Consider the following 144179-nt stretch of genomic DNA (forward strand, 5'->3'; position numbering starts at 1 on the left):
CGAAAGAGGAAGCAAAACTTCACACCTATTATTTACCACGTTCAAAGGTTAACTTATCCTCAAAGATGAGGAAAACCTACACGCAGGTCAGATGGTAAAGTTTAGCCATCCTACTACGTGCAAGTGACGGTCCTACCCGCACAATCACGGAAGAGAAAGCAAAACTTCACACCTATCTACCACGTTCAAAGGTTAACTTATTCTAAACACTTGGAAAATTGCTAATTTAAACTAAAGTATGTAAGTCATATAACGTTTATAAAGCAAGGAATCCAATGAAACAAGCGGTCTTAGCAGCACAAAGATTTACATTTCATAAATATTCGTTACAAGAATGGCCGGGTAACTACCCGCCTACAAGAAAGTAAATCTATACAAAGTCTATCCTAGCAGCGGGAAGGGATCTTCAGAATCATGCTTCAGGACCACTTCCACTTGGACCCGCCCCATCAGTAGAGCGTGGCGGTTCAAGGAAAGCCTTGAGGATAGCGAGTCCATCATCAGCAGCAGCGACTTCCTTCACCTTCTCCACCACCGGATGCGGAAAGGCGGCATATTGGTTCACCGCTTGGTCATATGCAGCTTCGGTGTCCACGTCGAACAAAGGGAAGTTGGAAGGCGGGAAGCCTCTCTCAACGAACCCTAGACCAAGCAGGAAGCCGGCCTTTTCCCCATCCTCATGAGAAGCGTTGAGGGCTGCGCTCATGGCATCATCGTAAGTAGTCTCTGAGAAGACCCGATGCACAACCTACAAAAAAAGATACAAGTGTCAAACACCTTTTCTATGAACAAAGGAAAGCGTGAAGACGTAAAGCTAAACATACCTGAGACAACGCTTCTTGAAGAAGCCATTCCTTGGCAACCAGAGCTTCTTTAAAGGCGGCTTGAGCTTGGGTGCAGGCGCGTTCGGCTTCGCTTTTGTTAAGGTTGGCAAGTAGCACTTCCTTTGCGGCAGCCTCTTCGACGCCCTTAAGCTTCCGCTCGGTATGGTCAAGCACGCCCCTCTGGTCCAAGATCTCCTGGAGCTTCTTGGCATCTTCCATCGCCAAGGCATCATGAGCACGTTGGAGAGCCTCTAATTTGGCCTTGAGCTCCTCGTTCTCCATGCGTAAAGGCTCAGCAACGGCTTCAGCCTTGGTGGCCCTCTCGGTCGCGTTCCTCGCAGTCTCCTTAGCTAGCCGAAGCTGTTCGTTAACAGCTTGGGCAGCCTTGGAACGGGCCTCGAGTCGCGCTTGAACCTCAACCTCGAGGGCCTTGAAGGCCTTCTCCTTCTCCGCAGCAGCTGCGGCTAACTGTTGGTTCTCCTCCCGAAGAGCCCGCGCTTGAGATACTTCCTTGGCGCGAGCTGCTTTCAACTTGTCGTTTTCACGACAAAGCAGCTCGACGCGCGGCTGCATCCGGGCCTGGAGAACCCGAAGCTCATTGGTTAGCCTACCCTCCTGGTAGCTAGCCATGGCTTCCCCCAACGCACCATGGGGAGCAGCGTGGCGAGCCCATTCCACACACTCCACAGGGTACGAAGGGTTGTTCCTCGGCGGATGTTCCATCGCGGAACATACACTTCATTGGAATCCGACACTGGAAAAGAAACAAAGCAGTTAAATATATATATATATATATATATATATATATATATATATATATATATATATATATATATATATATAAAAGCCAAAAGAACCCTACGCACCTGTAGGGTCGATCAAAGGCCGATAGCCACCGAACCCATCGCCTGAACCTAAGGGAAATCCATCCAAAAGGTCGGGCAGATGGGAAGGTGGCAAAGATTGGCGAGAAGCCCTACGCGTACCTGATGGGCCGGCCGTTGTTGCCGGTGGCGGAGGCATAGTAGCGGCCGCCGTGGTCGCCGTCGGGGTCGCCGCCGCAGAATCTGCAGCAATCGTAACCGCCGGCTCGGTGAAAGATGCTGTAAAAATCGCACTTACCACCGGCGGTGACGTCATCTCGGCTGGAACAGTTGGCTCAAAGGAGTGAGCAACTGATCCAGCGGAAGCAGGCGCAGGCGCCTGGGTCATCGCCTCAGGTAGGCTGACCGAGCCTACCGTCATCGGCGGAGAGGTACTCCTCTGCGCTCCACCCTGGAATGCGTCAACATCCACGCCTGCACAAGAAGATAAGTGTTTCAATAAATTTATAAAGTGAAATCTACAAAGATAAGAAGGATGTTTGTACTTACGGGTTTTCTTGAGCTTGAACGTACGGACGGGCGGGGACGAATCCGATGGAGCCGGTCTCTTGACGCCGGCCACCGTCGTCGCCATTGGTACTCCGGAGGTAGCAGTCGTAGCCTCCGGAACAGTGGTCTTCTCACCACCGGGGTTCCCCGCCACCTCTTCATTATCTGACTCACTGTCAGATAGGACCACTGGATCGGCTGTGGAGGCCACCTTCTCCTTCCCTTTCCCGCCGGCAGCCCTCTTCTTCCGCACCAACGGAGGACCATCTGCGGATTCCTCAGAAGAAGACAGGATGTCAGGAATTCCAGCAGCGGGTACAGCACTGAGGGGTGGAGGAGAGAATAACGCCTTACCTGGCCGCCGGTGGCTCAGGATCTCATGGCCCAGCGGATAGACCTCCACAAACCGATCCGCTGTTTGCTCCAGGATGGGCAACTCGTTCTCGTCAAGAGCACGAGTACCCACCCGCACGGGACCGTCAGCTTCCCGCGGGTACAGGAGCGACTCCAAATCGTTCCCCTCTGAAAGAAAAGAAACAGTTAGAAGACAAACTCATATCAGCAAGAAAGACAAGACATACCATAAGGAGTAGAGTTCAAACCGTATTCGAGAAGGATGGGAACCTGAGACGCCTCCTTCCATACCCGGCTCATCCCCAGCATCACCATCCCGGACTCCGCAAACCGGTAAACCGGAGATTGGACCCGGGATATCTTCGCAAACCATTCCGCCTCCTGGTAATTGGTGGCGTGGTGGATCAGAATTGCTTGGCCATTTTTAAACTTCATGGCAATGGGGATGGCGCGGGCAGAAATGTAGAAGAACTCCCGCTTCCACGATCGGAGACTGCGCTCGGTCGCGCAAATCTTCAAACCCTTGATCCGGGTTGTCAGGGTGTACCACCCCTGGATGCACCTCCAAGTATAGAAGGTCATCAGGCGGTCCACATAGGGCTCAATGCCCAGAATCCGGCACACCCACTCGAAGTGCCGAACCTTGGCAATCGCCATCGGATGCACCTCGGTCAGGTGCACACCGTGCCTCTCAAGGACACGGTAAACAAACTTTGTCAATGGGAACCTAAGATTCCCATAGACAAAGAATGCTGCATAAACCCCGATCTTGCCTTTGGGGGCATCGTACACGGTCTGATGGGGTTCAGGAAACTCAGGCTCGAAAGGATCGAGCATGAACTTCCTAACAACATACCGGTACTGATCGCCGGGCAGAGCACACTGGCACTCACCAGCAGTACTCTTATTATCGGCCGAAGACTCAAGATCACGAGAAGACATTTTGCAGAAAGAAAGCGATTTCGGGAAAATGCTTGCCTGAAAATGGGAGTATTTGCCGGAAATCGCTAAAAAGAAGAAGAGAAGGGTGAAGGTGTGGATTGCAAAGAGCCCTCTCCCCCTTTATATACTAATCGCAATTAATGCGATGAATTTAATGCGGAGGAGAGAGAAATCGAAGGTGCAATGAAACTATGACACGTGGCAAAAAGCAGGCTGGCAACAGCTGTTGACAGAACGCGTACCATTAATTTCGCGGCCACGCGCCCGAAAAATCGCGCCCACGCGCCTGAAAAAGCGTCTGGAATGACCATGTACTGTCACGTCACCATAACTTCCTGCACGTCCTGACACAGTCAGAAGAAACCGTCGCACGACGTTTCAGATGTTTGGACTGTTCCTATCTTTCCACCAACTCTTCGAATTTCGAAATTCAAAATTCAAAAAAGATTCAAAAGTAAGCGGGAAAACACCCCTTACCTTGGCAAACAAGTAACCGTAAGACGGATGCGGGTACAGTGTTAAGGCAAAACCCTTCACATACCTAGCACCCGCAGGGAATTGAAAGCCAAGAATACCTTGGCAACCAAGTAACCATAAGCCGGGTGCGGGTACAGTGTTAAGGCAAAACCCTTCACATACCTAGCACCCGCAGAGAATGGACCCCAGTACCTTGGAAGTAAAGTAACCGTAAGACGAGCGCGGGTAGTGTTAAGGCAAAACCCTTCACATACCTAGCGCCCCGCAGAGAATTGAAACCAAGAAGGATCTTCTGGGCAATGCTTGCGGATAGAGGAATAACACCCCCGCATAACGGGAACGTCGAGAATTATATTGTTTGAAACTCCGTGATGGAATTGGTGGTCTTAGCATAATTGATCACTATGTTGAAAACCACCAGAACCCCATGGAGACTATATACAAGTAAGACTCAACGCTCCTGACTTGCGAGAAGGTTACATACCTACCCGCATCATACCCAAAGATCAAGCAAAAAAATCGGGAATTTTTGCAAGTGACATTAGGAAACCCGCGGGAAGAATCCCCGCGGAGAACCTTAAAACTAAAAACCCTTTTCAAAACCCCTTGCTTAAAGTCCAAAAGTTCACCTCTTTATTAAACATTCATGAGAAGAACATTGGACTGGGGGGACTTGAAGAGGTAGGTCCCAGCAGAGCCCAGTTGGTCCCGCAAGACTCACCTTGAACAGGGACGTCTGCGCAAAGGCCATCTGCTCCCGCAGGACCCACCATGCTCAGAGAACCTTACGCGCAGTACGCAAGCTGTACACGCAGGGAAAGCCTCCCAATGGTGAAGTACCCTGCCTGTTCCCGCAGTTGCGGATACAAGCTATCAGGGAAGGCTACCCGCAGACAGCAGGGCTACACGCACAAGACAATAGCTAGTTCAGTAGTCACATGAAGGAATGAGCAAGGCGGGAACAATCCCGCCAAAATGAGCCAGTCCGTATGATTCTGAAAGATCTTTTGTACTATACCTACCAAGGTATGGATAGGACAGACAATCTGACCAGAACAGCCCATGAGGCAATCACAGGGTGACAGCTCACCGACAACAGTACGAGGAGGAGCACCCTCTAGTACTGTTTGTCACTATTAGCCGCTGCCTACTCACCAACTCTTACTGAGGGGCGTCCGCAGCCTACAGTTGGTAGAATAGTGTTACTGTTGGCCGTAACCTATTCACCAACCAGCATGGCCTGCGTATAATCCACAGTAGGTGGGACGTGCATAATCTACAGTTGGTGGAATAGTGCAGCCGACTTTGTTACTGTTGGCCGTAACCTATCCACCAACCAGTATGGCCTGTGCATAGTCCACTGTTGGTAGAACAGGAATACTATTCAGCCGGTTGTACCTTCTAGGAAACCTACCTTCGGTTATAAATACTCCAACATCTTGGAATGGTAAGGGCATCTAATATCTCAATCTTATCTAGCAATCTCTTAATATACTCTTATATTCAGAGCAATCTAGTCTGATTCTCACGCCGGAGGGTGGTCACAAGGAGGAACCCCCCTTCTCAGTGACGAGCTTACGGTGTCTGTTTTGCAGGTCTCCTGAAGAACAACCTTCTCAGCTAGATCTCATCCGTGGGAAACATTACTTAACCCCCAGATTATCTATAATCTGTCCAGGGTTCACTTAGTGTTTCTTCATTAGTCAAACCGGGTCAAGTGAGCCGAAACAAAGTGCAAAGATGATAGATATTTTGAGCATCGGTTAATTTTGTCCAAGAAGAGAGGCGGTCGTTTTGGTAGACGTTTAATAGCTACATCAACATCCCTACATCAAATCAATCATCTTTTAACATTGAAGTTTTGATAAAAATACAAGAATTTGAATCCATTTTAAAAGCTATATAGTTGGAATAAAGATATATCAAAGAACATAATAACACATTATACTGATAACATGCTAATGATAAATTTATTTCATAATCTTAAAAGATACATGAAAATACAAAAAAAAAATGACTTCAAAACTTATCATACCCATCATAAGTTGTGCACAACACAAATATACACCACACTTTTTTTGGGAACATACTTTTAAATTGACTAAATTATGACTATATATATATATATATGCCAACATTTTGCAAACTACATGATGGACACAAAGTTTAGGGATCATATCAAACAGATATAAAGTTTAGGGTTGTCAAAGTAATTACTTGAAAGTTGAGGGATAAAAAGATTTACCCTACGTAATATCACTATCTATCACACCATTCACACGACATATTAAATCTTGTCTTTCCTTGTATTGAAGAATTATCACATAAATTGTTTGTGATTCATATAGTATTATAGTTTGATGTAATTAAGGTAAGGATGCAACGTAACATACAAATGAGATGATATATATAGATGATAAAACCGATGACGACACGTTTAAGGTACATAATAGTTTTGAAACCTTTAAAACTGTTGGAAGTTTTAAGTGTGTGAATGAAGGAAGTGGTGGAAGTGGTAAATGTTTGTCCCACATCGGGTTGGGAACAAAATAATGAATGATTTATAAGGTAGTGACCTTACACCCATTTGAATTCTTTATGACATGTTTTACCACAAGTCCTACGCGCGCAAGGTGGCGGGGGGGGGGGGGGTGCAAATTTGGGTTTCTGAATATTATTATTATTTAATATTCTTTAATGGTCATAACTAAGAGTTGATTATATGGTTATGACTCTTGGTTATAAATACCATGACATTCTTCATTTGTAGACACACCAACTCAAAAAACACACTTCATTTTCTTCCTACTGCAACATCATTATTTTCCGTTTTTGTTTCAGGCAAGTGTCCGAGTCTGGCAGAGCACCGCTTCTGTTTCGAACCGGAGTACCCTGGGAACAGACCGAGAATCTGTTTAAGGGAATTGTGTTAAACACAAGCCCGGTTTACTGTGTCGATTATTTTTTATTTCTTTATTTCTGATTATTATTAATACAAGATTTCCAACAAACTTAAACATATTACTTATTATTATTCTTGTATAAACAGAGTTCGTGAGATTGTTGCTCCAATCTTAAAACCTTATTTATAAGGGTTTTGGGTTCACGAAATAGTTTGAAATAAAAGTATTTAGATATTATAATCTTATAAATATTTTTTTTTTGGGAAATTATGTGCGTAGTACAACTTGGTGTGTTTGGATTTTAGAGATCATGATGCAATCTTAAATCCTATACAGTGTTACAAAATGTCATATTTGATCAACCGTTTGGTGTTAGAAAACATTTTGTGTAATCGTTTGTGTTCTAACTATAGTGTTAGAACTAATCTTGTAAAACCGTTGGGATTTTATTAGTTTTGTTTGACGATTTTTGCAATCGTTTGTGTCTAACAATTGTGTTAGAAATGGTTTTGAGTAAACCATTCGTTTCTTGTAAACATTAACTATCTAACATGCGTGTAAGATACGATTTATTTATAACGTTTTGTGTAAACGTTAATTTTCTAATAGATGTGTTAGAAAATTCAAGCTTTGCTACTAAAGTGTAGTAATTGTAACAAGTTGATGTTATTTGAACATATTTGTTCAAGAGTATGGTTTCAAAAGTGAAACGAGGATATGAGGATATGTGTGCATGGATTTCTATTTGAGGGAATATTATATACATAATATAAAACGATATCACTGAGATGATTCATGTCGGATGACGAAAGTGTTGAAGATAATAACACTTGGAGATTTGATGTGTAAATGTCGTCAAAATAATTTCGTATAATAAACAACTTGTGAGTTGTTGCGAAGATTAAAGTCTAAGACGACACATCAAATATATAATCACATCATGAGATGGTAATAGAATAACGAGGTGAATATACTAAGATGAGAAAGTGATGTGTAATTCCTTGGAATTCATTGAGTGTGAACTGTAACGTATGATTTAATATATGTTAATGACAAATTCACTAAGTGTGAATTGTAACATATATGACGTACTAACTCTTTGGAAATTCACTAAGTGTGAATTATAACATATGAATTAATATATGTTAATGACGTATTAACTCCTTGGAAATTCACTAAGTGTGACAATTTCACTAATTGTGAATTGTAACATATATGACGTACTAACTCTTTGGAAATTCACTAAGTGTAAATTATAACATATGAATTAATATATGTTAATGACGTATTAACTCCTTGGAAATTCACTAAGTGTGGATTGTAACATATGAATTAATATATGTTAATGATGGATTAACTCCTTGGAAATTCACTAAGTGTGGATTGTAACATATGAACTAATATATGCTAATGATGGATTAACTCCTTGGAAATTCACTAAGTGTGAATTGTAACATATGAATTAATATATGGTAATGAGATATTTAAATCCGTGGATATTCATCATTGAAAATTCACCATAATATGCTTACAATAGCGATGGGTATATAGATGTTTCTACCATCAAATGTGAGATAGATTCTATCTTAAAAATCATACGTGGGAACTAGTGGATCTTCCTCAAGGGTGTAAACCACTAGGATAACGATGAATCTTCAAGAAGAATATGAAACCTGATGGCACCATCGATAAGTATAAGGCAAGGTTGGTGATCAAAGGATATAAACAACGAGAAGGTTTAGATAACTTTGATACGTATTCGCCGGTTCCGCGAATAACATCTATAAGGTTGGTGCTTGCCATTGCCGCCATTAGAAACTTGGAAGTTCACCAAATGGATGCAAAAACGGTTTTTCTTGAATGGAAATCTAGAGGAAGAGATTTGCATGGAACAACCCAAAGGCTTCATAGCCGTTGGGAAAGAAAAGAAAGTGTGTAAACTTGTGAAATCCTTGTATGGATTGAAACAAGCTCCTAAACAATGGCACCAAATGTTTGATCATGTCATGCTTGATGCTGGGTTCAAAATCAATGAATGTGACAAATGTGTATACGTGAAGGACACATCCGATGGATATGTTTGTGTCTATACGTAGATGATATGCTCATTGCTGGAAGTGATGACAAAATCATAACGTCCACTAAGAACATGTTAAAAGCAAGATTTGACATGAAGGACATGGGTTTTGCGGATGTGATTTTGGGAGTTAAAATCACACGAACCCAAAATGGACTTGTTTAAGTCAATCCCATTACGTGAGCAAAATTCTTGAGAAGTTTAATGCGAATGACTCTAATGTAGCTAGAACTCCCATTGACACGAGTCAACATCTAGCTAAGAATAGAGGTGAACCCGTTAACCAGTTTGAATACTCAAGAATTATTGGCAGTTTGATGTATCATATGAGTTGCACTAGACCCGACTTAGCATATGCTGTGAGTAAGCTAAGTAGATACACAAGCAACCCAAGTTCAAGTTATTGGAATTGTGTGATTCGGTACCTAAGATACACTAGAGAATACGGGTTACATTATAACAGATATCCAGCAGTTGTCGAAGGACATTATGATGCAAATTGGATATCTGACACGAATGATTCCAGAGCAACAAGTGGGTATGTATTCACACTTGGAGGTGCTGCTATATCATGGAAATCGTCTAAACAAACGGTTATAGCTAGATCCACAATGGAATCAGAATTCATCGCCCTAGATAAAGCAGGCGAAGAGGCAGAATGGTTACGCGAATTTGTTGAGGATATACCAAGATGGCCTAAGCCGGCATCGGCCATCTGTATACATTGTGATAGCCAATCGGCAATTGGCAGAGCTCATAGCACAATGTATAATGGTAAGAATAGACATATTAGACGTAGACATAATACGGTACGACAACTAATATCTACTGGAATTATCACTGTTGACTATGTGAAGTCAAAGGATAATATTGCGGATCCGCTAACAAAAGGCCTAAGTAGAGAGTTAATTCAGAAGTCGTCCATGGGAATGGGACTGAAGCCCTTGAAAAATTAAAGTTCATGCGAAGGAAACCTAACTCAACAGACTGGAGATCCCAAGAGTTGAGTTCAATAGGAAAACCTAATTGTATGAATTAGTGCGGTCACTATGGGGGGGATAACCCTACAATTTTAAGAGGGAGTTTACCACGTAGCAAGGTAACCTTCCTAGTCCATTCCTAAAAGTGACAAGTTTGAGGCTAAGCATATGGCTTTTAATGATTCGACCAAGGTAGTCATACATGGTGAATCACCTATGTGAGAGAGAAGTGGGGTTGCTTCGAAGGGTATTGTTGGGCACAATACTTAATAGCTCTTACAGAACCAGGCGCATGTTCATGACCATAACGAACATAACTATGAGGACTTGACTTTGTCAAGGATAGTCTTGTGTGAAGTGTATTGTCGTCTACACAAACGGACTCGAGTTCAAAGACATCACCGTCTACTCAGAGCCAGTGGGCTAAGTATGCTTCATAAGCAAAGGTTCAAAGGATAACACCTACCTATTGTATGCAAGATTCAACTGTTGAAATCTAATCGGAATAATGTGGTTGTTTCGACCTCCATTCATGTGGGGGATTGTTGGAAGTTTTAAGTGTGTGAATGAAGGAAGTGGTGGAAGTGGTAATGTTTGTCCCACATCGGGTTGGGAACAAAATAATGCATGGTTTATTTGGTAGTGACCTTACACCTATTTGAATTCTTTATGACATGTTTTACCACAAGTCCTACGCGCGCGCAAGGGGGGGGGTGCAAATTTGGTTTTCTGGACTAGAAATTCATCGAACTCGTGCGTGCCCACACGTCCCGCGGACACGAATGCAACTCCGAAAACCCGAGCCCGCGTCAGACGATTTTTTGAATTCGGTTTTGAAATTCAAAATATGGTGGTCTAGTCAATACCATTAATAATCATAATGATTATGATTATTGTGTTTCAGTTTCAATTCTTTTTGATAATGGTCATTAGATGAATATTATTATTATTTAATATTCTTTAATGGTCATAACTAAGAGTTGATTATATGGTTATGACTCTTGGTTATAAATACCATGACATTCTTCATTTGTAGACACACCAACTCAAAAAACACACTTCATTTTCTTCCTAATGTAACAACATTATTTTCCGTTTTTGTTTCAGGCAAGTGTCCGAGTCCGGCAGAGCACCGATTCTGTTTCGAACCGGAGTACCCTGGGAATAGACCGAGAATCTGTTTAAGAAAATTGTGTTAAACACAAGCCTGGTTTACTGTGTCGATTATTTTTTATTTCTGGTTATTATTAATACAAGATTTCCAACAAAAACTATATAAACGATATGTACCTTAAAGGCACCTTCATCCGTTTTTACATGATATCGGAATGACATTGACTTTACTTGCTCTTCAAGTCTTTCATAATCCTAAATGTTGTCATTTATAGCATCAAATATAAAAGCATAAACACATGCATATCTTGTGCAAATAACATAGAACGGTTATCATGCCTCGTCCTTAACAAGGACTCAAGGAGACAGGAAAATAGTGAAACCTATTGGTCGGTAGTTGTAGCCGTAACCCTTATGAATCTATGGAAGGAGTGAAGAACGAAAATAGTTATCTATATGATCAATAAGCGACACATAATGATTGGCCAAGGCTCAGCAAAGAGCTTCTAAGGACGACCGCCAGAGGCGGACCTATGTGTTGGGTTGGGGGGAGGTCACCCACCTTAAATGTTTTTTTTAGTGTTATTTGTATGTGAAAATCTCGATCACCTCACTTAAAATTAGTGTTAAGTTACGATGTCGCCCCTCAAGAAAATAATTTCTGAGTCCGCCGCTGACGACCGTTTGACGCAAAAGGAAATATATATTGTGAATAAAAATGTAATTTACATAGGTTTAAGGGTCCAAAACACAATTTGCATAGTGACAAGAGATTAAGAGATAAGCATGTGACATGTGTCATAGTAAATATATTGTTGCACATTATTAATTCATTGCCACTTACAACACAAGTGATTTCTTTTCATTCAATACGTACTTCATAATACTTATAAGCTACACGTTATTACTCATTAGTAATAAAATACAGATCATTAAAATTTAAAGTATATGTACATAATCAAAACCGAAAATAACAATAACAAAAAAAGGATATAGTTATAGCCTTATAGGCGTATGCATCCATCTTTGATTTCCAAAACTTCATACAAAGTTATGAACCATGGTCAGTTGTGAAGTGGGTTTGGTCCACAAGGGACTAGCCGACGTGACACAACGTGTGTTAGCCGTGTTTCTTCATTTGTTAGCTTCGGGCTAACGTTAAAATGACGTTTGAATGTTGAAATGAAAGTGGCTCGTATTTTTTCTTCATGACTAACTGGTCGATCAACAATGTTTCTACAACTTGACTCATGCACCGATGCCAAAAGCAGGGTCGCGAGCAGAAATAAAACTGATATTTGAGTCTTCATACAGTTAGATAATAAGAATATAAAGAACAAGAATGTCAAGATCTACTAAATGGAATGTGGTTTCAGGTAGTTATACAAGTTTATTTATAGACAAATTTTGATTGTCAACCATTACAAGTAATTAAAATAGAATATTAAGAATAATATTAGTTGACAACAACTCAAATAAGGACGGCCATCAAACAAAATTATATAGAAACTAAACCCTAATCCTGATCCCGCATTCTAACCAAGAACGATATGCTATTGACGAAAACCAACAATAACCGAACGATTCCATTATTCAAGACCGATAAATCGAACATGACTTCTTCATAAAAAAGTATAACCAAATTTCGTTTAAAAGGCAAAACCGACAAAAACCTACCCATGCACACAACTAGCTATAGAGAAATTTGTTATTGTTGAAAGTTAATCTCAAGACGAGTTAAAAGAAAGTTGAAGGGGTTAAAGTGACAAGTTTAGTTTAATTTATTAGAATTTAATTAGTAGGTTGAAAGCTCAATGTTTAGTTTTTGAATGTTTTGTAAGTTGATATATTTTGTTGTATGTGTAGAAGTTAAAAGTTTGAGTTTGAGTGTGTTAAGTTGTTGTTTAATTTCAGTAGGATTAGTATGGTTTATTTTAGTATAAGTAGATGAATTAGGGGTAATTATAGGTGCGTCAAGAATTAAATAAACAGAAATAGTCGATCTTGATCGAGATCAAATTCCGCGTTTGCATTCTCTTAGGCCTAATTGCCAACGGTTATAACTATTTAAGAAAGTTCTCTAAGGTTATAAGTATTGATGGCTTTGGCAAAAAGTATATAACTTGAAATAAAATCATAACTAATTTAAATTTATTTTTATTATTTGTTTCTTATCTTAATCCACATCAATAAAATTGATGAGATCACAAAATCGATTTTATTAACATCATATAATTAATAGAAAATGCTAGATGATTTTATAAAGTTGACATTGTACATTATATTTTTATGCGTGACTTAATTTCATGGTTGACATTTATACAAAAACTCATTATTAATCCAATAAAATCCTGATACATGGCATGAGACAATGTCTTATGTAGTTGACTTTGCAAATGGATTACGAGATCAATGTTGGTATAGTACAATCATGGACATACACGAAGGTCAATTATATGCTTTTAAAACATTAAAGCTACTTCAACTAAGCTTGTTCACATTCTAACCTAAGCTTGAAGGTTAAGAGCAGGCCATCGCGTTCGTATATCATATATTATATAAAAAGAATATTTATTTTGCACGCTTAATATCGGTATCAAGGTTGGCCTATAGTAAAAGCATCTCCGACTAAAGATGCGATCGGTATCATACTCATACTCATACTAGTATCCGTATCGAAAATTAATAGAACCGAGTACCAAGTACTGTACCATATTTAGTGGTACGGGTATATGTATTGGTATGGGTATTTCACTATGGTACTCGCTTTGTACAACTTTATTTATATATCTAGTTTTTCAAATCTCCAATGATTTTGATACCGGTACGAGTAACAAAGAAACCTAATCGATACACGCACCTGTATGGGATGGATGCCTATATGATTAATAATCGGTTGAACATTTTTTTAGAAATAGGTATGAAAGTTCTCAGTAAAATATATGTATATTACAAACAACTGAACAAGTACAAAATACCAAAATACCCGTATGCACTGAAATCTTGAAACTGTATTATCAATATCCATACCGAATAAGCTAAATCGGTACTGATACGAGTGATCCCCGATATTACTCCACAAACGGTTGGACTAAACCTAAATTTTGGTTATGTATTGTTTTTAGTTTTATATTTGGGCTTTAGAAGTGTAGGCCGAAAAAAACTGACTCCTATATAATGAATTGGGCTTTTAACTTTTAGCCTACTTTTTGTTTCAACAACTTACTAATAAATTATAATAAACTTTTGGGCCATAATAATTAAGTTGGAGCATAACTTGAATAACAAACATATAAACAAGTTAGGCACTCATGTTTAACGCGGTTTGATTCAATTTTAGTGTGATTCAATTTAGTTTGTTTTGGTTCTAGAACTAGGTACATGACCGTAATGCCTTTAAAAAAAATTAACAAAAATAGGCGCATAACTGTAATTTTCGGCTCAAGGAAAAACAAAACCAAAGGTGGTTCAAGATCTGCTATTTCAGTTTCGGTTATGTTAATCGGTTATTTCCATGACATGAGACAAGAATCAAGTATAAAAGCGTATCACATCAGTTTAACCTGATAGTCAATATACAATAAATATAAATTTAAAATATAATACGAGCTTATATGACGAGTACTACATAAATAAAGCTAATACTTAAAAATAAAGAAACAATCAATTATAAATATATATCTATTTTCTCAATAGAATAAAAAAATTAAACATAAAAAGAAAAGTACATAGAATTATATAGTAGTGTGTGGTAGGAATGAACATTTGGTAATGAGTACAAGTATTGGTACCGTATTTATTTATATCAATCAGTTTTGTACTGATAGATCAGTACAACATTCAGTTGTATTTTTTGTATTTTTGGTACACATGCGTGTATGCCATCGAAACCATATATAGATTAACATTTTTAAACAAGTACTGGTATCATACCGATAGATTTAGTACGGTATATGATGCCCAATTATCCATAAACACGGTACCGGCATTTTTGTATCATCCCAATTATTTGGCCCACATTTTATTTGTTTTACTTGGGCGATAACAATAAGGCCGAGCGTAGTGGCTAAGTTGTGGTGGTGTTTTCGGTTCAAAACTTCAGGGAACACCCCCCTCTCTCCCCCGGTGTTTTGGGTAAAGTTGTGGTGGTGAACGTTGTGCAGACAACGTTAAAAGGGAAAGGGAGAGGGGAGGTTAGCTGGTCAAATTATTTATTTATATTAAAAAATTAAAAATAATAAAAATTCTGAAATTGATTACTAACATGTAGGGATGAGCTCGGTATCGTACCGGTACCGAAAATACCGATTCCGAAATTTGCAAATTCTTGGTGCCGGCATCAGTACCGAAATATTTAATTCGGTACCGGTATGGTATCGGGATAGTACCGATACTGAAGGTAAAAATTCGAGAAATACCGATACCGTACCGATACCGTAACTTAAAACTTTGATAACGATTCGGTAGCCACAGTAATTTGCTCATCCGACTTACACGTGATGTAAAACGTGATGAAATATTGGTGTTTGATATGATAGGACTAGTAATTTGGCTTTTAAGAAAAGAAAAATTGTCAAACGCGGTGATGGTCTAATGGTAATTGTATGTATGCACCGTTTCAAGAGTTATCATTTCATTTCTAGACAATTCTAATTCTATTCTATCAATCTATCTTCCCTCCTTTTCTTTTTCATTTCATTTCACCAACAATCAATTCATCCCGTCTTTCTTCTTCTCTTATTACAACCGCCAACAATTATAATCAATTAATTTGATAGGCAAGTAAAGTAGTAATAGTAATAATAATAATATAATGGTGGCAGTGGTGAATACGTATCCACTGTCGAGTTACACCTTTGGCACCAAGGAGCCTAAGCTGGAGAAAGACACCTCCGTTGCCGATCGCCTCGCTCGTATGAAACTCAAGTCAGTTTTACTTTCTTAGTTTTTCTTATTAATTAAGCCATCAAATAACCATAGCTCGAAACGTCATTCGTTGGCGGTTGTTAAAAACGAATCACGTTTCGAGCTACAGTTAGAATCAGATCTGCTATATGTTTGGCAGTATATACCTTTAGTCTACTGCCAAACATATAGCTAGGGCTGTAAACGAGCCGAGCTCTCGTTTTGACATACCAGAACTTGGCTCGTTTCTAGCTCTTTACTATAGCTCATAGGGCTTGTTCATATTCGTTTGTTAACGAAATATTGTGTTCATGGACGGATCACGAACAGAACGAGATTTTATGTTCGTGTTCAGTTCATTAAGGAATGAATGTGAATGCAAACAAACACAGATAAAATCGGCAGAGCCTACAGGTGAATAAAAATGTTAAGATAAAATCACTAAATATATGAAAAACTTTTATGAACAACACAAATTGAACATGAACAAACGAGGGCTCAGTTCATGTTTGTTTGTTTAACTAATTGAACGAAATTTCTTGTTCATGTTCGTTCATTTTATTTAACGAACGAACATAAATGAACTTCTTGCCAAACGGTTCGCTGAAAGTTTGGTTCGTTTAGAGCCCTAATAGCTCGTGCTCGGCTCGTGAGTTGTTTTTTTTTATGCCTGGGCTGGACTCTTTTTATAATCTGATAATTAGTTTATACATGTTATTACTTATTTTTATATATTTTGAGCAAATTCTTAACCAAGCCTAAGCTAGACTCGAGATTGTGTAGTACCTAAAACGAGCCAAAGCTCAGCTCTAACTTGACTGTGCAGTGTAAAATTAATACACAAAGGCTTGTTATGGTTCAACGAGCCTAAACGAGCTTCCCATACAAGGCTCGAGCTTGGGCTTGATAACTGAACGAGCTTTATTTAAAGCTCGGCACATTACGAACATTTTATCGATCCGAGCTCAAGTCTCTCGCGAGCGGCTCGAGCTTGGGCTTGATAACTAAACGAGCTTTATTTGAGGCTCGGCACGTTACAAACATTTTATCGATCCAAGCTCAAGTTTCTCGCGAGCGGCTCGGCTCATTTGCACCATTATTTTAGAGGCGGATCCTAAATTATAAAATTTATGAATATGCTGTTGTACAAGCTAGAAGCAATTAAGGAGTGTTTGGGATTTATGCTTGTTCTGCTTATTGCATTTCAATACAACAAACACTCCCTAAGTGAAAAATTACTTAAAAATTAGTAAAGTTTAAAAATTGATTATAAATCATTGCTTATCAATATTCAATAATATGTAACTTTCTATACTACATAAATTCTCTCCAAATGGTCCCACTACTTACAATTGCATAAATAAGTAACAAGGTGGCAATTGAATAGTATATTTTTGTTATTATCCTTTATGGATGAGGATCACTTATTAGATATATTTTGTTTTTTGAATTGTGTTGCAGTTATATGAAGGAAGGCATGAGGACTAGTGTTGAAGGAATTTTGCTGGTCTTTCTATCTTTTTCTTTAATTCACAGTGCACTGTTTGTTATATTAAAACATATATACATGTACACATTGTTTGATCTGTTGCTTTATTAGTTTGCTGTCTTTTAAAGCATGTATATATATATGTATATGATAGTTTGACTTTTGTACATATTGACAAATTTTCATGGTCAAAAAAGTTAATGTATCTTAAACATTGAAAAAGATTCGTATAGTATGCATTTGATTGTTCATGCATGAATGCCTTTTGATTCAACAGGTGCAGGAGCATAATCATCCACATATACTGCTTTTGCAAATTGGGAACACGTTCTGTAAGCTTCCCGGTGGTCGTCTAAAGCCAGGAGAAAATGGTAATATTATATAGTTATGTGGTTTTTTTTTGTGTTTTTCTGCGTATTTAAATCTCTCTTTTTTGTAAATCTGTAGAAATTGATGGGTTGAAAAGGAAATTATCCAGCAAACTTGCAGCTAATTCTACTGGAATTCAGCCCGATTGGCAGGTATTATTATTATTATTCTCATATTACTCTTCAGCATGATCATTTCCGAAGTTTACTATTTCATGATTTTCATTATAGGGGGCAAATGAGCTGAGCCGAGCCCGAACTCGATTAGGCTCGAGCTTGGCTCGTTTAACTTACACAGAGCTTGAGCTCGAGCTCGGCTCGTTTCGAGCTCTATTTTCAAGGCTCGAGCTCGGCTCGTGAGTAGATTTTCAAGCTCGAGCTTGGCTCGGGCTCGGCTCTTTTATTATTTTTTTTCTTTAATTATAATTATTTTTATATATATTTTTTCTATTATTATTTTATGTATAAAATAATACATATTATTTAGTTAGCTATATGTGCCCTGCTTGCGGTGCGCGCATATAATGTATATATGTGTGAACCCTCGGGTGGGCAAAAGTAAAATTGCACTAATTTTGACGTTATTTTACTAATCTCGTGAAAATAACGTTAAAAGTGATGGAAGGTTAATCAGGCATCATGTGGTGGCGTTGATAGCCGAAAGACAAGGGTACATGCACCAATCAGCCAGCGTCCCGATGATTGAGTGCTACGTGCCTTATGTCCAAGGCTTGATGCAAAACTAGTATAGAGTCGGGGGTCTCACCGGAAGCAACCTCTCTATCCCCATGGGGTAGAGGTAAGGCTGTCTACATCTTACCCTCCTCAGACCCTACCATAGCTTTGCTATTGGTGGGATATACTGAGTACGATGATGATGATATTTAGTTAGCTATATTTATTTTTTCATAACATTATACATATTAATTAAAAATATATTTTTAAAAATTATATAAATGAGAGGCTCGTTTAGGCTCGCGAGCCGGCTCGAGCTCGATAAGTGAAGCTCGAGCTCGGGCTCGGGCTCGGGCTCGGGCTTGGCTCTTTTATTACAGTGGCGAAGCTTGGGCTTAGTCACGGGGGTGACCGAAGTCACGGACTCAAAAACTTTCGGGTCGACGATTCGGTTCGTGCCGGTGATTCGGGTCGGGTCAGATCAAACAATAGAACATCTATATATTTAATTTTTCTTCGTTTATTCAAACAATTGTTCTTACAATAAAAAAACAAATAATTTTTGACCAACAAAGACTTAAAATATTCATGATAATGTGAGAGGAAGGGTGAGTAGGGATAAGCAAATTCAATATTGGTACCGGTACCGAAATCGGTACAGATTTGGTATCGTCTGTATCGAATAGGTACCAAAGTTTTTAGTTTCGGCACCGGTATATCTCAAATTTTACCTTCAATAGGTATCAGTATCGGTATGGTATGGTACCGATCTCATTCCTATGGGTGAATACCTAGAAGAAGAATTGCAAAGACCTAAAATAATTATAAAAACAAATATTTTACTATCTACTACTATTTTGTAACTTTTGTTTATAAACAATGCGTGATTTTAGAAAAAATAAACAAACGATGGGGTATTATATTTATAAAAAAAATCAGTGGTGACCGGTAGCATTTTGGAAAAATACATCGGGGGTGACCGCACTTAATACCTATAAAAATTTTCAAGAAAAATCGCGAAATTTACCCTACCAACGGAGAAAACGGCAGTGGCCGGGGCCACCCCCGGTCCCCATTGAGCTTCGCCCCTGTTTTATTATTTATCAATTGTTTTTGCTTTAATTATAATTAATTTTATATATATTTTTTCTATTATAATTTTATGTATAAAATAATATATATTATTTAGTTAGTTATATTTATTTTTTCATAACATTATACATATTAATTAGAAATTAATTAAAAATATATTTTAAAAAGTTATATAAATGACAGGCTCGTTTAGGCTCGCGAGCCGGCTCGAGCTCGATAAGTGAAGCTCGAGCTCGGGCTCGTTTATTAAACGAGATTACTTTTAAGCTCAAGCTCGGGCTCGATTAAGGTTGGCTCGTTTCGAGCTTTTTAACGAGCCGATCTTGAGTAGCTTGCGAACAGCTTGGCTCGTTTGCACCCCTAATTTTCAAAATGGTGTATTTTTATTCTCACCTTGTATTGGTATGCAATTGCAGATAGGAGAGTGTGTTGCCATATGGTGGAGGCCTAATTTTGAGACAATAATGTACCCGTACTGCCCGCCACATATAACCAAACCAAAGGTAAAAACTAAAAACGCATAAATGCTTCTTGATTATTTTCTTCTCTCTTTTTTATTTTTTTATATTATCTCTGTTTTAGTTACGTTATTACCGGTCTGGTTAATTATGCAGGAGTGTAAGAAACTTTTCGTTGTTCACTTGTCGGAAAGAGAGTACTTTGCAGTGCCAAAAAACTTGAAACTTCTTGCGGTTCCATTGTTTGAGCTTTATGACAATGTTCAGGTATGCGACATAAATATTTTTTTCTCAATATCACTAAAAAAACAAACTGTGACAACTTAAATCGTTTGAACTAGGGGTTGCAATTGTGACCCATTGGGTTGAATGAGTTGTATTAAAATGTATATAATGGGTCAGAATGGGTCAAACTAAAAAAAGAATTTGATTGAAACGGGTCAAAATGAGTTATCATTTCTCAAGGGTTTTTTTTTTTTTTAAATGGAACTAGAAAAACAGAAGAAGCATTTTAGTATTTTTACTTTTTAAGTTTTTGATTTATATTTCGAGTTATAATTTTTTATTTTTATTTTTTGAATTTTTTAATGAAGGGTTTCCGAAATCTCAACTCATTTTGACCCATTTTAAAAACACCTCACTAAAAAATTCAAAAAAAATAATTAAAAAATCATAACTCGAAATATAAATCAAAAACTAAATAAGTAAAAGTACTAAAAAGTTTCCTCCGTTTTTCTCGTTCCATAAAAATAAAAAAAACTCGACAAATGTCAACCCGTTTTGACCCGTTTCAATCAAATTCTTTTTTTTAATTTGGCCCTTTCTGATCCATTATATAAATTTTAATACAACCCATTCAAGCCAATGGGTCACATTTGCCACCCTAGTTTGAACCTTTGAAAGTTGCACTAATATAAAGAACTTGAGAATCGAGTTGTCCTAGGATCGGGCCTATTATTTTGCTTTGGGAGTTTGAGTTGGTTTAATGTTAACTTTATTGTTTATACTCTTGGATGCAGCGATATGGGCCTGTCATATCTACCATTCCACAGCAGCTGTCTAGATTTCAGTTCAACATGATTCATGCATAGACTTCATGAGTTTATATTGTGAGAAAGAAGGAAAATATGATATTATGGCTTGAACGATGATTAAAGCGGGTGTGTTTCGTAGTTTTAAGTTATATGCCTGTAAGAAGTCGGTTATTGGGGTTTTTTCCCTTAAAAGTTAGTAGAGTTGGGGTTGTTTGAGCATCAAACATGGCACTTTAGAGTATGAAGCGTAGAAGATTGGTATATTGTTATTGCTAATGGTTTTATACTTTCATTTATGTGGAATGGTATAAAATTTGAAAGACTAAATGTTTGGGTTGTGCCTGTTTAAGGAATATGTAGTTATTTAATTTATAAGTATAAATTGTTTAGTTTGATATTAGGGTGGAGAGAACGGTCATCTCGCCCAATATTTCATTTTTTCTCTTTTTTACATGTAGATTTTCACCATCTCATTTCAGTCCATCTTTCATCATTTTAAATGATTCATAACTAATGCAAAAAAGTGTGCCCTTACCCGCGCCATCGGTATGTTTGGCAAGTAGATATCTGCTGGGTGCCATTTGTTCGGTCCCAAGGAGGGGAGATAGTGATCCTGGCGATGCTGAAGTTAAGCAGAGACTAGACGTGCACAACAAAACCGGTTCCGGAACCTACCCGATGGAACCGACCCGGAACCGGTTCCAGTTCCTACCCGATGGACCCAATACCCGAAATGGGTATTTTTGTACCCGAAAATCATACCCGGTTCCCCTATTTGTATTTCCCCATTGGTTCCAACCCGGTTCCTATTTGTACCCGGTTCGGTTCCTACCCGAAAAAACCGGTTCCGGCGGGTTTTTTTAAAAAGTCAAACACAGGTCAAACTAGCCGTTGGAACCGGTTCCAACGGTAATATAGCCGTTGGAACCGGTTTTTGAGAAACAAAAGAGCCGTTGGAACCGGTTTTTGTAGCCCAAAAACTATATATAAGTTGTTTTCCATTACTTGTTTCACCACCAACTCAAAAACAAACTAAAATACTTCTCCTTTAGCAAACCCGTTACCTGACCATCCAACTAAATATTATTATGGCACCTATCAAAAAAACTAACAAGAAGGCTAAGAAGAGTGTTTTTATTGAACCCGTTCCTGCTACAGAGGACCCAAATGTTGTTACGGTAGTCAACCATAATCGCAGCAAGACATATGGAAGAATTGGGATTTGGTTGTGAATGACGAAGGTTATCAAAAGGCTCGTTACAAACTATGTGGAGCACAATTAAAGCACGATTCCAACTCCACTTTGAGAAAGCACATCGAGAAGCCATATTGCAAGGCGTTAAAAGGGATTGGCGCGACCGATCAAATTGACTTGGGTAAAGATGGTACACTATTTCGTTACAACACGACTCAAGTTCAAGATAGAATGGCAAAGTTCGTTATTCAGCGTGGTTTGCCGTTTAACCACTTTGATGACCCGGATTTGACGTCGTTGATTCGAGAAACTCTCCAACCGCGATACACACATGTAAGTCGTACTACCTTAAGACGTCATTGTATCAAGTTGTGGAAGGGTGTTAAAAAAGAGTTAATCGAGTTTTTTCATTCTTTACAAGTGATGGTTAGTTTAACTACCGATGTTTGATCGGTACCACATGGGTTGCCCGAATCATACATATGTGTCACCGCTCATTGGGTTGATCCGGTGACATGGCAATTGATGAAATGCACCATCGCTTTTGAAAACTTCCCGTTCCCACATACCGCCGAAAAATTGTTTGAATTACTTGATGAAGTTATAACGACTTTCAACTTGAGAAATAAAATATTTTCGATTTCGTTTGACAACGCTTCAAACAATACTAAGGCAGCCGAAAAATTTATCATTAAATATTCACCACCTTGTTTCGGGGATTTTTTTCATGTTCGATGTGTTGCACATATCATCAACTTGGTTGTTCAAAAAGGTCTCGACAATGAAAACATTTGTGAGGATTTAAAATTATTTAGACTTATGTTACAAGATGTCTTCAAAAGTGGTAAAAGAAGACATCTTGAATATAAGAACTATTGCAAGTCGGTTGAAAGAAAGTATTTGGGGCCAAATTGGGACGTTCCAACCCGTTGGAACTCAACTTGTCATATGCTAAAGTGTGCTTTTGCCCAACGCCAAACTTTACAATCTTTTCATACCAATCTTGTTGATGAACGCGAGGCCGATATGCTTCCGGAAAGTGTTTGGGTGAATGTCGGTTTTTTGTTGGGGTATCTTGACGTGTTCAAAAACTCAACAACAAAGTTATCTGGAGTCTATTATCCTACCAGTTGTTGGGTTTTGCAAGAATTTTACTACATGTCTTGCACTTTTAAAAACTTTGCGGAGAAGAACAAAATCTTCAAGAATATTGTTGCGTTGATGAAGGAAAAGTTCTTAAAATATTTTGAAAACATACCGCTGGTCTTTACTTGTGCCGCCGCATTAAACCCCCATTGGAATGTTCATGTGGTTGAGACAACGATTGAGGAAATATTCGACAACTTGGGTATGCACGAGATCGACCCGAAGTTGTCGACGGAAGTGAAGGAAAAGTTCAACAAAAACCTTCAAGACCTTTATGACCATTATTTTCAAATGTAGGGTCCAAGCACGAGATCGTCTTTTGTGAAAAAAGCAACAACTAGTAGGCCGTGCAATTACCCACTTATAAACTTGATGAATGCGGTTCGTGAATCGGCATCTAAGAGGCAAAGAGGAAACACACCAACTAGCGAACTTGGTCGATATAGTGGAGCAAACTATGTTGAGGGCGCAACGGTCGACGAAATTCGCTCTATTGATTTGTTGGCTTGGTGGAAAGGAAAACAAAACGAATTTCCCATTCTACCCGCTATGGCTCGTGATTTGCTTGCCGTACAAGCCTCAACGGTTGCTTCCGAATCGGTTTTTTCTCTTAATGGGAGGGTGTTATCTATGCGAAGAACAAAATTAACTCCCGAGTCTCTAGAGGTTTGCATTTGCCTAAAGGACCATTTGGATGCGGTGGATCGTGTACAACACAAGGTGAACTTTGAAGACGAAATACCAATAGAGCGTCCTATTCATGATGAGGAGGCGGAGGACGGGGTTTCTTCCGATAACGAAGACGAGAGTGAAGACGAGAATGAAGACGAAGAAGAGTTGTAATTTGTGTTTTTTATTTGTTTTAGTAAAATTATTTGTAACAAGTTAAACTAATATTTAGTATTGATTTGTTTAATTATAACTACTTTTGTTAGTTTAATTTTTTGTTACTTTTTTAATAATGACGAACATTTTATTTATTTAAACAATAACTATTACAAACATTATTAAAACATAAACGATACTAAACATAACAACTAAAACTAAAAAAACAAAGTTCGTCGTTTTAATCTGGCGTTCTACAACGATTAAGCGTTGTCACCGGTGGTAGATGCTTGGGTTGTAGAGCCGGACGACTCTCCCACTTCCGCTTTTTTAGCATCCAAACTTCTTTTCTCTCGACAATACTTATTCGTATGTTTTCGTAATGTCGAGTTGGACCCTGCTTTAAGAAACTTCGAGAAATATTTGCAACGAGCCATTTCTTGTGAGTCGGTCATGAGACACAAATCGTAATGAACCCAAACATCAGGGCATCTTGTTGTTTCGATCACCATAACAACGTCGTCATTAGTTGCAATTTGTTGTCGGTTTAAGCTTAATTGTGTTTTGGAGTGTGTTTTATAGTTTTGGAAGTGGTTTAACAAGTACACAACCATACCTTGCTATTTATAGAATGAAAATAAGCTAAATATAGTAAAAAAAAACCGGTTCCAACGGTCAAAAACGGCTATATAGCTGTTGGAACCGGTTTCTAACGGCTAGAATATTTGAATTAAAAAAAAACCGGTTTTTACGTAATAACCGGTCCCGGTTCCTAAAAGTTAGCATTTCTGGGCATCGGTTCGGGTCGGGAACCGAACCGATTCCTGACTGGAACCGGTGCCATTTCCTACTCGGTGTGAAAAAAACCGGTTTCGAACCGGTTCGAGTTTTCCAAGTGAACCCGATTTGTGCACGTCTAGCAGAGACCATTGGCATTCAGTGTACCCTTATTATTAGTAAGACCATGTGTAGCGGATGGTTCCCTTTTTGAACGTTGTGCGATATGTTGCGTCACGTCACCATAAGGGTTTTTTTTTGGCTAAAATGAGTGTAGTTGATGAAACCCTTTCAAATTATTACTCTATTATTGTTTTACTATTATATTTTATTATCAAAATAAACAAAAAAACATACCCACCAATCACATTCCACCATTACCCCTTATATTCCCCCCACCCGACGCTGTCTATGAAGCGCCCACCCCCTCCAAAACGCCCACAGCGTCCCGGGGGCGGTGTTCGTGGCGCTATGGGGCGCTTTTAAGGTGGATGGTGCCCAACTACGTTGGGTCTAACAAATCTGCCCATGGTAATTATTTTACATAATTTTGTACTAAATCTCAATTTTTTTATATTTCAGAGTGCTTTGTAATTACTAATAGATATAAATGACAACTTTGGTGCCGCAAGTACCCTATTGGGTCACTTGGCGGCACCTTAGTGGCCGAAAAGAAATTTCTTCTTTTTTTTGTTTTTTTGTTTGTTTTGTTTTTTTAGGTCAAATACCGTAACAAACATAACGTAAACCGACCGAATGATAATTTTGTTTTACTTTCGGTACCATAACGAACGTGAAAGAAACCAACTAAATTTGCATAAGCTCACTACATTTTGTTTTAGTTTCAACATCGTAACGAAAACCGACATAGTGCCAAATTTGTTTTGATTTAGTTATGATACGTAATAAAATGTGCCAAAGACCAACCAAATTTGTGTCAACTCAATGCCGGCGATTGACGACGCTGGGGTTTTACCAACGCTCGAATTTAATCGACCGGAAACCCCATTGGGCCACCTCAAATTTTATATATATTTTTTGTTTTAGTTTCAATACATAACGCATGTAACCAAAATCGATCAATTTGCGTTGATTTACCGCATCAACAACTATGACTGACAACGCTTGGGTTTTACCTACTGCCCGGCGCATTATACTAGTTTGTATACAAAAAGAAATGCAATTGATTACTTGACAAGCTGACAACAATGGCCGGAACCTTCCAACCAAATTTAATTTTTATATATATATTTTTTTCTTTCCAATAGTTTGTGTTCAACGCAAGTGTAAATTAAGTTGTCAAGTGATGAATCAAAACACACCTGTCTAATGATTTTTGTGATAACATATATAATGTAATGATTAACATATATAATGTAATAGATTAATGAAATGATGATGATTACCAAAGCCTATAGATTTAATCATGTTATTATGTCATTAGCTACCAAATCTCTTTCTTTAATCTCAATTACAACATGCAGGATACTTTGTGTCATTGCTGCCTCAGCGACTTACGATACATGCAGGTAACATATATATCTGTAACAATGTTGTAAAAGTAGGTCTACAAGGCCGAGAACTCCCCGAGTACTCGCTACGGGGTATGACGCCGAGGCAAGTTTATTTAACTCTGTCTGGTTACTAAGATCGGTCAAATGTGGTCAACCTCGGACATAATCACATTTTGTCGATCAACTTGGATCGATTTTGACTTAAAAAATAAAACAAAATTCGTAGTTCTATTATATTAAATAACGAATCATTTTTTTTAATTAATGAATAGCAACTTTTAGAATAGTTTAATAATTAAAATGTATTCCTCTTATATATATATATATATGGATATTCACTTAATTTGTAATAAATATTAATAAACTTATGATACTTGACATGTATATAATATTCAAAAATAAATTTTCTGTATATTTACCATGTCCGCGGTCAGTCGGCTGCATAGCGACTTTTGCAATGCAAACAGTAAAAAAAAGGTTTGCCTGCTTCACATTTTATGATAATTAAGCTTAAATCATTAGGAATATTCATATACACATATTCCTTTTATATATATATATATATATATATATATATATATGTGTGTGTGTGTGTCACATATATTGTCATAGTGTGCATGCATAGATCATATTCCCGTTACACAATGCTGGGAGAATCTTTAGAGAAAAAGATAAAGAACAACAGGGGATTATGGTCACCAGATGAAGATCAAAAGCTCAAAGACTACATTCTAAACCATGGTGTTAGCTGCTGGAGTTTCGTAGCCGTTAATGCCGGTAATATACACATACATATACATATGTTAAGTTTATAATTCACACAATAATCTAATATAATATACAAATGATTTGGACAAAATATCACTTTTAGTACATTAAACTTTTCTATTTCTATTTGTCTTAAGATATTGTAACATCACGGAAAATATCGGGTTAAAAATGTCAAGTTTTCAAAGTCAAGGAACCAATTCTACCAATCCAAACTCCAGGGTTTAAGTTGTAAATTCTGTTTTCTTGACCCATCGCAATACGCGATGGATCAGAAAGGACACCCATCGCGTACCGCGATGGAGTGTCTGACATTTTGTGACACATGTGCCACGTGGCACACGGTGGCACCGTCTGCCGCCACGTGGCAACACGTCCTCCACCTGTCACTACGTGTCGCCACGTGGCGCAACGCCTGCCACGTGTCGCCACATGGTAGGTCTAGTGGGTGACTGGCCAAGCCTATGTCGCGGTACGCGACAGGCTAAGCCAAGACCCGTCGCGTACCGCGACGGGATCCAAATTTTGGCTATAAATAGAAGGCCACGGGTTCTCACAACCCACACCTCAAATCACACACATTACTCTCTCTCTAAACATCTCTCTATACCTCAAAGTTCGTGCCCTCGATCCGCCTCGATAAACGTGCCATATTACCTCGATTTCCGTGCCCATTACCTCGATATTCGTACCACCCCCCGACGACATTCCAATCAAGAAGGTGGTGCCGTCCCGACGTTCCGACAATCATCTCGAAGTGCGTGCCGTGGAGTGTTGGTGTTCGATTTGTGTGTTCAAACAAAGGGTTGATCAAGCGTGTGTTGATAAAGAAAAAGGCGTCGAAGTGCTGCCCGAGTGTGTAGGGTTTATTGAGCCAAGAAAGGTAGTCATAATGCCCGAATAAAATAATAATAAAATATTTTCAAGGCTTAATACCCCAAGTCGAGGTTATACTCGATAACTCGATAAACAAAGAAGTATATAAACAAAGAAAAGTAAAGTGAAATATATATTTGAGTATATATATATATATGTGTATGATTATTCTTTGTTATAAAATATATTATTTAAGTATAATAAGTATACTTAAATAATAAAGAAAAGAATACGTTTCTTAAAGAAGAAGAAACGTATGGTTTTTATAAATAAACTGAAAGTTTATAATAATACTTTTTAACTAAAGGTTTTTAAGTAAAAGAAAATTTGAACTAAAGGTTCATCGAGATAAACAAGACTAAAGGTCTTAAGCCGAATTGTATATCCGACTAACAAAGGTTATACTCGTACAATAGGTGCGAGATAGCACATGAAAGACTCACGGACGGTGTTGGAAGCCAATCCCATTGAAAAGGTGAATACGCCCAACTTTTATAAACTTGTTTTCAAACAATCAAACGTGTTATGTGAAAAACTTTACATGAGGCTACGTGTCTCTAAAACATTGTAAATAAGAGTATAAGCCTAGCCCTCAGGCTGTGATATACGTTTGTCTGGATCCTTACATATGTGGAATGCGGCGGGCATATCGCACCACGCTTGGCCACGACCTCCAGCCACGATGGGCCAGACCTAAGTTACGTTCGAGTGAGACTGACCATCTGTATATTTATGGTACCTAAGTTATGTCGAAACGCTGCGGTGTTTTGTTGAGGTGACCTAGTGTAGAGACTCGAGTTTATAATGATTGTTTAACTTAATTATTCCTAAGCCAAGATGGGCCGAGACTTACGTGGTCTCGAGGGGTGATTAAGTAAAATATTTTTAGCGTCAGCATATTCACCAGCATTCGTTGCTGACATATTTTATAACATTTTGCAGGTAATCAAGATTAGAGCTTGTGAAGACGAAGAAGCTCAAGAATCCGATGGCTCGGATATTTTGTTTAAATATTAAAATATGGTGGTTTTGTAAACTTATAAACAAGTACACTTAAAACGAGACTTTTATCACGTCCTTTTATGTTGTAAATATTTATAACTTTAATCCACATGTTTTATAAAGTCTTCTGCTAATAACCCGCTACTCTGATTTATTTACAAATGTGGTACCAGCTATTGATCACACTCCTAGGCCTAAGATGGGGGTGTGACAGATATGCACTTCCAGTTTCTTAATTGCCTTTTCAGTCAAGTTTTGCAACGGAACGGGAAGAGTTGCAGATTAAGATGGATTAATTATCTACGTCCAGGATTAAAGCGAGGAAACTTCACGTCACACGAGGAAGAAATCATAATGACTCTTCATGGCATGCTAGGAAATAAGTAAGCAATCATTAATAATTCCAACTATTTGATAATTAAAATTTTGTTAAATCCGGATGTGCGGTTGATTTCTCGACTTGATCAGGTGGGCTCAGATATCACATCATTTGCCTCGAAGGACAGATAACGAGATAAAAAACAACTGACATTCTTGTCTAAAGAAGAAATCTCAAGACAGGTGTTTGGACACAAAATAAACAAACACCATGTTCTTCAAACCAAACAAGAATAGATTATTTAAGTCTTCAAAGTTTACCACCCAAGGTTTTATTTGCTGACTGGCTGCCACGTGATCAGTTTCACAAGTCTGACTTTTCGGGCAGTCAAACAACAATTATAAATGGTGAAATACTGAATGAAGGATCAGGCTATGGTTTTTATGATTCTTTGGATCATCTGCAAATGAAATATGATGCTATATATTATCTGGAGTGAATAATATTAATAATATATGTCAAAACTATAATGTTACTGATGCAATGTTTTATAGTTATGAATGGTGAACTAATAATTGAAGGATCAAGCTATAGCTTTCAAGAGTCTTCGGATCATCCGCAACCGAAATATGATCATCAACTGTTGAAACTGAGTTTTATGATTTAATATCCTTAGAGAATAATATGTTTAAGAAGTTCAATGAACACTGATGCATTGTCGTATAGTTGTGAGATGTAGATCATAAATGGGATGCTTACGCCTTACGGTTACATGCAGTGGCGAAGCTTAGACTAAGACACCGGGGGCCGGACTCAAAATATATACAAAATTTCACAAATGAAAGGGGCCGGGCTCAAATTTCCGGCCGAATACAGCTAAATTTACACTACGTATACAAAATTTCGGCCGAAAATGGCTAAACTTTACACTTTGTATAATGAAATTCGTCTGAGATCGGTTAAATTTTACACTACGTATAAAAAATTTCGATAAAAAACGGCTAAATTTTACACTATGTATAAAAAAATTCGCCTGAGAACAGCTAATATAATACGTATAAAAAATCTCGAGTGAAAACGGACAAATTCACACTGCTGCGTAAAAAAACAGGGGGCGGGGCCACCCCGAGCCCTAAGCAACATTCGCCATTGGTTACATGTAACTAAATAACTAATAGTGACATCATGCATCATACCAGAATTATAAACATTAACCTCAAGACATCATACCATAATTATAATTTATAAACATTAACCTCAAAACTGGAAAACATCAATCGTAAATTATTTTTTTTTAACGGTAATATAACTTACTCATAATATTATACAGATGTCCATGTCGAGATTCGAACTCCAACCTCTAGGGAAGGGACGCCACTTTATACAACTTCTAAATACCACTAGGCACTAGCACAACGACACCCTTGTAAGCTACGGACTATAGTGTCATTCAAGATCTTGACACAAATAGTGTGTAGTGTGACCGTCACAACCTCTCAATAATAAGGTACTATATATCATATTCTCAGTGTCACTAACTTTGTATTAGTCTGTTAGGTATTAAATAGTAGAGGGACTAAAGTGTAAATGATTAATAGTTTAGGGTTATATCTGTAATATGTTCATATACATATACGAGAGCTGATGAATGGAAAAGTATCGATGATTTTTGAGTATTCTTCTTCTATTGCGTTCTTCTTCTCTTAATCTTCGATCATTCTATTTTGATACGTAACATAATCATTAATCGTATAGGAATTGGAACGCATGAGCATGACCAAGTGTTGAAGGACGACGGGTATGACATGGTGATTGTAGACGAATAGGATCATTAAGCACGACATAGTTGGACTGTTTTAATAAATGGTAAACCACAAGTTGTCCATTGGGATTAAATTGTGTTAAAAATGCTTTTAAAGCAAATTAATAAGAGTGAATTTTAATAGATACTTTATTTATCATATCTAGGGTTTTGAAAGGAACTAACCAACTAGGTAATTCTGTTTCTTTACTCAATCAAAGATATATACATGTTGAATCTATCCCACCTTTCTAGAAAATTCACTGAGTTCGTCACTTTGTCGTTTTGTACAATGATAATAAAACGTGGCACGATACTTAATATTGTTAATATGTACATTTCCTTCATAAAATGTGCCGTTATGTGTATGTATATATTTGGGGTGTTATGGTTGTTGATCATAAATGGGATACTTACGTTTACATCTAACTAATATTAACGTCACACATCATGCAAGAATTATAAACATTATAAACATAAACCTCATGCTAGGAAAACATGAATCCTTTACTATTATTTTTTTTTTTAATTTTTTTTAACAATAATCTAATTTACACCACTTACCACCAGGCGTTCTAAATTATGAATTTTGTTTAGGACAAGTATGACTTAAAATATAAAATGAAGCCACTGACATTCTAACTGATCAATAAACAAATGTGCATACCTTAATTGTATTTCTAGTCTCTTTCTAGATTTTGACAATAATAATAGTGTGGACGGCCGTCACATTAATCTCTCAAGTCTCAATAGTAAGCTACATTATATTCTCACTTGTCACTAACCTTGTCGTACGTACTCATCAATCGTATGACCTAGTGGCGATGGACGACAAGGAGCACATGGTAATGATCGTAGACGATTAGGATCATAGAGCACAACATAGTTGGACCATATTAACGAATGTTTAAACCACAAGTAGTTCATTGGGATTAAAGTTGCGTTTAAAATATTTTAAAAGCGAATCATAGTGAATTCTAATAGATATTGGTAATTATCATATTTCTTCACTCAATCAAGGGCATACCTTTCAATATATCCTGCATTTTCCACTTAACCTTTTAATTTTTTTAAACAAATAATATTAATATATAGTTAAAACAAATAATAATAATAATATTAAATCATTTTAAAACAATTAACCAACCATATTAATCATTTTTAGTGCAATTTTTTCTTGTCGAAAATACATCATTATAAACGTAGAATACGAAAAATACATCATTTCAAATTGAAAAACTCCATTTTAGGATCACTCGTGAATAATTCTTCTTGTTGATCTTTTTAATATAGCGATAAAAGAAACTCGAATTTTCGTCTCCATCAGATAACCATTTAGTTCTTGCGGTATATACATTTCTATTTTATAGCGCATTCTAAAATGATTAATAATAATCGGTATTACTAATTATGGTTGTTATGATATTTGTCGAGATACCTAGAGTCGACTTTAAGCTATCATATTTAATTGCCACTTGACTGACTTGAAATAAAATTAAGGTTGCAAACCTAAGCTCGCAACAACTAAATTTCATATTATTTTTTTTAATTAACCAACTTGACTATTTTCTTTCAACAACCATCATAACAACCTTAATTACTTTAAACTAGATTGTAAACCTAAACTCGGAACAATTAAATTTTGCACTTTGTTATAATGTAAAGAAAAGCCCCAAATACATAAACAAAATTCTAGATAAAAGAAATTCTTGGATTAAAGTTCGTTTAGGCGTACAAATAATAAACGAACTCATGTAAACCCTTAACAAAGATTCCAATAGTCTCTTGAGGTAGCAGACAATCTTCGCTTTAGTCGTTTACCGGTCAAATGAGTGAATTCCATGCTAGCATTTTTTTCCATGTAGAATATGGATAGTTAGTGTTGGCTTGAGTTTGTTGTCAAAGTAGCAAACTCCGGCGTTTGTCAATTTGTCCTTATTCAAGATCGCTTGTTACACCAACGAACTCATAAATTTATTGTCCGAATTTCTCTTGTTCGCCTATTTGTGCAACAACTTTAAAAATAATGCCTATAATACTTCTTATGTCTCATTATTTCAAAACTAGCGGTGAGCATAAAACTGAGTTCTGGACCCGACCCGTGGGTACAAACCGAGTTTTAGTTTCTTAGAGAAACCGTACCCGGAATCAAACTGGATCCACTGAAACCAATTCCACCTCTAGGTAAAAAAAAACTAGACCTGACCCGGCCAAACTTCGTATAAAATATATATGCTCAAAATCTGACCATACCCAAAACCGATTTCTACCTGGTTAATGCTAAACCACCTAAAAGTAGAAGCTGGTTAATGTAAAAAACCCGTTTGCCCACTTCTACTTATAATGTTCAAGCCCACTTGATTTTGATTATAATGTAACTGGCATTATAATCAAGTTGGCTTGAACATTATTATTATTATTATTATTATTATTATTATTATTATTATGTTCAAGCCCACTTGATTCTTGTCTAAGCCCATGTTCTTGTTTTAGTTACTCGCATTGAGTTAGAAAATTGTGTGGGTTGACTAAGGGCATGTTTGGCTAAGCTTATGAAGAGCTCTTTATGACTTATGGAGGGGTTAAAAGACAAAAATGCCCCTCCATAATTCACTATAAGTTACAAATAAGTTACAAATTTGTAACTTATAGTGACTTATGGAGAGACATTTTTGTCTTTTTACCCCTCCATAAGTCATAAGGAGCTCTTCATAAGCTTAGTCAAACATGCCCTAAATTTCGTGAGCTTAATTCAATTTATCTTTGCATCCCATTATGTGAAATTAACCCAAGTCCACAAGCGAGAAAATGCTGTAACACCCTAGGCAAATTCTATATCGGCCGTAGACATTAGAGGTTATTGGTTCATAAGTAAATGTCTTATCTCTTAAATCATCAACTGGTTTTGGGCTTAATATTAGTAGACGAGAAGAGAGCTCTACATATAAGTGTGCTCATGTGGGAGTGGGAAGTCTCCACTTTGACAACCAAAACAAATCTGTAAACTCTTTATATGCAAAATAAACAATATTGGTGGTATGAGAGACCGGATATTACGAAAGCCCACAAGAAAATAAATTGGCCAGGTGGAAATTAGAGTTCGCAATGTAAAGTGTCATTTTTATTAAACCATGGAAACTTCCTATGTAGGGTTTATTAGATAATTTGTACCAACTTACATCTAAAAGTATGTGTATGTATTTTGGTTAATATATAATTATTTAAGGGAAAGTTAACGTAAAATTGAAATTAATGTGTTAATTGTGAGAAATAAGTAGAGTAATTATGTAATTACTCTATGATATAATTGCATAATTACTCTACTTGTATATATAATTACTCTATTTGATAATCACAATTAGCACGTTAATGTCATTTGTATGTGATCCAAATCTTGTCGTGCGCTTGCCTTTGTTTCAATGTAATTATTACTTTTCGGTTTAAAACTTTGTTTACAACAAAAATTGATTATTTACAATATGGCATATATGGCCGGAACCTTCCAACCAATTTCAGTTTTATCTATATATTTTTCCAACAGTTTAAAATTAGTTGCACTTTCACAGTCTTAATACAATGGGTTTTGAATTCAACTTATGTGTCAAATTAATGATATACGTGACGTTATGCGGCTGTCTAGTGATGTATCAAAACATACCTGTCTAAATGTGTATGTAAGAGAGGAGAGAGAATGGATGTCACCTCACCAAATCCTTACTGTTTGTAAGCACAAACTTGTCTTCACGGACTTTACTCAACAACAAGAAGGTTTGTGTTCTCCAAGTTTGTGCATTGCCACATAAATTTAGACCCAGGAAACCAGAGCCTCCTGTTGTGAATGCTCTTAGTTTGATTCGTTGACTACTTTCTTATTTTTCCTTCATTATCTAACTTCTTGAATCCCGGTGCTACATCGAACGAGTGAATAACCACTTGCATACTTTTTTAGCTGTTACACCCTTGAATACGGTTTCATGAGCTAATAAAAGCTATTTTACGAGAACGATGTTAAACAAGAATCCTCATCCAGCCCTCCGAAGTCCTTGATGGTTTTATGTGTTCATTTTTGTAGCCAACGACATCACGACACTACAAGAAAAGACAGTAGTTTGAATCACTCTTTATTTAGCATATGTTTGGTTGGGGCTAATGGAATAGAAGAAGGAATGAAATGGACGAGGCCCAAGAAAATGAAATGAATCATTATCATTTCTTTGTGAAATGAATTACTACATTATGTTAGTAGAAAAAAACATGAATGAAATAGAAATAATAAAAATATTTTTCTCACAAAATACATAAAATGGTACCAAAACAAATTTACAATGGTGACGACAGTGGTGGCGCCAGATATGACGATGGTAGAGCGGTGGCGACGGTGGTGGTTGAGAGAGCAATGTGAAAAATGAATGGAATGAAAAGAAAAAAGAAAGGAGGTAGGATGAAATGGTTTCGAGGGAATGTGATTTCATGTGTAATATTTGATTTCATTTCATTTACCAATCAAACACTTATTTTTCCATTTTCTCACAATGACTCATTCTATTTTCATTGTTATTTCTGCGTACCAACGCTAACCTAAGTTTAGGTAATATTGGGTTTACATTTCTTCTAGTTAGCTTTTAGTATAGGAGATTAACTACTTTCCATAAAATAAACTAGTCTCTTTATTTATATGTTTTACTTTAATTAAAAAATGTTTCATAAGAACCTTTCAAAGAAAAAAAGCATATATTACTCTCACTTGCTAACTTCATTCTGTTTCCAATTGGATGGACCATTGGACCCGGCTGCTAGATACATATTATAGTTGATTAAGGACAATGCTTAGTTGCTTACTATAGGCTACAGATTTAATCATGCATCTTGTTATGTCATTAGCTACCAAACATTCATTTCTTTAATCTCATTCATAACTAACCATGCATTGCGAAGACCGCGACTTACGATCGGTTGTGTCCTTCATTGCTACCTCAGCTGGTGAACTAATGTATATAAAGAAGGTTTGCCAACTTACTATTTAATAAGCTTAAATCATTAGGAATATTCTTAGACACATCTTCCCTTTATATATATATATATATATATATATATATATATATATATATATATGTCACATATGTAGTCATAGTGTGCATGCATTGATCAGCTTCCCATTACACAATGCTGGGAAAATCTTTAGAAAAAAAGATAAAGAACAAGAGGGGATTATGGTCACCAGATGAAGATCAAAAGCTCAAAGACTACATTCTAAACCATGGTGTTGGCTGCTGGGGTTCTGTCGCGGTTCATGCCGGTAATTGACTTAATTCCTATAGAGCAGTGTATTAATAATTTTGACAAAATATCCCTTTTGGTGCATTATTATTATTATTATTATTATTATTATTATTATTATTAGTAGCGGTAGTAGCAGCAGCAGCAGTATTTTGCCTAAGACACTATGTGGTTCTAGTTAATTGTGATTTCAGTCCAACTCACTAATATCGTTAGAATTCTTCTGTTCATTGGTAAAACATTAGGTGCTTTTCTTGATTGTCAGGTTTGCAACGGAATGGGAAGAGTTGCAGATTAAGATGGATTAATTATCTACGGCCCGGGTTAAAGCGAGGAAACTTCACATTACACGAGGAGGAGATCATAATGACTCTTCATGGCATGCTAGGAAATAAGTAAGCAATCATTAACAATTTCGACTTTTTGGTAAGTTTTTTTTGTTAGATCCATTGCTAACGAAGATTGGCTGCTCAGGTGGTCTCATATGTCACACCATTTGCCTGGAAGGACAGATAACGAGATAAAGAACTATTGGCATTCACATCTAAAGAAGAAAGTACAAAATTCGGATAACAAGAAATCTCAAAACAGATCATGTTCTTCAAACCATACAATAACATATTCAAATGTTGAATCATCAGAAGTATATGGTTGCAAATATTTACCCAAGATTTTATTTGCTGACTGGCTGTCACTTGATCAGTTTCAAACGTCTGACTCTTCAGGCGGTCAAACAATAATTATGAATGGTGAAGTACTGAATGAAGGATCATTCAATGGTCAAGAAGGACCAAGCTATGGTTTTGATGATTCTTTGGATCATCTACAAATGAAACATGAACAGCAGCATGTTGAAACAGATTTATATGATTTAATATTTGAAGAGAATAATATGTGTCAAAACTTCAGTGATATGGATGCAATGTTGTATAGTTGTGAAATGTGATCACTTGTACAACATTTTATGTGGGTGTGTATGAAACTTGCAAGTTAAGGTACATTTTGTGTAACGAAAATAAGACGTTATCGACGTGCGTGTTTTGCATGATATTATAACATGGGTATATAGCGGTTGATTCAATTTTGGTAATTTGCCCTCCTAATTTCTAGCACTACTAGAAAACATATATATTTCATGCACCACTTTCCGTATGAAATGCGTAAAAAACAGTGTTTCCAACGCATTTCCGACATAACATTGTGGTAGCAATAATCTTTGAATCAATGGGGGTCTTCATGCAAAAAAAAAAAATAAAAATGGTCATGTGTATGTCCGTACATATATATAGTGATGTCAGGCATCATGCCAGAATTATATACATTAACCTCAAGACTGAAGAACATTAATTTTATATGAATTTGGTTTAGGAAGTATGACTTAATTAAGTATAGTATAAAGCCCACTAATATTCCAACTCAATAAATAAATTATACTCTTTCAAACATGTTGACAATATTAGAATGCACCGTCACAACTAAGGTATTTCTTATTCGCGTCTCAATAACTCTGTAGCGATCATCAATCGTTTAGAAACACATGACCTGGTGGTGATGGATGACGAGGACATGACGACGACTGTAATAAATAGTTAAGATCATAGAGCACGAAAAAGTTGGATCATTATATATATATTAAAAAGTAAATGATAGTTACCTTATAAATTTCACTATTCATGAGATTGAACCACTTATCTTTTCACATGTGTGTAGAATAATGAAATCCCCGTAAGACGTAATATATTATTGATCAACTATATATAGATGTACAATACAAAGAAACATAATCAAATACAATCTTCTAACTATGGTAACACTATTATACTAAAACTCTAATAATATATTATTCTACAATATATTCTCTAACATTCCCCCGCAGTCAGAGCAGTAGGAAATCAGACGCTCAGACTGGAGCGTAAAGCTTGTGTAGATACACGATCGGCTGTCACGTAGAGCAGGAACTCGATTGGTTATAGGATCTAAGAAGATTACTGGTAGCATGACCGTGGTCAGGCGGCTAAGCATGATGACAGGAGCTTCGACTGCGATGACAGGAGCTATGATTGAGTCAGCCGGAGCAACGACTTGACGGCAAAGAAAAAATATTATATATTCCGAAGAATAAAAATAAAAAAGAAAATAAAAAAAACTTTTTTTTTTCAAAGAAAAAACTAAAACTAAATAAAATATAAATACAATTTTCAATCAGTAAAACCGAAAATAAACACAAAATTTCAATTTATAAAAACACTCGATAGTTGGAGATGAGGGTTAGAACCATTTTTCCTAAAATCAAATTACATAAAAGGAAATTTAATTATTTATTGGATCAAAAGAAAAAGAAAATAGAGAAAATAAAAGTAAAACAAAGAGAATAAAAAAAACTAACTAAAAGAAAACTCAAGAACTTAGTTGACCTTCGCCAAAAGAGTGGGGTAAAAAAAAAGAAGAAAATTGGCGATCTAGGAGTTCAAAGATCAAGAAATTGAGGAGGCTATGGTTGAGTTTGAGAGGACCAATCGAGAATTATATGGGAAAAAAAATAAGAATGTTACTTGGTGAAAAGTCAAAGGTGTAAAAAAAATTGAAGAACCAGGCTCCAAGGTGGGCTATTTCTTTGAGGAGTCGGGCAAGAAGGACAAGAGAAGTAATATTTGTGCGTACAACGTCCCTGGGGCAGGACGAAAACAAGAAGAAGAGAAAGAAATAGGCCAGAGCTCTAAGGCTTTGATACCATGTAGAATAATGAAAACCCCGTAAGGCGTAATATATTATTGATCAACTATATATAGATGTACAATACAAAGAAACATAATTAAATACAATCTCCTAATTATGGTAACACTATTATACTAAAACTCTAATAATATATTCTTCTACAATATCTCTAACAATGTGGTGTAAAACGGTTATATAATGGACACTTCACTTTACGGGTAAAGTTAAAATACAAATGACAACAAAAATGAGAAGGGTGAGAAGGAATCTAATCCATTGATTTTAGATTTGGATGGTGGAGATTAATTCAAGAATAAAAATTAAATAAAAATATATGAAAAGGGCATGAAGGTAATAACTCACTTATGAAAACTTTCTCTCTCCACATGCAAGACACATGTCAATTCTCTCATCGTTTTAAAATGTCTATAACCTTTTCATACGACATTTAAATTTTTTTTTATCATAATAACAAGCGTTTTTTTATGTTTAATATGAATATCATATTGTTATATAAAAATAAAAAAAAAGTTGGTGGGTTTTTTATATTGTGTTATTTGGTTGTCAATTGTGTTTTTAATTGGGTTAATTTATGCATTGTGTTATAAATTTTGGTCATTGTGTTTTTCAATTGATACTCATATTAAAGATAAAAATTAACACAAAGATTACGTCATTGTGTCTTTCGTGCGTCATTGTATCTTTGAGAATGTGTCTTTATACTTATCTTTGTACTTTAGTCATTGTGTTCAATATTCACTTAACTTGAGAAAAAATAGTATTATGTTGTTTGTGTATTACGTTCAAGGCATTGTGTAATATATAGATTCCATTGTGTTTTACATTTCAGGTCATTGTGTTATATGTATTTACCATTGTGTCTTACGTTTCAGGCCATTGTGTTATATTATTTACCATTATATCTTACATTTCTACCCATTATGTTATATGTATTTACCATTGTGTCTTACGTTTCACGCCATTGTGTTATATTATTTACCATTGTGTCTTACGTTTCTGGCAATTGTGTTATATGTATTTACCATTGTGTCTTACGTTTCAGACCATTGTGTTATATTATTTACCATTGTGTCTTACGTTTCTACCCATTGCGTTATATGTATTTACCATTGTGTCTTACGTTTCACGCCATTGTGTCTTACGTTTCTGGCCATTGTGTTTTATGTATTTACCATTGTGTCTTACGTTTCAGGCCATTGTGTTATATTATTTACCATTGTGTCTTGCGTTTCTGGCCATTGTGTTATTTGTATTTACCATTGTGTCTTACGTTTCAGGCCATTGTGTTATATGTATTTACCATTGTGTCTTACGTTTCAGGCCATTGTGTTGTTATATGTATTCATTATTGTGTTTTACGTTTCAGGTTATTGTGTAATATGCATTCATCATTGTGTTTTATGTATTAGATAATTCGTTGCTATTTTTCATTATATATATATATATATATATATACTATTACACAACAGTGTTATTAGTATTTAAAAAAACACAATGATTAGATGAAATACACAATGACGAAAAAACACAATAACAAACAGAAAGACACAATGACGAAAAAAGACACAATGGTACGCAAAAAGACACAATGACGTAAATTACTTTTTATTATTATATAACAAAATTATACTCATATTAAAGGTAAAAATAACGTTTGTTATTATGGTGAATTTTATTTTTTTTAAAAATATCATATGAAAAAGTTATAGACGTTTAAAAATGATGAGGGAATCAACATGTGACTTGCATGTGGAGAGAGAAAATGTGTAATATTACTTTTATACCATTTTTCCTTTGGTCCCTACTTGACACATGTTAATTAATTATGGTTTCTCATCCTTCTCATTGTTCCCCTTTATAGAATAACTTAATCCTCACTTTACATGATTGATTTAAGTATATTATATTTTCATATTAGTTTTAATTCAATTTACTTTCTATATTTTATTTTAATATATTGTTTTTCTATATGCACACCTTTTTACATATTGTATTTTTCACTTACGAAATTTTAAAATATAATGTTTTCTTAAATATCGAATATATCGTTACGAAATCTTTATTTTATCTACGTTTTAGTATAAGTTACGTTCAAAGCTTATCTATGTCAAATATAATACACTTTTAACATATTATTTTTCACAACATAATGTTTTTCTAAATTTCAAATAAACCGTTGTCACGTTCATATTTCTATGTGCTCTTCGATATAACAAGCTCCTGCAATGTGACCATAACATAAGGTTAAATAACCTCTTTTTTTGTGATCTTCATGACAACTTAAATTTTCATAAAAACAAACTTAATTAACTTTATCTTTTATTAACATTCCCATCGCAACAAACGGGTTTACGTGTATCAACGTTTCCGCCGCAACGGGCGAGGTCGTTTACTAGTTTTAATAAATAGTTAAATGTAAGTTGTTCATTGGGATTAAACTTGGAGTGTTAATTAACTTTTATTAATAACGTTGAACCTTACTAAAAGCTAAAAGGTATAAATACTGATTTCTAATGCTTATAACAAGCTAGTATTTCCTAATGAACCAATTTTAGATAGATAACTGCACAGAAACATGCATGTGTAATTGTGTACTCTATTCTTTATAGCAGCACATAAGAAGCCAAGGTTATATATAACAAAATCTTCTCCCTTGTTATATCTGACACTATATATATAAAACCACTAATTTCTATGTCAAATCCTTGTATGGAACCAATTTCTAGAAGGCCAAAGTATACAATATACTTAATTATTTAGTCGGCATTGCAATGAAAAGTTAATGATTTAACATTTATATATGTAAACTTTTATATATAAATATTTTATACATGCACACAGATTTGTAGCCCACGCCAAAATGATTGATAATGATTGTGTGCTTTCCATCCTAGGTACTTTAATCGGTATTAGGAATTAAGGTGGTTATGGCGTTTGTTGAGGCAACATAGTCAAACTTCCAATTGGATGTAGAAAACCAGTCGACTTTAAGTTCTCATATTTAAATGTCACGTGAAACATAACTTTGGAATAAATAAAAGGTTACAAATCAAAACTTGCCACTACATGTTAATATTAAGTTTTTTTTTTTTTTTTTAATTAAGATAGAATAAGGATATGTGATCATGTGAATACGATGAATTATTTTTTATTAGTAACAACTAACCAGGTTAGAATAAAGGAAGAATTACATAATATTTTTTTAATAGTTTTTATAAGTGGTAAATTTATATGTTACGTGTCGAAGCACGAAATGAATCTGACCTGATCCATGACGATGTTTCCACGGATTTTCGAGATGAACGAACCACGTCTTGATTTTTTTCTCCAGCTGCGCCTGAGACCTGCAATGGTTTTTGGGGGTGTGGAGGTGACTGCTAAGATATCCTGAGGATTTCTTGTTTACAGACACAAAAAAGTGGTGGTGGCTCTTATTGAGCATGACCTCTAATAAGGAGGTGGAGACCTCCTTATATAGAGAGTCTCATGGCCACCATCATGGTACCCTAATGGGCCTAGCCCAATTAGGGTTACCTCCACAAAACCCCCTCAGCCCAATAACATTGTATTAGTCCATATAATAAAATAAGCCAAACATAATAAATTTAGGATCGTAAAACCGGGTTTAGTACCATACCCCTACAAGCCCCCCCAAGTCCAGTGTTGCTCCTGGACGCGCAAGCGTCGAGGTGGAGCGCTGGACTTTATGAGGTGTGTTAGGCTATGAGGCGGTTTTTTCCCTGTTCTTTGGCCTTGTCTTTATTGTCTTTGAGTTTTGGGAGATTTTCTTCATGATGGTGACGAGCTGTAAAAATAATGAAGCCTGCGCGTGAGGCGGCTTACAAGCTATAATAATAGAGCCTGCGCGAGTTGCGGCTTACGAGCTGTAATAATAATGAAGCTTGCGCGTGAGGCGACTTGCGAGCTATGAGAATAATAATGCCTGCGCGCGAGAGGCGACTTACGAGCTAAGAATAATAAAGCCTGCGCGCGAGGCGTCTTACGAGCTGAGAATGATATAGCCTGCGCGTGAGGCGCCTTACGAGCTATGAGAATAGTAAAGCCTGCGCGTGAGAGGCGTCTTATGAGCTTTGAGAATAATAATTAAGCTGGCGCGCGGGGCGACTTACGAGCTGAGAATAATAAAGCCTGCGCGCGAGGGGCGTCTTACGATCTGTAGCATAATAAAGCCTGCGCGTGAGGCGTCTTACGAGCTAAGAATAATAAAGCCTGCGCGCGAGAGGCGACTTACGAGCTAAGAATAATAAAGCTTGCGCGCGAGAGGCGTCTTATGAGCTTTGAGAATAATAATTGAGCTGGCGCGTGAGGCGGCTTACGAGCTGTGAGAGTAATAAAGCTTGCGCGCGAGAGGCGTCTTATGAGCTTTGAGAATAATAATTGAGCTGGCGCGTGAGGCGGCTTACGAGCTGTGAGAGTAATAAAGCTTGCGCGCGAGAGGCGTCTTATGAGCTTTGAGAATAATAATTGAGCTGGCGCGAGAGGCGGCTTACTAGCTGTGAGTAATAAAGCTTGCGCGCGAGAGGCGTCTTATGAGCTTTGAGAATAATAATTGAGCTGGCGCGAGAGACGGCTTACGTGCTGTGAGAGTAATAAAGCTTGCGCACGAGAGGCGTCTTATGAGCTATAAGCATAATAACAGCTTGCGCGCGAGGCGTCTTATGAGCTGTATGAATAATAAAGCCTGCGCGTGAGGCGACTTACGGGCTGTAAGAATAATGAAGCTTGCGCGTGAGGCGGCTTACGAGCTATAATAATAGAGCTTGCGCGCGAGGCGTCTTACGAGCTATAAGAATAATAACAGCTTGCGCGCGAGGCGGCTTACGAGCTACTTTATGTCCCGCGCCACGTGCAGATGTTGCATGCGCGTGCGCGTAGACTTTGGTTTTGTGTTCTGCGCCACGCGCAGATGTTGCATGCGCGTGCGCGTAGACAGTGATATGTGTGAGCATGTGATGCGTAAGCATGTGTAATATGCGTGAGCATATGTGATGCGTGAGCATATGTGGTGCATGAGCATGTGGTATGAGGATTCCCAACCTTGAAGATTGGCGCGTAGCCATATGGGATATTATGAGGATTCCCAACCTTGGAGTTTGGCGCGTAGCCATATGGGATATTATGAGGATTCCCAACCTTGAAGTTGGCGCGTAGCCATATGGGATATTATGAGGATTCCCAACCTGAAGTTTGGCGCGTAGCCATATGGGATATTATGAGGATTCCCAACCTTTGAGTTTGGCGCGGAGCCATATGGGATATTATGAGGATTCCCAACCTTTGAGTTTGGCGCGTAGCCATATGGGATATTATGAGGATTCCCAACCTTTGAGTTTGGCGCGTAGCCATATGGGATATTATGAGGATTCCCAACCTTTGAGTTTGGCGCGTAGCCATATGGGATATTATGAGGATTCCCAACCTTGAAGTTTGGCGCGTAGCCATATGGGATATTATGAGGATTCCCAACCTTTGAGTTTGGCGCGTAGCCATATGGGATATTATGAGGATTCCGAACCTTGAAGTTTGGCGCGTAGCCATATGGGATATTATGAGGATTCCCAACCTTTGAGTTTGGCGCGTAGCCATATGGGATATTATGAGGATTCCCAACCTTTGAGTTTGGCGCGTGGCCTGATGCGCGCATGCACGGCGATGGAGTGGTGACTCGTGAGTGCGCGTGCATGGCGGAGGTCTCTTGCGCAAAACCCAGATGGTGGTTTCCGCGGCGGCACATGCGCGGCTGCGGAGTGAGAATCCGCGGGGGCGCGTACATGGCGGCGGAAATCTGGTAATTCCTGGATCTGCAATTTTAGAGTCAGATCTGCAACTTTAGACCTAAAATCCAGGTCTGCAATCTAGACCTAGATCTGTAAATCAGACCTAGATAGATCTGAAGCTCGGAGCAGATTTAAAACCATCACAGATCCGGAGACCTGATCATTTGAATCAGGCCGTTTTTTCTTGCCCAGATCTGGAAGCCTCTTTTTAGATCTATGGATCTTTTTTGAGCTTTAATAGAACAAGCCTTGAAGCCTTTTTCTGTAAACTTCCAGATCTGGGTTTTTCCTGGGAGAGATCCGACAGCCGAGATGAAGGTCGAAGGGTAGTTCGTTGCCGTCCCACGGATGGCGCCAATGTCGAAGCACGAAATGAATCTGACCTGATCCATGACGATGTTTCCACGGATTTTCGAGATGAACGAACCACGTCTTGATCTTCTTCTCCAGCTGCGCCTGAGACCTGCAATGGTTTTTGGGGGTGTGGAGGTGACTGCTAAGATATCCTGAGGATTTCTTGTTTACAGACATAAAAAAGTGGTGGTGGCTCTTATTAAGCATGACCTCTAATAAGGAGGTGGAGACCTCCTTATATAGAGAGTCTCATGGCCACCATCATGGTACCCTAATGGGCCTAGCCCAATTAGGGTTACCTCCACAAAACCCCCTCAGCCCAATAACATTGTATTAGTCCATATAATAAAATAAGCCAAACATAATAAATTTAGGATCGTAAAACCGGGTTTAGTACCATACCCCTACATGTATGTAACGTAACATATAGATAACGGTATGCTGTCTTTAACCAAGACATAGACAACATTTATACGATGTTGTTAGGAACATTTGTTTTGACGATTTGTTCGACGCATATGATTAAAAACTGGTTGTTGTTAAGTTAGAAACGTGTAGGCAAGGTTTCAAGCAATCCAATTGGATTTATTTTATAGTACATATTTAGTATGTTGAGAAATCTAGATTTAGAAAAACCTTCTTTGTACTTTGTAGTGGCATATTAATAAACAGTTTATAAATTTACTTTTGTATCCACATACAATCCATTATGTTGAACCAATATATTTTTTAATAATGTTTGAAATCACACACAATATTTAAGCGAGTCTTTTTAAGATAGAATATTAATCGTCTATAGTGAAATTGACGTTTCATGTCTGACTCAGAACACCATTGTAGAGGTAGGGTCCTAAACCCATCCGCGGAAATGGCTACAACTATCCGCAACCTCTTCTTACCCTTGCGGACCAGTATCCAAATACGTCACAATCCCCGTGGAGGGAGCAAACAATACATAAAGGCCGGTCATGAGGCCAATCATAGTGCAAAGATCCATCTAGAAGGTAAGAAGTGCATAAAGGACAACAAATGCACGATGAGCTTATTAGAAGACACCAACACATTATCTCTAGGTAACAACTGTCCTTATCCACTAGCTGCCACGACTAATCAGAGACCATATACGTACTCACCCACAAAAAATAGAAGGTTCGATTGACAGTGGCAGGCTGGCAGCCTAACCAAATATTCTCTACCTCTTCGGCTATAAACATGACACTTAACCAACAATATAAAGACCCATACTCTCACTCCCATTATTACTCTTGATACACATACTGATTCTCAAGCCGGATGGTGATGGATGACGAGAAGAACCTACCCCCACCCCCAATTCCCCTTCTCGTAAAGAGCCACGGTGTCTTGTTTTGCAGATTAGGTTGATGATAACCTTGAAGGATATGGCTATATATCCTCACCAGGTTGAAATACTAACTTGACAATCCTAAGTTCACTTAGTGTTTCTTCAACCATTAAGGAGGAAACTCATCACTGTAAAAACAGAAAACTTTATTAAGTCAGGTTTCGAACTTAAAACTTGAGTTATTAAAATTCAAAACCTTAACTATCATTCCATATCTCCATATCATTGGATAAAAAGGACAATATCATCAAAAGGTTAAATGAAAAAAAAAACTATTTAAAGATTAAATATTTATGTGTGTTCTTTTGTTGACCATTATTTGTACCCATTTGAGAAATCCATTTAACGTCCTTGCCGTTATCCACGTTTCGAAGGTCAAAAGTCCAAAATACCCTTTCTAGAACCCAATGTGACTTTGTACACGTTTCCCACATATTTCACCATATATATATTTCAACGGATAAAAAGAAATAAAGAGGTGAAATTAATTTCTTGTTTCTTGCCCACTAGACTAGACTCATCCCTCTCGTCGTCCCCACAAGCTGTCGTAAGTTAAAAAAAAACCTGTCGTCATGAAAGAACGATGACTCTAATGTTTAAAGTGTTATATTACTACGATTAACTTATTGATCAATGTAAATCGTAATATACATCAAACAAACTAGGAGTTGCTAGGTGCATACTATTAGAGAATATAGTAACACTATAATACTAAAACTCTAATAATATATTATCTAATACATACTTGTTTGGAGTTTATTATAATATAAGAGGCAAAGCCTATAGACAAGGGCCCAAGGGTTGCGGGGTTCGAAGGCAACACCCCTAGAAGAAGGTTTAAAATATAGTCCAAGGGGCATAGCCTTTATTGATAAAAGTGAAAGTTATGTTTATCTTTGGGTTTATCTATGATAATCATGTTGCATGTAACAAATGAAAGTTATAATTTTCATTGGTTAAAATATAAGTAGATATTACTATTATCGGATAATGTAACATACTAATACATTATATTTTTGAATGGTTGAAAATCTAATTTTTTTTTTAAAAAAAAAAAGAGCATAAGAATTTTCTTCAATAAAATATTCACATTTGTGAACATGACCAAAGAAAATATTCATTGAATTCTTTTGAAAAAATGACATGTTTCCATTAAGAATTACTTCTTTGTAAATTGATATAAGAGAGAATGTTACAAGAAAATATATATTTCTAACCATAAAATACATTTTTATTGATGAAATATCTCATCCTTTAGATTTTAGAAACTATCTTTTACAAAAGGAAGTCAATCAATATTTAATAATACGACTTGAGCTATAATGGTAATAATATGGTGCTGCTAAATGTACTCCCTTACTCCATTTTTACTAAATATACTCCCCCCTGAATTTATTACATAAATTACAATTAGCTCTTAACATTATTTATATACATATTAGTCACTACAACATTATTTTCATTTGATAACCTTCACTACATGTATCAAATTAAAAACTATCAAGTATTACTATTAATGTATTTTTTTTAATATTAATATTATAAATATTTATAATATATTTTTTTAATTTTAATAGTATATATATTTATAATATCCTTATTGTACCACTTTAACTTTTACAAAATAAATCAAAAACCCTAAACCATAAAACCTAAACCCTAAACCCAAAACCGAACCCTAAACTCGAAACCGAACCCTAATAACTAACCCGAAACCGAACCCTAAAACCGAAACCCTAAACCGGAAACCCGAAATCGAACCCTAAACCCGAACCCTAAACCAGAACCCTAAACCCTAAAACCGAAACCCAAAACCCAAAACTCGAAATCATAAAAGAAAACGCAACTTATAAAAAAAATAATGCTAAATCCTTACTTTTGTACTAATTTGGTAATTATATAATTTCAAGGGTTAATATGAAAGTTGGTTTTTCCAAGGAGGAGTATGACAAGCAACCAGAACCAGGGGGTACATTTAGCCTAACCCTAATAATAATGTCTTATAGTGTTTAATGTTTGGCGATTTTAATATAATAAATATAACAGGTTTATGATTAGCTAGATATTTTTAAATATAACAAGTTTAAGATTAGCTAGATATTTTTATTTAACCATTCAACAACTATAACTTTCTTTTAGGTACTTGAAGAGGTAGGTCCCAGCAGAGGTGGTTAGGACCCGCAAGACTCCCTTAAAAGGAGACGTCTGCGCAGTTGAACACGCAAGACTCCTTAAACGGACGTCTGCGCAGTTGAACCCGCAGACTTCACCATAGGGACGTCTGCGCCGCGACCTACCAAACCCGCAGGACCCACCACGCTCAGAGTTGTGACGACCTCACATGCGGTACGCAAGCTGGTCCCGCAGGAAATGCCTCCCTATGGCTTCCAAGTATCCGCCTGTTCCCGCAGGTGCGGATACCCGCCATTAGGGACTGGCCACCCGCGCAGCATGGCTACACGCTTAAGGCTCAAACTCGTAATAATTCAGTAGTCACCTGAAGAAGGAATGAGCAAAGTCGGGAACATTCCCGCATAAAGGCGGGAGGGGGAAAACTCCCGCCTAAATGAGCCAGTCCGTATAATAATGGAGGATCTTTTGTGTGATACCTGACGAGGTATGGACAAAAGATCTGACCAAGGATACGACAGCTCACTGACAGCAGCATGGCAGACAACACGCCACAGCACTGTGACCAATAGCCGCCGCCTGCTCACCAACTCCTGCCATACCACGTGCCTAGCCTGTAGTTGGTGGAAAAGGAAAAGTAAACAGCACGCCTGGTCACTATCAGCCGCTGCCTATCCACCAATTACCAGCAGAGCACGTGTGTAGGCCACAGTTAGCAGAGTACTAGGCCGGCTAAACCTCCTTGGAAACCCACCTTCGGCTATAAAAGACATCAAATGGTATTATCATTTCATCATCTAATATCTGAAATAATTTACCTGATAACTGCTCTAGTATTCTTAATATACTTTTATATTCAAAGAGTAATATAGACTGATTCTCACGCCGGAGGGTGGTCACAAGGAGGAACCCCCCCCCCCTTTCTTAGTGACGAGCTCACGGTGTCTGTTTTGCAGGTTATCGGAAGAACCATCTTGCCGGAATTAACCCCTCGTGGGAAACGTCTATCTAACCCTCAGGTTACTCGTAATCTGTCGGGGTTCGACTGGTGTTTCTTCATTGGCGCCATCCGTGCATAAAGCTAGAACTTTATTTTTCTCCAGTTTTTCAAAACTTCTGGAAAGATGGTTAAGGATACTCCGGTCCCGAAACCGAGTAACCAAGAGACTCCGGTAACTACAACCCCAGCTATAAGGGGGAATACCGAGTACACAAACTTTACGAACACTACCCCTGCTACCCAAGCCGGGGCAAGTGGAGTAAATAATCAGACACTGGGATTCACCGATACCCAGTTAGAAAATCAACAGACGAGGCTCCCCTGCCAAACACTCGATGAGGTTAAAGCATGGGCCGAAGCACGTCAAAGAGAGTTTCAAGCTGAGTTGGATGAACGTTTACGTTCACTCCAACAAGTGGAAGAATTCGAATACGACGATGATTCGGAGGAATCCGAGGAAGACGCGAACCCTCGTCATAAGGCGAAAGGGAAGCGTAAAGAAACGGATTCCCAACCGAGAAGGCGTTTTGGAGAAGCATTCAGTCCAATAAACGTGGGCAACAGCCCACGGGACTTCTCCAAAACATTCACGCCAACTGCGGCAAGGGCGGGAACGTCCAAATTCGCAAGGGACATTGCGGAAGCAATCGCCCCAAGAAGTGCCAAACAAATGTCCAACATAGGCACGTATGATGGTATTTCTGACCCTGACGATCACTTGAACAGATTCATCGCGGGGGCGACCGTCAGTAACTGGACGGAACCCACGTGGTGTTATATGTTCCAGATGACACTGGTCGGGGCAGCTAGAGCGTGGTTTGACCGTCTACCGGTCCACCACATCTACGATTGGGCAGACTTCCAACAGAAGTTCAGCCAACACTTCAGTCAGCAAAGAAAGTACACTGAGGAGCAGTGGACAATCCTCAAGTGCGTCCGAGAGGAGGAAGAATCTTTGCCTGACTTCATCACTCGCTTCAACTCGAAGAAGCTAAGCCTGGGCAACGTTAGCGAAGATCTCGTTCGCGCCGCTTTCATCCAGGGCGCAAACGATCCGGAACTCATCCGCACCCTAACGGGCAAAGATGGCATGCCATCCACATGGGATGCCATCATGACCGCAGCTAAACGCTTTGCGGAAACTGAGAGGCAACTGGGCAGAGATCTTCCGCAGAGCACGAACCTCTACACCCAGAAGACGAGGGAAAACAACGTCCTTACCGCCCGATTGAACAAAAAACGGAAGCTGGGCATTTGGCAGTCAAGGGTAAACTTTGACACCCCGTCCGGCTTCCAACATCGGTTGGGCGGAAGAGATAACGTGAAACCGGAAAAGAACTCCAGGTGGACGCCACTCACAAAGAGTGTGACCGAGATATTCGCCACGGAGGAGCTCCCGTGGCCAAAGGCTCCATATATCCGACATCGCCACAATGCTGATCGGAGGAAGTATTGTGATTTCCACAAAACCAAAGGTCACAACACTGAAGAATGCTTAGACGTAAAGGACTTGGTCGAAGCATTTGTCAAGGACGGGACACTCGCGCACCTTGTGGTGAAGTGAGCGTCGAGCAGGCTGATGCGTGAACCCCAGCTGGGGAAACGCATGAATAAATTCGCAGCTTCAATGGAGACTACATACTGCGTAAACAACGAGATCCCGAACAAGATACATGTCGGCTCGATGGTGCTCCCATCCAAGCCACGTCTAATGGGAGCTCAATTACACAGTTTGTATGTAGATCAATTCCAAATTTGTAAAGAAAAAAGGCCTAGAGCCACTTCTATTGGAAACGATTCTCCTTCAAATTGAAGCTGATGATTTTACATTTATATTTTATGAACTTTGCACATGGAAATGCCGGTATCCGCCGCATCAAGTGAAGAATCGTTGCGTAGGGAAGGCGGAAAAACCCGCACAAACCCAAAAGCATCAAACCTTCACGCAGGTCAGTTAAAGGGGAAAAGTTCAGCCATCCCACTATGTGAAAGCGCCGGAATATCCGCGTGAATCCTGGTAGCGGAAGCTGAACACTAACCTATTAACAACCACGCGTTGAACGGTCGATTCGAACACTAATGACGGTAGTCACCGCATCACGTAAAAAGTCATTGCGGGGGGAAGGCGGCAAAACCCGCATAAACCCAAAAAACGACAAGACCTTCACGCAGGTCAGTTAAATGGGAAAAAGTTCAGCCATCCCACTATGTGAAAGTGCCGGTCTATCCGCACGAATCCTGGTAGCGGAAGCTGAACACTAACCCATTAACAACCGCGCGTCGAACGGTTAAAAGTCATTCTGAAAGGATAAGGAAAAACCTATGCGCAGGTCAGACATAGGTAAAGTTTAGCCATCCTGCCAAGTGCAAGTGACAGTCCTATCCGCACAATCACAAAGGGGGAAGCAAAAATTCAACCTATTGTCAACCACGTTAAAGGTTAACCTATTCTGAACACTTAGAAAATTGCTAATTTAAACTAAGTATGCACGTCATATAAGGTTTATAAAGCAATGAACCCAAAGAAGGAAATAACAGTCTTATCAAAAAAAAGATTTGTATTTCTCAAAAGATATATTACAAGATTGGCCGGGTAACTACCCGCCTACAAGAAAACAAAATCTAGTCTATCCTAGCAGCGGGAAGGGATCTTCAGAATCAAGCTTCAGGACCACTTCCACTTGGACCCGCCCCATCAGTAGAGCGTGGCGGTTCAAGAAAAGCTCTGAGGATAGCAAGTCCCTCATCAGCGGCAGCGGCTTCGTTCACCTTCTCCACCACCGGATGCGGGAAGGCGGCATATTGGTTCACCGCTTGGTCATATGCAGCTTCGGTGTTCACATCGAACAAAGGGAAGTTGGAAGGCGGGATGCCTTTCTCAACGAACCCTAGACCAAGCAGGAAGCCGGCCTTTTCCCCATCCTCATGAGAAGCGTTGAGGGCTGCGCTCATGGCATCATCGTAAGTAGTCTCTGAGAAGACCCGATGCACAACCTACAAAGAAATATTTAAGTGTCAAAACCTTTCCTATGTACAAAGGAAAGCGTGAAGACGTAAAGCTAAACATACCTGAGACAACGCTTCTCGAAGAAGCCATTCCTTGGCAACCAGAGCTTCTTTAAGGGCGGCTTGAGCTTGGGTGCAGGCGCGTTCGGCTTCGCTTTTGTTAAGGTTGGCAAGTAGCACTTCCTTTGCGGCAGCCTCTTCGACGCCCTTAAGCTTCCGCTCGGTATGGTCAAGCACGCCCCTCTGGTCCAAGATCTCCTGGAGCTTCTTGGCATCTTCCATCGCCAAGGCATCATGAGCACGTTGAAGAGCCTCTAATTTGGCCTTGAGCTCCTCATTCTCCACGCGTAGAGGCTCAGCAACGGCTTCAGCCTTGGTAGCCCTCTCGGTTGCGTTCCTCGCAGTCTCCTTAGCCAGCCGAAGCTGTTCGTTAACAGCTTGGGCAGCCTTGGAGCGGGCCTCGAGTCGCGCTTGAACTTCAACCTCGAGGGCCTTGAAGGCCTTCTCCTTCTCCGCAGCAGCTGGGGATAGCTGTTGGTTCTCCTCCCGAAGAGCCCGCACTTGAGATACCTCCTTGGCGCGAGCTGCTTTCAACTTGTCGTTTTCACGACAAAGCAGCTCGACGCGCGGCTGCATCCGGGCCTGGAGAACCCGAAGCTCATTGGTTAGCCTACCCTCCTGGTAGCTAGCCATGGCTTCCCCCAACGCACCATGGGGAGCAGCGTGGCGAGCCCATTCCACGCACTCCACAGGGGTACGAAGGGTTGTTCCTCGGCGGATGTTCCATCGCGGAACATACACTTCATTGGAATCCGACACTGCAAAAGAAACAAAGCAGTTAGGAAAAGATGATAAAAAATATAAAGGCCAAAAGAACCCTACGCACCTGTAGGGTCGATCACAGGCCGATAGCCACCGAACCCATCGCCTGAACCTAAGGGAAATCCATCCAAAAGGTCGGGCAGATGGGAAGGCGACAAAGATTGGCGAGAAGCCCCGCGCGTACCTGATGGGCCGGCCGTCGTTGCCGGTGGCGGAGGCATAGTAGCGGCCGCCGTGGTCGCCGCCGTGGTCACCGCCGTGGTCGCCGCCGCGGAATCCGCAGCAATTGTAACCGCCGGTTCGGTGAAAGATGCTGTAAAAATCGCACTCACCGCCGGTGGTGACGTCATCTCAGCTGAAACAGTCGGCTCAAAGGAGTGAGCAACTGATCCAGCGGAAGCAGGCGCAGGCGCCTGGGTCGACGCCTCGGGTAGGCTGACCGAGCCTACCGTCATTGGCGGAGAGGTACTCCTCTGCGCTCCACCCTGGAATGCGTCAACATCCACGCCTGCACAAGAAGATAAGTGTTTCAATAAATTCATGAAGTATGATAAATCTACAAAGATAAGAAGGATGTTTGTACTTATGGGTTTTCTTGAGCCTGAACGTACGGACGGGCGGGGACGAACCCGATGGAACCGGTCTCTTGATGCCGGTCACCATCGTCGTCATTGGTTCTCCGGAGGTAACAGTCGTAGCCTCCGGAGCAGTGGTCTTCTCACCACCGGGGTTCCCCGCCACCTCTTCATTATCTGACTCAGTGTCAGATAAGAGCACTGGATCGGCTGTGGAGGCCGCCTTCTCCTTCCCTTTTCCGCCGCCAGCCTTCTTCTTCCGCACCAACGGAGGACCATCTGCGGATTCCTCAGAAGAAGACGGGATGTCAAGAATTCCAGCAGCAGGTACAGCATTGAGGGGTTGAAGATAGAATAACGCCTTACCTGGCCGCCGGTGGCTCAGGATCTCGTGGCCCAGCGGATAGACCTCCACAAACCGATCCGCCGTTTGTTCCAGGATGGGCAACTCGTTCTCGTCTAGAGCACGAGTACCCATCCGCGCGGGACCGTCAGCTTCCCGCGGGTACAGGAGCGACTCCAAATCGTTCCCCTCTGAAAGAAAAGAAACAGTTAGAAGACAAACTTGTATCAGCAAGAAAGACAAGACATACCATAAGGAATAGAGTTCAAACCGTATTCGAGAAGGATGGGAACCTGAGACGCCTCCTTCCACACCCGGCTCATCCCCAGCATCACCATCCCGGACTCCGCAAACCGGTAAACCGGAGATTGGACCCGGGATATCTTCGAAAACCATTCCGCCTCCTGGTAGTTGGTGGCGTGAAGGCTCGGAATTGCTTGGCCATTTTTAAACTTCATGGCAATGGGGATGGCGCGGGCAGAAATGTAGAAGAACTCCCGCTTCCACGATCGGAGACTGCGCTCGGTTGCGCAAATCTTCAAACCCCTGATCCGGGTTGTCAGGGTGTACCACCCCTGGATGCACCTCCAAGTATAGAAGGTCATCAGGCGGTCCACATAGGGCTCAATGCCCAGAATCCGGCACACCCACTCGAAGTGCCGAATCTTGGCAATCGCCATCGGATGCACCTCGGTCAGGTGCACACCATGCCTCTCCAAGACACGGTACACAAACTTTGTCAATGGGAACCTAAGGTTCCCATAAACGAAGAATGCAGCATATACCCCGATCTTGCCGCTGGGGGCATCGTACACAGTCTGCTGGGGTTCAGGAAACTCAGGCTCAAGAGACTCAAGCATGAATTTCCTGACGACGTACTGGTACAGATCGACAGGTAGAGCACACTGGCACTCGCCAGCAGTACTCTTATCGTCGACTACAGCTTCAGCATCATGGGAAGACATATTGCAGAGGAAGAAGAAACGATTTCGGAGGAATGCTCAACTGAATAAGGGAGTATTCACCAGAAATCGCCTTAGAGATGAAGAGAAGAGGTGAATGTGTGAATTACAAAGGACCCTCTTCCCCTTTATATAGTGATCGCAATTAATGCGATGAATTTAATGCGGAGGAGAGAGAAATTGAAGGTGCAATGAAACCGTGACATGTGGCACCAGGCTAGCTGGCAACAGCTGTTGAAAGGACGAGTGCAATTAATTTTGCGGCCACGCGCCCGAAAAATCGCGCCCACGCGCCGTAAAAAGCGTCTGGAATGACCATATAATGTCACGTCACCATAACTTCCAGCACGTCCTGACACAGTCAGAAGAAACCGTCGCACGACGACTGTTCTTATCCTTTCACCAACTCTTCAAATTTCAAAGATTCAAAAAGATACGAAAAGTAAGCGGGAAAAACCCCTTACCCTGGCTATCCAGTTGACCGTAAGTCGGCTGCGGGTACAGTGTTAAGGCAAAACCCTTCACATACCTAGCACCCGCAGGGAACGGAAACCGAAAAAACCCGACTATAAAGCCGGGTGCGGGTACAGTGTTAAGGCAGAACCCTTCACATACCTAGCACCCACAGGGAAGTGAAGCCGAGAATATCTTGGCATTCCACCCAACTACAAAACGGGCACAGGTACAGTGTTAAGGCAAAACCCTTCACATACCTAACACCCGTAAAAAGTCATACCTCGGCACCCAATCGTAAGTCGGGCGCGGGTACAGTGTTAAGGCAAAACCCTTCACATACCTAGCGCTCGCAGGGGATTAAACGCCAGGAACACCTCGGCAACCATAAGTCAGGTGCGGGTACAGTGTCAAGGCAAAACCCTTCACGAACCTAGCACCTGCAGGGATTTGAAGCCAGGGATACCTTGGGAGTAAAGTAACTATTAAGACGAAGTGCGGGTACAGCGTCAAGGCAAAACCCTTCGCATACCGAGCACTCCATGGGAATTGAAACCAAGAAGGATCTTCTGAGCCATGCTTGCAGAAACGGGATTAACATCCCCGCATAGCGGGAACGTCAAGAACTAGATTGTTTGAAACTTCAGGATGGAATTGGTGGTTATAACATGATTGATCACTATGTTCAAAACCACCAAGACCTCATGGAGAATCTACACAAAAGGTTCTAAACGCTCCTGACTTGCGGGGAGGTTACAGACCTATCCGCATCATCCCAGAGATCAAGCAGAACATTGGGAAATTCTGCGTGACATTGGGAAACCCGTGGGTAAGACTTCCCGCGGAAAACCCATAAAAACTAAACCCTTTTCAAAAACCCCTTGCTTAAGTCCAAAAGTTCACCTCACTTTATTAAACATTCATGAGAAGAACATTGGACTGGGGGGACTTGAAGAGGTAGGTCCCAGCAGAGGTGGTTAGGACCCGCAAGACTCCCTTAAAAGGAGACGTCTGCGCAGTTGAACACGCAAGACTCCTTAAACGGACGTCTGCGCAGTTGAACCCGCAGACTTCACCATAGGGACGTCTGCGCCGCGACCTACCAAACCCGCAGGACCCACCACGCTCAGAGTTGTGACGACCTCACATGCGGTACGCAAGCTGGTCCCGCAGGAAATGCCTCCCTATGGCTTCCAAGTATCCGCCTGTTCCCGCAGGTGCGGATACCCGCCATTAGGGACTGGCCACCCGCGCAGCATGGCTACACGCATAAGGCTCAAACTCGTAATAATTCAGTAGTCACCTGAAGAAGGAATGAGCAAAGTCGGGAACATTCCCGCATAAAGGCGGGAGGGGGAAAACTCCCGCCTAAATGAGCCAGTCCGTATAATAATGGAGGATCTTTTGTGTGATACCTGACGAGGTATGGACAAAAGATCTGACCAAGGATACGACAGCTCACTGACAGCAGCATGGCAGACAACACGCCACAGCACTGTGACCAATAGCCGCCGCCTGCTCACCAACTCCTGCCATACCACGTGCCTAGCCTGTAGTTGGTGGAAAAGGAAAAGTAAACAGCACGCCTGGTCACTATCAGCCGCTGCCTATCCACCAATTACCAGCAGAGCACGTGTGTAGGCCACAGTTAGCAGAGTACTAGGCCGGCTAAACCTCCTTGGAAACCCACCTTCGGCTATAAAAGACATCAAATGGTATTATCATTTCATCATCTAATATCTGAAATAATTTACCTGATAACTGCTCTAGTATTCTTAATATACTTTTATATTCAAAGAGTAATATAGACTGATTCTCACGCCGGAGGGTGGTCACAAGGAGGAACCCCCCCCCCTTTCTTAGTGACGAGCTCACGGTGTCTGTTTTGCAGGTTATCGGAAGAACCATCTTGCCGGAATTAACCCCTCGTGGGAAACGTCTATCTAACCCTCAGGTTACTCGTAATCTGTCGGGGTTCGACTGGTGTTTCTTCAGTACTACTCCGTATAAAACCGACTAAATTACTACTTAAATAGAAAAAAAAAATCAACTTTAAATAGATAACTTTAAAACCTACAAACACATATCGATCGATTGTCTAAATATAATACAGTAACTCGGGTTTTTGACAACCTAGTCTTCTCTCTTACAAGTTACATGTTTATTATCTTTCATTCACTATGTACAAGCATTTATACATTTTACACATTGTTTTACTTAAAATTAACTTTGTATTGTTATAGATAAGCAAATCAATGGAAAACCAAGAAAGTGCAATCACTTGTTTAGTTGTAACCAGTGTTGTAAAAATCTCGACTAAACGTCAATTAATCCCTGATAATTCGTTAGTCGACACCCCATCTTTGTTGCCAAATTAATACCCATTGGTCCATATACGATATAAATTGAAAATTGGAATATATATGCATATTTGAAAAGTTACATATAAATTCCAATCCAATTAATCTCGACTAATCCCTATTAATAGCTAGTTCCTACTCCACCGTCCGACTAACTTCTAGCGATTTCTACAACACTGGTTGTAACGTTAACGATTCCACTATATCGAATCTCGATTTTAACTAGTTTCCGATCATATCGTATTAAAAGACAGCATACATAACACAAACTCCAATTTATCTGATTTCACTAGTTAGCACCTTTTTATTTCCTCAAACCTCTCACCTCAATGATTTTACACTCTTATCATCCCATCAAAATATGAATGACCATCGTTAACACTTATCACTATATTAAATGTATGGTAACAAAACCTCATGATTTTTTTTATTTAAAAAAAAGATTAAAAAAAGTTGCATAGTCGCCTACGCAACGCTCGTTGTGAGATTTTGAAAGACACGTGGGATCAATCTTTATGTGAAAAGTCTGAAACTTTTGTCTTGTTCTTTGTTGGGTGGCAGTAAACACTAAACACAAACACCACACTGAACAACTCTTTCTCTTTCAGTCTTTCTTCATAAATCAACAATTTAACAAAAAACCCTCATCCCAAATCTTCAACAAAACCCTCCTCCTATAATATAATCATCTTCTTTAATTAAATCACATTTTAAGTATTTTTGTTGCATTATTTACTATACGTATTATTATTATTATTATTATTATTATTATTATTATTATTATTATGTATATAAACATAATAACCTCTTTCTAGAAATATTTGACTTTTGTGTCAAATCGCCATAAAACATAAACCAACACGTTTAATTGTTGTTGCCATTATTGTAGCCTCCCTCCCATAGCTCCACTTTTGCGGTGGTTTATGGTTTTTAATTTTATTTTTATAGAATAGTAAGTTTAGAGATGAAGAAGCTTGCTCAGTTTCGTGTGATGCAATTGAACTACTGAGTGTTTTGTAATCGTTACCTGGCTCGGGTTGATTATTCCGTTAGATTTTGTGAAAAAAAAAGTTGTTTGATGAGAAAGAGAGGCCGAAAAGCGGGTAATATGGGACGAGCACCATGTTGTAACAAGGGTGAAGTGAAAAAAGGTGCTTGGACTCCTGAAGAGGATAAGTTACTTGTTGACTATATCACCAAACACGGTCATGGTACTTGGCGGTCTTTCCCTAAACTTGCAGGTTCGGTTCGGTTTGGTTGCTGGTTGTTTGTAAAATTATAGATCTATATGGATATAGAAAGATGGATATGCATAATTTGTGAAAAAACAAAAGAATTTGCTTGTGAAATTCTGGGTGTGTTTGTTTCGTTGGAATGGAATGGAATTGATTTCCGTTCCTATGTGTTTATTTCGTTGTAATTGGAATCTTAATTTTATTTTGGTGTGTTTGGTTGCCAGAGAACTGGAATTGGAATTGAATTCCAAATCCTTCCAAAATGTGGAGGAATTCAAGTAAATTTGTTGGAATCTTCGATCGGTCAACTAAAATGGTCGCGTCCGGGTGTGTTCGCATGCGGGTCGTAGTGCTTTCAGGTCGGTACGGGTTAGGCTCGACTCTTTGGGTCAGTTTGTGTGCGGTTCGACACGGAACGTAGACATGGACCGTCGATCTCAACCCGTACGTAGACCCAGACTGTAGACCCAAGCGTAGCTTAGTTGGGACCAGGTGTGGCCTCGGCCCCCTCCGTTTTTTCGCTCGGTGGTATACATTTATCTTTTTTCGGCCGAAAATTTTTATACATAGTGTATATTTACCTTTTTCCGACCGAAATTTTGAGCCCTGCGCCCTACGTTTTTGGCTCGGTAAGGTAACTTTATCCTTTTTCGGCCGAAAAATTTTATACATGGTGTAAATTTACAGTTTCCGACCGAAATTTTGAGCCCAGCCCCTTTGTTTTTATGCTCGATAGTGTAAATTTATCCTTTTTCGCACCAAAATTTTTTATACATGGTGTAAATTTATCTTTATCGACCAAAATTTTGAGCCCACCCCCCTCTAGTTTATGAATTTTTGTATACATATTGAATCCGGCCCCTCGACGTGTATGTCCAAGCTTCGCCACCGTGTAGACCCGAATGCGAAACGAAACGTAGACCCGGGCCATAGACTCGGTCGGTCGACTCGAACCCGAACACGGCCCGGGTTCCTACCCAGAACTTGGTGGGTTTGCTGGAGATGCGTATTCGTGGTGATAGATTCCAATTCATTTTTCAAACGAACACATCAAGAGTGGAATTGGATTCCAATTCCGATTGGAATGTTCAGATTCTAAATCCTATGCAAATTCCAGTTCCATTACGTGAAACGAACACGACCTCTTTGTTTTATTGTGTGAAATTGTTAATTTAGGTCTTCGAAGATGTGGAAAGAGTTGCAGGTGTCGTTGGACGAATTATCTTCGCCCTGATATTAAGCGCGGTGCTTTTAGTTATGAAGAGGAACAAACAATTTTTAATCTGCACCGCGTGCACGGTAACAAGTAATGAACCAGAACCACTTTATCTTTATGTGTTACATGTTAACCATTGTTGTTAATAATATATTTTCAGGGGTTTCTGGTTTCTTGATAGTATATGTTGCAATGTTGTAAAACTCGCTAGGTGATTCATAGGCGGCCGACCCTCTTATAGGGAGTACTCGGAGTCTCGGACATGATAAATATAACATTAAATAATTATTGGATATTATATATATGTCAAAATAAGCATAATTCACGTCAAAATAAGCATAATTTGTATGAAAAAAAAACATAATTCAAAAAATTCATGTTTTGTTGTTTTTTTTAATTTTTTACTTAAAAATAAAAAATAAATAAAATAAATTAAAAAATTGTGACCGAGTTGACCTTGGAGGCCGGGTAATCCCGAGTACTCCGACTTTTGACCGAGTTGGACCTTGGCGAGTAATAGTGGCCGAGTTGGGAAAAGACGGCAAGGTTGATGTCCGAGGACCTAGGAATCGCCGATTCCAAGGCCTTGGAATCCGACTTTTACAACACTGATATGTTGTGATTTAAGTTAATTCGGTTAAGTTATGAATTAGGTGGGCAGCGATCGCGTCACGGTTACCAGGAAGAACTGATAACGAGATCAAGAATTTATGGAACTCGCATCTAAGAAAACGGTTACCAGGAAGAACTGATAACGAGATCAAGAATTTATGGAACTCGCATCTAAGAAAACGGATCCCGAAATCCAGCTCACCGTCCACGTCAGCAGAGACAAAGCACTCCTTCTCACCAGCTGGCCACATGGGTGAAATGGAGAACAAGGACACCACAGTGGAGTCAATGGATCCCATGCTTCTCATTCCGGACGGCTCGAGTGAGAACAATAACATTAACATGCTACATGAATGGGGATCTTGCGACGGAGACACGTTTAACAAGCATATGAGTTTTGATAAGGTGGCGTGTGAGATCCCGACTCTTGGAGCCATGAAGTTTGAGTCGGGATCTTGTGATCACGTTGTCAAGGAGCGTGTCAGAGTGAAGATGGAAGCAGAGGAAGCGGAAGAGATTTTGACAAATGGTTTGGAGTCTCAAGGCTCGTTTGAAGCGGATAATTCATCGGATATAACTTTGGATCTGCTGCTCGATTTTCCTAATGACGGCGAGTATTTGCAGTATGAATAAGGTGAATAAAAACATAACCTCTTGCCTTTAGGTATTAATATTAATGGTGTTTACATTAGAACAGATGCTTGAAAGTTTGAAACTTGATGAAATAATATTGTAACTTGCAAACTTGTTTTTTTTTTCATATATTAATAAATGGCTAGTGTAGTAAACTAGTAATGTAATATACATATACATATGCACACAAAATATTTAAAGCATTAAACCAATCATAATAGAATAGAAACACACTTGAAAAAAATGAATAAAATCATACAAATGCATATTTAGTGAGTGACAGACAATGTAGCTTTAAAACCACCCGAGGAGTTTCTTTGCGCCAGTCGCCCGATACTTAGCAGCCATTTCTTCCGCGTTGAGAAGCTCTTCACCGCGTTTGGCTTCTGTGAGTGCTCTCTTTTCTTCAGCTTTTTTATGGATGAGAACTATTTTGTTCTTCATTTTTTCTATAAATTTCGCCTTCTTTTTCTCCAAGTCCTCCTGTTTAATGATTTTTAAAGGGTGATTATTCGGTTTGAAAAGAAACCGAAATCCTGTTCTCAGGGCCAGCTATGAAGGAAGGGGGGGGGGGGGGGGCAGGAGGTCAAATGTCCCCGGCCCGATTTTTTCATATAATTATATATATATCTTTTTTGTAAAAATACGTATTTTTTATTTTAAACCCAATTACTTAACTCATCTTTATAAAAAAAATTGCACAACCCAAATCATAGACAAGTAAACCAATTTAAATATATTTAATTGTTTAAAACCAATAAAAAAAACTTTTTACAGGCCAAAAATTTTAATGATTCTCGGAAACGGCTCTGCCCGTTCTGGTTGAGTTCAAATATGTTACCTCGATCTTTTTCAACTCGGCTTCTAGTTCGGCTTTCTTGCTGTTTTCCCATGCTCCAATGGAAGATAGCTTCTGTTGAGCTCTATTCAATCATACAAAAAAACATTTAGTAAACTGGAAGACACAAATTATGTTCTTAGTTTATGAAAATCTAACTGCGGTCTTACTTGTTTTCGGCTTTAGACTTCTCGCTTTCTTCCCATGCTTTAATAAGCGCCTCTTTCTTCTCTGTTGCTACTTTAGCAAGCACATCATCTAATCAAACAAACAAATTAATTAATCTTAATTATTTTCAATTAGAATTTAAAATTGTTTAGATTACCTCTGTTGACACCACCTATAGGTTTCTCCTCACAATCTTCTGCTGGTTCTGTCATATTATCAAACCATTAGACGAGTAACATAATAAACCAACAAACGTACCCAGTAAAATCCCACTCATACAGCAGAAAGTTAAACTTAAAGGGCATAAATTAAAATTTTTTTTTGTGTAACGAATTATATTCGAAAAGCGAAACTAGAGATTAGATTACTTTCAACGACGGCTAGAGCTTTAGTGTCATCTACGGGCTTTTCTTCATGAACAAGAGGATCGACTGGGACGATCGCTTTCTCGTCCTCCTTGACGAGAGTCTCGGGCTGGCACTCGGGTTCCGCTTCCACCTTCTTGGTATCTTCTACTGCCATATCTTGTAGAATTCAAGAATAATGAGTATAATGGAATATGGAAACAATGAAAAGATTCAAAGTGTGGGTTGGAAAGGACAAGGAGTGTGATTGTTATATAGATTGCTGGATTTTATTTATTTATATTATATTATATTATGAATTGAGTTGAGTTGGCCAACCTACAATTAACAGACTGTTGTTGCTTCTTTTGTTTTCTTAAATTTTGTTTTTCAAATTAAAGATTTTTTTGTAAAGGAGATGAGAGCCGTTGGGTTTTATATAAAGCATCATGCCCTTTTTGTTGCTTTTTTTTTTCTTCTTTCTTTTAGACTTTTTGTTAATTTATACAAATCTATAGTTATTATCATTGTCTAACTAATCATATTTATGTATAAAAACTAGTGTGTTAGTTGTGTTGGGTTGACTGGTTGGTTTAGCTGTTTAACCCGAACATGACCTATAAATATCGTGTCGAGCACACTTAAAATCATGTTGTGTTTTTTATCGATGCAAATATAAGTAACACCTAGCGTGTGCCCTAGTAACAGTTTAAGTAATCAGTATTCCGACTCAAATGAAACATTTTTGTAACCTTGTGTGGTTGTGCCTTAGTTAAAATATTTAGCTCGAGGAATTCTTGGGGATAAAAGTTAAAATTTGGAAATAAGAGGTGATATAGATTTCAGCATGGACCCTTTTGTTACATGGAAATTAAAAGTTAGAATATTAAAAAAAATTAAATAACTACTAATATCTAAATATAAAATTTTAAAAATTGGAAAGATAAAAAAACTAACAAATTAATTATCTTATTAAACATGTTATGTTTGGATTAACCTATTTAACAAAACAAGTTACATCAAGCGACCCAAAACAACTTTTTGTTGTGTTACGTTAAATATCACCGTCCCTAAAATGTAACATATGTTTAAATGAGAGATTTCATTATAAATTATATAGTGTGAATCAAATCATAAAATAACAATGTATTTTGTTCATTTGTTTCGTAATTAAGATTGCTTGATTACTTATCTTCCGGTAATGGAATTGCTGTAAAGCCAAAAGTTTGGTTGGTGAGTTGTCTACGCTTCATTCACTCAACTCCTAAACATGTAAACACCATTTCTTTATTATAATTAAACGTTAACTTACCAACATGTCTCATTTAAAACATCATTTCTCATGATTATTGTTTTGTCTTAGTTTTTAAAGTATTGGGGATATACGGTTTTCTGGTGTTTAGGGACTCTAAAGAAGTATCTTGTGATAATTTGAATGTATTCGTTAAGTTTTATTGTTGAAGTATTTTGACTATATAAATGCCCAAGGTTACGTGAAATCAACTTTATTATTATCATTTATTATCAAAAACAAAAAAACACTTGAAGTTTAAGTATGTTTGTATGCTAATTTAATTCAAAAGATCTGATGTTTATGTATAAGAATATAAGACTAAGACTATATGTATGTGGTGGTTTAAATAAAAAGTGAAAAATGTCTCGTTACATAGACGTAGACATGCGGACTCTCATTAGCTTTCCCATTAAAAAGCGTAATTGTTTAACTAACAACATAACTATTACTTTTTTTTTAATATAAAGGTGAGTGAGTTGAATTTGATTGGTTGGATTTAATAGTGGCCCCACACTCTTGAGACCTTGCCTCGTGAACACAATAACGCCAAAAGGGTTTCTTTTTCTTTTCCCCTTAACATTCCCATGTGTACAGGTTATAATTGGTTGGCCGGGAGAATCATGGTGAGGTGGCAGGGCGTCACCCCCACTACAACTAGTCTAAAATACGGTGATTACCATTCCATAAGTTTTGCAAGCTTTTATGAAAGATGGTTAATTTTTACGGGTAGGATGAGAAAAGTATTTCCCGTATCATTGAGAATTGAGAGGCTACTAATACCTCTGTTTTTTAATGTGTATAGAGTGTTATAATCCAAATTTCATAAATTGTAGCTAAGAAATCGAAGCATAAACCATACAAAAGTTTCTAATATTGACAGTATTAAATTACCATAAAAACTTTACAATTTAAACAACAAGATAATACGAAGTATGAGATTTATATTGTACTTACAAGAACTATTATAGAGGTAGGGTACCAAAAAGACCCAAATACCCTTAAGTAGTACCCACGGGTCAACCAGAAGTCCTTCATAAGGCACCCGCGGGACATATGGACCACCCGCATAATTATAGGCGGGGGAAACACCCTCACAGGGCATGCAGAAGCATCCCTGCATCCTCAGAAGTCATCCGCAAGACGGAACATCCGTCCGCGTAAATAACCCATGAGGTAATGCCCCGGACAGCTGTCATTAACCGATAATATTCTAGAAGACCTACCAAGATGCTTTCTTGAGCAATACGTAATCCCTCAACCAACCAGAAAAGGACACCTGGCTAGGCCGTTATAACCGTACACATGGCCAGGGGTGTATACCACCCTATCAGATGTGGACACGTGTCCAAGTTGTTATACATGCACATGCAACGTATAGATTGAACCTATCATATGAGAACACGTATCCGGGTGGTTATAAGAGCATTTTCTAAAGAGATAGCTGGCCCAATCACCTTCTCACACCCTTCGGCTATAAATACATTCTCAATCATCATGAGGTATTCATATTCACTCCCACTGTACTCTCACTATTTACTTAAATACTTTATATTCATCGGAATTGTACTTATTCTCACGCCGGAGGGTGGTTACGGGAATACCTCCCCTCTCTTGTCCTTCCCGTAACGAGCTCACGATGTCTGTTTTGCAGGTTCACGTCACTGGACTTTGGGAATTGAGTTCATATCGTATTGGCAGTTAACCGTATCCTACCCTGTGGACTCATTGGATCTAGGACCCGTTAAGGGGAGTAGATTCGTGCTTCTTCATTGGCGCCATCCGTGCTTTTGTTAGAACAACATAAAAAAAAAATTTCCGTTCTCTTTACGATATGAATCAGTTACCTAAAGGGCCGACGGAGAACCAGGTGCAGTCTTCACGAGATCTCAATCCTGAAACACGTGAAGGAGCAACGTCTGTTTTTGCTCGAATCACGACTCCTGTTACACGAACCAATGCTGTAAACCCTGGAGGTTTTACCTTGGGTGGTTCGACGGCTCGGGGGCTTTTTACTCAGCAAATAGGTGCTACCCCGGTAGACATCGGGAAATGTTGTTATACCAACTACTGACTTGGGTTATAGCCCCAGGGGGTTCCAATTTAGGAGATCTGGGACGAATTATGAGAGATGCTAACCGAACTCATTCGGAGTTAGGCCTAGGAGAAAATTTCGGTGATTCTATTCCAAGAAGAGTTCGTCATTACTCCAGATCTAAATGACTTTTGTCTCCGGACGAATGGCTTCGTATCCAACAAGACAATTTGAAAGCTGAGTATGAACGTAGGGTGCGGAATGAGCGATTTCATGCCCGTACCCTGACGTATGATGATTCTCCTAGGAGATCCATTTCTCCTCCCATAAGGGGAAGTCACAGTCAATACAGTCAGCCACTGGAACAAAATCTGGGTGAGATCCGGAGATTACATCCTCGTCCCCACATAGACATGCGGGTACTGTCTTATGAGGACGAACTGGACGGATACGATTCGACGTATCGTCCTGAGGGTAGTTATCACAGCGGGGACAGCCGTATCCCTTCATGTGGAGGGGCTAGTTATCCGCGACCAGTTGTTCGCCATGCGGAATACTACAATAATGTTGAGCACGATTTTTCCAGACCACACAAAAGCTTCTAATATTGACAGTATTAAATTACCATAAAAACTTTACAATTTAAACAAGAAGATAATACGAAGTAGGAGATTTATATTGTACTTACAAGAACTATTATTTACATCATTGTTGATCTCTCACCTCTCTAAATACAAGTTTTTCTCTCTCTTTTGTGTATTTCGTATCTCTGTTACGGTAAAATAGATAACGTTATAAGATTTATGACTATTGCATCAAAATCAGTTGTTACACAACTACATTATTATCATTATCAACTCCATAATTTCTGAAATCATGTATTAAAACAAAACAGTGTTCCGAATTGATTCTAGGAAGAAAATGTAAATTTCTTCAAAAGTAATGTGTAGGTTCATAATTTTGTTAGAATATAACGGGCCTTATAGAAAAGCAATTGAATAAAATAAATAGCACTAATGCATAAAATAATGATTATCACCGACTCAAAAGACTACTATTCCAAGGAAACAGAGATGCAGATTCTTTTCCAAAAAAGTATTGTAAAAAAGGACTTCAGCTATTGGTTACTTTACATTTCTAGCCTTAACTTTCATTTCGTTGTAAATTACAAATTCAATATATGATAATCATGATATCATGCTGGGTAAGCCAAATAAGGTCAAGTCTTTAAGCCTCCAATTTTATAGGATCTCTCTAAAATAAAAGTTTGTATTTTGAGTTTTTGTAAGTGTTTTTTTTTAATTAAAAACTCAGTGATGGGTCATAAGTTAAAAAGGAATGTGATGTACTGTATATCATTCATATTTCATAATTCATAGATACTCTCTATAGTTATACACTTAAAAAAAAACCCTCAATATTTTAGTTAATTTTATGCCTCCAAACACGTTAAACGGGCCCTGCATAATATAGTTGATCTTCGATTTATTATAATCATCTAGATAGCCCTTCAGAACCACAACATATATGTCCCAAAATGTGTATCGTTAATTGACTTTTTTTTCTTAAAGGATGCAAATTGTATATCATTAAAACTATTTCACGCACACTAAAAATGTTACATTATGTACTTGCGGTATACCAATCAATTGTAGTTGTGTAAAAATCATTTTTTTTTTAATTTCCATATATTCCTTTTAACTCAACATGCCATAATAGTGAATCTAGAAACATAGATAGGCAACATAAACCCTTAGTGGTGGATGGCACACTAAATAATCCAGATGTGAAAACATGACGATTTAAAGCTGAATATAACGTTAGCCATTTAATATAATCACAATGTGTAACAACCCGTTATTTGGATTTGAATTTAACTTTTCTTCAAGTTTTTAACAATGCGTGATTTTTTCCATGTAAATCACAATCCATGTATATGATATTAGGAAGTGATTTCCAGATAGTTAGGAACTTTTATTTCCTTTTTTCGTTTTAAATAGTGAATTTCTTTTTGATAATTATTGTCTACGAGACTTGAACTTAATATCTCCATTCTAAATCTAAATATTTAAAGACTTTGTCTTTGCAATCAGATCAACTCCATTGGTAGAACATGCGTATACTTTTGTAATGAACATATGTTTAGATTAGTTTCTACAATACATGAAAGTCTTTTTGGCACAATTATGAAAAAGAGATTATGTAGTGGAATTTACAACTAGAAATCAATGGGCGATGCCATCACCACTTTGGTGGGATGGTAAAGGCTTTGGCCTTTTGGTGAGAGGTCCAGGGTTCGATTCCTGGCATTGGCGGTATAATGTAAATAGTAGGAGGAAAGCTTGTATGTTCAAAAAAAAAAAAAATCAATGGGCGCGTGGACAGATAGATTAAATAGGCTTTTGAATTCATTGGGGCTCTATTTCTATCACACAGTTGTCACGTTATTTAATATGTCGTTTGTCCAATTCAACATCAATAATTTGTTTTCTTTTAAAGAAATCTGCTATTTGCCTCCCTGGTTTATATCGTCACGAGATGGGTTAACCACTGAAAAAGATTTTGCGAATTTTGCGTCACAGTGAAATTTGGGCGGGTCAGTCTGTGCCCTTGCCGTCAGTTGACCGTGAGTCGACTGAAAAAAAAAAACGTTAAAATTACCATTTTACCCCTAAGCCTATAATTAATAATAAAACTTATGTTCTAAAATCGTGTAGACAGTGGGGTCGAACCCGCGACCTTTGGAATAACAACAAACAACACCAACCATTTGAACTGAACTAACATTAGATATATTTATAAAATATGTAATATATATTCCTCACTTTATTTAAGAATTCCTCTTCATCTTCATCACTTACCAACATTTTAAAAATTCATTTTGAAAACAACCATTTTGCCATTTGTAAAAAACTTAAAAGAACAATTTTTTAGTAATATTTTCACTAAAAACTGGTTTGTTTAGCAATATTTTTAGCCCGAAAACAACGAAACGACTCATTTTTTTGTAAACATTTCACTCGAAAACAACGAAACGGGCCGTTTTGTTGCAAACTTTTAGCCCGAAAACAACGAAACGACTAGTTTTTTGGTAAACTTTTCACCCGAAAAAACGAAACGACTCTTTTTTTTGGTAAACTTTTAGCACGAAAACAACGACACGACTCGTTTTTTAGTAAACTTTTCACCCGAAAAAAACGAAACGACTCGTTTTTTGGTACACTTTTAGCCCGAAAACAACGACACGACTCGTTTTTTGGTATACTTTTCACCCGAAAACAACGACACGACTCGTTTTTTGGTAAACTTTTAGCCCGAAAACAACGACACAACTCGTTTTTTGGTAAACTTTTTGCCCGAAAACAACGACACGACTCGTTTTTTAGTAAACTTTTCGTCCGAAAACAACGAAACGAACCGTTTTTTAGTAAATTTTCGCCCGAAAACAACTAAACGGGCCGTTTATTAGTAAACTTTTCATTCGAAAACGACGAAACGGGCCGTTTATTAGTAAACTTTTCGTCCGAAAACAACGAAAACGACCGTTTTTTAGTAAACTTTTGGTCCAAAAACGACGAAATGGGCCGTTTTTTAGTAAACTTTTCGTCTGTAAACAACGAAAATTTTCGTTTTTTAGTAAAGTTTTCGTCCAAAAAAGACGAAAAGTGTCGTTTTTTAGTAAAGTTTTCGTCCGAAAACGATGAAAAGTGTCGTTTTTTAGTAAACTTTTCGCCCGAAAACGACAAAAATTGTTGTTTTTTAGTAATCTTTTCGTCCGAAAACGACGAAACGGACCGTTTTTTAGTGAACTTTAGTAAACATTTCGTCCGAAAACAACGAAACGACTCGTTTTTTATTGTAATTTTCGCTCAAAAACAATGAAACGGGTCATTTTTTATTGTAATTTTCGCTCAAAAACAACGAAACGGATCGTTTTCTAGTAAACTTTACGTCCGAAAACGACGAATCGGGCCGTTTTTTAGTAAACCCCAAACCCGAGCCCGAACACACAATCAACATAAACATTCTTTTAGTAAACTTTTCACCGAAACAACGAAACGCGCCGTTTTTTTAGTAAACATTTTACCCGAAAACAACGAAACGCGCCGTTTTTTAGTAAACTTTTCGCCCGAAAACAATCAAACGAGCCGTTATTTAGTAAATTTTCACCCAAAAACAACGAAACGAGCTGTTTTTTAGTAAACTTTTCGCCCGAAAACAACGAAACGGACCGTTTTTTAGTAAACTTTTCGCCCGAAAACAACGAAACGAGCCGTTTTTTAGTAAACTTTTAACCCAAAAACAACCAAACATACCGTTTTTTAGTAAATTTTTCACCCGAACCGACCCCAAAAACAACCAAACGAACCATATTTTAGTGAACTTTCCACCCGAAAACAACCAAACGAACCATTTTTTGTAAACTTTTCACCCTAAACGACCCCGAAAACAACCAAAACGAATTTTTTTTTAGTAAATTTTTCACCCGACAACAACCAAACGAATCATTTTTTTGTAAACTTTTCACCCGAACCGACCCCGAAAACAACGAAACGGGCCGTTTTTTAGTAAACTTTTCGCCCGAAAACAACGAAACGGGCCGTTTTTTAGTAAACTTTTCGCCCGAAAACTACGAAACAAGCCGTTTTTTAGTAAACTTTTAACCCGAAAGCAACCAAACGAACCGCATTTTAGTAAACTTTTCACCCTAACCGACCCCAATAACAACCAAACGAACCATATTTTAGTGAACTTTTCACCCGAAAACAACCAAACGAACCATTTTTTGTAAACTTTTCACCCTAAACGACCCCGAAAACAACCAAAACGAAACGTTTTTTAGTAAAATTTTCACCCGACAACAACCAAACGAATCATTTTTTAGTAAACTTTTCACCCAAACCGACCCCGAAAACAACCCAACGAATCATTTTTTAGTAAATTTTTACCCGAAAACAACCAAACGAACCATTTTTTTATAAACTTTTCACCTGAACCGAACGATGACCGGAAAAACGAGATGACCGGAATCCATGGCTGCGGCGGTTTCCGTGGCGACGACGTGGTGCCGGAGGTTAGGGGTTTTGGTCGGAATGATTTTTGGGTTTGAGGATTTGAGAGATTCGATTACTTGGTGGTGGGTTTGAGGATTTGAGGTTGATGATGATGAAGAACATCAAATATGTGAGGTTGATGATGATGAAGATGCGTTGCTACTGATGATGATGGAGTGTAATGAGTTGTTACTGCTGATGTTCTACGATTATTATTATTATTACTATTATTATTATATTAATTATTTATTAGAAGATTACTAAAATACCCTTAATATGTTGGTATTATTACTAAAATACCAACGGTCAACTGATGGTCAACTGACGGCAGGAGTCAGAAGAACCCGTCGGAGAAACACAGTGGCGCAAAGTTCGCAAAATCTTTTTCAGTGGTTAACCCATCTCGCGACGATATAAACCAGGGAGGCAAATTGCAGATTTCTCTTTCTTTTAACCACCACTTTTCTGAGTTTACATGTGTCGGGATTTCAACCGTCTTTAATTATTTGATACTAGGATGACAATGGGTTTGGGTCGAGTTTAGACATTCTCAAACCCATACCTAATTATTAAGGTCTGTCAAAACCCAACAGATTTTAATCGGGTAATTAGCCGTCGGGTTTCGGGTTTCTTATCAAGATTTGACAAAATACCCGTTGGGTAATCCGGCCCATGACCCATTGGGTTTTTATCAGGTTTTTGACAAAATATAAATAATCAATTACCAACAATGAGTACCATACAAATATAACGTATTATACATATATAACGTATTAGGGCGCTTGAGAGAACCATGTCGAAGGAACAAGTGGCATAAACAAGTTGCGACAAATAATATTTTTAGAATACTTAGAATATACTTTATATACAATATGAAAAAAAGGTATGACGGGTACATCGGGTATATAATCAGGTAAATGAGTCAATGCTATCGGGCCGGGTAACAAGGTAAATTACAAATCCCAAACCAACGAAAAATTTCAAAACTAATCCCAGACCCTAATGAGTCGGGTATTACATGTCCCAATTATATCGGGTTTTCCCATCGGGTTCGAGTTTCACTGCCATCCATATTTGATACTTCAGGTCCGACTCCAAAACCTCATGTAAATAAAAAACCCCTAACAACTAGGCAAAACCACCCCTAGAGGCAGACGCCAAGGCTTAAACCGACGACGTCTTTTAGGAGAAACAATCGAGCTACCACTAAGCAGTAAACCCGAACACGTGTTGGTTTTATACATGTGTATATGCTTGTTTGATTTGCTTAATATGATGACAGCACGTTCCATCGTTCATTGAGATAGTCAAACGGGTAGAGTTTGTGGGTTGTGCGATTAACCGAATGACAACGAAGACCTAAAAATTTGACACGAAAATGACACATACTGAAACATTTACACATGAACTCGAACACAAATACAAAGTGCCACTTGACACAGACAAAACTATGTTAAAGAAGTATTTGTATTTGATCCAGAAGCCTATAAAACATATATGTTCAAACAATAAAAAATGGCATTAAAGAATTCTAGCTATCGACTTTTGGCAAATAACAATTTTAACTAATAAAATGTCTGTTAACAATCCCATTTTTTTAACATATTTGCACCCAACGTTCTACGACTGACATAATGCTAGCACAGTTAGTCGTCGGTTACAGGAAAAACGTTGTTGGACGAATTAAGTCGATGAATTCACACACCTCTCTCATGAATCATGATTACACCCATTGTTTAAAAAAATGTCTGAAATGAAAATAAGTCGATGATTTGCGAAGACAACGTTTGATCGAATCATAGAACTCGGCTAAACTCAATTACTTTCCAAGAATATTTAGTCGTCGATTCTGTATCGAAAAGAATAAATTTTAAATTTTTGATCTGAATAAATAATCATCACATGTCACACAAGTATATGACTGATACATTAACAGAACTTAGAAAGACAAGTTTTCTTAACTTCAAAAGACAACATACATAACATAATATATATATATGCAATAGTCATATATATGTTCAAATAATACAGCAACCAAACACAGCTGCAACAATAACAATAATTAGCATTTAATACATAAAAACACAAATTATATAGCGGAATAGCTGTGGTTGTCTTCCTCAGGGCCAGGAGAAAGTGCGGTCAGCAGTACAAACGTGCCATACAATATCGCAACGATGGCAGTGAAGTTAACCAGAAAAGCCTCGGAACCATATTTTTCAATCCCCGAACTCTCCAAAAACGTTAACTTTTCAAGAAACCCGAGTGCTGAATTTGCAACAACCAAAGTGTACAAAAATATCCCAAACAGCACGTGCCATGGAAGCGACTCTTTTCTTAGATCAGCAGTTCCACCCGGGTAGAAAAACACCAAAAACCCGTAAATCCACTGCTCAAATGAATTTTACATATTAATCTCACAGTACAACTAGGGGTGGCAAATGTGACCCATTGGGTTGTATTAAAATGTATATAATGGGTCAGAATGGTCAAACTAAAATATAAAATGATTGAGGGTCAAAACGGGTTGACATTTCTTAAAGGTTTTTTCTTTTTTTTTTTTAATGGAACGAGAAATCAGAGGAAACATATTAGTACCTTTACTTTTTTAGTTTTTGATTTATATTTAGAGTTATGATTTTTTAATTATGTTATTTGAATTTTTTTAATGAGGGGTTTTTGAATTAGGTCCAAATGGGTTGAGATTTCAAAAACCCCTCATTAAAAAATTCAAAAAAAATAATTAAAAAATTATAACTTAAAATATAGATAAAAAAACTAAAAAAGTAAAAATACTAAAAAGTTTTCTCCGTTTCACTCGTTCCATATACAAAAAAATAAAAAAAATAAAAAAATAAAAAAAAACTTGAGAAATGTCAACCCGTTTTGACCTGTTTCAATCATTTTCTTGTTTTAGTTTGACCCATTCTGACCCATTATATACATTTTAATACAACCCATTCAACCCATGGGCCACATTTGCCACCCCCAAGTACAAGTATTATAACCGAAAATGTTGAATAAATGACAGATTACCTGAATGCCATAAAGAACGATGATACCGATACCAAGCCAGGAATGTAAACTGTATAGATTTGCAATACCGCTTTCGTTGTGGTTTTTGAATGCCATATAGATTCCAATAATACCAAGTACCAGGGCAATGGCATGTAGGATAAGATGGATAAGCTTCTTCTCAGCCTTCTTGAAAGGAAGAGCTTTGTAGCTTATTATAGCTGCATGTTACAAAAGTTAAAAACAAAAAATAATATAAATATGAATCATAGTTTAAATATTTGTTGATGGAATGTATAAAGTAAGATTGTATAATGTTACCTTCACCACCCAAGATAACCAAACCAATAAGCATTAGAACTGGATGGACCTGGTAAATAACATAAAAAATTAAGAATTAAGATAAACTCTAAATTAGGCATGTCCGTATTCGTTCATATGATTTTTTTTTGTTCATGTTCGCTCTTTACGAAAAGTGGGCATGTTCATTAGTTTAAGACCTAAACGAATAGTTAACGAACGTACACGAACACAGACGAATATAAACAAACTAACGTTGAACATAACTGAACAAAGTTAAACGGACACAAATGAACATAATTGGCCAAGCATAAACAAACATAAGTTAGCATTAATGAACATAAACGAGTAAGTATTTATATATATAATTTAAACAAGCCCCCTTTATGTTTGTATTTACATAATTACAACTACTTATGTATTTATTAAAATTTAAACGAGCAAACATAAACGAATGTAAATAAACGAACGAACATAAACAGACGTCCACGGGCATAAATGAACGAACAAAACGTGTGTTCATGTTCGTTAGTTTATTATTTATTAAATACACATAAATGGACTTCCTGGTTCTCGTTAGTTCGTGAACGTTCGATTTATTTATAGGACTACTCAAAAGTAACCACTTGTTTCAAGGAGCAACAAAGGAAACCGGACAGACAGATAATACAAATCTAACTGAAACATAAATGCATAGGTACTTCACAAATTGTTATTGTCAAAGATCTATAAAACAATAAAAACATGCAATTTGGAAACGTACACAATCTTAAACAAACACAATGTCAGATCACTTAAATCCTTGTACCAAGACAGTCAACGATTTCATTATAACAGCCAAAGAAATTAAAAACCAATGTTTTAAAAACCAGTATTTTACTTGTACCAGATTGAGTTAAAAAATAGTATATCTGGTGGTTGTACCGGAAGGTTCAACCGGGTTGAATAATTTACCCTGTAATTTCATATAAATGTGAAGAAACACTAATCGACCCCGGGCGGATTACGAATAATCTGGGGGCTAAGTAGATGTTTCCCACGAGGGTTAGGTCCGGCAAAGATGGTTCTTCTGATAACCTGCAAAACAGACACCGTGAGCTCGTCACTGAGAAGGGGGGGGGGGTACCTCCTTGTGACCTCCCTCCGGCGTGAGAATCAGACTAGATTGCTCTTGAATATAAGTGTATATTAAGAGAATGACTAGAGCAGATACTAGGTAATATCAAGGACTTTTGCAAATAAAACCAGAGTTAAGAAAGTCCCTCTCTATGGTACATATTGGCGCTGTAAAAATTCTCCTAAAAGCGCAATTTAGAGATGGAATTAACTTTCCAATAAAAATGGCTCTAGTTGATAATAGAATTATCAATAGACAAGATGCTCTCCTAGGAGCTATACAAGGAAATTTAGCATATGGTAAATTTATGTTTACTGTTTATCCTAAATTTGCCTTACATCGAGATTCAAAAGATTTCGATAAAACTTTAAGTTTCATACATCAATGTGAAAGAACCGATCTGATGGAACCAGGAAATAAAGTATTTACGATTAATTATTTAATCTCATATGCTTTAACAAATACTTAAAGATTCAGGAAATAAAGTATTTACGATTAAGTATTTACGATCTGATGGAACCAGGAAATAAAGAACCGATCTGATGGAACACTAAGAGAATGACTAGAGCAGATACTAGGTAATATCAAGATAGGAGATATGAGATAAGATATAAGATCATGATACCGTTCCAAGGTGTTGGAGTATTTATAGCCGAAGGTAGGTTTCCAAGCAGGTACAGCCGGCTGAATAGTGTTCCTGTTCTGCCAACTGTAGGCTACGCACATGCCATGCTGGTGGTTGGTGGGTAGGCAGCGGCTGATAGTGACCAGGCCGGCTGTGTACTTTTCCTGTTCCACCAACTGCAAGCTATGCACGTCTTCCGACAGGTTGGTGAGTAGGCAGCGACTAATAGTGACATACAGTACAAGAGCGTGCTGCTCGTCATACTGTTGTCAGTGAGCTGTCGTATCTTTGGTCAGATCTTTTGTCCATACCTCGTCAGGTACAGTACAGAAGATCCTCCAGTATCGTACGGACTGGCTTATTTGTGCGGGAGTGTTCCCGGCTTTGTGCGGGACTTGCACTTAGTAGGATAGCTAAACTTTACCTATATCTGACCTTCGTAGAGGTTTTCCTCATCTTTTCCTTAGAAATTTTCTAAGTGTTTAGAATAAGTTAACCGTTCGACGCGCGGTTGTCAATAGGTTAGTTCGGTTTCCTCTATCATGATTTGTGCTGTTAGGACCGGCACTTTCATTTAGTGGGATCACCAAACTTTACCTATAACTGACCTGCGTGAAGTTTTTCGGTTTTGTGTTTATGCGAGTTTTGCCGCCTTCCACACGCAACGACTTCTTTACAATTATGCGGTGAAAACCGGCATCAGCATTTTGAATAAAATAACCGTTCGACGCGCGATTGTCAATAGGTTAGTTCGGTTTCCTCTATCATGATTTGTGCGGGTAAGACCGTCACTTTCATTTAGTGGGATGACCAAACTTTACCTATGGCTGACCTGCGTGAAGGTTTGCCGTTTTTTGTGTTTATGCGGGTTTTGCCGCCTTCAACACGCAACGACTTTCCCACTTATGTATGCGGTGAAGACCGGCATATCAGTGTAGAAATATAAATGTAAGACCATCAGCGTCAATGTGATAAGGAGAATCATTTCCATTAGAAGTGGCTCTGGGCCTTTTACAAGTTTGGAATTGATCTACATGCAGACTGTGTAATTGAGCTCCCTTCCATGTTCTTGGTAGTGTCATCGAGCCTTTCGAGCCGATTTGCACTTGGTTCGGAATCTCGTTGTTTACTCAGTTTGTAGTCTCCGACATTGAAGCTGCAGTTTTATTCGTGTTTTCCCCAACTGGGGTTCTACACGCATTAGCCTGCTCAGCGTTTATTACGCCACGAGGTGCATGAGTGTCCCATCCCTGACAAATGCTTCGACGATGTCCTTCAAGTCTACGCATTCCTCGGTGTTGTGGCATTTTGTCCTGTGGAAGTCACAGAATTTGCTCTGATCAGCGTTGTGGCGCTCTCGGATCATTGGAGCCTTTGGCCATGGGAGTCTCTCAGTGTTGAATATCTCGGTGACGCTTTTGGTGAGTGGCGTCCATCTGGAGTTCCGGTTCGACGACTGCATGTTATCCTTTCCGCCTAACCGAGGGTGCGAGCCGGATGAGGTGTCAAAGTTTACCCTTGACTGCCAAATGTCTAGCTTCCTCTTTTTGTTTAGTCGAGCGGTAAGGACATTGTTTTCTCTTGTTTTCTGGGTGTAGAGGTTTGTGCTCTGGGGAAGATTTCTACCCAGTTGCTTTTCCGTTTCCGCGAAGCGTTTAGCTGCTGTCATGATGGCATCCCATGTGGATGGCATGCCATCTTTACCCGTTAAGGTGCGGATGAGCTCCGGGTCTTTCGCGCCCTGGATGAAAGCAGCGCGAACAAGATCTTCGCTAATATTACCCAGACTTAGCTTCTTTGAGTTGAAGCGAGTAATGAAGTCTAGCAAAGATTCATCTTCTTCTCGAATGCAATTGAGGATTGTCCATTGCTCTTCGGTATACTTTCTTTGTTGGCTGAAGTGTTGGCTAAACTTCTGTTGAAAGTCTGCCCAATCGTAGATGTGGTGGACCGGTAGACGGTCGAACCACGCTCTGGCTGCTCCAACCAGCGTCATCTGGAACATATAACACCACGTGGGTTCCGTCCAGTTGCTGACGGTTGCCCCCGCTATGAATCTGTTCAAATGATCGTCTGGGTCAGATATACCATCATAGGTGCCGATGTTTGACATCTGTTTGGCACTTCTTGGGGCGATTGCTTCCGCAATGTCCCTTGCAAACTTGGAGGTTCCCGCATTTGCAGCGGTTGGTCTGAAGGTTTTAGAGAAGTCACGTGGGTTTCCACCCGCGTTTTTTGGTTTGAAGGTTTCTCCAAAATTCCTTCTCGGTTGGAAGTCCGTTTCCTTACGCTTCCCTTTCGCCCTATGGCGAGGGTTTGCGTCGGTGTCGGATTCCTCCGAATCATCGTCCAAGTACTCGCACTCATTGCTCATGTTGAGCTGTTGAGTGCTTCTGAATTCGTCAGCCTGTTGGAGTGAACGCAAGCGTTCATCCAACTCAGCTTGGAATTCCCTTTGACGTTTTTCCGCCCAAGCTTTAACTTGTTCAAGTGTTTGGCGAGGGGGCCTCGTCTGTTGTCTTTCCACCTGGGTATCAATGAATCCCAGGGGAGGATTGTTTACTGCACTTGCCCCGGCTCGGGTAACCGGGGTAGTGTTCGTAAAATGTGTGTATTCGCCGGTGTTCCCCCCAGTAGCTGGGGTTGTGGTTGCCGGGATTTCTTGGTCACTCGCTGGCTTTGGCAACGGAGTAACCTTAACCATCTTTTCGGAGGTTTTGAAAAAACTGAATAAATTAGTTATAGCTTTTATGCACGGATGGCGCCGATGAAGAAACACTAATCGACCCCGGGCAGATTACGAATAATCTGGGGGTTAAGTAGATGTTTCCCACGAGGGTTAGGTCCGGCAAAGATGGTTCTTCTGATAACCTGCAAAACAGACACCGTGAGCTCGTCACTGAGAAGGGGGGTACCTCCTTGTGACCACCCTCCGGCGTGAGAATCAGACTAGATTGCTCTTGAATATAAGTGTATATTAAGAGAATGACTAGAGCAGATATCAGGTAATATCAAGATAGGAGATATGAGATAAGATATAAGATCATGATACCGTTCCAAGGTGTTGGAGTATTTATAGCCGAAGGTAGGTTTCCAAGCAGGTACAGCCGGCTGAATAGTGTTCCTGTTCTGCCAACTGTGGGCTACGCACATGCCATGCTGGTGGTTGGTGGGTAGGCAGCGGCTGATAGTGACCAGGCCGGCTGTGTACTATTCCTGTTCCACCAACTGCAGGCTATGCACGTCTTCCGACAGGTTGGTAAGTAGGCAGCGACTAATAGTGACATACAGTACAAGAGCGTGCTGCTCGTCATACTGTTGTCAGTGAGCTGTCGTATCTTTGGTCAGATCTTTTGTCCATACCTCGTCAGGTACAGTACAGAAGATCCTCCAGTATCGTACGGACTGGCTTATTTGTGCGGGAGTGTTCCCGGCTTTGTGCGGGAGTGTTCCCGGCTTGCTCATCTCCTCTTTAGGTGACTACTGAATTATTTAAGAGTTAAGTGCCTTGTGCGTGTAGCCTTGCTGCGCAGGTAGCCTTCCCTGATGGCTTGTATCCGCAGCTGCGGGAACAGGCGGAGTACTTCACCATTGGGAGGCTTTTCCTGCTGGAACAGCTTGCGTACTGCGCGTAAGGACGTCACGTCTCTGAGCATGGTGGGTCCTGTGGGCCCAGTTGGTTTCTGCGCAGACGTCCCTCTTCAAGGGGTTGCGAGTTTAGCCTTTGCGCAGACGTCCCTGTTGAAGGTGTCTTTGCGGGTTCAGCTGCACAGACGTCCCTCTTTGAGGTGAGTCTTGCGGGTCCAACTGGGCTCTGCTGGGACCTACCTCTTCAAAATGCTAACTCAAAATAGCTAATCCATAATAAAAAAATAATACAAAAGTACTTGATTTTTAAACAAAACTTTAAAAAAAATAAAAGTGTGCAATAGGTATATGACATCGTTTACTAGTTTACTGGTTTTAACTTTATTTGCTAGGTTCAAAGCCAATTTTAAAAATATGGACCACAAAAAATATCAAAATCTATTGAGCTTAAAACCAGTATTTTTAAAAAATCGACGGTTACCGGCTACCTGTTCGAAACAGGGTATACCTTGTTTTTAAAACATTGTTAAAAACCCTAAGGGGTTGTTTGGCCTAGCTTTTATTTTTTTGCTTATGCTTATATTTTAAAGTAGCTTATAGCTTATTTTCTATTATTTGATAAGCTATTTTTAAGTGTTTGGATTAGCTTATATTCTACAAGTTAATTATAAGTCTTAATAAGTTGTTAAATCCACCATTCTTTAATTTGTTAGAGTAATAAGTTGCTTCAATAATTACTAATCCGCCACCATTTGAAGACAAATGAGTAAGTTACACCTTACACAAATAAACTTATTTCAAATAAGCTAAAAAACCATCTTTAAATAAGCTTCTTCAAATTAGCTTATAAAAGTTAATAAGCATAAGCTTAAAAGGCTAAACTAAACACCAAGTTAAACATAAACTAACCAATTTCATATAATCAAACAACTCACAAGATATAAAACCATAAACTTATATAACAAATAATAATAATATTACAAAATAGGCTTACGTTGAAGATGAGATTCTTATTAGTCGATGACTCCCAAGCTAAGCCGCCTCTAAAGGAGATGTTCCAAACGAGAACCATAACCGCACCGGCAACACCCAGCACGTGCACCACGTACGAAAGATGCAACGCGTTGAATTGCAACCCCATATCTTTGTGTTCTTCTTGAAGCTTTGTTTCTCAGTTTTAGTTTAGTTTTGTAGTGGATAAAGGACGTAAGTAATAATATCCTTTGGATCGAAGATTTGGTTGACCGTCGGATTGGGGTGAAGGTCGACGTGGCGTTGAGAGGTAGGTACGAGATGAATGTCCACGTGGATTGGTGGTGTTGGGTAATCGTGTAGACTTGTACGCCGGGCTGCTCTACCTACCCAATCAAATTTATTCTCACTTTTTATTTTTTTAATAATTAATTGTTTTCTATTATGGGAAAACGGCAAAAGTGTTTATTTTGACTATGGTAATTCTCAAAACCCCGGTTTTGTTTTCAACTCAAGACAAACCTGGCCATCTTTTTTTTTCTAACCCAATGATCGAGCAATACCTGTCAAGAATGTTTCGCGTTGGCGTCTCATTTTTTGACCCGCCTGGCAAAAAAATTTTTAGACAACGTCTGTTTTTTTTAAATCTAGGTGTCAACTTGATTTTTCTAGGCGGCGCATTCAAAAAATCGACCCGGCACCTAGAAAATCCACCGGAGCATAGATTTGAAAAAACCAAGTGCCGCCCGGAACATTTTTGTCGGGCGAGTCAGAAGACGAGGCGCTGACGGGAAACATTCTTGACAAGTGTCGCTCGATCATTGGATTAGAAAAAAAGTGTTGTCTAGTTGGTTTTAAGCCGGACATAATAGAACTGGTGGAATGTGTGGACATTTTGAAAATAACCATGATAATATGGAGTATGGACATTTTACCTTGGTCAATTTTGTACTTCAAATGTTAAAACATTGACCGGCGAATCGTAGCTTTAAACATTTTGATGTCTAAAAGTTGATAATTTAGCTCAAAGTTGATAATTTAGCTTGGTGGGAAGGAATGAAACCCAATTTTCGATCATAGCAACTATGGCATGTGATTTAGTAATTGTCTAAAGATTATGGAGTGGCTTCAAAATCATTTTTTTTAACAAATTACAGTGTTTTATTAATTAGAAGGGTGCTGACTCTTACGGTGATGGAAATGTGCATTTGATTGAAGGATTCTTAGACGTGACGAAATTATCCAAAATGTTTCAACTCTCGAAGATGAAATACAACTCGGGAAAGACATACACAAAGCGGAGGTAGTTAACTTACAAAATTAAAGCAAAGAAGTTGATAATCTTCCTAATCACCAAAGTTATATATACAAACTAAAATGCAACTTAGACCATACGCTATGGGGTGCGGACGAGAGGAATGGCAGGCGCCTTTGGGCGCGAAACACCACCAAGGGGCGTCCTTGGTGGTGGGCGCCATTGCTGCCGATCGTTGGAATGCTCGGCGCGAAAGAGAGGAAATGGTGAAGTATTTTGGTGGGCCCTCTCTCTCTCTATCTCTCACACATATACATGCATATGTGCGTGTGTGTGTATATATATACATACATATATATATATATATAATGGGCGCCCTTGAGGCGTTAAACCATAACGGGACATTATTGGTTGAGGATTTGATGTCCCCCCCCCCCCCCCCCCCCGGTGTTTACGTGATGCTAACATGACACTGTAGAAGGGCGTCGATGCCCCCCACCATAGAGGATGACCTTACAATTTTATCATCACACTTTTGTTATTTACACTTTTACAGTTTTATCATCACACTATTGTTCTTTATACATTTACCATCATACTTTTGTTTCATTGTACTTATATCACCACACATTTGTCAATCGTCACTTTAACCTTTATCATGAAACTTTCACTTCCTTAATCTTATGGCTCAAGATTTTAGTTTTTTAATTTTAGCCCCAAAACTCTTACATTTCTACAAATCACACAAAAATTTAGTCTTACGTTTTGAATTACAACTTTGGTTATAAAACTTTTAGATTTTTACAAATTTGTCACAAAACACCTTTCACTTTTAACCCATCACGAATTAAGTTCTGCATTGCTTCATCTCAGGTTCCACCAATTTTTTTATGAAAAATACTATAAACTATTTTTTTGGATATGAGTGTACCAGAATATGCCTAATTAATTTATGGCTCAATCTAACCAATGATTCTGTTTAGAAAGGCAATCACTTTATTTAAACATTAAACATAATTGATCAAATGTTCATTGTTCCTAAGTTTGATAAAATTTTTATAGTCTGTATTGTTATTGATATTTTTAACTTATATCATGTTCAAAATATAAGCTTTTTGAACAAGTTTAATTTGTTATTATGTTCTTTGACATTGAGTGATGATGAAATAATAGTTAGATAAACTCATCTATCTTGGGTAGGCCTTTAAACGAACCGAAAGTTCCCCAGTTCGGTGAACTGTTCGGCCGGAAGTTCGTTTATGTTCCTTTATTTAATAAATGAGCGAACATGAACAAAAAATTGCGTTTGTTTAATTAAACGAACGAACATGAACACATGTTTTGTTCGTTCATTTATGATCGTGAACGTTCGCTTATGTTCGTTTATTTATGTCCGTTTACATATTAGTGGCAAATAATTAAACATTATCCGGAAGAGTTATCTACTTAATGATTTTATATTTGTTCATTTGTGTTCATTAACTGTGTTATATATGCTCGTTCATGTTTGTTTGTGTTCATTTACATTTGTTCAAATATGTTTTTTTTATCTTTGTTCAGTTATGTTCATATATGTTCGTGAACTGCACGCTTAGATTTTAAGCAAACGAACATAAACGAACATGAACATGTTCATTTTTTTAAATAAACGAACACGAACACAAAATATGTGTTCGATTAAGTGTTCGTGTTCGTTTAAAGTTAAATGAGCAAACACGAACATGCCCTTGTTCTTGTTAGTTCAGTTCGTTTACAAGCCAGACCTAACCTTTGGTTTCTACATGGTACTTTGGAACAACATATTTTTATTTACTTTGCAGTTGTTATTTTTAATGATCCTATTAACCTAAGTGCCTACAACACTCACATTCATGTTTGTGAACTGTTTTTTAGGTCTACAACATTGTTAAATAGTCACCGATATGCTATGGCTCTACTCGATTATAACGCCTTATTCTTCATATGTTGTAGTGCCTGCAATATCAGCTATTTTTATTATTAGAACAGTGATGTCTCATTCGGAATTAACAAGTCATGCTACTCTTCTTAAGTAGATATTTGCACATTGAATAGGTAGCATTTAGCATCTACAGTCAATTTGTTTTTTTACATTGAACCATATGCAGTCAAAAAGTCTGCATGTACATTTATGATTTTATTCTCCTCATTACCTTAGCCGCAAAATATAGCTCGAAAAAATTAAACCTGCAGCGAAGCGTCTCATTCTAGTTAGTATTAACAACTTCTTTATAACACAAAGATTATATTTTACAATAGTAACACATTAAACACAAGTCAATTTCCATTTCTCTTTTTGCTTATGCAAACCTCCAAAAACTAAAAAATGCAAGTCTCCATCTCTTGACAAGCACCAGAATTCCCAAAATCCCAATAAACCCCGTAGTGAACCCGCTCGCTATACTGTAAATCCATATGTTCTCTACATCATCATTGTCTTTATCTTCATCGATATTGCCAGCAGAGACTTCAACACGGCTGCAACTCTTCGGTAACGGACTGCCACAAAGCCCGTTATTTCCAGCATATATCCAAGGTTCAACGAGCTTCTGCAGCTGCTTTCCAGATGGTATCCGGCCCGATAAATTGTTGTATGACAAGTTCAAGTGGCTAAGGAAAGTCAAAGACGACAGACTCTGCGGGATCATCCCCGAAAGATTGCAGAAAGATCAAGGGACATTAACGAACTCAAGTTACCGATTTTTTCAGGAATCCTGCCGGTGAGATGATTGTTCGACAAGTTAAGACCGAGCAATCCTGAAAGAGATGTCAAGCCCTCGGGTATTTCTCCCGCCAGATTATTATTCGAAAGGTCTAAGTTAATCACGTATCGCATTATCGTTGTGTACTCGAGCAGTATCCCTCCCATTACCTGAAACAAACTCTGCTCGAACCCGGAAAACGCGTATAAGTTGGAATCGCCTCCCGTCATCCCACGCAAGTTTTCGAAGCAACGAGGGATTGTCCCGGATAAATTATTATCTCCAAAATCAATAACTTGAAGTTCTGAGCTTTGACACAATTGTTCTGGAGTTCGACCGGTGAAGTTGTTGCTATGCAGCCTGAGAACAACCAGGAACTGGATGTTTTCTCCGAACCATTTCGGTATGCTTCCAGAGAATCCGTTTTCGCCTAGATCAAGAACGTTTAAACTCGTGCAATTCGCTAACGAGTTTGGAACTTCGCCATGGAAAGCATTCTTGCTTATATCTATCCATTGTATGGAACTAAGTTTCCCTAATGAGCTTGGAATCGTTCCGGATAATCGGTTGGAATTTAATATCATGATATACATTTCACTGAAATTTCCTAAACAATCCGGAAGATTACCGGACAGCGAGTTTCTTGAAAGATCGAGAATCGCTATATCTGGAGTGTTACAAAATGAATCTGGAATCGACCCGTTGAAAAGATTGTTCTTAAGAAGCAATAATCTTGAGTCTCCAGACTCTATTTCAAACCCGACTAATCGTTCTGTAAAAGTATCGGGTGGGTCGGGTGACTTGGCTGTTTGGTTTGATGGGAGGTTTGTTATCGGACCGTTGAGAAAGTTATTTGAGAGATCCAAAATTGGAATAATAGATAAGTTGTAAAGCCATTTAGGAAGCGGTCCGTAAATGCTAGTGTTTGAAAGCATCAGAATTGTTAAATGCTTTTGTGTTTGAATCCATGGGGGAAATTCTGATTCAATTTTGCAAGATGTGAGAATAACGTTGCGTAGTTGGAAAGGCGGATTCCAATCGGGTGAAATCTTGAAGTTTAATAATAAGTTTGAGGTTGCAGCCAAATGTATTAAGTTTGATGTGTTGGCAAAGTGTTTTTCAGTTACTACACCAGATAAAGAGTTGTTGGATATATCAAGAAACCGAAGTTTCGAAAGTTGTCCAATGGATTCCGGAACAGACCCGTGTAATAAGTTTGACGATAAATCAAGAAACCGAAGCTGTGACATGTTTCCTATCGAGAATGGAATCGAAGACAACGAGTTCCAGCTCAAATACAACATCTCAAGATTTGATAATCGTCCGATGGAGAACGGAATCGTCTCGTTTAACAAGTTTTCGGATAAATCTAGTCGTCGTAACAACACTGGATTTCCTAAAGACGTAGGAATCCGACCCGTTAACTGGTTTCCCGTTAGAACTAATTCCGTTAAACTCGTTAAGTTTCCTATATCTTCCGGAATGCGTCCCGTCAACAAGTTGTAATCAAGATACAATACTTTTAAAGCTGTAAGCCTTCCTAGAGACGCCAGGATGACGCCGGTTAACTTGTTCTCGCTTAAAAGGAGTCTCTCGAGTCCATACCGGCTGCAGTCAGACGGTATGGTGAGTCGACCTTCCATGTAATTAAACGAAAGATCCAAATGTTTTAACTCGCAAAGTCTCCACACCCCGGTTTCTTGCATACCCGCGAATCCATTGCTTGCGAGATTAAGTTCAACAATGTTTTTCATGTAAGGAATAGTCGAATTGAGTTTGTTGTTTGAAAGATCAAGAAACCTTAAAGAAGTCAAGTTTTGTAAAAATATTGGTAACTTTCCTTCAAACAAATTCCAACTAAGATCAAGTGTTCGTATACTCGAACGCGTAAGATTAGAATCAAGATGAGTTTTATCAAAATGATGATTCGAAAGCTCGCAATTCGACAAGTGTAACTCTAGTAAAGAAGGAGTCTTATTAAACAATACCTTATCGAAATCTTGTGCACCCGTAACATTCACTCGACTTAAATCAAGATACTCGAGTGACGTAAGACCCGAAACCCAAGCAAAATCATCAACAATTAGTTCCATGTCACTGACATGACGGTCGCTGAGATCAAGTACACGCAAACTCGAAAGTTTTCCTATCTGATGTGGGACAACACCCGAAAAGCCTGCGAAAGAAAGATTCAAATACTCGAGCCGGGTCATCAACCCAATGAACTCGGGAACCGGGCTGTTCCCAAAAGAGTTTCCACTTAAGTCCAAGTGGATTAAATGAGTCAACTCGGTCAAACTCGAGCTCAACTCGTTTCCTTCTAAGTTCTCACCATTGGTTCCGAGATCAAGGCTGATCACATGTCGTGTGGCGTTATTGCAGCCCACACCGAGCCACCGACAACAGTTTTTTCCGGTCCATGATGATAGCCGGTCAGGACCGTATGATGTAATTAGGCTGTTTTTAAACCTTGTAAGAGCGCGCCTTTCGTGTTCTAAGCAACCGAAACAGATGTTTGCGGTTGCAAAGATGACGAATAGAAAGAAAGCGTTACCCGATAGCCGCGCAGCCATGATCATTCAAGCTTAATATTATTGATTGCAGTTTCTACAAGATGACACCATATTGGCATATTGCATAATAAGTTCAACTAATATACACCGTTGACTCTTTTAATACACGGAACTCATAAAAGTCAAACTTTGGTTTTACATCTCAAGGTCAAAAGTCAAAGCAGATCCACCAACTTGAGTTTGAAATATACAAATTGATTATGAATATATAACAATAAAGGCATAGTAAGTTTGCATTACACTATTTCTTATAGAAAAAATGACCATAAATTTAAGAAAAAGTTAAAAAAGTATGATGGTTCATAATTAACCAAACTCTTAGTCGCTTAAATGGCTCGCGATTTTATAATATCGAAGCTCATCTCACTAGGATCTGTGGCTTGCAATTCGACTTGGATCCCGTCTAGTTCTCTCTTGAACCGGTCTTTGGAACTCGCGTATACCATCTTCATTCTCACTTTTGATGTATCTGGTGACCTAAGATACATAAATAAATTTTGTTATTTTAGAAAACGAGTATCAATGGCTATGTAGGTGATGTCGTTTTACGTGTACCATGCAATGAAGAAAATCTTGCTTTTCTGAACATTTTCATCGGTTATGAAGTCAAAGTCAAAGACGGCATAACGACATTCATCTCTAGGGAGTGCGTTTGTGAAATCCTCGTAGCTTTCATTAGGGCCACCGATCTTGTCAACCGTCACTTGTTGGTCCACAATCTTGAAGATCAGAAATCGGTGGTTTCGTTTAGCTTTTAATTCGAGAAACTTTAACTTACAATCATCCTTAACAGCCATTCCAGACGCCGCGTTCGCCTGATATACCAATCATTATGATACAAAACCAATAACATAAAAGGAAATCAAATGAGATCATGATCCACATAAAACAAGCATAGTTTATAACAATATTGTGAAGAGATGCATACCATGGTTGGTGATGTGATTAGAGAATTAATTAGTTAATGAGAATCAAAAGTGCAAAAAGAGAAACAATGAGTATGAAATGGATCCTTCAAATTTGGATAACATTCAAAGTTTTTCTCATGAAATTGTGGAGGAAGTAACAATTTTTAGGGGTTAGAAATTGTCTTCAGCTTCTTATGGTTCACCCTTCGTTATTCGTATTATTCGTTAAACTTGATATGTTTGCGAAGAGTTGTCCCATTTACAACTTTATTACATTACAACCACTTACAAATCAACAACTTGTCTTGACTAATCAACCCGTCTAGCTTGTTTAGATGAACAAATTACATGGGACGTGTTTCTCGTAACCTGTGATAGTTATAGCTGATATCTTTTAAAAAATATAACACGCATGAGAGTCACTAACATTAATTTCAATTTATCATGGCACGAGTCGCATGATTACTACTCTACAACAAAATATTGACCGAAAACTTACGAACGGCGTCATTCTTTTATCATTATCAACCAACTTTTAATGACCATACATGTCACATTTTATCTCCAACATGTTAGGCATGTATAGAAACAAAAGTATTGTTTTCAAAACAAATTAATACTACTTGTTTAGAAGCCAATAAAATAGGCCATATTTGAAAAGCATGTTTGTTTTCTTTCTTTTTCTTCACTAACGGGGTAAAGGCACACAGTTGCGTTAGGTCTCAAATCACATCAACGACAAATTTTATTATTATTATTATTATTATTATTATTATTATTATTATTATTATTATTATTATTATTATTATCAAGTAAAATTAACCAGTTTTAGAACGTTACAGATTTCTTTTTTTTTAAATACCTTTTAATAATTAGTACACATGTAAGTATGTAACCATGAGACACTTTGATGTTCTAGAAACATTTTTTCTTCTTCTATAGATCCATTATATAGTAAATTTGTTCATCTTTCATTATATATCTAGACAATTTTTTTCTTCTAAATTAATAACTAGTTTAAGTTTATGCCTAGAGGTGCACCATTAAACCGGCTTACGATCCAAAACTGGTATCCGATCATATCCGATAACCGGTGGTGAAACCAGTTTAGGTGAGACCAGTATTTATCCGATCCGTCAAAATTAGTTTGAGTATATTGGTTGAAACTTGTTAAGCCAAACCGAACCAGTTTTCACCTCACGTAAAACTGTTTCTAATCCAAATAATTTGGACATACCCGATTTTAACTTTCTTTAGCTCGATCCAAACCGGTTTTAACTAATACCGATGAAGTTTGGTCCAAAATCTGGTTTTGTACACTTCTACTGTTCTACAGTTCTACTAATGCACATTTAAGTAAATTCATATTGCTTTAAGGCCCAGCACATAGTATAATAACCGTGTAAGGCCCATTTCCTTTGTTACATATATCGACTAGATGTGCACATTCCGGTTAACCGATAACCGGTTAGTTATTTGGCGGTTAGACCGGTTAATAAGGTCGGGTACTAATCGGTTTTGAGACAAGAAACCCGTACCCGGTATAACCGAATTGGTTAACTGGTGAAAAACCGGAAATAAACCGTTTTTTTATAAAAACAAATCGGTTAACCGGTTTCAGAAATCAATAATATAAACCGGTTTCTAACCGGCAGTTAGAACCGGGTATAAATCGGTTAGTGGTTGACCGGTTACTAACCAATTAGGTTTTCGGTTAGAAACCGGTTAACCGGTTAGCTTGTGCACCTCTATATATATCTAGTGGTGCACAAATCAGGTTTTCTCGAATACATGGTTACAGTATGAAATTGGATTCGGGTATGATCAGGTATTGGAAATACCCAAGTCTGGTTTAGGTCCGGGCATTGTCTTTAAAAACCATACCCTATGCACCGGGTTCGATTCGGGTATAGAAATAGGTATTCTAAAACAGGGTATTTGAATACACTGTTTATGGGTATTGAAAAAACCTTTCGAGTTTTTTGGATTTTTTCCGTGTATAGATTGAGTTTTTTAAGGGGTTGCACTTTTTTGGGGTATTTTTCGGGTATTTTCAAGTAACTTCGGGTATAAATCACGTATTTGAAAAACTCAGTTTTGAGTATTGGAAAAACCCGGTTCCGGATATGAAACCGGTTCCGGCTTTCAAGTATTATCGAGTACAAATCGGGTCCGGTTTCAAGTACGGGTTTTGGTACTTATATGCATACCCTATCCGTACCCTACGGGTAGGGTCGGGTACGGGATCGGGTATAAGAAAACCTGTTCCGAGTTTTTTTTTCGATTCCGGTTCCGGATTCGGGTTATCTGTGCACCTCTATATATATCCCGTATAGTTAGTAGTATAACTTTGATCACATATAAATCTTGTAATGAACGACGAAATTATTGTAGCTTCCATGCTTAACAATCAATTCCATAACTTTACATCAAATTCAAAACATGAGAAGAACAATGAATTAAAAATTAAAAGCTCAAATTTTGCATAGCATAATTAGAAAAGCTACTTATTTTTACTACATATGGTCATATGGACTATAACAAATTATACAATTATTTCCAAGACATATACAACGAAGCACCCTCTATATTTGGTTTATGCGCAAATAGCATAAATGTAGCAGAAAACAAAAGGGTGAAGGTTCTATTATGTATCAATATCCCCAATAGCAAATAACTATTAAAAGGCATGGAAACTACATATAGAAGGTGTAGAAAATGGTTAAAGTAAAAAGACATAGTTTTGTAGGAAGAGTAGGAATGACATAAAATTTAGAGTTAAGAAACTATGTAGCCTAAATCCTAGATCATAGGAAACTATTTGGTATTTTAAAAACTACCAATCTCAACCACTAGATCATAAATCCAAGGGCTTAGATTTATTCTTACTCTTCTTAGAAAACTATTTCTTTTTATTATAACTCACCCCATACGGTTTTGAAAAAAGTTCTATATAGAACTGCTAACTACAACTTTAAAGAACGACAAAACAAACATGTTGTGTTTGTTTTGTCGGCTAGTTTTGATGGTTTGAATGTTTTCTTATAAAAAATCATTAGTTTTTGTTTTAAGTTTTTTAAATACAAAATAATGATACATGAAAAGATAAGAAAATAAAAATAGTTTAAAATGGTTCAAAAAGAAAATAAAAAAAATTACAACCACCTGTTCCAAAACTAAAAGAGAGGTAAACAAAATCAGGTTAAACTGTTCACTTTACACACTGGTTCTAAATTCTTAACTGCTGGCGATACCGTTAAATTGATAATTCGTCAAAACCGAAAAACATATTTCCCAAACCAGTCACTTTGCTTCAATTTGGACATTTTGATCGTTTAATATGGATTACGAAGACTCCCAACTAATGACCTTCATAAATATGTCACAAAATTAGTAGCCTTCTGGTCATATCAAACCAAACTAAGTGTACTTTATTATTTACTTTCTATATATCATTGTATGACACATGATTTTATTATAAGGTTAGCTAAACCCGTCTTTAAGTTCTCGATGCATTCATCCTGAAAACATCAAATTAAAGATCTTTTTTTTCAAACCGTGAAATATTACTGATTTAACAAGTTGAAGAAAATGATACGAATACACAACAAAAATAAAATTTTGCGTGGTGAGGCACGTTTAATTAGCTCAAGTTCACAAACTTTTTATATAACCAAATTATTAAACGAATTCAACTATTCTGTATCATACCTAAACATTTAGAGATGGAGAGAGAGATGATGACATTTGAATGAAGTAGAAAATTGAGAGAACACTCGAGCCATGCAACGTTATGATGGAAACTACTTAAGAGATCACATGATCCAAATCATCAGCTGACACCATGGTTGGATTATGATGATAAACTATACAACATGGATCAATGCGATCCCTTTGGAAGCTTCCACCTGCTACAACAAATGAAAATAAAATCTAGTGTGTAATATTAATATTGTGTATGCATCAAACAATGGATGATATGTTGGATTAATATAGGATAAAATGGGTTATGGTGGTTTTTTTTTGAATGTTAAAGCTTTCCTCCTACTATTTACATTAAACCGCCATTGCCAGGGATCGAACCCTGGACTTCTCACCCAAAGGCTAAAGCCTTTACCATCCCACCAAAGTGGAGATGGCGGGTTATGGTGGTGGGGTAGGGGTGTTAGTTTGACAACTTTTTCAGTTAGAAATCTGTCAGCGTGTCGTGTGGTTGCATGAATCAGTATGTGATATAATTTTAGTTTTTTGTCACGCTACTCTTGTGAATTAAATAATATATTAATGTGTTTGCCTGCTTTCATTTTTCACTAGAAAACCTTTTTGTTTTCAAATTACTATATTTCATTTTCCTTACCTTACATTTCGGATATATATATAGTTACTTTATAGCATAATATAATTTATTCAAACACCATGGAGGTTATTTGGACATCTATTAGGATTAAACGCACACACGAAACTAAACACGACATGAAAGCAATAAACGACATGAGGATTTAACGGGGTTCGGTCTAAACTGACCTACGTCCACGGGTGGCAACTAGGTATTTCTTTTATTGAGTGACAACGATTACAAGTACACGACATCAAATATATAGAGATATACTTAGGGTTTGTATCTTATTAAACAAGAAATCCAAACCGGGTCGGGCCTGCCCTTTGGACTTCAAATAATAAACCGGGACTACACCGAAAGGCCTACGAAACCCAACAAACTCCCACTCGGAGGCCTTGAGTACTCTCGTCTGCACTCCTGATTGTACTTCTGTAATCCGAACATTAACCATCTTCTAGTTGCCACCGCCTTCTCATCAATTAACCTGAAGGCCCGTTGAAGCTCCCCGGAGCTCCAACACGTCAGTCACGGCTAAAACTGCCCCTGACCCGTTCTCTGTCCCTACCGGCTCCCACTGAAACAAACTACCGGATCCCGAGATACTCTGAGAACAAACACTCTCTATATTCAGCAAGTAATTCACTGGAGAGACTTTTACAGCCGGAATACTGGTTTTCTTAATCCACTGTCGACCTAGAACTGTAACTGAAACACGACTTGTGCTCCCACTGTCATGATGTCCTCTGACTGATTTAACCTTCCTAGCTCGTTCATCCTGAATCTTCACTTTGGCTTTGGGTTTGTTACTTGCAGAACGAACCTTCTTCTGCCCACGAGATTCTGTGAACCGGACTTTGTCTTTCACCAAAATTGGATCCACTCCTTTCGGTGACATATCGACCATATACAACGAACCCATTTTCTTGCCACGAGCAACAACGAGATTCCCTTTGACTACTTTCCACTGCCCATTCCCGAACTTAACATCGTAACCCTGGTCATCCAACTGCCCAACTGAAATCAAACTTTTCTTCAAACTTAGAATAACCCTAACATCTTTCAAAGTCCAAGAAGTACCGGCTGAAGTTATCAAATCAACATCTCCCATACTCGTAACCTCTAGAATATCATCGTTCGCAAGTCGAACCTTTCCAAAATCCCCAAACTTTAGATTCTTTATCGTTTCACTACAGTGAGTGGCATGAAACGATGCACCAGCATCCATCACCCAAGCATCAACGTTGTCCTCAACACTAAGAACGTAAAACTCATCATCTGGGCATTCTTCTGTAGTGTTGACTTCTGTAACGTTCACCTCTTTCTTACCATTCGGACACTGATTCCTGAAGTGTCCTTTCTCTTTACAACCCTAGCATTCAATATCATTACGAGTCCTAGACTAACTCCTCTTCCTACTCCCACCGCCTCGTTGTTTTCCCCTACCTCTGCCTTCTGTGACTAATATATATTACTTGATGATTCACCTGAATTTCTGCGTCTTGAATCTTCTCCAAGAATCAAATCCCGAATCCCATCAAAAGTAATTTTTGTAGACGAACTACAAACTGCAGTCACTGTTTGCGACCAACTGTCGGGCAAGGAGGATAATAATAAAAGACCTTGAACTTCATCATCAAACTTAATGCCGACTGACACTTAGCGGGAAAGGTTTGAATTAAGATTATTGATATGCGTTGTAACTGACCCACCCTCTTTCATTCGAGTTGTCACTAGCTCTCTGATAAGATAGACCTTATTCGCTGCCGAAGGCTTCTCATACATGTTGGATAGTGCGTCCATCATACCACGGGCTGTGGTTTCTTTCATAACGTTAAACGCCACATCTTTCGACAATGACAAAGTAATACAAGCCCTAGCTTTCTTGTCTAACTTCTTCCAATCTGCTTCTGACAACTTTTCTGGTTTTTCCTCCTCAAGCACTACATCCAAGTCTTTCTGACAAAGTAGCGCTTCAATATGCATCTTCCACCAACCAAACTTCTGTCCGTCAAACTTCTGTATCGAAACCTTTCCGTCTTCTTCCATGACAATGACTAAAACAAAAAAGTGGATAAAAACAGAGACAGACACGACAATTTCACGAGCCTGAACTTAACGATTGTCTTACTGAACTCTGTTAAACAATCAACCTATTTTAAACGTGCAGCGGAATAACGAACTGTAAATCAGAAAACTGAAACTTTAACTGAAACGATAAAACCTGACAAACGCGGTTGACACTGGTTCTAAATTTATTTAAATTTCTTCTTACTTGAAACTATTCTTCAACAAAAAATAGGATTTTGATTCAACTGTTTTTGACTAAACTGCCAGATACTTTAGGCCAACACAATAATGAACAAATTCGGCTGCTGCCTTTTGTATTATTACTGCCTTTTGTAATTGGTGTGACGAGGAGCAGGCAACAAAGTAAAAAAAATTACTTAACTTTTGTTTGGTGTGAACTCCAAGAAAAAGAAAAATAATATATTTCTTCCTTCGTCTCTCTAGTTTCAAACACCAAACTCAGAACATAAATATTCCTTCGACAATCCGGCGATCCAAACGAACTTCTCCTCGCCTTCCTCTTCTGGTCAACAACAAACTAAACGGTGGTGATGCGTTGCTTAACTTGTTTCGTACGGAACCCAAACACTCCAATCTTTGACGGCAAGCGACCGCGACAACCGGCTGTTGTGGCGGCGAGAATCGAACGGCGACAGCGGCGGAACCCTAGCGCAGTAGGGTGGCGGCGACAACTCGGTGGGTTCTCGTGTTCTTCGTGTAATCCCAAACCTAAAGCAATAAACGACACGAGGATTTAACGTGGTTCGGTCTAAACTGACCTACGTCCACGGTTGGCAACTAGGTATTTCTTTTATTGAGTGACAACGATTACAAGTACACGACATCAAATATATAGAGATACACTTAGGGTTTGTATCTTATTAAACAAGAAATCCAAACCGGGTCGGGCCTGCCCTTTGGATTTCAAATAATAAACCGGGCCTACACCGAAAGGCCTACGAAACCCAACAACATCAAGCGCGTCTATAGATGTCGTACAGGTACAGAATTATGTTTTTTTTGTCGAGGAGTCTCTGTCCATATGGGTCGCATAGACCCTATACAACTCGTATAGGTCAAATGCGGTTAATTAGTCTATATGAGCCAGTAAGCAGGGGCGTAGGCAGCTTCAGGGGAACGGGTACGGCCGAACCCGTACACAATTTTGTTTTAGTGTTGTATATTAGTGTATTTTGACATCGAACCCGTAGAAATTTCAAATCGAACCCCTAGAAAACCCAAATCTAAGTGACAAACAAGCGGTCATCCGTCTCTCAAAATTTTTTGAACCCGTAGGAAAAAATTTCTGGATGCGCCACTATCAATAAGCATATACAACTTGTATAGAAGTTATACGGCCCGTAGACTTAAAAAACGGTCATAATGTCTCCTTGCGTACATCTGTCTGGCATGTGAGATACGAGCCGTATAGAATTGTTAATACATTACATGGATGGTGTTTGAATATAACCACCCTATAATTTATATGTTAATATGTTATGAATATTGTTTTGATTATGTATTTTTATGTTTTTTCTAAGTCCACTAATTTTATTTTGCATGATATGAATTTGAACATTTTTTAGTTGGTTGAAGTTATTTTAGAGATCGTTATCGTCATCAATATATTCTTTCTTGTAGTTGTACGTCTCGATTATCGTATTTATTAAATTTATATTTATGATATAAATTCACAACATAACGTACAGGCTATATTTAATTCAGATTTCAGCATACTATACTGAATTTTAAAGTGGTTATATTTTGACCAAACAAAATCCGTAAAATATTGTCAAATATATTCAAAAGTAAAAAGTACGTGCATAAATAATAACATCCGATATTATCGTTTGAAATTTGAAAATTTTCAATTTTTGAAATGCTTTTTTGGCTGAAAATCACTCTTCGTGATTTGAGTTGGGTTTTAAAAAGAGTAATGTTAAACATACCCCCTTCTCATATGTTTTTACTAAACATACCTTCTTCTTTAAATTTCACGTTAATACAATTTATACCTTGTTTTTTTACTTTTTGCCATTTTATTATATTTTATTTATTAACATTAGTTTAGAAAAGGTTTTTTACTGCCTTTATAAAGAAAGTTATATATACGTACATATATATACACACACATATATTTTAAATTATTTTCTAATTATTTTAAAACAATCAGAAACTTTTTTTCTTCTTTAAAACGTTATTTTTCCTTTAACTTTTTTATAAAGTGATTTTTTAAAAATAACTATGAGGATAGTTTACATTAAAAAAAGTCATATTAGTTGTTAATAAATAAAAAAAATCAAACTGTTTTGATTTTCTTAAGTGCTACTAATCTCATGCACATCAACCTAAAGAAAAACTTTTTAAATTGTTTAGATTTTTTTTCTGTGTGTGCGTGTATGAGGCAAGAGGCGCATAATAAGAAAAAAATATAGAATACTTATATTTTCGTTTCTATAAAGACATTATACCATTATTCTTTAAGAATATTTTAAGAATATTATATAAAAAAATGAATAAACCAGCTAGAGAAATATAAACAAAATTTTTTAAACTTTTTTGAGAAAGTGTTTTTAAGTTTTTATGTTAATATTTTTATTATTTCGTTTTAAAAACCTTTTTATTTATTTTAATAAATTTGAAACTTTGTTTAGTTAAAGGAGACTATAAAATGAAAAAAATGTTAGAGGTGAGCATTATGTCAAATAAAATTGTCAAAGGAATTAAAAGTATATGGGAGGGGGTATGACAAGTAGAAGAGGGGGGGTGGTACGTTTAGCCTAACCCTTTAAAAATCACTCATCATGATGAGTCGTTTTAAGACGGAGTACTTATTTTTACTGTGACTTTAGTGGTATTTAGGGTGATATGGTTATGTAAACAACCATGTTTGAATATCTAGGACCATTTCTTCATAGTGCTGGAGGCATAAATTGTGACGTAGCAAATCAGTTTCGACAGGCTGGTGTAGATGGAAGGTGGCCTCATGGGTACCGTACTACCGCGTGACAAAAATTTCCTAGCTAAACTAACGGAGAAATTTTATAGGGACGTTTTTCGACCAACTATGTTATATGATACATTTTGTTGGGCATTAAGAAGACACAAACGTATAAGTGAACGTATCAGATATGAGGATGATGAGGTGAATGTGTGGGGACACAAAATTAGACAAGATAAGAAACAATGATTTTAGGGAAACTAGAGGTGACTAGTATATTGGAAAAGATGCAAGAGGGGAGATTAAGTTGGTAGACATGTGAAGAGGACGAAGGTGATAGCTAGCATATGTTATAGCAATGGAAACCCTTATTATAGAGAGGAAAATAAGTAGAGGCCGTCTTAACTCATGTGGTATGAGCGGATTAGACGTTTGTGAAGACATATGACTGAAATTATGGAACTTTATGGAGCATACTCTTTAACTTTTTATTTATCATTGTGTTATAGTAATTCAACCTATATGATTTTCATGATGTTGTATCTAGTACTTGTTTTTACTCTTTCATTTTTTTTATATTAGCACTAGCTTTCTAATTCTACAATTCTGAAACCATCACTAGCATTATATATTTTTGTACAATGCTTTTTGGTGCAAGTTTTTTATAGAGCCAAGGGTTCACTGGAAGCATCATCTTTATTCCTTAGAATAAAGTGGTCTGCTTATATCTCACTATCCTGAGATCCTACTAATAAGCTTGTTATGGGCCGATGAGATGTTTATTGATATAGTTGTAAATTACGATAGCAGTTAGTTGTATCTCATTGTTTGGTTGACAAAATAGAAAATACAAACACAAATTCTCCCAAATGTTCCAATTTTCAATCACCATTCTGTTATGAGTTTTGAGTTTTTTTTTAAGAAAGTGATATGTAGAGTTGTACACATCAAAATCAACCTAAACTTAACATGTTATAGTGTATTAATTTCAGTATAATAATAATAATAATAATAATAATAATAATAATTAATTATTATTATACTACTACTAATCCGATACATTAATCCCTTATCACAAATGCGCGAGCCGATCACCTTTGTTGCCCATCAATTTCGTCCGCCTTAACCATCACCATCACCCTTCAGCAATCCGTCAACCGTCGCGACCATCGTCTACCGTTCATGAACACCATCTTCTTCCGTCACGACCATCAATCGTTGTTCACAGGTCAGTTGATCAAATTGGCCAATTGAAATTGAAATTGATAAACCTAATTGGTTAATTAACCTTGAAGCTGGTCCAATTAATCACCAATTTGAAGTTTCAATCGATCAATTTTGAGTTTTGAGTGATGTGTTTTAACTGAACGTTTAAGTTTTTTTGCCTGAGCGTTTAAAGGTTAAACCTTGAACATTTAAGGGTGAGAAGTTGGCTTGAACGTTTAAAGTTTTTAGCCTGAGCGTATTTCGTGTGCCTAATGTACGTTAAGCAGTTATTGCACGTTAACTCAATAATAAATATAATACTAATACTAATAATAATAATGATGTGTGACGAATTAGTTCAAACGCGGAGCCCCCAGATTTTCGTCCCACCGTGCATTACGCCAGAGAGTTCTGCTCTTGTGATGACACAACGACTGTTAAGTGGCAGTCTATCGTATAGTTTCCTGGGGTAACACACAAGTCAAATTATGAAGCCAGCGTGGGCCCGGTTAAGACAACATAGTCTGGCCGAGTGGGGCATCGGGGCTCTTCAAATTCAAAAAGTATAATAGCCAAATACAAGGAAATTGTCACTTTTATAAATAAAAAAAGAGTGAAAAAGGGTGGCTTTTTGGAAGAGCAGGTATGAGTTACAATCAGGAAACTAATTATGGTAAGAACCAGCTAAGCACTCAACAGACACAACATACATGTACACATGCACAACCCCACAAATTGGTCCTTTGTCTATGAACATGAGGGAGGGTGACCAATGGACCATGCATATTTGTTAATGGGATCCTACTAATAGTACTACTTAACTATTTTCTAAATAATGCTGCTGTCCACTATTCAATATTTCAGCCCAACATAATTACCATAGTTTCACGTTCAACCACGGTTTCATCATTCATGTATATATATTTATTATCATTAATATTATCATAGAATAATCAAATATACAACAAAGAAACATAGTCATTAAAATAATATTTAGAGCAAAACTATTGGCAATGCAAATAACGTAGAGTGTGTCTAAGGAATCAATGCAACAACAAACAAAGTTATTTCAAAATGGGGTTAACCTGTAAATATAATAAATATAATAATCCTAATAATAGAGTGTGGTTAATAATTAAGGGAATCGATGCAGTAACAGACAAAGTTATTTTAAAATGGGGTTGACGTGTAGCCACTTATAAAGTACAACATAAGTTTTCAATAAGCAACAACTAAATACAAAGCATAACGTTGTTCAATTTTACAATCAAGTTAGTGTGTAACATTCGTGTTTTACATCAAAGAATTACAAAACTAGTTGTTTTTAGGATATGATACACCTTTATAGTCATGTTAGTAACTAATTACATATACATATGAAGTTATTTGACATGATAGGATAGTTATAGATCAACTGTAAGTAAATGGGCAGAATGATCAAGGTAACACAACTCCTATTGAGTTCTATAATTTCCTTTTAGACCACGCATTGTGGCTCGTTTTGGAGTCCAAAGCGTAGTGACCCCCCCCCCCTTCTCATTTTTGTGCTCGTCATCCCCCCTAGTTGTGTAGACAACGGTGGTGGGAGGTAGGGGTGTTCATCGAATCAAATAATGATTTTTCAAGTTAATTGAATCGAATAATCAAAATAATTTATTTTTTACTAGTATTCGTATTCGAATAAAAGTTGAATTATTCGTTTCGAATTCGTATTATATGTCATATTCGAAATTCATTTTGATTCGAATTTGAAATTCAAATTGATTCGTATTTGAAATTCGAATTGATTCGTACTTGAAATTCGAATACAAACCAAATTCGATTTGATTTAAGTTCACTTATTTAAAAAAAAAATTCAAAAACCAAAATCATAATTGTAAAACACACAAATATTAATTTAAAGTAGCTACGTGACCATGTGATAACAGTTTCGAAATTAAAGTACAAATAGCATGGGATAAGAAATAATAATATGTATATTGTTAAATATTTTGTAATGGACATTTATTATTTATGGATTTGGCCCAAACAAAAATAATATATATATATAGGAAAAAGTTTACGTACAAATAAAATTAATGTGATAATTGTGAGAATTAACTCGAGTAATTATATATACCGGTAGAGTAATTATTTAATTACATCATAGACATAATTACTCTCTGATGTAATTAAATAATTACTCTACTTGTATATATAATTACTCTACTTGATTCTCACAATTAGCACGTTAATTTCATTTGTATTTGATCCAAACCACACACACACACACACACACATATATAGATCAAGGATCCGATACAATAATCCACTATAGTACATTACGTACGCAACACCCTTGGCCCTTGATTTAAAAAACACTAACCCTAAAATCACAACTACGCGATCTGTTCGTCTTCCACCGCCTCTATCGTCCAGTCAAAGTCCATCATCCACTGTCGCGACAATTGTCTATCATCTTGAGCACCGTCCTCATTCATCACGACCATCGATCGTTGTTCACAGGTTAGTTGATCAATTTCTAATTAAAATTGTTAAACCTAATTGAACAATTGACTTTGAAATTGATCCAATGAATAATCAATTTGAAGCTTCAATAGATTAATTTTAAGTTTTGAGTGACATGTTTTTAACCTCGAATGTATAAGGATTTAAGCCGGAACATTTTAGGTTTTAAGCCTGAACATTTTAGGTTTTGGAATTTGGCTTCTGTTTTTTTTAACATTGAACGTATTTCACGTACGCAATGTACGTTAAGCGATTATTGTACGTTAACTCAACCCTCTCTCTCTCTCTCTATATATATATATATATGGGTGAGTTAACGTACAATAATCGCTTATCGTACATTACATACGCGACTTCCTGCACCACCGATTCTAATTGAAATAAAAACTGCTTAGTGGCATAATTGTAATTAACCTAAAAATACTTAACGCATACCTGTCAAAGTCCACCATCGCGACCATCATCTACTGTCATGAGCACCACTATCGTCCGTCACCACCATCGATCGTTGGTCACAGGTCAGTTAAGCAATTTCCAATTGAAATTGAAATTGAAATTGTTGATGAGCCTAATTGATCAATTAACCTTGAAATTGATCCAATTAATCATCAATTTGAAGCTTCCGTCAATCAATTTTGAGTTTTAAGTTCTGGGTTTTGACATAGAACGTATTAACATTAAGTTTCTGGGTTTCTGTTTACACGTTCTGTTTAAAGCGTTCAGAGCATAATCAATTAACCTTTAAAAGTTCAGTACAAAAAGTTTATACGTTCTGTTTATACGTTTTAAATAATGTTGTTTATAAGTTTAGTACAAAAATTATGTTTAAACGTTCTGAAACAAAACGGAATACCTTTAAACGTTCTGACCAAAAAAGAACATCTTTAAACGTTCTAATACATTCAAAGAATATCTGGGTGTTCAAAAAAGAATGAACATCTTTAAACATTCTAATACATTCTAAGAAGTTCAGGTTGTTAAAAAAAGTTTAGAAGTTCTGATAAAGTTTAGAAGTTCTGGGTGTTCAAAAAAGTTTAGAAGTCATGATAAAAGTTTAGAAGTTCTAAGAAGTTCTGGGTGTTCAGAACTTCTAAAACTAACAAAAAAATAAATAAATTAAACACCTGTAAACATGAAATTGAACACCGAAATCACTTCATATAATCTCATAATCATCAAACAATCGTCAATCGACCGTTAATTTGATCATTGATTCGATCATATGAACAAAATATGGAGCGTCTGCAACTAGGTTTCTGCAAAACTCAAAATTGATTAATTGAAACTTCAAATTGATAATTAATTGGACCAATTTTAAAGTTTAATTGATCAATTAGTTCAACAATTTCAATTTCAATTGGGCAATTTAATCAACTGACATGTGAGCAACGATCGATGGTGAAGAAGATGGTGGTCACGAAGGTGGATGGTGGACGAAATCGTTGAACGACGATGGTGAAGGTGGACGGAATCGACAGGAGAAGAGGTTGAAGGAGGTCGGCTCGCGTAATTGTGATTTTAGGTTAGGATGGTTATTGAAGATGGACTCTCCAGACACTCGCGTACCTATTGTACGATAAACGATTGTATTATGTTATTATACTCGAATGCGAATCAAATTCAATTTTTTTAAAAACGAATTCAAATCTTAATAATCGAATTCGAATCGAAACGAATCTCGAATGTTTCAAATTCGAATCAAATTCTGTCCACCCTTAGTGGAAGGAGGGTTGGGCAAATCACATATTTTTGTTTTTTAATTTATTTTTTTATTTATATTAGAAAGTTTAAAAGTAATAATCGTGTCGATTAAAAGGGAGTTATGGAGTATTTTATTATTACGCCACTTTTAGCAAAATTAGTCATTGCTAATCGGGACGCCATGTGTCAGAAAACGTCCTTATGTGCTCAGTTATCACTACGCATGATCTTATAATTGTGAGTTGCTCCATAGTTATGGTGCTTTAATAAAATTTTTCCCCTTGAATTAATAAAAACATTTTATTAATAAGATTTTTTGTTAAATATGTCTATCAAACTTGGCCTATATATTTTGCAATAAAAAGAATTATGCTTATACTTCATAATAATGGAAACATAAACTAAATAAAATAGAGAAAAAAAACAAATAACTTGTTATAATTTGAGTAAAAGAGCCATGCAAATTTATTGAATATACGGGACCATGGGTCATGTCAAATCTCGTTAGGCTAGGGGTCGAACTCACGGTTGCACGCACATAACGTCGAAAGCCCACATTGTCCATGTCGCTTTGAAATGGCATATGGGTCCTCTATGCATTCATCCTCTTTGACTTGTTCGTTTTGAATTTGTTTTGGTTCTACTCAAGAGTAAAATGAAGTGGTTTAATATATGTGACCGGTCTATTCCTATATGTGTATGATTAAACACATGTTCTTGGTCCGGAGTTATACATTATTTGTTTTGAAAAAAAAAATAACTAATATTTTTTATAATGCTATCGATATTAAATTAATTTTTTTTTGAAGTTTCTAATAGAACTATACACATTTGTACATGAGAGAATGGGCAACAAGTTACTAAAATTATTTATCGCATAGCACCTCCTTCTCCTAACCTGAAGGTCACGACACGTTACAACCTTATATATGTTAATTTGACTCTTCTGAACGAAACCTTAACAAAAGTTTTGTTGGGTTCGGTTAATTACCAGTTAACTTTGTTTGACAAATATGTGCCCGAACATCAACCGAGTATCTAGGAGCAAAACATGGGGACATGGTTACACATTTAAGACTAGCATGCTATGTGTTGCCGAAATTTTTTCTGTGGAATTTTCACCTTCGATTGCAAAAGTTAAAAAAAGAAAAAGAAAGTATTATTCTAATTTTCTACAATTAATTCAATGATAAATGATGTAAATTACTACTTTCCTAGACTCTAAAATAGACAAGTTTTGTTGGGTTCGGTTAGTGGTTAACTTTGCTTGACAAACACGTGTATGAACATCAACTGAGTGTCTATCTAGGAGCAAAACATGGGACACAGTTACACAAATTAGACTAACGTGCTAAGTGTTGCCGGAGTTTTTCAGTGCAATTTTCACCTTCGTTTGCTAAAGTTAAAAAAAATGATTATCATTCTAATTTTCTACAATTAATCCAAATGATAAATGACGTAAGTCATACTTTCCATTACTCTAAAATAGGAACAAATGATAAATGATGTCAGTTCATACTTTCCAATACTCTAAAATAGGCACAAAATAAATATGTAGGGCCCAACCGGGTTCAAAACCGGTGACCTCTTGATCTGCAGTCAAATGCTCTACCACTGAGCCATGAACCCAATTGTGTTACAAACATATTTTGTTGAACACAAATATGTTCATTGGATCCTTTCAAAGTAACCACAAAACTCATGTTTTTACGATGAACTCTCTAGCTGCTCGTGTTAATCTAATGCAATGACCTTCAATATATTATTCAACAATCGGGTACAAAAGTGAAGACATATAGTGCTTGGACCGGTTGTTGATCATTTGATATTGAAATCGTCTTTTACTCGGATAGTTTGAGTGTTCAAAGAACTTTTTAAATGCACACTCCAAGTTAGTCTAACCCAATTATTTGAACCTGCAGTAATAAGACAACAAGAATCATATTATTATTATATCCATCTATAAGAGTGAAGAAACGTGGATCTACTCGCTGGTAGCAGATCTACTTTCCTCGGGTTTTGATTGTACTATTTCACCGATGGTTCTTCTGGATCCGTGTTCTTCCACCTACAAAATGAACAACGCCGTTAACTTACCCCTCAGAAAGGGACAGAGGGGTCCTCTTTGGGGTAACCCTCCGGCGTGAGAATAAGTATATGGTGGAGAAGATAATAATGTGTGAGTAAGGGAATCTCAAGAGTATTGCTTAATAGCTGAATACTGTATGATTGTGTGACTGTGTGTTTGTATGTAACTGACTGTGAGTGAATGTAATTCAATATGATTGAATGTGATATCACTGCCTGTAACTGTCAATGATTGAGTATGAATGTCCTCATCAAAGTGGAGTTGATGCTGTATTTATAGTGCTAGGGTTTCCACTGGTTGGGCTCAACCTCGTTGGCCTCCTCCAATCGCACTGCGCCAGGTGTCCTCTGGGACACCTGGCGCTTTCTCGTTGGTTGTAATCACGTGGTAGCACATGTGTCATGCTGAGTTGTCGACCTTTCATTTGGCAGCTGTCAACATCAGCATATTCTTACTCCTTAAAAAGATGCCTTCTGGAAGGTTGTCTGACGTGCACAATCAAGGTTGCCCTAATCCTGATTTGGATAAGGACGAGGTCGATTATGTGCATGTGTGATATGCGCCAATCCTGAGGATGCGCGAGGTCTTCTCTTTATTCTCACGCGCAGATATTTCATGCGCAGATGTGATATGCACGAGCATGTGATATGCGCCGCGCGCTGGTGCGCCGCGCGCATATGTGATGCGCGAGCATATGTGTGCCTGGGCAGATGTGATATGCACGAGCATGTGATATGCGCCGCGCGCATATGTGATGCGCGAGCATATGTGTGCCTGGGCATATGATGCCTGAGCATGTTTTGTATGCGCCATGCGCATAGGTTTTGGCTTTGTGCCTTCATAATGTGTTTATCTTGTGGGTTGACCCGCCTTGCTCGGTGTTGAGGCGGGTACATACCTCTTCAAGCCCCCCCAGTCTAATGTGTGTCTTATCTCGCGTGAGCGCGGTAAGATAGATATTAGACTTACTGATTTGGTCTTTTAATGGGGTTTTGTCGTTTTCTTGGTTGTTTCCATCGTTGCGCGAAGTTCTATCCATTTGGTTGAAACGAAGGGTCCAAACACGTGGTTAGTTGGTGGTGACATGCGCCGTAAACGTGTCAGACGTTTCGTGTGCTCGAGGTGCTACAGTTGCCTTTCATGTCCCCTCGCACAGCTGTCTTGAACACGTGTCGCGCTCGCATTGGTTTGCACCTGCGAGTGGGGGCGCGTCTCTGCTCCATGGCAGGTCCGTTACGTTTTCATGTCACCTCAAACAGTGTCAAGGACACGTGCCGCGACCACGTTGGCTTACAGCTGCGAGTGGGGGCGCGTGAAATCCGATCAGTTGCCAAATTTCTCTCTCCTGGGCCTATAAAAGCAGGCCCTTAAGAAATTTTCTGTCTTCATCTTCATTGTTGCAAATTTTCGAATTTCTGCCTTTAATATTCTGATTTGAGTGTATTCATCGTTTCGAATCCTCGATTATCTGCTGCTGCAGTTGTATGTCTGATAGTTCAGACTCCTCTAACCCCTCCATCACCTCTATTGCCTCCCGAAGACGCCGTGTGAAATCTGTGGTGATGTCGACATTGAAGCAGAGGGGCAAGGGGAAGAGGGTTGTTGAGACCACATCGGAGGAAGTAGGGAAGACCAAGGCCCCGAAAAGGTGGAATGAAATCCCCTGCAAATTGAGGCAGGCCGATCTCGACAGCCTCATCTCGTCACAGGGTTTTCCCGCCCTGTTTGGCTGCATGTTGCCTGGGGCCGGGCAAACGGCGGCGGACCCGCCTGCCGGCTATATTTCACTGTACACCCATTTTTTCACCCACTGCAACCTTCGTCTTCCGATGACAAGGTTTGTAGGCGCGGTGTTACGTTTTTTCGGGATTCATATATCCCAAGTCCATCCGTTTGGACTTGTGCGCATGACTCATTTCGAGTTTATGTGCAAATCACAGCGCGAGGAGCCCACCCCTCGGCGCTTTCAATTTTTTTACAAGCCCAAGATCCAAGATTCTTGGATCTCCTTTATTCCTCGCAGTCAGAAGGTTAAATGCAGCACCGTATCATTCAAGAGCCTTCATGACTGGTCTGAGAGGTTCTTCTACATCAGGGCTGGTGTAATCCCCATCCGCATGACGATGCGCGCGATCGATTCTGCGCCCGCGGATGCGGATGTTATTAAGAACCCAACCGGCGCCTGGGTTAAGAAACTGTCCGCCGAACCATCTCCCGCCAAGAAAATTCGCGAGGAGGCGCTGGTGGGGGTCGGCATGAGTAGGCTGTGGGCCGACAGCGTGCTTGAGCCCGTTATCCAAGTCGACGGGTTGTGTAAGTTTATTTCATTGCTTTATTTCTTTTTCTGCGCGAACATAATTCTTTTGCTGATATCACTTGACTTGTTTTTGCGCAGTCACCAAGGATTATATCCACGCCGCTTATGATGATCAAGTGGAGGGTGGCTCCGTCGCGCTTGGCGCTGGGGAGGTTGGTTTCCCAGATCGCTTCGATGACATGTTCATCCCAGTGGATCTGGAATTTGACTTTGATAGTGACGCGCCTGGTAAGCCTTCGCACTTATGCTTATTCCTTTAGAATACCAAAGTTTATTAACAGTTCTGTTGCTTGTATTTGCAGATGCGCTCGAAAACTACGAGCTGGAGCTCGCGGAAGAGGAGGAGGAGGAAGAGGAGGCGCCCCTACTAAAGCGCAAAGCTAAGGGGAAATCTGGCGCAGGGGGCAGTAAGAAACAGAAGAAAGATGACACCCATGTCGCTCATCCCCATGCTCAAACGAAGGGACCTAAGGAAACCCAGGTGTTTACCACCAAGGTTTCTTTAGCTTCCCTGCCTGTGAAAGTGGGCAGACCTCCTGTCCACTTGAGGTATGGTGGCGTCACCTCCTCCGTTCGCGCGGCTGAAGAGAGAAGCAGTGCCGCGTCTGCGACAGGTATACTTTGCTTATCTTCATCTGATTGAATTATTATTAAACCTTTGCTCCTTTGAATGTTTGAAGGACCGGCGACGGTCGCAGATCAGCCGCAGGCGCCACAAGGTGCTGAGGCTGCGCCGGGGGCTGCTTCGAAGTCCCCTGTTCTACCCTCTGAAAAGGGTAGAATGAACTTTATGGCGATGTTCGCCGCGCGAACAGAATTGCGCCAAGGTATGTTTTGCACATTTGTCTTCTGAATTTTTTCTTTTGGATCCAGTCATAAACCAATTTTCCTTGTTGATTTGTTCATAGGAGTTGTAGCTGGCGTACAAGTTGCTGGTGACACTCCTGGCGCCGTTGCCGGCGCCGCTGGTTCTGCTCCTGCTCCTGCTAGTGCTGAGTCTCCCCTTATTGGGATTACAAAGGAGCAGGAAGCCGTATTGCGCGCCGAAATGGCGACGCCGAGACCTCCCTCGCCTCCTCCTACACGCAGCCCTCCCCGCGAAACTGGTTTGGAGCCCTCCAGGTCGCAGGAGAAGAGGCCTATTGAAGAAGATGAGGAGGATGAGGGGGCTCAAGCTGAGGACTCCTTGGGAGACCGCGCCAGCCCTGCGATGCCACAAGACTTCGCAGCGCAGACTTCAGGTGGGGCGGGCGCTGACTTTTCTGCTTCATCCCCGCAGGTATGTTTTAATTTGTTGCTCCGCTGCGCATACCTCCATATAAGTATGTTTTATGACTTAGAACATTTCTTGTGTTTTGCAGGGAGGTGACCACGTTTACCGCCCGAGATGGAATATTAATGAAGACAGTTCCTTCCAATCCATGGGCGTATGCGAGGACTTCTGGGCTCATGCCGTGCCTCCTACTGAAAGGAGGTATCAGGAGGAGCGCACCCGCGCGGATTGCTGAATGACCATATTTTCGCTGGGTCGGCTTTCTTTGCTGCCTCCCAGGAGCTTCGTCGTGATTATATTAAAGTACGCGATGCTCTTGTGGAAGCCCAGCGAGAGGCTAAGGTGGCCGCCTGGAACCTTTCTGATGCTCGCGCACGAGCTGAGAAACTCCAGGCGGAGCTCAGCGAAAACCGAGCAAGTGCCAACACCGCCTTTATTAAGCGCGGGCATGAGCTCCAAGCTGCGCGGGAGAAGCAGCAGGTGGCGGAGGCCGAAGTTGCCAAGTACGCGCGGAGAGTGCGTGTCTTGGAACAGCAGGCGGAGGCGCGTGACCAAGCTATCGTCCAGAGTATCACTGAGAAATCATCACTGGAGAGCGAGGTTGCGCGCCTGAAGAAGGAGTTGGCGGCCGCGCAGGCCGATAGAGATGAGGCCTTGGCGACGGCAGCGTCCAGCCAGGAAGCACTTGATGCTGCGCAGGCGGAGAAAGAAAAAATTTTGGCGGCAGCAGCGTCTGATAAAGAGGAGCTAAAAAAGACCAAGGAAACTGTTGAGTTATTAAACTCCCAGGTTCCTGCCCTCGAGACGTCTGTTGCTGGCCTCGCGCAGGATCGCCAATGGCTGGTGTCACAGGGCATGACTCGTTGCGCTTTGGCGATGAAATATTCCGCCGAGTTTCAGGCCCTTGTGATGGACTGCAATGCTGCCGCGCGCTTGGTGGGTCGAGCTGAAGGGTTTACGGATGGGTATGAATATGGCATGTTGAAGAAGAACCCATCCGAGTACCCTTACAAGAGCGACGCGGCCTGCGCGGACATGGCCGCGGTGGGGGAGAAGTATATGAATACTCCCATCCCCATCCTTATGCAGGTACCTCGACCTTAATGAGTTTTTCTTGATTAATTTTCCAAGTGTTTTGTACTCAATACTTTTCTAATGATTTGCAGATAGCTGCGCTTGCTGACCAGCCCGACCTCGGCGCGCTAAAGAAGTTGCTCGATGAATGCGAGAGGGCTGGTGGCGATGATGGTGGCGCGGGGGATGTTGCCCCTGCCAGCGGCTCTGGCGCGGCGAAAGAATCTGCTCCTGACACCGTCGTGATAGAAGACTCCATTGAGGAGGAAGAACTTGACTATGGTCAGTTCGGAGATGAGGAGCGGGCAGCGCCAGATGCTGAGGGAGATGATGAGGGTGATGAAGCGGCTGACGTCGACGTGGAGACTTGAGAAGCCCTTCATCAAATTTTATATATTTTTTTTTATACTTGTAATTTGTAACTCATCATACTTGTAAATTTCAATTGTATGGAATGAAACTTGTTTTCTCTTTTTCACATCTTGCGCATTTCCATTCATCTCTTCATGTTTGCTTGTATAGATATAAGATATGCTTGCACGTTAAAATAAGAACAAGGTTGTAAGGAAATTATTCACTTAACCATAGTCCTATTTTGTAAGTGGTTTCGCAGTATCTTGTTTATGCTGACATGCGCGATATCTTTTCTCAATTCCTTTTTTGCGCGTCGTTGTCGCGCGGTTTTTATATGGAAGTATGAGTTTTAGCCATTACATGTCAGCATGTGTTACTCAGATATCCACTATGATTCCGCGCGCGACCTCGACCTGAGACCTTAACAACTATGATATGGCATGTACTTTGCCTTAGTTGTGTTTAAGGATTTTTATGATCAGGCTGCGCGGGATGTAAGATGGATGTTTGTGAGTGTTTTGAGCTAAGGCTCTTTGTTTTGGGCTAAGGCCCTGACGTTTTTAGAGTTAAGACTCATTAACGTGTTTGAGCTAAGGCTCGTAGTTTGGGCTAAGGCCCTGACGTTTTAGAGTTAAGACTCGTTAACGCGTTTGAGCTAAGGCTCGCGCATGTATGTTTTACTTCGTTTTATTTTGTTTTGAAGTCAATATAGTGTTGTCATATTGCTCCAAATTAATAAAGGAAGTGTGAAACATGTATGCAAAGGTAATAGAACAAATATTGAAAGATAGCGCGAATCATCATTCATGATGGCTTAAAAGCCTTGATTACATATTTGAACTTTTACATGAAGCATTTTCTAAGCTGTGCCGCGTTCCACGCGCGCGGTATCTTTTTTCCATTCAAATCTTTTAAAGTGTACGCGCCTTTCCCCAAATCTTCTGAAATTTGATAAGGTCCCTCCCAATTGGGGGACATTTTTCCTGGGGGTATCGCGCGGCTAGCTTCATTGTTTCGAAGGACAAAATCATTTTTCTTGAAGTGGCATTCTTTAACGCGCTGATTATAATATTTTTCCAGCTTTTTCTTGTATTTGGCTTCATTGATGATAGCCGCTTCTCTGCGTCCTTCAAGCAAGTTGAGGTCCAATCTTCTTTCGCGCTCGTTATCAGTCTTGCTCATCATGAGTACCCTATGGGATGGGCATCCAATTTCTGCTGGGATCATAGCCTCTGTCCCATAGGTTAGGCTGAACGGGGATTCGCCATTGCTAGTTTTGTTTAATGTCCTGTGCGCCCACAGGACATTAGGTAACTCTTCGACCCAAGAATGGGATTCTCCCTCCAACCTTTTCTTCAGCCCATTTAACAAACTTTGATTCGCGCGCTCCACTTGGCCATTCCCTTGAGGGTGGTAGACCGAAGTGAAGATTTGGTTGATGTGCAATTCTTTGAGCCAGCTGGATATCTTCCTGTCAGTGAATTGTTTGCCATTGTCGCTCACAATTTCCATAGGAAGGCCAAAACGGCAAATGATGTGGCTCTAGATAAATTGCTTCATCGCCTCAGCTGTGATTTTTGCTAGTGGCTTGGCCTCAACCCATTTTGTAAAATAGTCTATCGCCACTACCAAAAATTTCACTCGCCCTTGCGCTTGCGGCAGGGGCCCCACAATATCAATGGCCCATTTGTGGAAAGGCCATGCAGAGGTCACCGGAATCAAGTTGTTCTTTGGCCGCATGGTGTTTGGCGCGTAGCTCTGACATGCCTTGCATTTTTGGATTTCTTTTAGCGCATCCAAGTACATGCCTGGCCAATAGTAGCCTGAGCTCATTGCCTTGGCAACCACCATGCGCGGGCCAGCGTGTATTCCGCAGATTCCTTCGTGAATCTCCCTAATCACATAGCTTGCTTCTTCAGCATCCAGGCATTTCATGAGCGGTCCAAGGTAAGAGCGTCGATATAATGTACCATCAAGTAGTTCATAGTTCTACGCCTTGTGTCTTATCTTTCTCGCCTGTGCGCGATCGTCCGGTAACTTCCCCTCATTCAGGAATTCCATTATTGGAGTTATCCAGGATGAAGGGGTTGTATGAATTACAAGGACAGATTGCGTTTGCACTGACGGGTTGCTCATCACTTCCACCCTGACATCTTTGCCAAAGTGATCAAAATTAGTTGAAGCCATCTTACTCAACGCGTCAGCAGACTTATTTTCGCTGCGCGAGATGTGTATGATTCTGAAGAAGTCAAACTGCTCAACGAGCTTTTTTGCCTGCTCTAGATATAGAGGCATTGTGTTCTCCTTGGCGTCATAAAGGCCGTTGACCTGAGCAGCTACCAAGTAAGAATCAACATGGGCCTCTAGCCTTTTAACTCCAAACTTGCGCGCAATGCGCAGACCAGCCAGCAGGGCTTCATACTCAGCCTCATTGTTGGTACTCTTGAAGTCCAATCTAATAGCATAAGTATATTCATGATTATCAGGGTCCACCAGTTTGAGGCCTGCGCCGGACCCTTCGCTGTTGGAGGCTCCATCAGTGAATAGCCTCCAAACATCTTCTTCATCATTTGGTCGCGGAGGGTCTACCTCGCGCTGAGCTTCTTCAATCTTTCCCTCTGGGATTTCCGTGATGAAATCCGCTAAAACTTGACCCTTTATTGCTGGACGGGGCTTATAGGTGATCGTGTGTTCACCTAATTCCAGCGCCCACTTTGTCAGCCTTCAGGAGCGCGGGGCGTCGCAAGACTTGCTGGATGTTGTAACCAGTCAGAACTTCAATAGGATGACCATTGAAGTATCTATGGAGCTTGCGCGACGCGTGTGTTAGTGACAAAACTAACTTTTCCATGATGGAATAGCGCGTCTCAGGGTCTGTCAGCACCCGACTCACATAGTATATTGGCGTTTGGATCCCCTTGCGATCCACCAATAATACTGCGCCGATGGCGCGGTCTCCAGCTGACAGGTACAATGTAAGGGTTTCGCCAGGAAGTGGAGCTGTTAGCGCGGGCAGCTTTATGAGACATTCTTTTATCTCACTGAAAGCTTGCTCAGCCTCAGGCGTCCACTTGAATTGGCTTTTCTTCAAGCAGTTCCTCAAAGTGTTAATTAATGGAGTAGATTTGCTGGCGTGGTTCGCTAGGAACCTGTTGATTGACACCAATCTACCATTCAGCTTCTGAACTTCTTTCATGGTGGATGGTGAAGGCATGTCAAGGATGGCTTCCACCTTTTCAGGGTTCACCTTGAAACCATCCTTAGTGACCATCACACCAAGAAATTTCCCCTCTTCCGCGCCGAAAGTACATTTGCTCGGGTTGAGCTTCATGTTAACTTCCGTTAGGCGCTGAAGAGTTTCCTCGATGTCTTTGAGCATTTGTCTCTCCTCCCTGCTCTTGATCACCAAATCATCAACGTAGACTTCTAGATTTCTTCCGATTTGTTCACTGAAAACCGAATCCATAAGTCTCTGATAGGTGGCGCCCGCATTCTTTAAACCAAAGGCCATTTTTGTGTAACAAAAAACACCCTTGTCGGTTCTGAAGGCAGTCTTGTCTTCGTCCTGTGGTGCCATTTGAATCTGGTGATAGCCTTTGTAGGCATCCAGGAAACATTTGAGCTTGAATGGCGCCACGAAGTCCACCTTTGCGTCGATGTTTGGGAGGGGGTAACAGTCTTTCGGACATGCTTTGTTGAGGTCCTTGAAGTCAATACACATCCTCCATGACCCGTTGCTTTTCTTACCATCACAGGATTGGCTACCCACGTCTGGTATCGGATCGGGCGGATGATGTTTGCGCGCAACAGGTCCTCCACCTGCTCATTCATGGCCTTCGCCTTTTCATCCCCCATGATTCTCTTTTTCTGAGCAATTGGCTCCACCGACTTGAACGTGTTAAGAGAATGTTGCGCCAAGTCTCGCGGGACCCCCGTCATATCGGAGTGTTGCCACGCGAAAACCGACGTGTATTTTGTGAGCAACCTTTTCATTCTCAATCTCGTTTCGTCTGAAATGGTAGCGCCAATTGTGACCGTTTGCTCTGGGAATTTTGGATTTAAAATCCACTTCTCTGGCGCATTGTCCGCCATTGGAAGTTTCATTCTCCCTTCCCGCGGCGTACTTGTCACTGCGCACAAATGATCGCGGTAAACAAATGTTACGCCTGTTGGTGTAGGGAACCCCAATGCGCCGTGCGCTGGCGACGGTACAGCATTAAATTGGGCAATCGTTCCCCTACCCAGGATCATATTGTGGCATGACGTGGTGGGCAAGACCAAGAAGTTGACAACTTCGGCTCGCTTGTGCTCATCATCCCCCATAGTTAGTTCAAACTGAATCTGGCCTAGGGGATGGATGATTTCATTTGAAACACCACAGATTGGTGCGTTCACAATTTCGAGCCGCGCTTGGTCTGCCGGGTCTAACTTTCTGAAACATTGCTCATACATAATGTCAGATTCGCTTCCAGTGTCCACCAGGACCTTTGACACTTCGTAATGAGCAATGTGTGTGGTGATGACGAGAGGACTGCTTATTGAAGGGCCTCCCCTGATTCTTGGGAAGATGACTTGCTGCTCGCGCCAATCTCCGTGGATTTGCGCGCTTCTCTTTTTTGACGTCTGCCCTTGTCGTCCCCCCTCAGCCACACAGATTCTTTTGTATTTTTTGCTGGCAGAGGCTCCTTCCGGTTGCTCATCTTCTATTCTTTGGTTTTTCACCAAGTGAGCCAGCCTGCCTGATTTTACATCCTTCTCGATCGCATCCTTTAAATGATGGCATGCGTCGGTGTTGTGGCACGGGGACCTGTGAAATTCACAATATTTGCCACTGTTTTGCGGTCCCTTGTAATGTAGTTGCTTGGGGGGCTTGAATTGAACATTCTCAGTACTTAACACCTGTGAAGGTGTTTTAGTGAGGGGAGTCCATATTCTTGGCAGAGGTCTGCTAGGATCTCTGCCGCCCTCCCTCTTGTCACCCTCCCCGCGATTACGAACATCTTTTTGGGGCTGGGGTGAGCTTGGTTGCGCTTGCTTTTCTGCGGAAGAAAAACTTGTTGGCTGCAACCTGGACCATACAGAGTTCTGTTTGGCCCTCTTCTCTTTGCTGCGAGGTGATTCAGCCTGATGCGCTCTTTCTCTTGCCCTATCTTGGGCAATCTGTTTTTCATTTCTCGCGAAAACTCGCGATGCCTCCATTAACTTGGCCCACGTGGTGGGCATGCCATCTTTGCTTACGAGAGCTCGTCGTAATTGATCACTGCGCGCGCCTTGTATAAAGGCCACGCGCAGGAGTTGCTCGGTTATACCTCCGATTGCCAGAGACTCCTGATTGAACCGAGTAATGTAATCTTCAATCGTTTCATCATTCCTGCGTACGCAGTGCATGATGTCATCAGGATCGCGCGTGTGCCTGCGCTGCTGTACGAAGTGGGCTTGGAACTTTTCTAATAGTTCCTCGAACCCATCAATTTGCCCAGTCGGCAAGCTCTCGAACCATACCCGCGCCGCGCCCGTTAGGCAGCGAGCAAACATATGACACCATGTTGGCATCGTCCAGCTCTCTAGGTTTCCCGTGTTGTAAAAACCTTGCAAGAAATCGTCTGGATCTGTCGTGCCGTCATACTTACCCAAACCACTTGGCATCTTGGTCTTGTGCTGGATGGGAGCCTGCGCGATGCGCGCAGTGAACTTTGAGTGTTTCACCAAGATGGCTGGTCTGTAGGGTGTGGTTACGTCCACTTGCCCTCTGACTGGTGGGCTGTACGGCATGTGCAGATCCAGATCGGCTCTGGCTCCAGGCGCCATGTTCACAGGCGCGCGGAGCTGTGAGCCTCCTGCATGAGTATCCCGCGTCTTCCTCATGCTATGCACTTCTTCATCACTGAACTCAGTGTGTGCAGTGTGAACAGAATGTCCTTCTTCCGGCGCGCGCGGCCTTTTTGTAGTCTGCTTATCAAACGCTTGCCTTTGTGTTTGGTCGGCTAGCTTCTTCTGTTTGACCATTTCATTGTACTTTTCCATCAGACGCCGCTGCTCGTTTATGAGCCATTCATTCGGATCATTTGTTTCTTCTTCTGGACCCATTGGTCCTTTCAGTTTCGCGCCGGCCATATTTTGTAACGTGAGATCGTCTGGAGGAGTTTCAGTCTGGCCGTGAGGGGTTGTGACGAAGGGACGGTTGCTGGTGGTACGCGTAGAATCACGCGGAACCCTCAGAACCTGCTGTCCGTCGTTAACACCCTCACGTTCAATATCCTCCAGAGCTTGATCAACGTTACGAACGCCAGAAACCATGGTGATTGATTTTTTTTATGTAGATCTGATGAGATCTGATTGCCGATGTAACAGTGGATGGCGCCAATGAAGAAACGTGGATCTACTCGCTGGTAGCAGATCTACTTTCCTCGGGTTTTGATTGTACTATTTCACCGATGGTTCTTCTGGATCAGTGTTCTTCCACCTACAAAATGAACAACGCCGTTAACTTACCCCTCAGAAAGGGACAGAGGGGTCCTCTTTGGGGTAACCCTCCGGCGTGAGAATAAGTATATGGTGGAGAAGATAATAATGTGTGAGTAAGGGAATCTCAAGAGTATTGCTTAATAGCTGAATACTGTATGATTGTGTGACTGTGTGTTTGTATGTAACTGACTGTGAGTGAATGTAATTCAATATGATTGAATGTGATATCACTGCCTGTAACTGTCAATGATTGAGTATGAATGTCCTCATCAAAGTGGAGTTGATGCTGTATTTATAGTGCTAGGGTTTCCACTGGTTGGGCTCAACCTCGTTGGCCTCCTCCAATCGCACTGCGCCAGGTGTCCTCTGGGACACCTGGCGCTTTCTCGTTGGTTGTAATCACGTGGTAGCACATGTGTCATGCTGAGTTGTCGACCTTTCATTTGGCAGCTGTCAACATCAGCATATTCTTACTCCTTAAAAAGATGCCTTCTGGAAGGTTGTCTGACGTGCACAATCAAGGTTGCCCTAATCCTGATTTGGATAAGGACGAGGTCGATTATGTGCATGTGTGATATGCGCCAATCCTGAGGATGCGCGAGGTCTTCTCTTTATTCTCACGCGCAGATATTTCATGCGCAGATGTGATATGCACGAGCATGTGATATGCGCCGCGCGCTGGTGCGCCGCGCGCATATGTGATGCGCGAGCATATGTGTGCCTGGGCAGATGTGATATGCACGAGCATGTGATATGCGCCGCGCGCATATGTGATGCGCGAGCATATGTGTGCCTGGGCATATGATGCCTGAGCATGTTTTGTATGCGCCATGCGCATAGGTTTTGGCTTTGTGCCTTCATAATGTGTTTATCTTGTGGGTTGACCCGCCTTGCTCGGTGTTGAGGCGGGTACATACCTCTTCAAAGAGCAATAAGACAACCACAATAATACAATGCATGCAGTCCATCATCATCTTTGCCTACTAACTTCTGTATGTGTAATTCATACAGTCAATAATGTTGAATGAAGTGAGTTCCACTTTATATTTTGTTATTTGATATATTACATTTTCTAGTTTTATTATATATATTTTTTTTATTTTAAAAATCGTCATACACGGTAAAGTAATCTCTAAATATTATTTTGTGTAGTTATTAGCGTCTTAAGAAATGATCGAAAACAAAAACTACATAACATACATACGTAGTTTTTTTTTTTTAATTTTAAGATTCTTGTTTATGTGAAGAATTCGATTTACAAAATGCATATTTAACGCAGAGATAGAATACGACTTAGAAGAGTGTCGAAGTGACTATGAATAATTGTTTTGGATGCCAGATATGCTTGTCATGCTAGAAATTTTCTTAATGCAACTGATGCGCATTCGTGAATGTTTGAATGAAGTCTCGGTACTTAACCGCCTATATATACTCAGATATTGGAAGCATTAATATGCGAACATGCCAACTTGACCAAATCGTTGTATTTGATTAGATCGATCTGCTAAGTGAAGCTCGCAACTTGTGTGATCAACCTGAGCAAAGCTACAACTTTGATCAATTTGAGTCGAGTTACAAATTTTATTAGTTTGAGAAAATATGATTAGGTGTCATATAAATGCATAAGCTATGATTTTCTAGGTTTAATGAAATTATATGGAAATTAATCAACAAATATTATGTGTTCATACAAAGACTTTGTTGAAATATAATCCATTTACTAATCCAGGATTTAGGCTACAAAACTCTATTTAGTTATGTATCATGTTGGATCAAAAACTCTATTTAGTTATGTATCATGTTGGATCAAAAACTTGTGTAATGGGCTGGTTGTTAAACCAAAGCCCATGGTTAAATTCCTTGTGAACATATTTATACAGTGTATCCCTCAAGATTCATTTATTTACGTATTTAACCACGAGAATGTTTCATATGATATGATAACAAAGTTTAATAAATTACACAACTATTCTCACACAACTATATATAAATGTTGAGAAAAGATCCAATACAATAATAGCTTATCGTATAATAGGTACGCGAATCTTCTTTTTTCACGAAATCGATCCATGAATCACATCCCAATATCTCGGAATCGTCAATACATATCCAATTAATCATTGGTTCACCTAAAAAAGCAATTTTGGATCGTTAATCGATCAAAATTTTACTCTTTTTTTTTTCACGAAACCGTTTTTGAGCGTTTTAGTTTTTGGCTGTGCGTTTTAGCTTTTTGGTTGAGCGTTTTAGTATTTTTGCCTTTGAGCGTCTCGCGTACATATCGTCCGTTAAGACATTATTGTACAATATCTCGACCATACAAACGTTATCCCACAACTTTTATTTAGTTACACCATTAACCACATAACTTTTAATATGTTAACCCTCGTACCATATTAAAACTATAGTATGAGAAACTATTTTCTAAAAGAATATTTCATTCAACTCTGAATCCAATAATGTAAAAGTAAAACATATGTATATATCTTTTCATATGAAGAATGAATGATATGGCAAATTTGTGTGTGCTAATTAGTAATTAACTAATTACTATCTCTTCCATGAGGTATGCTCAGGCTACTTGTAATTGCATAACTTTGATTTTGTATACTATGCAGCTCCTATGAGATTGTGACAAGTGGTGTCACATGGATAACGACAATCAACCTTCTTAGACACGTTCCTGCTAAAGTACCAGTCACCAACGGATTCAAGCAATGGTCTGTATAATGGTTGAAAAATGGATTAATTCACCCAGGCAAAATGAAGCATACTTGCTAGAGATGGCAATATGGGTGGGCCGAGTTTGGGTAGCCGGTCTGAACAAGTTTTGGCCATGTGACCCAATACACCTTTTTGTCAAAAAAAAGTTAGAGCTTTATACAAATAACTAAAATGTCAAATATAATTTCAAAAATAGTTATTCTTTCATAGCTTAATTTTTCGATAAATAATTTAGAAGGTTTTATGCATTAAAAACACACTTTTGAAAATTTTATAGTTTCTACCCATTTGACTAGCTTGTTCCCTTTTTATGTTACCGATTAGCTCAATAATATAACACATACGGGAAATCACCAAAATAGCCATTTTGACCGAGAAATTTAACGAAATACCCTTGACTTTCTAAACAGATCAAACATGGCGTGACATGTATCATTTGGCGCAACAGATTTCAATCTGGCACAACATATTCAACATGGCGCCGCTATTTCCGTTTGAAGTAATATTCTTAATTAAGAAAAGAAAGTCATATGATATATGGGTAAATAAAAAGTCAAGGGATTTTGTCAAAGTCAATGGTCAAAACTCAAAATGGCTATTTTGGTAATTTTCCCTAAAAGCATAACATGAATCAACTCATTCATATGCCGAAATCGCCACCTCTACAACTCGCTTAAAAAGATGAGTTAGTTAACACGGACCTCATTAAGCAGCAGTGGGGAATCTAGTGCAAACCATGTGTCTTGTGAATCACTTTGGCAATGTGCAAAACATGAAGTTATAAAAACACCTCCTCTTGTTGAATTCAACAAGAATGACCTCACAGCTGTAAGCATGTCTACTCTGAAAGCTAAAGACATTAACACATTCATATATAGATATTAGAACAATAAGTAGATTTTAATGAAAACAAGACAAAATAGCAAAAGACGTCCTTTATGTTTAATCGATTTTTAAATGAACGTCCTTTAGCAAAAGAAATGACAGAAAACATCCTTTACGTTACAAAACCCTATCACGTTATGTCCTTTGACACTAACCTAGTTAATTTTTTTGTTAAATCTTGTCATTTGCAAGGCACGTGAGGGTATTTTTGTAAATTTATCTATTTATTTAATCCCTAAATAAAACAATAAAGAATAAATACAAAGACCAGATTTAACAAGAAAATACCCTCATTTGTCTTGCAAGCGACCAAATTTAACAAGAAAAATTAACTGGGTTAGTGTCAAAGGACATAACATGATAGGGTTTTGAAACGTAATAGATGTTTTCTGCCATTTCTTTTGCTAAATGACGCTCATTGAAAAATCGATCAAACATAAAGGACGTCTTTTACTATTTTGTCTAAAAACAATTCATGATATAAAGTTATAAAAAAATCATGAACCATGCAAAAGGCTTATTTGCTCCGGACTACACGCGCTTGGATTCAATTTGCATCTGTTCCAATGTCCATTTGGATCAGCTGACGGTGGAACTAATATATGATGGAACTGTATAAAAAAATACAATACAAATAACATGAAAATGAAAAGGTATGAAAATATATTAAGGTTACTAGATGCAGGATATTATACAACTATATAAGTATCTTACTTGGTATACATCGTAGCGGAGTTTAATATGAAAAGTGGTGGTGTAATGTATTTCAACTACTGTGGGAAGATGCACTGTGAAACAACTAGCAAGTGTCAAAAAATAATATTGAAAATGTCATGGGAGTTTTAAAACATAAGTGAGTGAGATGCGCGTTAATTACTAGTTTCGGATCGCTGATAGAGTTTTTGCAGTTTTCGTCTAGGTTGTTCTCTATTCCCTGTCAAAAGTTTATAAAAATGTATATAATTATTAATTAGGAATGCATAGTGCTGCTTTATTAATATTTATCATTGTTCGTGTACCTGTAGCGTGACAAGCTGTTGAAAGATCGTTCTTTGAGTATGTAACATACTGATGTCGGTTCTGCAACCGAATATCCAGAAAGAAAAAAAAAGTTAACTGTTGTTGATTCCAACCCTTAACTTATAATGGGCCGATTTGGGTTGTTTTTATCTCAGGTGATCAAATAGGTCAAAATGATTATAATCATAATTAATTCAAAATATGGATCATTGTTTTACTAATCATAGTTAACATATTAATTATTAAAAATGGACAAGACAAGTTGCGGTTCAACCCAACCCGAGCCAGCCCATTTCAGCCAGTAACCCAACTCGCCCATCTTGCTACCACGAATATATAACAAGTTTATTATATCATACGAGTCCAGAAAGAATCCAGCATCCCCGAGACATTTTACTGCGGTAGTATCTGTGTAAGCAATTACACCAAAGAAGACGAGAATCAAGAACGAAACTGTAACGATCTTATTACTAATCGAATGATTATACAACTTGAATTGAAAAACGAATTACAGGAATGAAAACTAACTATGAACCCTAATTACAAAACTATATATATATCCCCAAATCTGGACACCAACGACTTCTAACTAACTTTCACCATCTTGACACATTTACCCCTGAAGTTTAGAAAAACTTTTAATTGCTTTCATAAACTGTCAACTATGAATATTGACATAACCAGCCCCTGCACTATGATTATTAATGATTAAAGCATAAGAGATGACTTTAACTACTAACAATCTGGTAGATAACTGCTAAAGTTGTTGCAATGCAAGTAGGATGCCAAACCACCAGCAGAACATCCAGAAAGCAAAGCCTTAAAATTGCAAAAGTTTACCGATGTTCGACCTTTTTTCTGTCATGCACACCAACTGTTCGACCTTTTGCCTCAACCAAACTTCTTGATTTTTCACTCTTGTTCTTTCTATTTTCCTTTTGGGTGTTTAAAGGGGTATTTTGAGTTGGAGTTCTACCCATTTTTCTTTGTTTTGGAGTTATACCTTCCTCCTCTTATGCCTTAGCGGTTGTTGTGGGGTGCTAGATGGGGGTGAGCAACCCGTAGTTGCTCCCCTCCTTAGAGTGTGTGGGGTTTGGTCTCTGTTTCTTGCTCTAACTCATCTCGAGTCGGGGTCTTTAGGGGTCCGGTGTCTTTTGTGATTTGTTTGTTTCTGTTCTCGTGTGTACATGGCTACCATAAAAAGAATTCGAAACGTAAATACAGGAGGGCTTGGTCCTAGCTCCACTTACGGTTTAAGGCCATGCCCCTTTAAGCATTTCCACGAGTGTAAGGATGGTAGACCTGGGTCCTCGGGGTTTTTCCGCCTAATTGAGCACATGCAAAGTACCCATTTCAAAACGGATACTCGGAAGAACCTTTTAAAAGACGCTATCTCTAAGGATTTGGACCTTTTTATAGATGTTGGGGAAGCCCTTCGGGAGGGGGATAAATGGTTATGTGGGAGGTGCATGACGTTGCATGCCCTTAGCAGGGGGTGCAAGCATGCTGATGGTGTCTATTCTTTTTCTGTGGATTCTGGTGATGCTGGAGAATTCATTGTTGGGATCCAGAAACCTAATCGTGTGTCTGTGGATAGGGACCCAAGTCCATCTGTAGGAGTGGTTGGGGATGTATCCCTTTTGGAACGGGTTTTCTCCCTTCCCATTCAAACGGTTAAGAGCACCCCCCAAGTTGTCGTTTGGCGTTTGCTCAGATTTTGGCATGCGCTTTACGCAAGGTAGTGGATTCACCAGGCTCGATTGAGAATTGGGTCAAATTACTATTGTTGCCGCGTTGTACTTTAAGGGTGGTGAAACCTTCCACTAGGCAGGAACGCAGGTCAGGGAATCGAAAGTCTTTGCAATGTAGTAGCATTCAGCAAGCACTTGCGGTGTGGAAAGATGGATCTGGTTTTGCTGACTTGGTTCTTTCTCTCTTTGATAACGTGGGGGGGGGGGCACTTTTTCTAAAAGAGAGGTCGGAGGGGAGGAGGGTTCTGAAAACAGCCTTAATATTAAACAATGTCTCAGGAAAGTCAGGGATGGTCATTTCACAGCTGCAGTCAAGGTATTATGCTCAAGTGGGGTTGCCCCTCTCGGAGATTCAACCATGAAAGCCCTCATTGATAAACACCCAGTGGTGCCGCCTCCGTCCTTGCCTTCTAGCTCTGTCGTCCTGCCTACTCTCTCTGTGGATGGGGACTGTGTGCTTAGATGTATCCGATCATTTCCTAAAGGGACCTCATGCGAGAGAGACGGGATGCGGGCGCAACACTTGTTGGACGCTCTTAGTGGTGAGGGATCAGTGACTTCCATGGGTCTGCTCTCAGCCATCACTGAAGTCGTCAACTTATGGCTAGGGGGTCTGTGCCCCAAGGTGCTCGCTGAGTTTATTGCTTCGCCCCCCCTTACCCCTTTATTAAAGCCGGATAATGGAATTCGGCCCATTGCTGTGGGGGCTATCTGGCGTAGGTTGGTTTCTAAAGTGGCTATGAAGATGGTTGGGAAGGAAATGACTCAGTATTTAGGGGACTTTCAGTTTGGGGTGGGGACCCCTAATGGGGCAGAGGCGGTGCTTCACAGCGCGAACCGGTTTCTTAACTCCTTTCACGCGGACGGCTCTTTAGCTATGCTTACCGTGGACTTCTCCAACGCCTTCAATATGGTCGACCGCACAGCCCTTCTCCGAGAGGTTCATCATCATTGCCCGTCTATCTATCTATGGGTCCAGTTCCTTTATGCCCAGCCGGCTAGGTTGTACGTTGATGATGACTGTATAGGGGCTACTACTAGGGTTCAGCAGGGAGACCCCCTTGGGCCCCTCCTCTTTGCCTTAGCATTACACCCTCTTGTTCTCCGGGTACAAAATGACTGTAACCTCCCATTTCATGCTTGGTACTTGGATGATGGGACTATTATTGGTGGTGCCAACGAAGTCGCTAAAGCCCTAGACATTATCAACTCGGAAGGGCCATCATTGGGGCTGCAACTTAATATTAAGAAAACCGAGGTTTTTTGGCCAGCGTGTAATGGGGTGAAAGTCAAAGATGGGCTCTTCCCTAGTGGGATTGGTAGACCAGAGAGAGGGGTAAAGCTCCTTGGAGGGGCTGTTAGTCGAGATCCCTACTTTATTAAGGAGTTGGCGAGGCGGAGAGCATCTCGTGCGGTTGATCTTATGAAACTCTTACCTTGCCTTAGGGATCCCCAGAGCGAACTCCTCATGCTTAGGTCTTGCATGGGGGTTGCTAAGTTGCTTTTTGGGTTACGAACATGCCACCCCCATATGATGGATGATGCGGTATCCTGTTTTGATAAGGGGCTACGAGAAGCCATCGAAGACATAGTTGTATGTGGAGGCCCGTTCTTTGGTGATCTTCAGTGGCGACTTGCATCTTTACCGATGCGCTTAGGGGGTTTAGGCCTTCTTTCGGCTCATGATGTTGGGGTTTACGCTTTTGTAGCGTCGAGGGCTCAGTCTTGGAAGCTACAGAATCACATCTTAAGGAATAGCGGAGTTGTCGACCTGGACCCAGACTACGTGCAGGCCCTGGAACGCCTAAATGGCGCTCTCCCAGACTTTGACATTGGCGGTTTCTCTAATATGGACACCGCCCCACCAAAGCCTCAAAAAACTTTGGCGAATGCCCTTTTTGGAAAAATCGCTCAGAGCCTGGGAGAAGTTTTTGGATTGTCCCCCCGACAGAAGGCGGTTTTTGAATGCTTACAAGGTCCTCATGCCCAAGATTTTCTAACCGTTATCCCGATTGATGGCTTGGGCCAAAGCATGTCTGCGGTCGAGTATAGGGTCATTCTTAAGTACCGTTTGATGGTCCCAATGTACCCAGAAGACGAAACATGTCCGATCTGCCGTAAGGCCTGCCTGGATAAATTCGGAGAGCATGCGGTTCATTGCAAGGAGATGCCTGGGTTCAAATACCGACATGATTGGGTGCGGGACGTTCTTTGGGACATTTTAAGGCGAGCTGGGATATCAGCTAAAAAGGAAGCCCCCGTAAACTTCCTTACAGACCCCACGGAAGGGAGATCCACTCTACGATCGGCAGATTTGCTCGTCTTTGGTTGGGCCGGGGGAAAACACGCTTGTGTTGACCTCACAGGGGTATCTCCCTTAGCTGGTTTGAGGGATAATGGGTTTGTAGCTGGGCAAGCAATGAAAAGGGCTTAAACGAAGAAGGTGGAGAAACATGCTAAAGCCTGCGAAGAGAACCAACATGTTTTTGTCCCTCTGGCTTTTGATACATTTGGCTCCTTGGCACCGGAAGCTATCCGTTTTCTAACCAGGGTCCAACAGGTTGTGCATAGCAATGTGTCGACTCCAAAGGGGCAGGGGTATGTCTTTAGCAGGTTAGGGTTTGCAATTCAGAAAGGGGTGGCGGCGCAGCTTGTTGCCCGCCTACCTGCTATATTGATGTAATATCTATGTTTCTACATATTGGAACCCAATTTTTGACACATCTAAATAAAGAAGATGAGTATATAAGTTTATAAAAAAAACAAATAACTTTTTAATGTTTGTACTTTTTGTATTGAATATAGTTAACTTTTAATTAAATGTACCTTGTTAGCCGATCCTAAACCTTTTGGTAAAAGATCTTCAATGATCGCTTGCCAAATCCGTTGACCACGAAAATGAAGCAGTAACGTCTGTCATTCATAGCGCATATAGAAAATTTGTAAATTTTTTTATTAGCAAAAAGATTACAGTTATTTATGTTTCTTAATAATAACTGTTATGTAATATTTATGTACCACATTGTCGAATTTAGAATCCCCGGCAAATGATCCTCCATCGCAGTATCTCAGCTTCACGCGATTCCAGTTGTAAAAATCTGTTTAGGTTTAGTTTAGTATCTTGTTATAAGAAATAGTTACTTAGCTTGTTTGGTAAATTATAAAATTAGTTATACATTTTTCTGTATCAACTGATATAAAGAGATGATTATGTTTAAATTTTAAAATTTCAGTTCCCATAATATTCTCTTAAAAAAAATTATTGACAATCATGCCACATTACAAATGAGCAGTGCATGGTCCACTGGTCCAGTACACCGATAAAGTTGCATTTGACCATTGCCAATTAGTATCTATATATTATGAACATGGCAAAAGTTCAATGTGGAAGTTTGTCATTTAGGCAAATGACATTTTTACCCTACCGATTATTAGTGCACATAAGAGCATCTTCAATAAGAACTTAAATACGCATCTAGTGAGCTAATGTAGTAACATGTCATAAAAATATTAACATCAATTTCCTATTTCCTATTCAACCCAAAATCAATGTCACATTATCACCACCTTTTACATTTACATTTTTTTTATCGTAATGAACTATTTATATTATTTAAGAATGTGTCTATACTTGGAATTCAATCATCATATTCATAAATATTAGGTAAATTAATTTTCATTATTTTACGTTTAATGAATTATTATTTGCTTTAAAAACGATGTGGTGTTTACTAATAATACATATTAAATTTTAATAAATTAGAAAAGAATAATAGGTAAATTATTTACCAACTTAGCATGAATGGAGAAAGCTGAAATGGAAAAGAAAGATAATAATATATTACCCGGGTTACGTGATGCGTTATTACTAAGTATGCCTGAGAAGGTCTCTAACTTATTCATTAGACTTGTAGATCCACGTCTAGTCTGGGCTCTCTCTGCACATGATTCGATATCAGTACACCATCCGCCACCCTGTTATCATCACTGAAAGTTAGCATATATGATATAGATACCATAAAAAAGACCACAATAATATTTCAATCAAGTTGGGTAGCTTAGTACATAATTAATTAGTTAATTATAAATTAGTTTGAGGACCATTAAAGCCATACAAGCAAGGGAAAGAACTCTAGACTAAACATAGTTGGAAATAAAAACACCAAAAAAATAATAAAATCAAATCATTATTAAACCATTGATTTTATAATTACCTATCTTTACACATGTGTTATTGTTAAAATGATTATTATTATTATTATTATTATTATTGTGTCATGTTTGTGTTAAAAAATTTGAAAACAATGAAAACTAAATAGCTACAAAATAATTAGGTACATCATGTGAGTTTAATTTTTCTGCCCCACCAATGTATGTAGGCTGAAAGCATGTAACGGATGGAGTTGGACTCATTCTATAACTAACAATTAAATAAACAAATAAATACTACTACTACTAATAATAATAATATAGGAAATTATATTTCTTATTTAAGTTTTTGTTTTGACAAAGCACCCACCATGGATGTGCATTAATATTGTCCGTAGAATATAAAAAGGTTGAAGATGGCCAGCCGTTTTTATTTTGGATTTATTCTTAAACCAACATAAATGATAGGATTGTAACATCACATTACTGTTTCAGTTTCAACTTTCATCACCATTGAGTAATAAAGTTATAGTAAAAAAACTGTAAAATTATTCGGTAAAAAGTGCAAGTGACTTGAAACATAAAAGACAATATTCAATAATTAGAAAAGGTCCACAAATGATTTTTAGAAATGTGTTTACTGTTTAGAATGTGACAAAGAGCACAAAAGTTTAAAGTACCTCAAATTGCAAAAGCCAGTTGCTTGATCCGGCCCCGAACCCGCGATGTATATGATACGCAGGTAAACTACCGTCCAAGCAATCTATAAATATTCATAAACACGTTCAGTCACCAGTCATATCTCATATCTTATTCATATGAAAATAAGTACTGAAAATCACATATACATACAAGCACCAAGCGCATCAGCGCTGTGGACTAGAGTCATGTCCACCAGAAGACGGTCATTCGAGGCTGACAAGGTGCATGTTAGCAAGGTGGTAATAACGAACACGATCGTGACATCTTGCTTCATTGCTTCTTGTAAGCTCTCTTCTAGTGTGAAATTTATATAAACTTACAAGTGTATTTATATTTGAAAGGTTGCATGAGAAATAAGAAGGCAAGAAGTATAAAAGGATAAGAATTCAATTTTCAGAGAGAAAAAAGAGTAATAAATAAAAACGAATGTTTGCATTTAGAGTTGGATATGATCATATGCATAATTGCATATGAAGACTGATAAGTCCACTAGATGAAGTGTAAGGCCCACATCAAGATGGACCAGTGAGTGTGGTGGGCCCGGGTCTAAGGCCCAGTTGGTATGATGGCTTAGGGAAGTCAAATATGGGTCCCTTCACACTTGTTGGCTAAGCAATGCGGTTGGTTTTGTCTAATTAAAGGTGATTTGATTTATGTTTAATGTGTTATGTCAAGATAAACAAGTTTTAAGTGAGTATATTTCATATATATATATATATATATATATATTTTTTATTGGCTCCTTTTATATTTCATAGAAACATCAAAACGATTTACAATGAAGTGGCAGGTAAGCGGGCAACAAGCTGCGCCGCAACCCCCTTTTGGATAGCAAACCCAATCTGACTAAAAACAAAGTTTTGATTCTTATGGGCTGATACGTTACTATACACAACTTTCTGAACCCTATTCAAAAGGTCCACGTTACTATATAATAACAATTTTATAATATGCATATCTATCTATCTATAATATATATAAACGAAGACATAAAAATCCTACGTGTCGTGATGTGGTCGCTTCCTCTTTTTTTGGAGTCACCAGATTTGCTTGATTTTTAAACAGAGGCTTCTCATGCATTTGACCCGTATTCATGGGTATGGGTCTTACCAAACCCAGATATTCTTAAACGGGTTATAACATCTCATAAAATTAAAATTTATTCTCACCAAATTATTGATGTAAAAATACTATAAAATAGGATATAATAAAATTAATATCTTATTTATTTTAAAAAGATATATATATATATATATATATATATATATATATATATATATATATATATATATATTATTTAAATTAAAAAACTAATTTGATAGTAAAAAACATAAACAGATCTTAGTTCTCATCAAACCATAAGTATATTATTAACTTTCATAAATATTATTTATAATTAAAAACTAATTTTATAGTAAAAAAAATAAACGGGTCTTAGGTCTCATCAAAACAATATAGCTTTTAAACCGGATTATAACATCTCATTTATTTGTGAAACAATTTATCATCAAACCATAAGTATATTATTAATTTCATACAATAAAAAAATATAAATTCAAAAAATAAATAATATTAGAACAAACAATATAATACAACCCCCCGTAATACGAGGGATAAAAACTAGTATCTATAATATAAAAGGAAAAGAGTATAAATACCAAATTTGTCTCATCTTAAATATATATAAACGAAACTTTCTTATTTTCTCTCAAGCCGCCAAATTGATTTATTTGTAAATTGCGGTTTCTCATCCATTTGACTCGAATACACAGGTATGGATCTCACCAAAACCAGATAGTCATTAAACGGGTTATAACATCTCATTATATTAAAAATTAATCTCATCAAATATTTGATATGAAAATCATATAAAATAAGAATATACTAAAAATTAATATCCGATTTTATTAAAAAAATATTATTTATAATTATGAAACAATTTTATAGTATAAAAAATAAACGGGTCATGGGTCTCATCAAACCCGTATAGCTTTTAAACGGGTTATAATAACTCATTTATTTATAACAAATGAGCATAAACGAATATATATAAAATTAAGTAGATAATTCATTCAACATTTCATTAAAAAATGAACATACAACATAAATTAATCAAAACAGGTTCAAGTATATTATTAACTTTTTACATTACATTTACAATATTAAAAAAAAAATTAAACAACCTCTGTGTAATACGGGTGGATAAAAACTAATGTATTTTGTATGTTAAACATAATAAAAATGTTGCTTATGCGGGTGAGTTTACAATTAAAGACTTCAAGCATTAAAAACAACAGCTTTATCAAAACCAATATTCATAACTTTTCAGTCTGTTATTGATAGCAACCATCACAAACTTGCTCAAACGAATGTTTAACATGTCAAACGTATTACACATACAAGCAAATCAAGACGTACATTTAACATTCTTTTTCTTCTTACTTAGCCCCATAACATCGATCTCAATTTTCAAGTTTTCCCTTTTAATGAAACTTTAAAATCACGATTAAATGATTATTTATAAAACCTTGACTGCCCACATACGTACTCCTGGCACGTTCTCATGGCCAACACTATCACATGACCAAAACTCTAGTAACCATGCTACGTCTCTAGGCTAAACCAACGCACGACCATTGTCTCGTTGTGTGTAAGTTAGTGAATCATGCACAATACTATTTGAATCTGCATGTCACCCCTAAACAAAAAGGACTTAATTTGTAATTTACTTTAAAAAAATTGAGATGGTAAATGTAATGTTCTTGTAGTTTCTATTATTCTATACGGCTTAGAGAACTCTGTTGATCATCTACATTGACCATTTGCGAGTTTGGCTAGAAACTGACCCATGAGTTTCGTAGAGGTTTTGGCGAACATAACACGTAGAAAGAGTTGTAGCGTATGTTGATATTGTGGTACGCCTAATGTAACTCCCTAACTTGTACTTTATGGTCTAACTTTGTAGAGACAATTAAAGGAAAACTGAATAAAAAATACGTTTCAATTTAGAAATAAATCTCAACTGATCATTGGGTGGGTGAATGCAGTTGGCAAACTGAGATGTGAGTTTGGCATAAACAACTTATTAGGTAAATATTAGCAATGGATGCTTTGACATTTATAGCAAATGATTGGATGAGTTATTGTTTGATCTCTTCATAGACAAAACTAGGAGGTTCATTATTTGGTTTCAAACTGATTAAATAGTATTTTTAGATTCTTTTAAGTTTTAACTAAAAAAAAATTAGGCGTCTTAACTGTTTTGATGATTTATTATTGGTCGATTCCATTTAAATATAGTATTTTTTTTTATTAAAATCTAGAAATAATCCATAAGTCACATCACATGTATTTTATATATATTTTTTCATATTTAATTTCCTACCTATTTTCTATTCAAAATTTGTCTATCCTAAATTCCTATTCCTTTAATGGCATTATAAGCAACATACTCACCCTTAAGTTGCACTGCATTTAACTTTTAAGTTTTAAGACCGTTTCTTTTCCCGTCAACTAGTCCAGGGGTTGATGATCCAGAGAGGCAAAGCTTAAACACTTAGAAGTCCCGTGCTCAAATCCCAAGAAAATAAGAAATTTGTCGTTAAAAAAATCATTTAAATAATAATAGAATAACAACAACAATAATATAACTACTTTTCATTGAACATCAAAAGTAGTCACAACTCAAAAAGCACCTACACATGTTGTAACTGACTTACACATGAAGACTTTATAAACTCTTTATGCACCTAATCCAATGGACACTTTGCACATGAAAAATATAACCAAACTGAAGTGAAAAATATAACCAAACTGTGTCCACATGAACACACACAAAAAAAACCTTCTACTTTGACTTTGCTACTACTAAAAAACATGTTACAAACTTACAAAAAATCACAATTTTACAATATCCATGCACTTCTTAATAATAATAATAATATTACCTCTTTATTGACATATTTATCATCATCATGCACCAGATATGACATTGAATCATTTAGACAAATCCAATACTTGCAAAATCTTTAACAGTGAAGCCAACTTTCTCAAACTTCCCTTGTTCACTATTTTCTCGAAATTTCATATAATCACCACACAAAAAAGGTCTATACACTCTCAAACCTTTGTCACCCACAACTTCATCAGGTGCAAAAACAACCTTATTATCCTCAAAACACCAAAAGAAAGCAAGCGAAAACCGGTTAATTTTTCGTTCTTTCAAAACAACTCTATGCTCAGATGACCTTAACTTCCCATTACTCCAAGCTTGCATCAAGTCACCAATATTCACAACTAGTGTTTCCGCGCACGGGTTAATATCCATCCATTTTCCTTCTTTAGATCTCACTTGAAGCCCGCCGATTTCGTCTTGGTAAACGATTGTTATGCAACTCATGTCGGTGTGCATACCGAGTCCTTCAACATGATTTTTTTCAATGGGTTCGGGTGGGGAGTAATTGTTAATCCGCAAGTACCCATCCGAGTTTGAAAACTCGGGTTTAAACTTGTTTTCGAAATCTTCTCCTAAAGACATTAATAACATCTCAATGATTTTATTTGATAGAGTCCTCATTTTCATCCCATATTCTTTCAACACCTCACTAAAAGAAAAAAATTAAAATATATAAGAATAATAACACTAAATAAATATTATACAACTAGTGGTAGCAAGGTGGGTTGTATAGCATGTCAAAAACGGTTCGGGTTAAAACAGGCCATTTTTAAAACACGTTGACATGAGACGGGTTGGGTTGACCCGTTAACAATCATTTTACTATGACAAAATGGTCGGTTGTGTAACATGCATGTCAATACGGTTCGGGTTGAAAAAGGTCTCTTTTTAGCAAGCGTAAAAATGGGTTGGGTCGGACCGGGTTAGCCCGTTAACAATCATTTTCGTGTGGCAAGACGGTGAGCGGTAAAGCATGTTCAAACGGTTCAGGTTAAAACATGCCTTTTCTAGCATGGGTTGAAATGGGTCGAGTCGGGCTTGGCTAGGTGGTCGACTGACCCTGATAAGCCCGAAATTTTTTAAATTATATATATTTTTTGAAAAAAAAACTTAAGTATTCTTAATGTCGAAACCCAATTACTAAACTAATTTAAGGCCAAAATCTTTTTCGCTTTCGGTCCCAAATTTTTCACGATTCTCGGAGACGGCCCTGGCTGGGTTGACCCGTTAACAATCATTTTACTATGGCAAAATGCAAAATGATGAGTTGCATAACATGTCAAAACAGGTAAGGTTGACACATATATTTTCTAGCATGCATTGAAATGGGTCAGGTCGGGTCGGGCTGACCCATTAACAATCGTTTTACTATGGCAGGATGGTGTATTATGTATAACATGTCAAAACGGATCGAGTTGAAACATGTCTTTTCTAGCATGAGCTAAATGGATCGGGCTGACTCGGGCCCGGGCCCACGTTGGGCTGGTTTGACCTGTAAAATCCTTCTCCTTTTCTGTTCTATCAAGTATCAATAACTAATGTGTTAAATAGTTACATTGAGTTAGTGGTGTGCAAGAAACCGAGAAAACCGAAAAATCCAAACCGAAAAAACCGAACCGACGGTTTGGTTGTATGTTTTTGTAAAAACCGCACTAACGGTTGGGTTTTGGTTTTGCATGTAAAAAAACCCAAAAAACCGAACCGAACTGAATTCCTACATTTTTGTTTTTTTTATATTATATATTAAGTAATTTATAAGAATTTAATAAATATGTAACTCCAATATTTTTGATCAAATGTATAAAATGTATGATAGTCTATTATTTTACAATTAACAAAATTATTTAACCTAAATTCATTATTTTTTGCCAACTTTTTTTTCGGCCTAAAATTTTCATGCTCAAATGGCAAAAACCGAAAAAACCGAAACCGAACCGAAACCAAAACGAAAACCGAAAAACCGAAACCGAACGGTTTCAAAAACTCCAAAAACCGAAGTTTTGGTTTTCGATTTGGTTTTAGCCTAAAACCGCACCGAACCGCACCACGCACACCCCTACAATGAGTTACCTGAATTCTGACTTTGGTTGGTTCAAGAGCACTTCAGCAGAGCTCTGGGCTGACCCAAAGAAATCGGGCCCAGAAACACGAATCGACTCAAAAAAGGGTGAGGCAATGAAATGAGGAGTGTAAGTTTTTATGTTTGATGATGGGCCTGCTTTGAGCTTCTGTTCATAAGGCAGATCAAAAAGCTCGTTCGATACAAACCGAAGCTTGTCGTAAAGATCTTTCGAGATTCCATGGTTAATTATGTGAAAGAAGCCCCATTCTTTACATGCTAATGATAGGGATGAAAGACAAGAGGTGGTTAAAGGTTTAGATACATCAAAAACAGGCAGTTGTATGGAATTAGTTTTTGATGCAAGTATGGTGAAGTTTGATGAACAAATTTTTATTTTTTATTTTTATTTTTTTGCATGAAACTTATAAGCCCATTTGTAGTTTGTAACATAGACAGTTTGTGATTATAATAATAACAACTGTAATTAAATTTAATATATCATTGTACTAAGTTTTTTTTAATCCACTTTATATATATATATAAAAAAAATGGGACCTTAGATCATAAGTTTCTCATGATTAAGTATTAAATAAGTGTAATAAAGACTGTTATTTTAGCATGTTGGTGTATTTAGAAAGCTAAAATCAAAAGATTTTCGAGGGTAAAGAAGTCAATGAAGAGATAATTTGTGAAATAAAGTCTTTGGGTATTTTGCAAATTAAAAATAGATCGAATTTCAGATCCTTAGAATTGTTGAATCGTTGAAGATTTGTGTTGTAAGTTTTTGATTTGGAGGTTGTTCCTCTCCCTTTGCGGATTTAGGGTTGCTGTTGGTTTTTGCGTGAGTAAAAGTTTTAATTTGAAAATAAATAAAGGCCGTTATTAAGTTAACCTCTTAACATTTTTTTCTACTTTTTATTTATAAATAGTTGATCAATGATACACAATATACATGAGTAACTACTATTGTAAGTTACAACAATAAGTCAATAACTCTTATATTTATTAATATACAATATATAACATGTTTTACTTGTTTAGACACACAACTTTCAGCCCGCTTTACTTGGGTTACTTCTATAAGTAAATGTGTTAAAAATGCGTCTATATGATCTAACACGTATATCTAAAGGGTAACTTACATAGATATTATGGAACATTTGTGATCATTCAAGAGCCGTTTTCATATACTATATTTTTTTTAACAATGTATATAATATAAAGTAATCTCATTTGTTTATATATCAGCATGCCAAGTTTGGGGGACAAGCATCTAGTTGTAAGTACAACCGTTATTAAGGCAAAGAATGTAAAAGGTTTGACTTACAGTTTGGCAGGTTTTTAAAAGATTCTTTTTTGTTTGGATTTTTGTGCAAGGTCAATGATCAATAGAGTTGTAAACTAGTTAAACATTTCAAGCAATGGGAAGCACAAGGCTAGAAAGGTGGAGATTTAAAGGTAAACTCTTACTTTGTCAAATGTTATTAACAAACAAAAAAAAATGTACCCGGTAAGATCCTACTCATCTTAAAGGGTAAAATGAATACTAATTTTTTTATAAGTGGGTCCCACTTTATATAAACAAAGATTGTATTTTGCAAGTGGAAGGGAGAAGAAGGGAAGGGGGGGGGGGGGGGATACTTGCCTGTTTGTTTGTGTTCTTTCGCATGGATGAATGTCCAAATCTTTTATCCTTGGAAGACTTGTGCAATGCGGCCTCTTTTATCGACACTGACCAGACATGTAATTCAGTGTTCTATAGAGACACTATGATGTAACCCTAAACAACAACAATCTAATACAATAGACATTTTAACAAAATCCATATATTTTAGGGCAAAAAATTTGAGAAAACCATCAAAATCCTATCTCCAACCTATTCTCTATTATATGGGTGGGTTATACGGTAGCTATAGTAACACCCTAAATATACAGATTCACTTTTAATCCACACCGTATTCTATGTCAACTGTCTCCCGCTCTTCTCTTCCCCCAACAATTCTCCCGCTCTTCTCTTCCCCCCTACAATTCTCTTGCTTTTATCTTCACCTCTTCATTTTTCTATCTTAAAAGAGTACCAATAAAATCAAGACCTATTCTAGTTCTTCTCATCATAACATCTCTATTTGTGCTTTGATTGTTGCAAGTTAATGGCAGATTCTTCGTTCAATCATCCTTTCAATCTGGCCGACAACAACAATACCCAGAACAGGTAATTTCATATGTTGTTTAAATTAGTTTAAATTGATTTGGTTTGAAACTGATTGAATCCGAATGAAACCTATCTGCTTCATTGCAATTCAGGCTTAATTAGGCTTTATTGATTGAATGAGTCTCACTCATAATTGGGGCTGAGCAAGAATCTAGCTTATACAACAGTTATTACATGTTGATGCTCACATATATATTTGCAATAGGTAGAAACCTGTTTTACTTGTATTTGTTTTAAATTATTGATGGTTAAACACTGCTTTTTTTGTTTTAACTATGAATTAAGTTTTAAAAACATAACTTAGGTGCATTTAGTTTTGCTTTCAAATTGATTTATATGTGTTTGAGTTAAGTTTTCTTCTGTGTTTTATTTTCAGTTTTTCAGATATGAATTCACAAGATATGTTCTTCACCAACCTTCTTAGCCAAGATCCTCAACTTGGTCAAAATTTTGGTAGGCAAAGTGTAAGTTCTCCTGTGAGCCTTGATGACTCGCCGCCCTTACCCTTAAACAACCCGGTTATTGTTAAAAAAACCCTCTAGGGGTGAAAACTTTAGCATTGACGAAGATACCTTACTTGTTTCCGCATGGCTAAATACTAGCACTGATGCCATTCAAGGAACTGATAAGAAATACTCCCAACTTTGAGAAAAAGTCTCTGATTACTTCAAAGAATTTAAGACAACTACTATTGAGCGATCAACAAAGTCTTTAATACATCGGTGGTCATCAATTCAAAAGCTTACAAATAAGTTTTGTTCATACCTGACTCAAGTTGAAAACGTAAATCAAAGTGGCTTGACCGGTCATTATAAGGTAAAAATTTCACATTCTTACTTATTTTGAGATTGTTGTTTTTCCTTTTCTTTTCTAACATGTATTTTATTTGTTTAAATGCAAGTATGAGAATGCGAAACTTATATAACTAAAAATTGAAAGAGGTAACTTCTCGTTCGAGCATTGTTGGAAGATATTAAAGGACAAACCTAAGTGGGTTTCGCATTGCACAAAGGATGTCACAAAGCAAAGGAAAACCATGTTCCCATCCCCGAACCCAATCTCAACCTTGACACCGACCACAACCACATCTCCAAAGCAAGATGTGATCGAGAATGAAGTTATTGAATTGGACCGTCCAATTGGTAGGAAAGCTGAAAAGGAAAAACGAAAGGCACTGGGCAGGCAAACTGAGGAAGTCAACTGAATTAGAAAGATGAAGTATACTCTTTTAGAAGAGTCACGTGCTCAGGAGAAAGGATTTTATCGTCTTAAGGCTGAGAAGATGGAGCATGACAGGGCAAAAGAGGAAATCATGATGAGAGACAGCCATGCCTGAAGAAACATCGCTGAAGACCGAAGGCTTTTAAGAAATATTATTGACTACTTTTGGTGTTATGGGTTCTAAGAGCGATGTTTTGTCTTAGCTTAACCGTCCATAAATGTATCATTTTTTGGTGTTATGGGTCATAATAATGTTTCTTGAATAAAACTAATTATTGTTATTTTCACTTTAGATGTTGAATTTATTTGAAGTAGTTGTCAAAAGGGTGCAATCTTTTTTTATGTTATCAGTAGTTTCTGCAAATGTAAGGATTTAATCTGCAAATGGGTCATAATAATGTTTCTTGAATAAAACATATTCAGCTCATGCACGCAAGGTCAGCGCGCAGGTGCAGTTCAGCTCGCGCTTGTGTACTGGTCGGAGCATGCAGATCAGCGTGCACACGTTTGTAAGTCGAGTACCTATTAGCAAAAAAAAGGATAATACTGATCTACACTTGGCTCCTTTCAACTAGTTCGCGATAGTGTTTCGCGCAATCACACAACTAATATTATGGACTTCATCCAAGGTCATCTTCATATTAGAGATAGTTCGGCGCATCATCAACTTCAAGAAGATCTAATTGAACATCAATGGCTACTTTATTCTCAACAATAAGCGAGTCCACGTTACATTTTGTTGTTTCATTCATGTTATGAGTTATAGTTTGAAACATGTTATATCATTTAGACTCCATGACTATTAGTCTATATTATATTTTGTTATCGTTGGATAAAAGATAAAAAAAATTGTCTCTTTCGGATAAAAGAGTAAAAAAATGATAACACCAAAAAAAATTAAAAATATAATACTCACAATTTATAAAAAATTCAATAGAAATAAACATTATATAAAAGATAATAAAACAAAATAGTTGGTAGTTAAGAATTTAAATGAAAGAAAGAGAAAAAAATAATAAAAAAAGAATATAGGGATAGAAATGTGGAATGGGATGTGGAAAGTTTTTTGAAAGTGAGAAATAAATTTATGGAAAGATGATATTTTGGTAAATTATATGGAAATAGGAAGGGAATGGGTTGTGAATGTTCTTAGCAAATGGGAAGAAAGCCCACATATGCACATGAACTCCTTGGTATCCACAACATTATAGACAACTTTGTCCAAGACATTGTCATGTAAGCTTTTAAACATCACTACATTCTATGAACAAACTCCTACAGTGTATATAAATCATAATAGTTAAATTATTTTTTAACTATGCCCCGTCTTTTTAACGAATATTGTATTTTGGAAGTGGAGGCCCCCACACTTGTATGTTTGTGGATGTTCGTCCACAAAATGAAAGTCCACTGTGTATTCAATGGTGGACCCACGTAATGCGGCCTCTTTCATCGACAATATTCATTGTGGATGGTAAGTAAACACGCAAATGCACATGAACTCCTTGGATTTCTCTGAGTCAATGCAAGAGACAAGAGAACATAACAACTGATGATACTTAATACAACTAATAATTATTATTATCAACTAGCATTGTACATTCATTTTGCTCATTATATATATTCAACCATAAGTCCAATGTGTACCAATTCAATGTATTTACTGTTCAAATGTAAAAAAGAAAAAAAAAACAATTTCCACATGCTTCATCACTTCATGCCTCATTCTTAAAGAAACTGTTACTTAGCTGGAAGTTGGTTGAACATGGGAAAATAAAATGCATGTGCAATTGTGAGGTTTAGCTTAGCTGGAATATATATTAATCTTGGTTTATGTCATGCCACATTTGCTTCAAAATGAATTTACTAGTGGAATTAAGATTTAGGAATAAGTTAAGCCCAAAAGTAAATGGGTCATTGTTAGCAAAATAAATGGGCTAAAAAATCATATGAATGGGCGCCCCATATGTCTCGTGGGGGCCCTACACATTCATAAAAAAAATGGCTGTGTTTTGGAAGGACCCCTAAATTTTAATAGTCTTGAGTCTTGACTCTTGAATTGAATGATTGTAAATTTTAATATTTGTTTTGGGATAAGAACCAAGAACAAGTGAACAACTTAATATTCAACTCCAATACTAATACAATAATATATGCAACCAACGGATTTTAAATTTTTTTACCGCTATCATGCATACATATTTGTCTTCATTATTCCTTTTGAAAATTAATTGTTTCTATATACTATCCTTTTGAAAGTTAATTGATTCTTATAATGATGATAATAATGATAATAATAATAAAGTTTATTGAATAATATTTATCATAAAAAGGAGATCTATTTCATTAAGTCTTCAATATTATATAGTATGAAATATAGAAAAATACTATTGTAAAATTGATAATAATAAAAAAATTAATATCAAATTTCTTTCCACCTAAAATCCCCTTAAACTTGCATTTACAAGGATATGAAGTTTTGAACCAAACACTTTTATTTTAGAATGGTGAACATCATACCACTAGACCATTAGATCACGAGTAATAAATTACCTACCTAAAACAAATTCCAAACTAAAAACCAATAATATTTACATAAATACATTGTTTTTATTCACATACCAATAACAAAAACGACGACACATACATCTTTGGGTTACACACTAACCAAAAACCTAATATTTACAATAATAATAGGGGTTTTCTAGGGACACCAAACACCCCTTATACGCCCCCGTATAATGCCATACGGCGGTCTACACGAGCGGGGTATAGCCCCTTGTATAGCCTTATACAGGATGTATAGGGGGTGTCCCTTATAGGACCCATAATAATATCCATCCTCATTTTAGAATAATAACTTTATGCTTTTAATAATATTTTTTTTAAAAGGTTTTAATAAAAGTTAATGCTAATTACATTCTTCCTTATAGGATATAATGACATTATTTAAAATACTATGTGCCCGACCCAGTGTACCCGACGTACAACCGGTTCCTACCCGGAACCGACCTGCGGGTAGGACCAGGTATAGGATTTCTCACCGGAGCCGTACCCGAAATTGGTGGAATCGGAACCGGACCTGGTCAAAACTCAAAAAAAACCCGAAGGAACCGGTTAAATACCCAACTATACCCGGAACCAGTCAAATACCCGACTGTATCCGAAACCGGTTCCTGCCTAAACCCGGTTTGACTTTTGTTGACCATACTCGAAACCGGTTTCTACCCGATTCTGGCTTTAAAAAATACCCGATTTATGCACGTCTAAGTATTTTGATAAAAATACAATCTGGGCCTTTGAAAAAGCCCAACTGGTGGGATCAAAATTTCTTCAGGAGCGTATTTCAGAATTTTAAATACACAACGGTTGTTTCCCATTCTTCAACACGCTTCTTCTTCATCCAAATAATACTCGTTCATAAATCATATAACGGTTAGGTCATTCTTCACAGCCTTCTAATATTCGTCTCAGTTCACATCGAACGCTTACAGATCTCGTAACTCTGGTATGTATGTTACACTTAAACTATCCGATTAGTCTAAATATTATTATTATTATTATTATTATTATTATTAGTTGAAATTAGCATTTGAAAATGTTCATTCTCTATGTGTATGTTATGTGTTTACGCTTGTGACTAATTAAGCTCCGATTAATCTAGGTTTTAGTATCGATTAGTTGAAATTAGCATTTGAAACTGTTCGTTCTCAACGTGTATGTAATTTTACGATGATTCTGTTATGTGTTTAAGCAGTCTGTCTAGTTTTGTGATGAATTTAGCTTCGATTAATCTAGGTTTTAGCATCGATTAGTTCAAATTAGCATTCGAAACTGTTTGTTCTTATTTTAGGATGATTTTGTTATGTGTTTATGCAGTATATGTATGCTTGTGACGAATTAAGCTCCGATTAATCTAGGTTTAGTATCGATTAACTGAAATTAGCATTTGAAACTGTTATTCTGTTATGTGTTTAAGCCGCCTGTATATTTTGTGATGAATTTAGCTCCGATTAATATAGGTTTGTTATCAATTAGTTGAAATTAGCATTCGAAACTGTTCGTGCTCCATGTGTATGTAATTTTACGATTTTTTTTGTTATGTGTTTATGCGTTATATGTGAGCTTGTGACGAATTTAGCTCCAATTAATCTAGGTTTAAGTATCGATTAGTTGAAATTACTATTAGTATTCTGTGTAATTTTACAATGATTTTGTTATGTGTTTATATAATCTTTACAAATTTAGTTCCGATTAGTTTAGGTATTAATAAACTAGCATCTGAAGTTGTTGGTTCTCCACGTGTACGTAATTTTACAGTGATTCTGTTATATGTTTATCACTCAGTTTATGCAATCTGTATAGTTTTGTGACAAATTTAGTTCTGATTATTTTCGGTATTAATATCGATTAGTTGAAACTAGCATTCACAGTTGTTGTTTCTCCATGTGTATGAAACTTTACAATCATTATGTGATGCGTGTATGCAATATGTATATGTTTGTGACAAATTTAGTATTTTAGATATTAGCATCCATTAGTTGAATTAGCCTTCGAAATTGTTGTTTCTCCACGTGTATGTAGTTTTACAGTGATTTTGTTAGGTTTTTATTCAATCTGTATACGGTTTTTCAAATTGAGACCTTAACGTTGACACTTGTTTGAGAATATGCAGTGTCTATGGCTTCTTCCTCCTCGAGAACTCAAACTAAACCTAGCTCAAATCCTAGCGGAAAAGTCCGGGTTGTTGCGAGGATTCGAGGCTTTAGGGATCAGGAATTGGCATCTTCCTTGGCTATAAAATCTATTCATAAAGCTGGTGATGGTGAACGTTCTGAGAAAGTTACACTTTCGTTTGATGATCAAACATCTAGGTATGCTCTATGTTTTGTTTTTTATATAGGAAGATAAGAAATTTACTATTCTAATTTTTTATTTAATTTATGTTTTTTCAATTTGTAAATTTTTGTGTGTTATTTTTTCAGCCGTAAGCACGAGTATGAGGTTGACTATTGCTATCATCAAAACGAAGATACTTCTGTTATGTTCTCAAAGGAGATTAAGCCTAAAATTGCAAAGGTTTTTGATGGTGAAAACTCAACTTTTATTGCATTTGGAGCAAGAGGCAGTGGAAAGACATGCACAATACAAGTAAACTTAGTCTTGTTTTCTATTTTGTATATGTTTATTTTTGGTTATCTATAGATAGTACTTATCTCAGGTCCTTTTTTTTGTTCTTAAAAGGGTTCTGAAGAAAATCCAGGTTTAGAAATGTTGGCAATGGATGAAATTCTCAAAACTGTGGGAGAAAGGCATGCGGTTGCGGTATCAGTTTATGAAGTTCTACACAATCATGTTTATGATGTATTAGATTCCAAGAACCCTGAGGTTCATGTACTAGAAGGTGCTCAAGGGAAAATAATGCTTAAAGGGCTTTCCAAGGCAAGTCGAATGTTACAATATCATGTTATTGACAATGATTTAACTTGCGTATGTATATGATTGGTACCATATATCAACATTCTAACATCTAAAACTTATGACAGGTACGAGTGAAGACAATCCTAGAATTTCAAAAGTTGTACTTTAGTGGTGATACTTCAAACAAATCAACACAAAAGATGACACTTGAATTGCCAAGAAGAAGCCATAAATCTCTAATGATACACATTTTAGCTTGTGATGAAGGAGGAAAGTCAAAATGCATTGGAAAGATGAACTTTGTTGACTTAGCAGGTAATAGTTTTACTTTTCCACTTGATTCATTTTTTATTTTAGTTTCATGTGTGTGGCAATTGACAATATTGTATTTTCAGGCTATGAAAATGCGAGGAGAAATAGCAGCGATGGATCTAGCTTTATTGAGGGTACTCAAATTAACAAGTCTTTGGATGCCTTCGTTAATATTATCCATGCGGTCAATGCCAATGAGACACGTGTCCCTTATCGAGAAAGCAAACTTGCAAGAGTCCTACAAGATTGTCTTGGTGGAAATAATCATATATCCATGATTGTTTGCTTGGTAAGTTGGTTGCCTATCTTAATCATTGTTTTTCAATTTTATGATTAAGTATTGTATATGCCCGAATTTACTAATTCCTATTTTTTGCCTTATTTCAGAACCCATATTTTTGCCCAGATTCTATTCATGCAATTACTTTAGCTTCAAGGTTGAAAAATGTAAAACCCGTATCCGTAT

General features: G+C 38.3%; 7 protein-coding genes, 1 non-coding gene and 3 pseudogenes across 13 annotated transcripts in view; 5 read left to right on the forward strand and 6 right to left on the reverse strand.

The window, feature by feature from the left end:
- Window positions 1-15838: 15838 nt before the first annotated feature.
- Window positions 15839-21313, forward strand: LOC143581571 (pre-mRNA cleavage factor Im 25 kDa subunit 2). Its single transcript, XM_077064332.1, has 7 exons — window positions 15839-15969; window positions 17410-17455; window positions 17715-17808; window positions 17885-17958; window positions 19989-20075; window positions 20187-20297; window positions 21050-21313. Exons 1-7 carry the CDS (start codon window positions 15857-15859, stop codon window positions 21119-21121), a joined length of 597 nt encoding a protein of 198 aa, XP_076920447.1. The 5' UTR covers window positions 15839-15856; the 3' UTR covers window positions 21122-21313.
- A 5852-nt stretch (window positions 21314-27165) lies between these two features.
- Window positions 27166-30017, forward strand: LOC143581559 (transcription factor LAF1 pseudogene; annotated as a pseudogene).
- Window positions 30018-36450: 6433 nt separating this feature from the next.
- Window positions 36451-37510, forward strand: LOC143581560 (transcription factor MYB7-like). The gene is made up of 3 exons (XM_077064323.1): window positions 36451-36583; window positions 36830-36959; window positions 37039-37510. The coding sequence occupies exons 1-3, from the start codon at window positions 36451-36453 to the stop codon at window positions 37508-37510; spliced, it is 735 nt and encodes a 244-aa protein (XP_076920438.1).
- Window positions 37511-59263: 21753 nt separating this feature from the next.
- Window positions 59264-62324, forward strand: LOC143581556 (transcription factor MYB17-like). Of its 3 annotated transcripts, none has more exons than XM_077064320.1 (4): window positions 59264-59707; window positions 60878-61007; window positions 61571-61585; window positions 61646-62324. In XM_077064320.1, the coding sequence occupies exons 1-4, from the start codon at window positions 59545-59547 to the stop codon at window positions 62160-62162; spliced, it is 825 nt and encodes a 274-aa protein (XP_076920435.1). In that variant the 5' UTR covers window positions 59264-59544; the 3' UTR covers window positions 62163-62324. The 3 variants fall into 3 exon arrangements, with proteins under 3 accessions (XP_076920435.1, XP_076920433.1, XP_076920434.1); XM_077064319.1 differs by having other exon boundaries at window positions 59265-59707; window positions 61571-61588; window positions 61649-62324; XM_077064318.1 differs by having other exon boundaries at window positions 61571-62324.
- Window positions 62325-62366: 42 nt separating this feature from the next.
- Window positions 62367-63262, reverse strand: LOC143581561 (remorin-like; the record flags this gene model as incomplete). Its single annotated transcript, XM_077064324.1, has 3 exons — window positions 62367-62645; window positions 63004-63085; window positions 63171-63262. Coding segments are annotated over 3 exons (363 nt in total), but the record flags the coding sequence as incomplete, so codon positions are not given.
- Window positions 63263-73903: 10641 nt separating this feature from the next.
- On the reverse strand, window positions 73904-81730 carry LOC143581572 (transmembrane ascorbate ferrireductase 1-like). Its single transcript, XM_077064333.1, has 4 exons — window positions 81532-81730; window positions 75229-75277; window positions 74929-75128; window positions 73904-74281 (listed from the first exon to the last, which is right to left on the reverse strand). The coding sequence occupies exons 1-4, from the start codon at window positions 81676-81678 to the stop codon at window positions 73982-73984; spliced, it is 696 nt and encodes a 231-aa protein (XP_076920448.1). The 5' UTR covers window positions 81679-81730; the 3' UTR covers window positions 73904-73981.
- Window positions 81731-88358: 6628 nt separating this feature from the next.
- Window positions 88359-92902, reverse strand: LOC143581573 (actin-depolymerizing factor 7-like). 2 transcript variants are annotated; one of them, XM_077064335.1, is made up of 3 exons: window positions 92711-92902; window positions 88613-88872; window positions 88359-88534 (listed from the first exon to the last, which is right to left on the reverse strand). In XM_077064335.1, the coding sequence occupies exons 2-3, from the start codon at window positions 88852-88854 to the stop codon at window positions 88384-88386; spliced, it is 393 nt and encodes a 130-aa protein (XP_076920450.1). In that variant the 5' UTR covers window positions 88855-88872; window positions 92711-92902; the 3' UTR covers window positions 88359-88383. The 2 variants fall into 2 exon arrangements, with proteins under 2 accessions (XP_076920450.1, XP_076920449.1); XM_077064334.1 differs by lacking the exon at window positions 92711-92902 and adding an exon at window positions 88986-89234.
- Window positions 92903-105283: 12381 nt separating this feature from the next.
- Window positions 105284-105356, reverse strand: TRNAC-GCA (transfer RNA cysteine (anticodon GCA)). Its single transcript has one exon. It is a non-coding gene; the product is annotated as a tRNA-Cys (tRNA).
- A 14511-nt stretch (window positions 105357-119867) lies between these two features.
- On the reverse strand, window positions 119868-129165 carry LOC143581562 (pectin acetylesterase 9-like; annotated as a pseudogene). Its single transcript, XR_013143852.1, has 14 exons — window positions 128681-129165; window positions 128509-128591; window positions 127525-127654; window positions 126698-126777; window positions 126506-126592; window positions 122669-122747; window positions 122288-122336; window positions 121928-121988; window positions 121786-121842; window positions 121623-121696; window positions 121414-121519; window positions 120725-120873; window positions 120490-120530; window positions 119868-120021 (listed from the first exon to the last, which is right to left on the reverse strand). The product of XR_013143852.1 is annotated as a pectin acetylesterase 9-like (transcript).
- Window positions 129166-132530: 3365 nt separating this feature from the next.
- On the reverse strand, window positions 132531-134929 carry LOC143581563 (gibberellin 20-oxidase-like protein pseudogene; annotated as a pseudogene). Its single transcript, XR_013143853.1, has 2 exons — window positions 134556-134929; window positions 132531-133134 (listed from the first exon to the last, which is right to left on the reverse strand). The product of XR_013143853.1 is annotated as a gibberellin 20-oxidase-like protein pseudogene (transcript).
- A 6460-nt stretch (window positions 134930-141389) lies between these two features.
- Window positions 141390-144179, forward strand: part of LOC143581564 (kinesin-like protein KIN-10C) — a 5434-nt gene continuing 2644 nt past the window's right edge. The window contains exons 1-7 of the mRNA XM_077064325.1: window positions 141390-141488; window positions 142656-142854; window positions 142966-143131; window positions 143225-143422; window positions 143527-143716; window positions 143797-144002; window positions 144101-144179. The exon at window positions 144101-144179 is cut by the window's right edge and continues 154 nt beyond it. Coding sequence (XP_076920440.1) covers window positions 142661-142854; window positions 142966-143131; window positions 143225-143422; window positions 143527-143716; window positions 143797-144002; window positions 144101-144179 — 1033 coding nt within the window. The 5' untranslated portion in view covers window positions 141390-141488; window positions 142656-142660. The remainder of the gene's footprint in view (window positions 141489-142655; window positions 142855-142965; window positions 143132-143224; window positions 143423-143526; window positions 143717-143796; window positions 144003-144100) is intronic.

Source organism: Bidens hawaiensis, unplaced genomic scaffold (genome assembly GCF_021521415.1).
Source record: "Bidens hawaiensis isolate Kalapana, Puna unplaced genomic scaffold, B.hawaiensis_p1.1 tig00031103_1, whole genome shotgun sequence".
Lineage (NCBI taxonomy): Eukaryota > Viridiplantae > Streptophyta > Magnoliopsida > Asterales > Asteraceae > Bidens > Bidens hawaiensis.

Bases quoted from the DNA above. Each gene is read 5' to 3' on its own strand.
- LOC143581571 (XM_077064332.1), top strand. From the start codon at position 15,857: ATGGTGGCAGTGGTGAATACGTATCCACTGTCGAGTTACACCTTTGGC. The intron at 17,809-17,884 runs GTAATATTATAT...GTAAATCTGTAG, and splicing joins TCTAAAGCCAGGAGAAAATG to AAATTGATGGGTTGAAAAGG. The intron at 17,959-19,988 runs GTATTATTATTA...ATGCAATTGCAG, and splicing joins GAATTCAGCCCGATTGGCAG to ATAGGAGAGTGTGTTGCCAT.
- LOC143581560 (XM_077064323.1), top strand. From the start codon at position 36,451: ATGCTGGGAAAATCTTTAGAAAAAAAGATAAAGAACAAGAGGGGATTA. The intron at 36,584-36,829 runs GTAATTGACTTA...CTTGATTGTCAG, and splicing joins TTCTGTCGCGGTTCATGCCG to GTTTGCAACGGAATGGGAAG. The intron at 36,960-37,038 runs GTAAGCAATCAT...TTGGCTGCTCAG, and splicing joins CATGGCATGCTAGGAAATAA to GTGGTCTCATATGTCACACC.
- LOC143581556 (XM_077064318.1), top strand. From the start codon at position 59,545: ATGAGAAAGAGAGGCCGAAAAGCGGGTAATATGGGACGAGCACCATGT. The intron at 59,708-60,877 runs GTTCGGTTCGGT...TTGTTAATTTAG, and splicing joins GTCTTTCCCTAAACTTGCAG to GTCTTCGAAGATGTGGAAAG. The intron at 61,008-61,570 runs GTAATGAACCAG...GTTATGAATTAG, and splicing joins CACCGCGTGCACGGTAACAA to GTGGGCAGCGATCGCGTCAC.
- LOC143581572 (XM_077064333.1), bottom strand. From the start codon at position 81,678: ATGGGGTTGCAATTCAACGCGTTGCATCTTTCGTACGTGGTGCACGTG. The intron at 75,129-75,228 runs GTAACATTATAC...TGTAACATGCAG, and splicing joins GGTTATCTTGGGTGGTGAAG to CTATAATAAGCTACAAAGCT. The intron at 74,282-74,928 runs GTAATCTGTCAT...TCATTTGAGCAG, and splicing joins TCGTTCTTTATGGCATTCAG to TGGATTTACGGGTTTTTGGT.
- LOC143581573 (XM_077064334.1), bottom strand. The intron at 88,535-88,612 runs GTACACGTAAAA...TATGTATCTTAG, and splicing joins AAGATTTTCTTCATTGCATG to GTCACCAGATACATCAAAAG.